Source organism: Tinamus guttatus, unplaced genomic scaffold (assembly GCF_059628265.1).
Source record: "Tinamus guttatus ecotype Peru unplaced genomic scaffold, ASM5962826v1 Tinamus_guttatus_pri_ptg000464l, whole genome shotgun sequence".
NCBI lineage: Eukaryota > Metazoa > Chordata > Aves > Tinamiformes > Tinamidae > Tinamus > Tinamus guttatus.
The window spans coordinates 365849-472242 of record NW_028288998.1 but is presented as its reverse complement, the minus strand read 5'-3'; the positions used below and the strand labels follow the sequence as shown (position 1 = coordinate 472242).

Below are 106394 nucleotides of genomic sequence, written 5' to 3'. Positions count from 1 at the left end.
TGTGCAATAAATTGCATGATACCACACTCGATCTCGGTGTCCTCTTTCTGCCTGGAATCCGCAACCCCCTACTACAAAGTTCAGTCAGAAAAATAAGATATACTGGATGTGTAGAGTCCTCGTAACATTTAATGGAAAAAAAAGAAAGCTTGTTGACGAAGTAATGAAGCTTATACATTGGAAAACTAATGCCGAGTGAAAACACAATATGTCACAAAATATTATTCTCAATAAGTTGTTTTCCTTTATCTTGTACATTTAAAAGCATTTCGCAAAAAGTGGGCAAGCATAAACATTCCAAAACAAAGTCTGAAAATCTGAGTGCACAACCTTCTATTGTAACTTAAGAAGAGAAGTAGAATTCTGTCTAAAACAGGATGAGAGCCGTCACACCGCAAGTTCTCTTTGACTTCTAAGAGGCCAAAGATGAACTTTATCACCACTTAGTGGAATTAAAATCGAGTGCCACAGTCAGTACCTACACACAGTCAGAGAATCCTGTCTGACTTATCAGCAAGTTAAAGCACTTCAGGACTTTAGGATTCAGGATAAGAACAGAAACCATTGCTTTGTAGACGAGAAAGAAATGTAAGCATTCCTCAGAAACTAACATGCAAACAGCTCCGGTGAAACTTGGTAAATGAAAGCCCCAAATTACAAGAGAAATATCAATTCTTCTGACAAAAAGAAAATGCATGCTTATAAAGAGGCTCACATAAAAATCCTTCAGCTGGCTAAATGAGCAGTTATGTTAGAATGAACCTATTTTCACATGCAACACGTATTTTCACAGGCAAAATGTGCTTTACAGAGCAAGACAAAATTTTCTCAACACTGCTCTATTGTAAATATTTCAGCACTGTGCAACTCCTTATCTCTTATCTGTCTCTAAATATGTAATCCATGATTTCCCCCATACACACTGCCCTAAAAAAAAAAAAAAAGAGGACTCCTATTTTCAGTAATTTGGCTCTTTCTTGCATTTCCAGGACCAAGCTTCAAGAATATGAGTGCATGCACTCTGGGACTGAGATCAGATTTTCCACTGCCCATTTAAGTAAGGTGATAAAACACAACTCAGTACCCAGAAAAAAACAAAGCATGATGGCCACATGTTCTATGTCATCTCCCTACCTCTACCTTTTTTTTTAAAAAAATAATATATTCATTTTTTTTCTTTCTTTACATTTTTGGACCAGAAAAGATAGAATTACAGTCACAGCAAACGCTTTACAATGAACGTTTTTACTGCAAGCTTAGGAAGGATCATTTTAATCACTATTAAAACAAACAGCAGCGCATTTGTAACATTTAATTCAAAACTGTTCCACGTGAGTACAGACAGAATGCCACATGAGTCAGTGAGGAGGTAAAGCAGGATTTCTAAGAGCCAGTCAGACAGTCAATCTGTTTTACATGACAGAGTCAAAAGAATTACCACTCACAAATGTCATCAGAAGAGTCATGTACATCCAAAACTGTGGAGTATCTGTCCTGGGTCTTGGAATGCATGACACACCCATGAAGGGGTGGATTCACCCAGAAACTGTGTTTCCAGGTCTCATAAATTTAGCAGAGGAGTTGCGTATGTGTCAAGGTCAAATCGTGGTGTGTCATCATGGTAGTTTATCCTAAGAAATATACATTCCTGACTATTCTCAGAACATCCCAAAAGTTATTTAGGGACTATAAAAAGAAAGGTCTGGATGAGAACTGTATATGATACACAGAAGTACAAAAGTCATGGAATGACAGAAAATTGTCAAGACTTTGAGCAAATGCAAGGATATGCTCAAGCATGTCCTGTTGCTTCTTAGGCATAAGCATCTGTGCTATGGCGGTGAATCTACATAGATTATGGCAGACCATTTATGAGACATATGTTTTAAATTTCTTTCAATACTTATTGTAAATGACTGGAATTATTCTGTATGAATTATATCTAATGTAATGCAGATGTTCCATGTGTTAAAATTAGTGTTTAAGTGACAGCAGTTTCTGAACTTGTTCTGTCAATGAAACTAATTCACATTCAAGCATTTCAGCTCTCTGTCAAAAGAAATACTATCAAATGCAACATAGGCATCCAGCAGCAGGGAGTTTAATAGGAATATTTATCCAAAAATTCAAATATAGCTGGTCCCCTGAATCAAAGTTTAATTTTTTAAAAATATATTGCTTATGCTCAAAAATGTTCTTCAAGAAAAAGACTGATATAATTCATTTTGTCTCTGTTTGATGACCAACAGAATATTTTGTTTGTTAAATTGATTTCCAGTATTTAGTCAGTTGAACAGCTTCTTATCAGCCCTCTGTATCTCAGAACCCCAGTCCCCCAACAATTTCCTCTCCCAGACAGCAATGTGACCATGCCCTCAACAAAATATTATCATGGGCATCATTCAGGATGTACCACCTGCCGCAGACTAGCTGCACAGAGAAATGTTCCTGAGTTAAAACTCTGTAAAGCATGAAAGACAGTTCACCATGTCAAACTAAAACATTTAAAGACATCTTTATTTAAGTAGAAAGTTCAACAGGAAATACATAAACCTTTCCAAACTGATATCTTCTGACACTTTTTTTTCTGTGCAGCTTAATATTATGAAAGTTCAATTTTTAAACAGTTTAGCATGAAAATAAAATAACTAAGCATCAGAATTTGCAAATGAGCCAGAAACTGAGACTTTTGCTCCAGTTTGGCAAGCCAGTAAGAATTTGCATTTTGACACATTTTATGCATTAAGGATGTTTAGTAAAAACTATTACTTAAGCCTAAAGAAAACCATATGCTCCTTTATATTATGTATGTTATTTAAGGAGCCTTTTACATACATCATCCAATATGCTAGGTGATTGCCTCCTTTGCGCTTTCATCTCCAGAAAAGTAAATATCTCGGACAAATTACGAATTCAATTTCTATTCCTAGTAACCTGCTCATATCAATCTGAAGCTAGTTTTTAGTGATTTCTCTCTCTCCTGTACCTGCTCATTCATGGTTTCGCATATCACTGAGTAATCCTATTAAAAGATAATCCCACCTGTTAAATCACCTTCCTGAAACACAGTTTTATTTATTGCCCCCTTTGCCCCAGCCCTGAAAGTGGTTCCTGCAAGTGGGTGCTGGGAAGATGAGAACAGAACTGCTGGGATCCTTCCTAGGGAAAATCTCTGGATTTGCTGCTCCTTTTTTCCAACTATTGAAGGAGTCAATAATAGGCAATGACAGTTTTCCTAGGCAAAGAAAAAAAGAAAGTATGTAGTTTTTATAGACGCATCTATCTTCACCTTGATTTTGGCCGTGCAAGAAGCAGCACTTAAAATAAGAAGCATTTGAAGTGAGCCCGACAATGGAAAGTATAGGGAAGAATACTGAACTTTCTGACCAAAAAACTGTACAGATGTCACCTGTTTTCAAGGTTATTCCTTTTCAAATAGTCAAATCCATATTTATGCATAAATACCCATTTTCAACAGCATAAGAATATATTCATGCTGTGATAAAACAGTGACCAAACAAACTCTTAGCAATAGTGTGAATTATTCTTTGAAAACATATATCTTACACTTTCAAAATAACTGATATCTTATCATGGAGGATTACAGCACCCTGGCCCACTCTCCTGCTCCGTGTCTTATAATCTACGAGCTGTGAAACTAATGGTTCTGTCATGCACTGTGTTTTCCCCAAAGCTGTTTGAAATTAAACCATTAAACAAATTCACATGTTTACCATCTAAGAGGCTGATTCGCATAAATAAGTGCGTGTGAAGCGGGCTGTCCCGAATGCTGCCCTCACATCCCGATAGCGGACACTGAGCAGCTTCGCGTGCGGGACTGAGCCTCCTGCAGCCTCTCTTTAGCCAAATTGTCACCTAATGCCATGAGAGGTTTCTGTGCTCAGAAAGTTCTTTGTCAGGCCAAATCCCCTCTTTGTCATGTACTTATCTTATGTTGCCACCATTACTAGCAAGTATTACTACAATCATTCCAAAACGACACAACATCAGAAATGATTACAGCTTTTTCTTTGGTGCCACGTAAAACAGAATACCACTCACATAGCAGTATTAAATTACTGCAAAATAAATAATTGGATAAATACTAGCTAATGAGCATTGCTATATTTATCAAAATAAATTCATCTCTCTCATAGAACTAATTAATTACTCCAAAACAAATTAAATGATTTAAACCATTTAACTAAAAAATTGTTATTATAATATACTTGGCATTAGATAATTGTAAACTCCCGTATACAAATACTTAATTATTGTAAAGCAAATTGTGTCATTTGTTCTGCATTTCATTTGATGTTCAGAGCCAAGTATATCATAACAGTTGTGTGGTTGTCTATTAAGTTTCTGATGAAGTTTGCAGGTAAGGCTTAAGTTGTAGGTGAAATCCTTCTGCTAGACACACAACATCTGTTCATAGAACACAGAATTTCCTATGATGGCTTTAGTGTTATGTTCACTACCTCTAATAGAGAAAATAGGAAAAGAAATTTCTTTGGAGCAATTCTTCCACTTTTCCCAATGTTTATTTGGTTTTTCCAACATAAAACAACTTCATCTCCTACCAGCTCCAAATGCTATGATAGCATTTCCTGCATAGGCCTTTTCTGAAGTTTTAAAATTAAGTACATAAGGAGTTGATCATTCCCTATAACCTAATCGAGTTTTGCCAAGATTTCCTGGTGAGACCAGTCATATTAATCACCTACTTCTGTTTTCCAGTTCTGCTAACCCTTCTTCCTGCCTAAAATGTTAACGTTTATAAAAAACAAAAATGCAAATAATTCAGAACTTTACTTTTTGTTTTTCATCAAGATGTCAAATTTGACCACCTGTGGATTTCCCCATGTCTCTGAGAAGAAAATATGCGGCCGTGGGTTTCAATCAATAAGCAAGCAGCCTGAAGGAAGGTCCCATCTCTGTGCTGAGATGAACACCTTCATTATACTCCTATTTCTACACCAAGTCAGCTAACATAAACCACATTACTTCTTGTGTAAGATGTATCACCTTTATCCACAGCACTGGCCTAGCCACATATCTCAACATTTATGTCTTGCAGTTTTGCAACACCTACATCAAAACTGTCCTTCCATATCAGCCCATGAGCACTGTTGACTCAAAAAAATCATGATGGGAATTTCTTTTCCCTCAGTATAATAGCAACATTTCAGGAAAACAATTTCTTCAGGTAGTGCACGGCTGTGTAGCCTCCAGAGTCGACTTGGAGGCTGAATGTCTCAGTCTCAGCACTTTGATGGCATTAAGGTCCCTTAGAAGTAATTCAAAGACAAAGATCGTTAATGTTATTAACCTTGAAAAGCTTAATTCTGCAAGCACATAAAGGAATTTTATAGGAGTAATTATTCTTAGAGCTCAATAAAACTGGACTATATTCACCTGTAGGTAAGTTTTAAAAAATGGATATCATGGATATCATTGGATGTCATGTCTGCCTTATCTACTTACCGAAGTTAGTTACTGATGGTATTTCCATCTTATTTACGATGCTTTTCTCTTAATATTTACATGTGCTGTTCATAGCCCAAAGCAGGTAGAATTCATCTTTCTGTAATATTTAAGCCAGAATCCCACAGAGAAAAGAAGGTATTGTGCTAATTCCTCTATTGCAAAGCATACATGTGAGCAAAGAAGCAGCTTTGTCACTTCCTGATCAAATTGCTACCTATGCAGTGATAAATATTTACTTTTACAACTGGCATGATTTCAAACTGTTAGAAATGGAAACCACATCCTAACATCAGCAAGTCTACAACTAGTGAAATAGCAGGAATGGGTACCCAAAACAAAGTAATATACATGCTTGGGCCAAGTTCTTTAAGAGACATTTTTTGATCCTTATCATGGATGTGCTTGGGGAATTAACACCGATGGCAGTAGAAATTACAAACTGAAGACAAAAGGAGAGAAGAGGCAAATATTATCTACTCAGAGTAATTCATGATCCTTTTTGTTGTGAGCATCTAAGAAAATGGAAGAATGCCATATTATTAATATTAGATTTAGATCTGCATGTGAACTTTCTTATATCTCTCATTTGATACTTATAATGATACCTTTTATTCAAGGATATCAAGTGATTTTACAAATATGAGGTTGGTAAACCGAAAAGTAGTTAAAAATGTGGTATGCATATGGATAGACGAAAAAGTGATTTACATGCAACACTACAACAAATTGTTGAAAGAACCAGGAATAGAAGTTAACAATCATGATTGGTAATCCTGTATTCTACAAGGTAATTCTGCTTCCTAATGGGAAAAAGGTAAGAAAAAAATCATCAAAAAAGTATTTTCAACAAGTCCAGTAGCTATGCATTTATACTGAAATAACTCAGTTTACAGAAATAACTAAAAGTCTAACTTTACAGCTGAAATAGTCTACTTTGTAGTTTGCATACAGTAGGTAAAGAACTAATCATTCATTTTCTAGACTAGAAAAGCATATGGCATTAGTATTTTTGAAACATATCCAAGCTTCAAGTGTTTATATAATAGTTGGTAAACTATAACAGCTGCTTACTGACGAATGGAACAGGATACTTGGTCTAGACATTTAGACAGGGATGACAGTACGCTAAATTATACACTGCTAGTAGATATGGTGCATATTTCATACACTGGAACCACCTAAATAGATTTCAGCAAACAAAAATACAAGGACAATTACATATCTTCTTCTCATAATGCTTTCTTAGTTCTAAAATCATCTTTGTAATGTTTATTATGCTTAAAAGAATAAACTTTGAATGGCATGACACAAAACTTTATGGGGTAAAATTTTTTTTATCTTACACTAGGATCTAATAACCTCAGCTAAGTCTTCACACAGCACAAAGCACCTGATCACTGGGCTGGCTAAGTCATTCACTCAAGATGCAATATGTAGGATTTCTCTAGTGAATATTGAATTACTCATAAGAACAGTCTATTTCAAATATCCTAGAGCCTAATGGTCAGAACATTCTTCCTGAGAAGATTTATTTTCTACCTAAAAGAGTAGCAAAGAGACAAATCTTGTCCTCCCATACTCTCACTTAGTCACCCATTAGATAAAGATGTGAGGATGTCAGAAGCAACAGCAGCACCAATATGAGGATTCTAACCCTGCTCACAGAATCTTCTAGGCAGAAAATTTTCTTCCTGACAGAGTCATGTAGTGTACTTAATTCAGGTTTGGGAAGAGTTTCGTGACTGTTCAATTCTAACTGTAATCTAAATGGAAGAAAAAGACTAAGTAAGAAGGGAAACAGGTAGCCACTATTTACAATAAGTGAAGTAGATCATTCTTACATTTACTATTACTAATTAAGTTACTTTCTACAGTAAGGTTCATAGCTACAAAAGGAAAGCTAAATTTGAGGACATGATATTGGTGAGGTATACTTTTAGAACATCACCATGCAATCTATGCTGGGTAAGAAGGAACTGATACATTACAACACTTAATTCTTACAGCATTTTGCTATAACACTCTTAGCCTGTTTCTGTGCAGCCAAAGTAATTTAAAGTTTCTCTGGTGGTAGCTCAGCTTAGTCCCCCTGATGTGATGAGATTAGGGATGTTCAGCTGTTTAATGACAATGGCAGATAAGGACCGGAGGAAGGTAAAAACAGTGACCACCTCTAGAAGGAAGAGAATTGGAAGAAGGAAAAAAAAGGTTAGTAGTTTTTATATTCATGAGCTTGCTTTCAGAGGGCCAAGTGGAAGTAGCAAGCAAACAAATGATTGTCAGTACTTCGAATAGAACAAGATGAGAACAAGCCAAACTGGAAACACTAACCAAACCAAATTATGTCAAAACAATCTCTTTTCATCCCTTGACAGGCTAATAGCCTCCTGAACAAAGGAAGGCACTAACCACATGTATTGGTTTTTCTATAAAAGCTTCTGACAGTGTTTCATGAGACACTAAATGAAACTACAGAAGCATGAGCGAGAAGAAAACAGTACAGAGTAATGCAGAAGTGCCAGTAGTCATTATTAGCGCATGATCAACTTAGAAGGTGTCTTGAGCACAGTTTCACAATGTTTCTTTTTCTGTATTTTCTTTCATAAGATGAATAATGATGATTTACAGATTACACTAAAGTGGAAAAAACAGTAAGCATACTAGAGAATATTAGAAACCAAAGTTGTTTTCACAAATTTGGAGTCATAGTCTGAACGATCTCTGTCTGCTCTATGGGCCTGTATCGAATAGTTTCTTACAAGTAGAGGAGTTTCATCTGTGTTTGTGTTTTTATATATATACATACACACACACATACCCATGCGCGCATACACACACATCTCTCTTAACTAATACGAGTGAGTGGATGGAACAGTGTGAGATGCCAGGGCTTAAGTTCCCAGAAGGAAAAAGCAATTACTCAACACTATGTAATCTTCCAAACAGGAGTTGAATCAACACTTTAGGATTTTTTGGTCGACTCTAAGGTTTTCTTAGTTGAGTTATCAGCAAAATCTGGTTGAAATGCCAAAGATTATGATAGACGTAGCACACATTTCATCATTCCTTTGCACAGATCATTATTATCAACTAAGCTTAACAGTGGTTTCTTGCTCTAGGCCAACTTGAACCTTAAGACCAAATAATAGGAAAATATTCAAGAGCATACGCTGCAGGGACTGATTTACTGTTGGAAACATGACCCGATTTTTTTTCTTCAAAGAATAGAAGGAAGCACTTAGAAACATGTGTATATCATTTTTCTAGACATAAACTACATAAATAACAAGAACTTATAAAATATTGTATTTTAGTATTTTATCAACTACATAGTTTGATAAATATCTCTCCTTCATTTTTTTTTCATTTATCTTTCCTTAATTTTTATTTGAAACATGAATCCAAAACCAGTGGAGAACAAATCCCAGAAATAAGCCTGACTTCAGAAAAAGACTAAAACCAATACAAAAACCTGGGACAACACTGAAGTGTTAGTAAGTTAAAATATAGTCTGCACTGCTCAGATTTTTTTTTTTTTTGCTTGTTTTATAGAAACAAGTATTCTATTTATCATGTCCTGGGAAAACATTAGATTTTTCTGACATTTTAAATAGCTGCAGAAAGATATTTCTGCTGGTCTTGCTTAACATGAAGAACTATTTTCAGCATTCACCTTACTTAAAGGGATTTAGCAAATAATCATATCATATTTTGAATCCAGATACAATTCACGCTCTTCTGGAAAGAACTCCCTCAGGAAAAGCAGCACTGCAACAAGTGAGCTACTTGTCCCTGGTCCACTTGTCAGTGGTTTAAAAGATATGTCTGCTCAGGAAGCCGACTGTTTTGTATGTCATCCTCCTCCCTTCCCACACAGATCCAAGCAGTGTCTCCCACAGTCACCTACCTAGTGCCAAAGTGTAGAAATCCCTTCTCCTGGTTTCCTTAAGAAAAAAGAAGGCAAGAAGACTGGAAGGGAGGTATTTTGTACTCCATACCTCCAGAATCAAGCAACCAGCATTTTAGGTATGCTGCCGACCTCACCTACTGGAATAAAAGCTATTTCCCTGAAATTTTGTGTAGCAGACAATACGCACTATAGCCCAAACAAGCAATTCCAAAACATGCATGCAAGCAATTTAATGCTCCTTGGTAAAAGGAGAATTTACTAAGAAGCTGCTTTTAGTTAAAGTTTATTAAAGATTTATATCTTTATTATATGCTGCCTTGTCCTTACAGTTTTATTCTTCAGCAAAGAAAGATTATGTTCGTTTTTGGAGGGCAGCAATTGGCAGCAGGTAGATCCCTGAGACCATAGTGCAAAGAAGCTCTGTAGCTATTCACTACTGGTTGCCTCTTCATATTACAATCGCTGTAAGTAATCTACACCAGGAAGCCAGAAAGGTTATCCAAAGCAGCAGAACTAAATTGCCAGATAAAACTTTGTCCACTTACACTTTGGTGCCATTGGCAAAGGGAAGTTAAGTAACAGGTTGCAAAAGAGCAGAGCGAGAGGACCTGTCTTGGTGGTATCAGGAGGGGAGACTGGTGCTTCTCTAGAGTTCTCTGTTTATTCTCCAGAGGATAAATAAACAACTTGTGGGATTAATTTTAATGTAATTTAATATCTTCAAGATGCCTCAGTAACTTCGTACGTGTATAATTTTCATAATTTTCAGGATATATATGAAATCAGTTTTCATGACTGAATCATCCAACAGAGAATCCTATAAAAGCAAAAGGACAGACTGACTACACCACCTGTAGCCACTGATAAATGTCCTCAGGCTCTGTGAGAGCATGGCACTCCTTAAACAAGTCCAGATGCTACACCACTAAAACAAGGCACTTGATTATTAGCAGCATATTTTTAGGGCTTTGCTAATAATCAGTGCTTGGTGATGCACATGAATTGGAAAAATATTGCGGCTCCTTCATATTGGTCTAGTTTTTTCCTGTGAATCTGTAGAATACACGGGTTATCCTCTTTGCTTCTTAGTATCCCAATATCCTTTACCCCTGAATAATTATGTGTTACCTAGAAGAAAATGATGGATAAAACTTAAAGAGATTCCACAGTATTTCCCCAAAGTACAAAAACACAAGCAAATCCCAACTCTTAACTTAGTCAGAAATAGCTATCATATGGACTAACTGGATTAGTGATACCTGGCATGCCTACTGGATAAAAGTTCACTGAGGCTCTCAAAAGGATGAAGCTATGGCAGGAAATTAAAAGAAAACCTCAAACAAGATGGCCTTATTAAGACTTATTGGGAATGTCAGTATAGCATTACTCATTTTTATTTAGTCACAGCTGAATACATTGCTGAGAGGAATGCTTAGAATGGAGGCTTCTGATAAGTGAAGAACTGGCTGGGGGTGAGATTAAATACTTTCGCAGGAGCTTCAGTATAGGAACATGATAAATTAGCCATAAAAGTGCAGCTAATGCAGATGTCTGTCTGTCTGTTTATCCTGCTGAAAGATGTTTTCTCTGCAGCATTTAATGCAAAACACTACCCGAAATAGAGAAAGAATCTACTTACCTGAAAAAAGAATGCTTGAAATTGCTTATTAGATAGCAGTGTAATGTATTTATGAGGCACCTGAGGCAAAATATAAACAGATAATAAAGCAACTATTCAAGTATTGCACACTTAAATAACTGTTGGGGTTATTTTTCAAAGTGATTTTGAAAAAGACTCATTATGCATAACACAGGCTGTGCAAGGAGTTTCATAAAGCAAGACTGCTGAAATGAAAGCAAAAGAAACAGCATATGTCAAAAGTTCTAGTTATTCCAGAAATGTATAATTACAAGACAAAAACCACCAAAAGACCAAATCTTTCAGGACTCAAAGAATTATTCTTTATTAATAATAATAAAAAAGCCCATCCAGGGACTGCATTAAGGCTGCGTTAAGAATATAGTCCACAAACAAATTCAAGCTGTGTTTCTCTGGGCAGTAGTAAGGAAAAGTTGATTGTGTACATTGAGAAACTAGCAAGGAACAGTATGAGTCATCATACTGCCGGATAAATTACAATTAGTTTTTTCACCAGCAATTCAGCTAGTAAGGCTATGCTCTCCTTATAACGAAAGAAAACTGATTTCTGTATAAAAGAGCAGGGTTTTGATATTCATGAAGCCAATATGCAGAAGAAACATTTCCAGCTCTCCTTTAAACCTATTTGAAATCAAGATGAGTTTTTGCACTTTTTGAAGGGGATAAGACTCACATATAGATTTACACAAAAAAAGAAAAAAACATAGTGATGACTATACAAACAACTAAAAACAATGATTTAAGGAGTTCCCTTCCATCAAAGATCACTTTCTAAAATCAGTTTCTAGTAAGCATTCATAAGACAAATACTGTAAGAAACCACCAGAAGAAATAAAATAATTTGCATGAATTATTATCGATAAATGTCAGAAGGAAGTTGGGTTCCCAAAAGAGCAGTTGACTTTGTGGAGGAGAATAGATTTTTGCAGCTGTACCAGGCTTGTGAGTACCTCAGAAATACCAAGAAGGACACCATGATCTCCGCTTTTCAAAAGATGGACTAGCACTCTAAAGCACTAACAGAAGAGATACATCTAGTAGGACTGCTATATGCTATACCAGCGCAAAATTACCATAGTCATGATGACAGTTTTGCCTTAGATGTGTATTCTATTCCTGAATTTTTAAAGAATCATCTTGGGATTATGTAACCAATTCATTTTTAAGTCAGAATGGTTTATATTTTTTATATTTTTTCTAAAAAGATTGTCTGTACAGGGCAGTTGTATTAATTTAGCTGAAGCAAAATCATTTTTTATAAATATATGAATACATTTTCTCATGTAAATAAATATTAACTGACAAATGAAATCACTAGGAATATTACAGCAGACAAAATGACCATCGCCAAATGAATTGTTTTGAGACCTTTTTGTTTGTTTACCAATCATGTGCATTTATTTACAGTGGTTGCATTTAGAGAATATTATGTTATTATTAAATCATTCTCTGTTCCTAGCTTGCAACTCAAATATACTCTTTTCTTCTTGCATCTCACTGTTTTTCTCTATTATTCTATTTTTCTCTAAGATCAGAGAATAGAAAAACAAGTTACCAATAGTAGTTTTATTGTTTTCTATTTCCATTACAAATACATTATAAAATTATGATTTCCCTTCTCTTTTTGTGATGTTTTGGTTTGTTTAATATGGAGAAGATCAGTAGAATCATGTCTTAAAATGCTGAAGACTAACTTAATGTGATCACTAACTTGAATGTTATGCCATGTCCAGTTTATTTTGTTGTGAGAGTCTTCTTTCTAGGATATACATAGATCTTGAATGTATGAATGCATTAAGTTTAACAGCTTAAAACTCTCAGGTTTGGGGAGACAGCTCATTTCTTCTGGTTGGCAGCTGAGAATGGCTACATCTTTCAGTAGTTCTAACACAATTATGCCTTTTTCAGTGATTAATAGTATGTATTAAAATTTCTTCTTTAAACAAAGTCACCTATTCCTGTACAGCTGTACATCTTGCTGTAGTGGTTGTCACACTTACACTTCTTCATTAACAGGAATCTTCCTGAGGCATCTTTCAGAAATGAACTAGCCATCAGCAGAGGTCACGTTTCCTGCTCCTTATTAACCCAAAAGTTGCCTCCTATTGCCTCAAATTTTGTTTGTGCTACTGTGTCCTTGTCTTACAATGTTTGCAGTTATTTATCTCAGATATCAAAAGCAATTTCTAGGAAAAGCTAAGATGGAATGCCTTTTTTACTAAATAAAGGAAGGCTAACAAAATAACAGGAGGAATTGTAACAGGAGTGTGCTGGAATTGATGTGGATATGGACAAAAAAGTGTCTGGTGGGAACTCCTTCAAAACATTTCTCCATGTTGGAGGAAAGAGTGGCAAAATGAAGGCTATAATGAAGACAAACTTCACCTTTAATTCACCTTCTGTCAAAAAAAAAGGCCTGGTAGTCTCATTTTATTACTACTACCATGTACAGCAGGCAATCTTTAAATGTTTTAAATGTATCTTATATAAAGGTCCAGTAAAGACCATGAAAGTAAACTTGCAAAGGCATTTATTGTGTGGTCTGTACTCTCTAAAATATTGTATCTGTCCATGTATTATTATCTTATATGATTTATATATCACTTCCAGAAAACTTAACCACTGCTACCATCTGCTGGTTAATTTAACTTTGTATATACTCACTCATGAAGGAAGAAAGAAACAGAAAAAGATAGGAAAGCACACTAGACAATGCTTTTCAAAGTGAAGGTAGTTTTGTTATTTATTCACTTTACTCTTCTAATTCAGCTCCTTTCTGTTGTCAGAGATGAACAACCTTATAGGATGAATAAATCCTTTTACTTCTAAATTATTTAGTGGAGTAATTCCTGAGAGGAAGAAATAATGACCTGTAACATTACTTTCCTCCGTTTTCATTTTTTCTTCCTGTAGTACCTCTTGTAACTAGGTCATTGTTGTCTGCTGTGCAGTATCCTCCATGTTGACAGAGGAAAACATGCCAGTGCCGCATATTACTGCTTTAGCAGCCGAGTTGGTGTTGAATTCACTTTGACGGTGTCTGTGGCTCAAATAAGAGGAAGAAAAAAATACATGACTGTCTCTTGGAAAGTTGTATTAAGGGGCTGCAATAATTGCTTTATATTGAAAAGTCACACAGACAGTAGTTGCCATGGCAACTGAACCTTGAGCAGTTATGGCAGGAAAAAAATCTTATCCCACGATGTTACCCTAAACTAAGGCTAATCATTTAATTTTATGGTTAAACCTAATTGCATGTGCTTTAGCACTTAACATTTCAAATATAAGGGAAACCATCACCAAGACTTTAAAGTGTATCGGTCCAATTGAAAGCAGAGGAAAAGGAAAATATGCTATTCCTGAAAAGCATTCTAACAAGATCGTGGTGTTGAGCAGTTCTGTGCAAATAACCACAGAAAGCAACAGAAGTTCTCACTAAAGTATCTGCTTGGAAAAAAATCAACCAGTAGTGTCTGGCAACAAAACCCACAGGCAAACAACAACGATGAGTCTTAGCCAGGCTGTTTGGATGAGGATTTACACTCCTTCACATTTCATCCGTTTTTGAATCTACTCTAATGAGTCAGCCCAGATCTGAGGATTAGATCAGATATGTCAGGATGCCTCCGAAATTCAGGTGGTCTTCGGTCTTTCTAAGTTCTTGAATCAACTCCTCCTTGTAATGGAGGAGTTGGTCAAAAATAACAAAATAACAATTAAAATATTGATAGATGAGCATATTTGTCTTATTCTTCATTGCCGAGGAACTGAATCACTGCACGTAGTAACTTGCCAGTAACTTTAACTCCTCAGTAACTCTGTACAGAATTCCCTAAAAATGTCCTGATTTGGGTATCTATCTTCTTCAGATGAACAGAAGATGCTTATTAAGAAGCTAGACTGGTTCTGAAGCAGAATTAGAAGGAAGTACAGTGTCTGGGTCTTCTTTCTCTAAGAATTGTAACACTAGCTCTGAGGACAAAAAAACTATGCCAAACTCTTGTTTCTTGAACATTTATGTAAATTACAAGTATAAAATCACTGAACAGTAACAGCTCAAATATGCTCTAGTTTAACCAGGAACACAATCTGAGCCTTCAATTTTAGATCAGATTTAAAGGGAAAAAATGTAGCATAGCATTTTTTTCTGCATTAACGACCCAGTTAAAACAGACCTGAGCTTTTAAACAAGGGTGTATCTACACTTTCAATGTTCCACTATTAAGCACATATTTTATTTTGTTTCTTTATCTTTCAGTTCTGGTGAGAAAAGAAACTAATAACCAACCAACCAATCAAAAAAAAAGCTTGCTGCTGTCATCTCTCCAATTGGGGTAAAAATCAAGATATGCTGGCAACATTTGCAAGATTTCTAGGTCATTTCGCAGACCAGAGAGCTCTGACTAATCATCTATACTTTTATGCTTATCTTAACAGAAAGCCTAGATTTTTGTTGCATTAGTCAATATGTTGCCATGGCATTGAGATAGTTTCTGAAATTGCTTACATTTGTCCCAAATTGCTAAAAAGCAGAAATCTTTTTTAAGGATAAGGTACCAAAAAGCTACTTCATCTATTGAATATGCTCAGCAAACCAATCTGAAGAGTAAATGAATTAAAAGAGAGCATTATTTAGATGGGAGAAAAGAGGAATAATGGGGTCACATGAGGTTAAAGCCCTACTTTTGACCTAATTCTGTCCCTGTTGATGTCAGAGAGGGCCAAAAAAGGCCAAGACTAAGCACCTTTGAAAATCCTGCCCTTGGGTTCAAATATACTTCTAATATAGTAACCAGGCCTTTTGTTTTCTCTTCCATTAAGGTTAATTCCAAAACAATGAAATCAAGTAACAAGGCAGGCTATGTAGTTACTACGTTAAAAATATTTTTCTTATGATTTTATGCTGTGGCTTTTTCTCATCTGGCAGTGCCTGAATCTAAAACTAGAAATTTCCTGTCTTGCAGCCACACATCTGTACGCTGAGAGATCCAGCAATACGTGGAGCACATGGGAACACAAACCACCCCATCCCATTGCGTGCTGAGAAGAACAAGACACTAGAGGAGTGCCTTAAAATAGAAGTAGTAGCTGCTCTCGAATCTGTTGTCCCGAATTTGCCTCCTCTCAGCTCCTCTCAGTTAGTACAATGTACACTAACCAGCCATTTCTCAGCTAACCTGGTCAGCATGACTTTCTATTTAGGATTAAAGAAATACAACAAGAGTAGGATTGTTTAGCTTTGCTTATTAAAGGTGGCTTTAGAAAACACTTCACTACATAAATAGTATTTTGCTATTTTATTTTTACTGACATCTCAACACCTGATTCATTTCTTTAAACAAATCTCTCTCTGGCACAACTTGTGCATATCTGAAAACCACCACGTAATTTGGCATAGTGTTGTACAGCTGGCAGCCTCCTCTGAAGAGAGGTCCAGGACCTCTAACTAAGAAGTCACTGCAAGCCAGGACTGAAGTGCATTGAAAGAGTTACCTGGGGAGTTTTACACAGTGGTTGCCCACACCCATTGTTGTTGCAGGCCATTGCTATTGGTTTTTCACTTTCAGGAGCATTGATGTCGTGCAGAAAAAATATATATGTATGTTTAAGCCTTTCTCTTGTTGCTTAAAAGTCCGTTTACCCCACCCTATCTCAGGCTCACTTAAGAATGAGAATTTTCCATTTTCGAGCACACACTTTCACAATTATAACCTACAGAATACAGTACTTGAAAAATATCTTTGTTACTAAAGAGCCATGGCAGCATTTAACACTTTCAGGCATTTGCCATTTTGCAAGCGCATTCTCGACAGCCTCGTTGAATCAAATTCCATTTAACAGGCATTTCTGAGATTATGCCTAGCAAAAGATTGTCAGATGATTAAAAAACAACTTTTTACTGGAAAAAAAATCTTTTTTCATATTTTTATTATTTTTGTATCTAGAGGGAAAAAAGTCTAACAATACTCCAGTGCTATAAGAGATTAAAAGCGTCACCTAATAACATATAAAACAAAAGGGTACTGCTGTGATTCGGTCACTTGGCCCCTACCTGCTCTTTTCTGAGGAAGACAAACAAGTACAATGAATACAGGTAAAATAACTCCAACAGTGTTGCAGCACCATCTGTTGTCAGTGTGTGGCTGCATATATATGATATTCACGCTTTGACTCATGCTGAAAATGAGATTGAGATTATAATAGAATATTTTTATTCTCTAGATTATGCCACAATTTTTTTGCCTTGTTTACTGTTATTTGTATTCCCAGAAAATCTTACTCATCTGCATTACAATAATGAGAAGCAAAATTATATTTAATATTGCAGGTGCTAGGAAGAGACATTATAATATTCAGAGTAGCATCGACAAACTTTATAATCATACTGTAATCTGTTCGCTGTTATCTTTTAATTTGGTGCAGAATCCTCACTTTATACAGTGGTCTATGAGTACACGACGGAGAATTTAGGACCTTAAAAAAAGAGACAGTCATTAAGGATAGACAAACAACAGCAGCAACAATAACAACAACAAAAAAACCAAAAACATTTCCATCATGAATTCAGAGGATCCTTCAGAAGACACAGGAAACTACTTAAAAATTAAGAGAAAAATTATTCTTCCCTGGTACTTCGGAATCCATCAAAAAGAGGTTTTCTGGGCAGCCTGCTCTTGCAGCAGCAGAGGGCTCTCCCTTCCTTAGCAAGAGGGCTGGGGAAAGCTGTCCACTCTGCTAGCACAAACAAGCACAGGAAACTTCTGGGTGTTTTTGTTTTGTTTTGTTTTCCATAGTCACTGGTGTCTAAAAAGAAGCTGAAATTAAGCAAAGGTAAGTAGGCATGTACATAAGCCAAAGCAATACTATGTGTGCATTATATATATTTCCATAGCGTGCCAGATACCACGATTTCTAGGCCATGTAAAGATCAACAGTCCCTGTTTTTCTGGGGGTAAGTAATCCTTGTCTTTGCACAGATGGCCAAGCTGTAGTCTGATGGTGAAATAACGCTTACTTCTTTCCCTGAGGGTTTTTTGATCAGCGTAGGGAAGCAGCCACACTTTGACCCCTCCATAGCGCAGCCAGGAATGACCAAAGACTTTTCGTATCACATGACCAAAATGTTGACATTCCTGTCCCATTCCGAGGCAAACACATGCCTAGCCCCAGGACAGCCACACTGCTGCTTCCAGGACTAGAATTTGATTTGAACCAAGTGACATTTGCATTTCCAGTCACACAAGCAGGGAGATACGTGTTCATGTACCTGAGGGGTGATTGTAGAGAGGATGGGGCCAGGCTCTTCTCCGTGGTGGCCGGTGACAGGACAAGGGGTAATGGGTGTAAGTCAAAACACAGGAAGTTCCATCTCCATATGAGGAAGAACTCATATGGAGAGCCCTGGAACAGGCTGCCCAGAGAGGTTGTGGAGTCTCCTTCTCTGGAGATCTTCCACCTGGAGGCCACCCTGTGCCACGTGCTCTAGGTGTCCCTGCTGGAGCAGGGGGTTTGGACTAGATGATCTCTAGAGGCCCCTTCCAACCTTAACCATTCTATGATTCACATATCTTTGAATGCCAAAAATTTCCCTGAATGCTGATGGAATTATACTGAAAGCATCATATTGATCCAGAAAAGTTGAATAAACTGTTTATTTTTCTGTTTGGTTAACTTCTTTGTACTGAAATCCAGGAAGAAATGAAATAAAATTGTTTATGATCTCGTGCAAATGAATGAATTCTATACTTGAGCTTCAGTGGGAGTGATTGATTCAGTGTATTGATCTCAGTACACCCCAAATAGTCAAGAATTAGGGAACAGTATCACTCTCAAATCAATGAAAATATGGATTTAAGTCACAGAAAAGAGAATTATGTCAAAGTGGGGGATTCAGAGTGAAAGACCACCTCCTCCACTTTGTGGAATCAAACCAAAAAATGTTGCCAAAAATTTGAGATGAGAGATTGTGTTTTGTTTCAGGTTGATTGAAGTTTTATTGCTTTTGGAAAGTAAGTTATTCACATGGAAACACACACCTGTCAAGGCATTTCTGCTTTTCCCCCAGAAAGAAAATACTGCCAATTACAGACCATTGAGGAAAAAAAAGAGTGACACATAGAGAGGATGAAAAAAAGGCAGTTCAAGTGCACATTGCTATCTGGTTTGCTTATTCTTGAGAAAGTGCTTGATTTTTGATGGATGTTCTGACAAGGCAGGATTTTGACCGCCTTGACTGCACTGTATTTATTGGAAAGAATAACATTTTTTTCCTCTCTCAAGAAATCAGTGTAAAATGAAAAAAATGAGCTTCTTACATGCAGTTGGACAAGCTGGTTGCCTGCGATAATTAATATGTGGTTCACTGTTAGAGCAGAGAATGGGAAAGCAGCTTATATTAATCCAGTTGAATAATTGCACAACTTCTTTCTTTTTTTTTTAAGAGATGTAGTCATTTATAGAGGAAAAACCTATACTTGCAGGCAGTTCAAATGAACCTCATATTTTCCATTTTTGAAAGTTTTCTCGTATTTAAATCCCAAACTGCTTTTTTGATAGAGAAATCACTATTTTCACCAACGTCGTTAATTATTTATCTTTTATTTAAATTTCATCATTCACTAGCATATAATCTTCCACTTTTCCTCATTCTAATTGTAGTGGCAGCCATTAAAACTATTCTCCTCACATACTGTTTCTTCTTCGAATCTTTTAATTAATTTTCACAAGCTTTCTGTCCCAGTTTCTGGACTTCTTTCCAAAAATGTATGCTTATATGTGTGTTCAAATTACTCCCATCATTACTCCATCAATATTTTTGATGCTGTCGATTGTTTTGTTTTCATTTTGGGAATATTCTCCTTCTACTGGTATACCATAGAGATGTCTTTTCAATCAAACACTTACCACAGAGCCTGTCACTGAAGGAGGAAGTGTTGTATAAGTGGTTGCATAAGGCAGTTTTATTTCAAAAAACTTTCTTCCAGATAACTCTTGTTTCTTGACCATAGTCACATTTTGTCTGATTTTTAAAGATATTAAGAATAGAAAATCATAGTTCAGGAACCACAGTGTTTGTTCAACACTGCTTTTTCAAGAAGAAATCAAAATCAAAAAGGGTGGGCACAAATATGTTTATATTCACAGATTTTTTTTAGTAGTAAAAGAAGGTTGAATTTAGGAGAAAAAAGAAAAGTATTTATATTATACTACAGTAAGGTCATAAAAAAGCAAGCAACATGTGCTGCTTCAAGTAAAATAACCTGGAAAAGTGAGCAGCAAGGTGAAATAGATTGCTGATGACCCTTGAATCTGTAAGTACAAGGACAATATGTGAAGAATGGCAGAAACACCTTACTAGGCTGGGAAATAAGAGGTAAAAATCAATGTCAGTGAATCCCAGATGATGCATATTGGCCAAAACACAATTCCCCATGCTCCAGAGCTCCCGAGGCTCCAGACAGATCATCAATCCTCAGGTTGGAACTTGGGGCTATGACGGATAGTTCAGTGAAAGCATTAGCTTTCTGGAGCGGTCAAAACAAGTAAATAAAACAGGAAACATTATTACTCTGCTATACAAATTTCTCTCTGAATTCTGTGTGCAGTTCTGGTCCCCTCCTTTCGAAGAAGGCACGGCGGCATTGAAAAAGGGTCAGAAGGCGTCGAAGATCATCAAAGGGAATTCAGGACTAGGCTGGGAAACTTCAGGCTGGAAAAGGGAACATCTAGAGAGGAGGGAATGAGATAGATATCTAAAAAAACAAGGGAGCCTCAAGGGTACTGCCAGGGACTAATGGTTTACTGTCCTTTTTGTAACAAGAAGTGTCTGACTGCAAATAAAATTAGTAAGAATAAAGTTGAAAACCTTCCTCATATGGAAGGAAGTAGGAAGGCATTGTGGATGGTAAAATTTATGCAGAATGAAGGAAAAAACAGACAAAGTTTGAGTAAATGCACAAAATCACAGCCACCTTGGCAAATTTGTTAGGCTGAAATTAGGTGAAGATGAGGACAGTACTTCTTGGGAAAAGAAAGCCCTGTAAAAACTTCTTATTTGAAGTGACACCATAGGCAACTGCTTATTGCTATTTTTGGTGACTGCATCTCTGGCTTGGTCCAGAATATTCTTACATGCTACTCACACAGATAGATGCTACTACTAGAAGCCATGCCTTTCAAATATAGACATAGAAGAAAGAGTTAAACACACACATTTCCCTGCTGTCATTAAACAGGAGATTTTTCTCCTATCCGAGCACTTTCTCATCCCATTTTACTACACACAAGGATGAGTGATGTGCTTTTTGTTCAGAAATGCACACATCTCCAAGGTTTTGTTTTCAAGCAGCACTATCATCTAGTTACTGTCTCATATGTTATAGCTGGTGCTTTTTTATTAAAAAAAAATGCATTTTGAATTAAAGATCAAAAGTGGGTAATTTGTAAAGTTGGTACATTTGTAAAATACAGATTGAAAGACTGAGAAAGTGACAGAAAGGAGTTGAAAAGGGTTTGAATTCAAGACTGAAAGAAGGTTTCAGAGGTTTTCATCATGCACTGCAGAGAGGGTGAAGAGTAATAAGATTTTTTGCACTCATCAGAAGTAGATCACAGAGGCATGCACGGATAAGGGAAAGAAGGAAAGATAGCTAACTACATTCTTACTCAGATGAGTGAGCGTATTTACATCTGGTACAGATTCCCATATTCAAAATAAGTAAAAGACAAAGCATCTTCTCGTGATGAAAACAGAGAATTAGCTAATTCTTAGGAAAATATCTTCAATAAGGTGGAATAATTGTGGGCACTAAGCAGTCTTTTTAGTCTTTTCTGATGATTTAGTCATGCTGATAAAACAGCAAAAGGCTGGTAAATTCACACATTCAGTGTGGTAAATACACTGAAAATTTAAATCAATAGTCTGCTTACATGCATTTTTCTGTTTGTTTTCTGGAGGGGATAGAGGAGTCTGGGACTTCTCCCTCTGATCACCTTGGAATAGGCTGAGATATGTAGTGTGCCACACTTTAGCTTTAGCTTAATATCATATCTTCTTTAGAAAGCAGAAAAATATTCCCCATACCAGTTTTCAGCTTTGTATAATCTGAAATGGGTTTATAATTATGTTCTTGTAGGCAGCAGCACATTGTCTTGCCAGAAGCCTCTACTGGCAGGTGACCTACTTTTTCTGAAGAGCTATGCTCTCATCTTCCATTTTTGAGCTTAAGGGAGTTTATTATCTGTGTCTTTATTAGAGTGGGTCTTTTTCTGACAGGCTACAATAATTAATGCAGGTATTAAAAATGGATTTTGGCTTACAAATGAGGAACAAATAGTTCTATAAAGGAGATGGAGAAATTGAAAAGTAGCAGAACCTAAGATAAACCCCTGATGTATCCCTAAGCCCTCCTATTGCTTTAACCACTTTCTTTAACTGACCTTTGAAACTCCTGTGAAGAAGTGGAATTGTTATTTCAGTCTAAGATCTAGACAGCTACTGAATACTATTTTGAGATTGAAAACTTCTAGATATATTTCTTCTTGACAAAAAAAGAAGTATCAGTTCAATATTACTGAACTATTATGCATCAAATTTATTGGTATTTTTTAAAAGCATAGCCACAGGAAGCTTTGTTAACTTTGTGCCAATTAACACTTGTTAATTGTTCTTACAAAACTATAAGACTATATGTCCTATGTTTGTTATGTTATAGGTTATTATAAGATGATAACTTACTATGTTATGTTAGCAGACCTACCCTTCTAATTTATAGATCCTAGTTGTTTAACCATTGAAGACTAAATGATTTGCATCACCCAGAGCACTGTCTTTTGGTCAGTGTTACTTCTTTGGTTAAAGTAGAGCCCCAGATGTCCTGTGCTTAAAACATTCAGATATTTAATTTAGTCTATGTCAAGAAATCAGACTAGAAGTTTGGGAAGATAAAGCTGTTTAATTATTTAATGTAGAAGACAAAGATACAAGTAAGATACGTATCAGTGAGCTTCACTTGTACCTTTTAGAGTCTGAAGCAAAAGGCTGAAAACTAAAGATGGAATTGCCTGGGAAGATCCTATTTTGTAGTTTCTGAGCAACTTCTGAAAGACATAATATTAGGAATAAGCTTTTGGGTATCAAACTGAGCCCCTGACAAAGCATTTTAAACGAGTTTTCATTAGATATCAGAGTTGTCTGCTCAGCTAGACAGCCAGTTGTAATGGATTTGAGGACTGGAGCCTTCTTGCTGTTATTGAGTAAAGTAGCTCCAAGTGGGAGTGCAGGAGCTGATCCTGGCAAGCAAACAAGGTGGCTACCAGCTTAGGATTGCACGGTGCCACCTACTCCAAGGCAACCTCCCACACCTAGGAGCTCTGTAAGGGCAAACTGAAGTATCCTTAGACAACTGGAGCATAATTTCAGCCCCTTTAAATATAAGAGTGAACTTTGTGCAGCAAACCTTGCAGACAAAATGTTACCTTAATCAAGTAGCTTGCCAGAACAGATAAGGAATGTACTTCCACTGCTCAAGAGCATCTCCCCGAAAAACACCTGCCTCCAGCCTTCTCCTTGAGCCATTTCTCTCTGGGAATTATTTCACATGCTTTTGTCTTGTCTGTGTATATCACCGTAACAATATGGTTAAGGATTTCTTTTTTTTTTTTTTTTTTGTTTTCTGGACAGCTTTAAAAGAGGAATTGCTGTAGCAGTGCAGATGATCTGATACTAACTCCACAGGAAATAGATGCTCAGAGATCTAGTGCCCAGAAGTCTAAGAAATGGTAAAGAAGTGGCTAGCAGTCTGAAGGATACTCACTAGGAAGGTCTGGTCTTCACATGGAGCACACATTGCACATATTGACACATTAATAATGTCATGCCTTAAAAGATCTATTGTATCTGTATCCACTTTACCATTGTTATTCTCACGTCCAAATATAGCTGGCACCAGTATATAAACTCATGCACTATTGAAATGAAAAAAATAATTCCTTTGGAGATCTTTGATACCTACTCTGAAAACATGAAAGAAGTAAAAGGAGGTTATTTTTATGTACTAGCTGTATCTTTAGGGGATGCCTCTGCAGAGGTGGCAAGCCCTGACAAACAATATTTATTTTATTAACAAAGTTTTGTGGCTTCTGAAAAACAGACAGAAATCCAGATGCTTCAGATTTCTCAAGCCTACATTTAACCACTACACTGCATGCTGACTTAACCTTAGCCCTAAATGTGTTTTCTGCAAGCACTTGCTTGGCTGTTTAAAAGTTAAATGCTGAGTTCCTTCTTACAAATTTCTCACTGAGAATCTCAACAATTTTTGAAGAATTAAGCATGGTAGCAATAAAAATGAAAATGATCTTTCTGTCTTTTATATCTCCAATATATAGATGGGAAAACTTTTTTTTCTTTTTTTTTTGAAGTCAAAATAAGTCAAGAAGTCACAGGATACAAAATCAATACCAGATCACTGATACTTAAGGCTCTTGAAAAAGTTAAAAGGTAGAATTTCTCATAAAATGAATCAAATTCTGTTTCTTAAAATCTCTCTGCTCCCAGCTTCTACATCTTTTCTTGCAGATTTATTTATTTATTTATTAACATTACACAGCAGTTAATATCCATTAATATGAGAGCTCCAGATCTGACCTTTTGGAAGGGTTGGGTCCAAAGAGTGCACATGAAAACATTCAGAAGTCACGTTAAATACAGACACTTATGAAAACTTTGAATCATTTAAATAAAAATATAAAGACTTAATTAAAAAATATAACCCAATTTGACTGTCTTGTACTTTGTTCCATTTCCTCACCTTTTCAATGTTTAATGTTTTCCAAAGCGTGATGTGTATCTGTTTCCACAGTGATTGCTCTACCATTCACATGGTTACTGATTAATCTGAGTGGAGTTAAGGGATTATCCTGAGATAAGACTCTTTCCAGGCACATGGGTTTTTTTGAGTATCACAAGCCAAATATAGTTAATTTTGCAGCACTGAGCATTTTTTTTTCCTAAGTATGTGAGGAATTGCCTTCTGATTGTCTCATGTAAATATAGATTTCATTGTATCACAGTGACTGCTTGTTGAAATAATTTGTTATCTTATTTTTGACATGTAGCACCCACTTTTTAGATGTGTTTGCAGCCTACATGTTCTTGAGGATGAAAATACCAAGTGTTTATCAAATCTTAATGGCCAACCCCATGCTTTAAAAACTCACTGCATAAAGTTCCTACAATGAAAGGATGTTCCTTCAATTTTTGGTTTTGACATCCCATCTACAATTGGAGACAACAATACTTCACAGCTTGTTGGGCATCTAGTTCTGTTTTAAGTCCCATAGATCAATGCCAAATATATGGATTGAAAGGAATATCTTTGTATTCAAGAAATTACAGTAAACTGAAGATTAACACAGTTAATCTTTGATTAAGGACTTCAAGGAAGTGTGTTTAGAAAAACAGTGAACATGAGACAGAATCATGATGCCAGTAATCTCTTATAGGTTACCATATTCATGGTAGTTTGCAAAGAGGTAAGCGAATGGCCTGCTGAATGTGTAGTCTTAAACACAACTGTGGCCTTTTCCATATTAACTCCTCTCTGACTGGGCTCAGTTTCTAGTGCAATATGATTGAGAAGCCAGCAGTCAGGCCAGCTCTGCATTCCTCCATTCCTTTCTGCCATCAGATGTCTGAACAGATAGTGTTTTTTTCAGGGTCAGTCTCAAAGCAAACCTCCTGGTGTATATATTTATACACAAAGGAGACTGGTGCGTATATACAGCGTGCAGCTGTTCTAAGCCTGCATTGCAAGCGCTTCCCAAGCAAAGAGAAACAGGATGAGCTATGGTTAAAATGAGACTATGTGAAAATACATTTTCCCCACTGTTCTGTTTTCCAATCAGTTATGCTTCTCTGCAGTGAGTGGAAAATACTGACATTCTCCATCAAACTGCAAAAGCTGCATCAGTGTGGAGGTCAAAGTATCAGGCTACAAATTTTGGCGAGATTGTCTGCTGTTGTAGTCACAAATGTAGTATAAGCGCCTTATTAGAAGAGAATGAAGGTATTTGAGCTTTAACAAGATACAGAAAGAGAATGTGTGTATTTAAACATTAAGATTTATAACAGACATTGAGGTTTTTAAAAGGTACTAAAGGTCATAACATTAAATAGCTAGGAAATAATTATTACCACTGTCAGGATACAATAATTGAAAGCTAAGCAATGCTAATGGGACCATCAATTACACAAGTTTAAGAGCAGAGTGCATCAGGAATTAACAGCATCAGGTTCCTTGTGCAAAAACCTACGAAGTTAAATGAATAATCAATACTCTTGCCATGCTTCTGGACAGACATTGACTTTGTTGTTGAGACATTCTAGAAGTAATATAATGTCATTAAATATCCACAAGAGCTCACAGCTAAGACGTGTAGAGGAAGATTTAAAAATAGAAGACATACAAGTTTTATATTTAATCTTGCACTCTCAGAGATTCTTCAATATTGCCACAGTAATGAGCTTTAGAACTGGAGCAGACTCTACCTATGCCAAGTATGCAAGAAAGTTAAGAATGAATGGAAAGAATAGAGTAAGTTTACACTTGCCTATGTGATAATCCACAGTTGTAATGAGATATTCCAAAGAAACTGTGGTACTTGCTGGAAATGTTCGGGACCAGATGTTATTTTGGGAAAAAAAAAAAAAAAAGACTGAAAAGCAATATGCCTGATATTTAATCGGTTTTCTTTAATATGACTGAAACTACATTCTGCTGAAAGTGAGCACCTTAGGATCTCAAAATAATGATATTATGATTACACTGAAGATATATTTCTATATGAAAAAATCAAAGATGTATAATCCTTCAGTGCAAAGCAATCAAGCAAACAAACCCTCACTCCTGCTTTTCAGTTGAGATGCTTGCAGAGAATAGGAAAAATTAAATGGACAGAAACAGATTTCCATTTCCCTGTGTAGATCTCCAGGGAGGTATGTGAGATTAAATGTCATTGGATTGTAATGATAGGCTTCAGACTTTTACTAAGCTTGTCCACCCCAATGGCAGCTGATGGCTACATTTTTCAATTTATAATGCAGACACGTTTTCCTACATTATGTATTTACTGGCTTCCATTCCTTTCAGCTCAGTAAGGAGTAAAAACTGCCTAGATGCTCCACACTAATTGCTAATGGGACAGTATGAAGGAATAGATAGTAAACTTTCTAGTATTAACCATGCTGCGATAATTAAAGCCTCGTTACCTTCTTTCAGCATTTTTTTTCTTGAATTCAATGCTGGGAGATCACACTACAAGAACTCATTTATGTGGACTATACTATAAGTATTTGAGTTCAAGTGAATTGCAAGTTACGAGAAATTTTCCCAAAATCTGTGTTTGGTATGTGCTTTCTACAGAAATGTCATAGATCTCTGAATTTATATATATATATATGTATACATATATATATATGTATGTATATATTCAGCTTTAAAAAACAATAATGGAATTATTTCTATGTATATGTGCTAATGAATTATTATCCATATAGAAACAGAAATTGATGTTTAGCTTTAATGTTAAGTAAGGAAAAATCCTGAGTCTATTAAGGGAACATGATTCAAACTCAAGCTTTCCTTCCTGCCCCTCTCCCTTTAAAAGACTTGGTTTGCTGACCCATGGTCTGAAAAAGCCCTCACTGAGGCTACAGTCTTGAGAAAAAGGTGAACTTGGTGACTCTGAGGAGACCTGACAGTGTCTGCTGGTCACTGCAGATGCAGAGTGCTCGCTCATATGAAGTAGCGAGTATTCAGTCTGGCTCAGCATTTAAATCCTAATAAACTCTTTAGTAGTTACAATTTGTACCTTATAATTCTGCTGATAAAATTAGAGAAGTTGTTCTTCTGATGGCTAGCAATTTTCTCATTTCCAGGCTGAAGCTATGCCTGGCTGGTTCTTTTCTTTTCTTTTGCTACTTTAGCTCTTCAACCTTGATAGTTTTTTTTTTTTTTCCCTCCCTAGTGTTTATCTCCTGATGTTCATACAGAGAGTGACTATATCCTCTCACTCCACGAGTTTAAATGAACCAATCATTTAAAAATTATGCTTACAGTGCATGTTCAGCCTGTACCTGAGACTGCTTAATTTTTATTGCCCTCAAAACAATATACAGTCAGGCACCAGGCTTTCCTTTTGGAAATAGCAGCTAAAAACTCGGAAGCTGTAAGGAATAGCTTTTTAAGCTGTCTCTTAGCTATGTCTGCCTCGGCCCTTTGCTTTAATAATTAAATTCAGCCAGATTGGAGCCTTTACCACAGCTAACCACTGCATACAGGAAGCTACTAATGCTTATCCACCGACTGCCTTGATTCTTCCTTTGCTGATACTCAAATATTATCAGATTTTTAAAGATGGAATCAAATAAAACAGGATAATACAGGTACGACCTTTATTTCCATGCAGCAGCAATAAATGGTATTCCATGCAGAAAGTTTACTCCAGCAGCTGCTGAAAAAGGTTAGAAGTGTAATCAAGTCTTTGCAAGGTTGTATGCAAACAAGAAGAATATAACCATCACCTTTCAAAAGCAAAATGTTACCAATTATTAAACATTAGTTATTATTTTAGACAGCAGTGAGAAGGCTACTGTTTATCATATTCATTTTTCAGATATAAGAGGATTACTTGCTCTCCCTATGAGAAAAGAAAAAAAAGTTTTTGTCATTTATAAACTACAGAAACAGGGACTATCTCTCAGATCTGTGGCAGGAGAGGCGTAGCTGCATCACTAAAACTAAAGAATAGTTTAGCCTTGCTCTTTGAGACAGGGTAAAACCATGAAGCTGCTATTTTCCATGTAGTCAGTGAGATTACTTATGAATTTTTCTGATCATTAACCTAAATAAATATGAATCATAATCTGGATTCTACAGATCTGCAAAAAAAGTATCAACTAAGCCATCTTCAGTAGCTTCAAAGGAAGTTACCTGGCCCACAGTTATACCTGAATTGCCTCAAATTAGCAGAACAGAGGATAACATGCAAAAATAGAGCAGTTTTAGTAATCTGACTATAAAGCTGTGACAGGAATAAGATTTTCAAAAAAAATATTGTTTTGCATGTGCTAGTAGCTGATAGATGATATTGATGACCTAAACAGGATCAGTCCAAAACTCAAAAGCTAGAAATATCTTAATCTTTTCTCGTAACAATATTTGAATGTCCTTCTCTTAAAACTGACGACTTGATTTTCTAAAACATATAAATGAAGTGATTTTGCCAATCTTCAACTGAGAAGTTTCCAGAAAATTCCAGTATATTTATGGATTCCAGTTACTTTCCAAAATACTACCCCAGTTATCTTTCACATTATTTATTCTACTGGTAGTCAGAAATAAAGGTGTGTTGTGACTGGTAAAACAGTGTAGTGCTGTGCCATATTTTACCTGAATGCCCACAAAAATACTGGTAGGAAGGCAGTCTCCATGCACATTTACATTTTGTTTCCAAGATTTTTTTTTTTTTTTGCATACTCTGAAATATGTTTTCCATACTTTGCCAAGAGTCATCTCTTAGTGCTGCCTGTACACATAGATGTGGGGTCAGTGCATTCATTAAAAGTATTCAGGGAGGTGGGAAGCTACATTATGCACCAAACAATATTACAGTAAGGGTTCATTCAGATCTTTTACTTTGTACTGATACCCGTGTATACTCACCTCCACTTCATACTTTTACACACATTGGCTCTTCACTAGTCTTTTTCTTTGGGCAAGTTAGTCCATTTATATGTATATGCAAGGTATTAAACTGTTAACTATAAAGCATCAGTGGAACCTGGCTCCAAATTCTCCATTGCCCCTGTTCTACTGTATTTATTCTCTCCATCTCTACCTTTATTCTCTTTGTATTATTCTCTTAATTATCTTTGAAAGATCCTGGAGAACGGGGGCGGTGCTGGAGGACTGTAAGAAAGCCAATGTCACACTAGTCTTCAAATATGCCAAGAAGGAGGACCCAGGCAACTACAGGTCGGTCAGCCTAACCTCCATTCCTGGAAAAGTCATGGAGCAGCTCATCCAGACTGTTGTCTCCAAACATGTGGAGGATAAGAAGGTGCTCAGGAGTAGTCAGCATGGATTCACCAACAGGAAATCATGCTCGACTAACCTGATAGCCTTCTATGATGGAATGACCAGCTGGATAGATGAGGGGAGAGCGGTGGATGTCGTCTATCTCAACTTCACCAAGGCTTTTGACACCGTCCCTCACAACATCCTCCTGGGCAAGTTCCAGAAGTGTGGGATAGATGAGTGGACAGTGAGGTGGATTAGGAACTGACTGGATGGCAGAGCTCAGAGGGTGGTGATCAGCAGTGCAGAGTCTAGTTGGAGGCCTGTGGCTAGTGGGGTCCCCCAGGGGTCAGTCCTCGGTCCAATCCTGTTCGATTTATTCATCAATGACCTGGATGAAGGCACAGAGTGCTCCCTCAGCAAGTTTGCTGATGACACGAAACTGGGAGGAGTAGCTGATACCCTAGAGCGCTGCACTGCCATCCAGAGGGACCTGGACAGATTGGACAACTGGGCGGCAAGAAACCTCATGCAATTCAACAAGGCCAAGTGCAAGGTCCTGCACCTGCGGAGGAATAACCCCAGACACCAGTACAGGCTGGGGACCGACCTTCTGGAGATCAGCTCTGCAGAGAGGGACCTGGGCATCATGGTGGCCAACAAGTTGACCATGAGGCAGCAGTGTGCCCTCGTGGCCAAGAAGGCCAATGGGATCCTGGGGTGCATTAAGAAGAGCGTCTCCAGCAGGTCGAGGGAGGGGATCCTGCTCCTCTACTCAGCCCTGGTGAGGCCACATCTGGAGTATTGTGTCCAGTTCTGGGCTCCACAGTACAAGAGGGATGTGGAGCTGCTGGAGAGAGTCCAGCGCAGGGCCACAAGGATGATCAGGGGCCTGGAACATCTGCCCTATGAGGAGAGGTTGAGGGAGCTGGGCCTGTTCAGCCTGGAGAAGAGAAGGCTGAGAGGGGACCTGATCAGTGTCTATAAGTACCTCAAGGGAGGCAGAGAGGAGGATGGTGCTGGTCTCTTTTCAGTGGTGGCCACTGACAGAACTAGAGGAAACAGCCAGAAACTGAAGCATCAATAGTTCCACAGAAACTTAAGGAAAAATTTCTTAACAGTGAGGGTGACAGAGCACTGGAACAGGCTGCCCAGAGAGGTTGTGGAGTCTCCTTCTCTGGAGATCTTCCAAATCTGCTTGGACGCAGTCCTGTGCAACGTGCTCTAGGTGACCCTGCGTGTGCAGGGGGGTTGGACTAGATAATCTCTAGAGGTCCCTTCCAACCTTAAGCATTCTATGATTCTATGTGATATACACTTGCACATCCCAAATTTCTTGAATTCAACAGCAAAAAAATGCCATTTAATATTTAAAATAATAAATATATGATAGCTGAAACTCTTACTGTATATGCCAGCATATACTTTTAAGTTTTGGCTATAATGATTTCCGCTGTGACTATTTTTTCCATGTGACCAAAAATATAGTTTTTTTCTCAGTGAATCAACAATTTTGAAAGGACATTTTAAAATTAGCATAAGATAAATAAAATCTAGTGCTATATTTCTTTACACACCCAAACTTGGGAACAGTAATCTTTGAAATGTGTAATGCTGATGTGTGAACAATGCATTTAGCCAACCATCTCCAAGGTATTTGTTTGGTCAATTAATTTCTAGGACAGAAAGGAGAATTTCACCCACGTACTGTTCACAAGTCTCCTCTCCCCTCCCTCCGCCAGACACTGAAGTCGGGTCCAATCCCAGTCTGTTCTTGGGCAACAGGACTCAAGATAAGTAATTGCAGAAGTTATTTGGACATAACTTGGTCTTTAAGTGACCCCTGGCACCAACACATTTCTGCTGCTGGAGTAGAACTACCTCCTTTGGAGCTCCCTGTCTTGTGGCTTGTGCAACACTGACATGGGGCTGCTTGTCCCTGTTAGTCGTGAAGCCACAGAAAACCAGGATAATCTACATCTGCCTCTCTCTCCTGGATAAACTAGAAGGAACTAAAAGATCAGACTTCCAAGCAGCTAGGGACTGGGAGATCTTTGTACCTTATGTCTCTGCTTACTTTTGTGGTTCAGGTTGGTATTCAGGAATAGAAATGTATAGAAGACATGCAGTGAGAACAGTTGAAGTTTTTGTGTAAGACTAGAGAGGTTAAATAACATGATCTGAACTCTAGTTTGAGTACAAATTTTCAACAACACAGAAGTTATTTCCTGGAGCTCTGTGCTCTCTCATGAAGACCAGACTATGTTGTTAACAGCTCCTGTTGGCACGTGGAACAAAGTTGGTAGTGATTCTCTCTTGCAGGAAAGGCTTGAAGACTGCTTACTGTGTCCAAATAAATACTGGAAATAGAAATAATCCCTTTGAGTTAATCTATTTTAAAGCAAAACCCATCACTTTCGCAGACAAACTTAAACTCATTTTTTTCATTACACACCTTAAATTGCTTCCTTTCTGTAATGGATTTCATAAAATATTTTTCTCTCATCAGTGTTTGCATACTTGGAGCAGGTTTTTCAGAGGAAAATACATTAGCACATCACTTTAACTTCTCCTATGCTGCTTTCCTTTGAGAAGGCATGGATTTTACTTGAGGAATAATGTGAAATGCGGCTAACGTCAGTGTTCTTTTAGAAGCAGAAACCATGTGCAAAGCATGAAGTAGTTTTTCAGATATGCAAATATATTTTCATGAGGAAACTACATACACTCACCAGAAAACCCACTGCGTAAATCTGATTACCAAATTCTTTTAAACTAATAATAGAAACTGCTTTTTGAAATTTAGAAGTTAAAAAAAATTACGAGAACATACCTTCCAAATTAAACGATCGCATCCTATTCATAGGAGAAATCATATCTTAGATAAAGTATTAAGCATCTGTTAAGAGTAGACTGATCCTTCCAAATTATAAACTTACAGGAAAATTGTCCAACCCTATCACATTTTACAGCCTGCAGCTTGACAAATCTTCAGTATTTTCCAGTGCAGAACTTCAAATAGTCATGCACTGCTAGTCTCGACCCATTCTTGCAGATGGCTAAAGTATCCTCCTGGGTGCTCATTAAAATAAAATAACTGTCTGAAACAATACAATCGCTCTTCCACAGCTTTTCGGTTCCAGCTTATGTTTGACCCCTATGTAATTGTGAGAGGAGATGCTTACCTCAGAGGAGGGAAGAGCGGATTCTTCTGAGGCTTTAGCCTCCCTTTCCTTTAATGGCACCACAATACACCATACGCTTTTATGCATTCACATACTGCTGCTTTGTAGGAGGAAATATATTTGCTTTCAGAATCTTCTTGCAGTGATTCCCTAGAGTGAGGGATATCATGAATTGCAGTGATTTGTCTCCTGGAGCTGGTAAAGCCTGTTCTGAGCCTTTGAATGGTCCTGGCACCGGTACAACTTGTACCTGTCACACCGAGCTGGGGGCATCATTGATTAGTTCCCTGTGCTGGGCCAGTCTATGATAGAGATAAGCTTCAACTATAACAGCAATGTAATGGCTTCACTGCCTCCATCTGACCACGACACAGGCTGGGTCATACTCTTCTACCTTCTCTGGCACTTACTATGCAAAACTCTTCATGGAAGGGAGGGGGTTGTCAAGGACTGCTTTTAAAAATATGCTTTTCATTCTCAACTTATACCTGCGATATATCCCTGAAATACAGTAGCTTAGCAATAGCAGGCACTACCTGACAACTCCTTGGCATGGCAGGATACTGAATTCCTTTGACTGTAAGAAAACCTAAAACCTATTTCCTGAAACATCTATCTGTGGCAGGCTACTCCGAATCCGGCTAGTGACTATTTGTAGGACAAGAGTTAATGAGCTCTCTGAACAGAATCACTTACATAAGAGCGAGGCCATATGTCAAGAATTGCTAGGAAAAACGGACCAGGAAGGAATTAATGCACCATCAGCACCAATTACACAGGTCTGAGCAAGGAACATAAGCATATGCTTAACTTCAACTTCATTCTGCTAGGCCAGACCTCAGTAAACTGTGCACTTGGAAACAAGAAGACTGAAAGAAGGGCTGATTTCGGAAGGACTGAAATCCTGGACCATCAAATTAAGCTGTAAGCTTAAACTTTAAAAGGTCCTATGCACTCTATTCTATATAAATATTTCTTATTTAAGAAATTTTGATATATTAATCTTCACACTAGAACTTATTGAAATAAAAATTATGATCTTTATATTTTTAAGGAAACTTTATGCAGTCTTCCTGGATGGCAGGCTCTTATTAGAGCTATAACTATATAGCTCCTGTGATATGTTATTTCTGGTGATTTTATTAAGCTAGTAACCCTGATTCTATTTCTAAACCCCAAATGCCTACTATTCACCATAAATATGTATTTATCACACTCATCACCAATGAATATTCACCATGTTCACCATAAAGCTCTATTCACCATATTTCTATTCTGTTAGGTACCTAACTGTTGTGTTAGTTCTTCCCCTGGCAACATCTTCTCATATAGGATTCTCCTAGTGTTAGGCTACTCGCCTTTTTTCCACTAATGCTCTATCAGTGGCCTTGAAATTGCTAGCAGATGAAACAGCAATTCTCTTGCTTTCCTCTCATAAAATCATTTTGACTAGGAAGAAGCTAAAGGGTTATGAAACATGACAAACCTTTCATGATCGTCAAAGCCTCGGTACAAACATACAGTAACTAAACAGTACCCCTATATCTATATGTGCTGTGACTTATTCGGCGTGACTGCTTCAACATTCTTGCATAACCTCCGTGTATTAATGTCATCATAGCGGATTCCAGCAACAATACCTGAACTTTCTTACACTGACAGCTTAGTCTTCTTTTTCAGTTAGGTAATTTCAGGTAATTTACCGAATCTAAATCAATTTTCCATTTATTCATTAAAATATATAATATACTGGCTGTAAAGATTGAAATTAAATTTGGCTTAGAGACATACCAATAGCAATGGAAATACTAATACTGATGAATCAATTAAAAACTCTGGTGAACAGCTAGACAACTTGTTCTATTTTTCCTGTTAGTAGGTATGACCTGGATAGAAATCCGAATTTAGTTTTCCCCATCTTTAATACCTTGATTCAAATCCAATTGAAATCACTAAGATATCCTAGGAAATCAGTATGGTCTGGATAAAAACCTAAAGATCAGAATTTCAATTGGTTTTTTTTGTTTGTTTGTTTGGGGGGGATTTTCATAACATGAATTCACATAGAAAACATGAATTCACAACAGACTGTGCAAGTTGGAATGGAATGTCAAAATAGTTGAAAGGACTTCTGGGACCTAGGCAGTTTTTGCAAAATTTAGATATGCAATTCTGTATGTTAAGTGTTGCAGTATTTTCACATCCCAATGAAAAATTACAGGAGCAAATAGAGAAGGAAGAAAACCAATACATTGCTTTTGCACTTCACCATCTATTTTGCCAGTTCTCTTGTTTGCTCTGTCTTTTCTCTTGAGCAGATAAAAGGGTTTCATTAAAGCAAAACCTAATGCTGTCAGTGACAGGAGAGCGGCCAACACTGGCAGTTAGTTACTAAGTCAATTATACTGATCTAAGCATGCTAATACTTAATAAATTCCATCTATTCACAGCAGAACTTCACAAATACTCCTTTATCTCCTATGAAAAAGCTGTGCAATTCAAATGATCAATAAAAGAACAGACCTCACCTTCAGCATTTATTTTTATAAATAGTTCTACCCTAGGAGAAGAAGCAGAATATAATCTATGGAAAACTTTACCCTAACTAGTAGTTCTGGAGATTACCAAACGGTCTAACATCAGCTTCATGATCTTTTATCTTCGATCAAAAAAAGTTCTAAGAAACTGGCTACTATACTATACAATAGTTTTCTTTCAATGAATTCTTGCCATAACCCTTTTGTAGAGCAGATGTTCTCAGCCTATCTGAAGGACACCTGTAATATCCATCTATTATCATTTATCCTCTGTAATTTATCCAGAGGTGCAAAACAGATTCTACAAATCACTGACTCCTTCTCTTACTGCCCTAACATTTAATAATAAAAAAAAACTCTGAAGAATGATATTTATCTGTGAGCTACACTGCAGTATTAGCTAGAATCTCTTTTCAAAAAAAAAAAGGCCTTGATTTTCCCTAATATTGTTTTCCTTTATTCAGGACTCTAGCTACTACATTGCAGTTTTTGAAATAAGGTTTCTAAAGTGACAAAGTACTGACATTCAGTGCTGTTCCCTTACACAAGGAACAAATCTGCAGCATTAGAATAGTTTTAGTTCACAATAACACCTTGGCAAAAATGTGGAAGGCTTCTAGAAAACAAAAAATACAGTGGTCTTGATTCTTGCCTCCTGAAAGATTAGTGTCTTCTTTCTGGTAATGTAACAAATACTAAAAGGGAAAAAAAAAAAAAAAAAAAAACTCAATGTCTATTGGTGAATATAATTAATAAGCACTATGATTTATTGTCCTGCAGATTTTCCTCAGAACTACTATCAGACAAGTGCAAAGGATGGTTGAGCAGTCATGTGTTGTTTCTCTAGCCCTTTGTGATGACCACAATGAATACTTGCTGTCAACAGCTGTTTTTCTGTTCATCCTCCATTTCAGATTTTCCAAAGGGTACTGAAAACCTGAGTTGTGTGACTTCATACAAAATTAACATGCAGGAGGTAAAATTGTAGGATCACAGTTCTGCAAATAAAGCAAGGTAGGATCACATTCAGAACCTAAACTGTCCAAAAGAAAACAACAAAGAACACACAGCCTCACAACAAAATAACAAGAAAAAAACATAAGAACATTGCCACAGGCTTGTGCCGCAGCATCCTCCATTAAACTTAGTTTCTCTAAGTTATGCTTCTGTATCACCTTTGCCTCATTCTTTTACACGTATAGCCTTCACACATACTTATATTCTTGTATTTTGAATAGAATTAATACACTAGCAGCTCTGAACTGCAGTAGAACACCCACTGAGGAAAATAAATCAGCCTTTCCCATCAAGAACAATTTTCCCACTTTGCCCAGGAAAGAGAAATTCAATGATTCTACAGCAGGTAACAACTAATTTATATCCCTAACTGCAATGAAGACTTCAGATAAAGGACAGTTTGGCACTTATGCAGTAAGGAATTAAATTTCTTAAAATCATATCAGTATGCCATAAGGAATTATCCTCTGCCAGAATGAATATATGTAAAAATATGTATTGATATTTTCTATTCCTGTGGGACAAAACTATAAATGCAACTTATTTTAAGAACAATATACAGCTTGTTTAAAAATAATTGTAGAATAGTTTGCCTTGCCATTTCATAGAAAGAGAAGAACTACCAAGATACTGTGTTGAGAAGGGAAAAAAAGCAAAATCAACTTAGAAAACTAATATTAGTTCTTCCTTTTAAGTTTTCATGTTAATATATAGTCAAGCATCATTCACATCCAGCAAAAGGTTTTTGTTAATCTTCAGAGATTATGAGCACAATTTCTACCGAAAGTAACAAGAGCTGTTGGTAAGCAATACTGTTCAGGATAGGGCTATACTACTCTTCTCACACTCCTCATTTTTGATAATCTATTCCACAAGATGACCTACTTGGAGAAAATATAGTTGAATAAAAGCACGTGGAAACAAGGAGCATTCTCCTTGAAATAAACTTACTTTCCATAAATTAAATATGGCCATCAATTTCTGATTTTCCTTTTTAAATAAGCAGCCTTACAAATCTCACTTGAGTGATCCATGTGATACTGATTAATGCAGATATCTAATAAATGAAAAAGACTTCACTCATTCTGACCTTTGATTCACATCTAAGGCCCAGTTTTAATGGGATTTTTTTTTTTGTTTGCTTGTTTTTAAAGCTTATGAAAAAACATACAACTGATATCCTTAAAAAAAATCTATTTTTCAATAGAAAGCTGTGCAAAAAGGCAAGTAAAGAATAGTACAATCAACACAGAATATCAACTGGTTTAGAAAACTCTTCTCTAGTGTCACCTTTTCCCCAAGTGATCCTTACTGCAGTATAAACACTAGGAAAAGCCCCTGGAAAGCAATTTGTGACATCTCTCCTCTAGCTGATGTCTCCATAAAAACAGTAACTTTTTACTAGTACCTCAAGTATCTCAAAATTATTTACATCGAGGAAGTGTTTTTCTACAAATGAATGTTAAAAAGTTAGCATTTCTCTTGTTACTAACACTAGGTAATGTTGACACACACATACACAAAAGCAATATTTCATAAGAAATTCATGGTATTTTTGTGTGCAGCTGTTCATTTATATAAGTGGACTTTACACTGCTAGGCAACATGATTAATACACCAGAAAAGAAGATAAAAGTAGGTCAGTGATATAGGACAACAGGGTTCTTCAACTTAACTCCCCTCCCTGCCTTTAACTTGAAGCATAATGTAAATTCCTAAAATTCTGGAGCACTAAATGACACTATAACAAGACACAGGGGACAAGAATTATTGGATATTATCCATTCTTGATCTTTACACAAAATTCCCATGACATCTATAGAAATTTCACAGCTGCAAAAATAGAATAAGGCCTCTGGTAAACAAAGCTTTGGGGATTTGCTTTTCAATAAATATCACAAGCCTAAGAGAGACAGTGAATGTTAACATTTTATTTGATTTGAACATATAAAGGTTATAACTCTCTGAAACAATTCTTTTAGAGCCATCTTGTGGGGAAAACAAGCAATTTAAAACAATATATGTATTGTACTTAGTTTTCAACCAAAGAGATCAGTGTTCAGTATGGTATCTTCTAGAATTCTTTTAAAAAAATAAATGTCACAGTTGCACTATAAACTTTATACAACATTTTTAAGCCTCTAGAACATGAAGAAAGTGCCTTTATGAACAGTCGTGTTAAAATTTTGGTTCCGGATAGAAAATATATATCAACAAGTTACAGATGCTCATTTTCTGAATGAGGCTTTTTAGCCATATTCTATTCAACACACACTGAACTGCAGCCCACGAAGCCATACCTAAAGAAGCCGAGGTTTGTTGGAGAGCCTGCTTGGCCATACAAGTGAATCAGATTAAGATTATTAAATCTAACCATGAGAAAGTTAAACCTAAATATAGTATTAGATTCAGTATTTAAAGCTGAAGAGCTTTGTTCTTTAATTGCTTAGAGTTAGCAATTTATTTAAACCTTTGGTAGTCTTCCGCTTGTACTGAATGACTTTACACCAGTTCTTTATATATAGAGCATATTTTTTTTTCATATGTACGTACTGTTAAATAGAGATGGTTGGGCAGTCAGAAGTTCAGCTTAATTGAAAATCATGATGCAGACTTCAGCTACCTAAGGCAATCAAACATCAGCTGCTGCTTGATCTGTATGTCTTGTCTACTGAACAAGCAAAGTATTTAAACATTACCTTAGAGAACAAAAATGCACACATTGTCCACATATTTTATTCACTTTTAAAATTATACTCTATTAAAATAGTTTCATTTGTGTAGATCATTAGAGCTTGTAACATCACATTTATCCAACACATAGTTATCTTCTACTAATATGGAAGTAGAACATAATACCACATTACATTTTACAAAGTGCACAATGAAGAAATTTCACAGAAATATGCACTTTTTTGAGCTGTTACAATCAGTGAGTATAGAGTAGACTAGCAGGCACCTCTCAACTTTTTCAAAATAAATAGGAAATCTGACAACAAAAGGGTCCTCACGTATCAATAGCCTTTGACAGCTGTGACTAAACAGAATACACGGGCACTGAGAAGTATAACCAAACAATTTTTCTAAGGCAAGCACAAATATGTCAACTTTTAATTTTACATTTCTGACAGAATTTGTGTGAAAGAATGTGTGCATGTGCGTTTACAGCTTTCCTTCATCCTTAAAGGAGACAATACAATTCTCTTCCACCACATCTTCTTTAAACTTTGGAAAGGAGCCCTGACTCAGGAGCACTTGCCTTAATGAGATTTTGGATTTCTTTAAATTTTGGATGTTCTTTATCAGCTACCAGCTGCAGCAATATAGCCTCACTAGTAGTAACTATAATTCCAGTACGAGCAAGGCGCTGAAAGAGAAAAGAGTGGGGAGAAAAAAAGTGAGATTCTTTTAAGTGTGAATGAGCGTATGCCAAAGTGGGTGGGGAAAGGAGGGTGGTAGGGGCATCAGTTTTAAAAATAAGGTCTCCTATTAATGAAGCTGTCACCCATTCCACCGCAGCATTTGCCAAATGTCATTGATAAAACTAGGATAGAAACCAATTCTTCTATCCTATTCTGAATAGGACGTATTCTGTAGGAGGGGAAATGAGGAAGACATCACAGGCAGTGCACAAGGGAAAGCCGTCCTGGATGACAGAACTGGCTTCCTATTTAAAACAGGTTCCCTCTCCAAATAGATTTAAAGACATAACCTTTCAGAAAACCCACCCCCCTCTTCTATTACCATTCCTTTTTCCCTGTACACTCTTGAGGATAGCTTTCTTCATTCTCCTGTAGGAGATCTAAAAGGTCTGAGGAAAAAGCCAAGTCCAAGATTAAAGTATTAAGCAATAAATAAAATTGTAACTTATTTTTTTTCAGAGCTTATGTACTAGCATTTTGGTCTTTATAGTTGTACAGTAGATTCATGTCAACTATCTCAGAAAAGGGAGAGAGAAGAATTCCACAGACTTTGTATCATAATATTCCAACAGCTGCTTTTAACCCACATCTCATTTCAGTCTAAGTACCTCCAAAGTCCATTCTTCTTAAAGACTATAAAATATGCTTATCACAGAACATAAAAATGTGTTCTGCATCATGCACAGTAAGTGCATACATCACAAAAAAATGATTTTATTACATTTCATGAAGATCACAGAATGGTACTGCTAAGATAGTACTTTGTACTTCTGTTAGCAACAGAAAGCTGAAGTGATTTGCACAAAGATCCATGACACATCTAGATGCTAAAATCTGGACTGTTGAACACTTGCACAAATCAAATTTGAGAGATGGCATACACAATTTAAAGAACGGCAACAATCACAAGTTAAATTAGTTCTGAGAAAATCATGTTGTCTAATGTTGAAGACATGGAAGGAGCTCATCAGATTTTGCTAAAAAACATCATTGACTTTTTCCCTTGCATATTTCTGTAATGCTTTAGTCACTTCCCCGTCATCTAAAGTCATGGTACTTGAAGCAAAATATGGAGAACTGAGTGCAAAAGTGGGAATAGGGAGGATGTTTTTAGGGATGCTGAGGAAGAAACTGGGTTAAAAATAAATAAAAATATAAATAAATAAATAATCCCTGAAGGACCTTGAAAGGTCACTGTGATCAGAGGAGGATCCCCATTAGTGGAAGACAGACAAATATTACACTAATCTTGGAAAATTTTAAGATGGATCCAGGTAACTACAGCCCAGTGAGCTTTATCTGAGTCCACCATGTATGCAGTAAGTTCCTGAAAGCCATTGCCAAGCACACAAATGATAAGAATGTGATTAGAAACCATCAGTATAGCTATACATTTGGTCTAAACCAGACTTTTCCAATAGTTTGATGTTTTACGCACTTCCTTAAACAATTATCTCCATGGACAAACAGGATCATTAATAGTCTTTGTATGTGTCCCTTTTTTCCTGGCCTCCTACTCCCTAGTGCATCCAGCTCTTACCTTCTCTAGGCAGTTCTTTAGTAGCAAATATAATTAGTACTTCAAACTCTAAACCAGTTTTGATGTTTGCAGACAGAGTATAGGTGATCATCAGACATACAAACACATACTAAGCAAGGTAAACCTTTCAGTTTTGTTTTTCTGTATTTACTTTATCTAATTCTACACTGCACTGACTTGAGAAGTCCATGCTTTCAATCACTCTTGGCCTTCATGTACATCATAACACATTATGGAACAGACTACATTAAACTTCCATTTAGTCATGGATTTTATTAAATGCTATGGGCTCGTGGCTTTCCTTTAGCCTCTGTCCTATTAACTAGAATCAAAAGAAATTAAAGTTTTTCTGATTCTATGAAAGCAGTTTAGTTACCAATTACTGTTGTTTTTAATTTCCAAATTGCAGTATTTAATGTATAGGCCAATTTCTGATTTACAACAACAATGCCTGTAGGTAATTTAGAATACACTATCATAAAATTAATTGCATTAATTTGCCACCACAAAGTTATACACGCTTTTAATTTTTGCTATATTTATCTCTACTTTTTCAACATTTAGACTAAATTCATGGGAATATTTAAAGATTCTGGAGATTAAGCTTTAATTTGTATTAAGATGGAAGATAGGGTGGAACACACATTTGAGATGGAGCTTTGAACAAATTGCAATATCCCATTATATTTCAGGAAGTTTAGATGACAGAATGCAACTGTTTAGAATAACCCAGATTGCATAAAACAATCCAAAACAGGTTCTACATAGTAAGCCACTATTTAAGCAGGAAAGAATCATTAACCTGCCTCTACACTGCTAGCTAGTCACAGCATTCACCTCTTCAAGTCTACGTTTGTTCACTTGTCACTAACCTTACAACATGCTTTTTAAGCTTATAACAGATATGGAAATTAATACAGATTCAAAGCATAGGGAGACTCTTAAGACACATTACCTCAAGAGCAAACATTCTGTCCATCATGCTTCTTGATGAAGTGGCATCGGCTACAATATGAACCTCCAAACCTCTGCCAATCAATTCCAGGGCTGTTTGCTGGATGCAGACATGAGTCTGCAAGAAAAAAGGGAGGAGGAGCATGATGACAACAAGAGCATGCTATAGTGACAAGACATAAGTAGCACAATCCCAAATTAGAGTAGATAACTAATTAGTGTTAAAACATTTTTCTATCCGTAACATCACTAGTAACTTTTGCTTAAGTTGTAAATGCCAATCAAATTTGAGACAGCATGTCTCATAAATATCAAACTTCATATTTTATAAGTAACTTTAGAGACTAGTACAATAAAAATAATTTAACCTGTAGAAGGTATCTGAGCAATATAAATTTATTAAAGAAATCAATGCTTAATGTTATTGTTAGCCAAGACATAATATCATCAAACAGTATGAGAATGGCAAGGCACATACTTCTACTCCAAATAAGACAACACTGCGGACTCCAGGAATCTCTGCTAATGCTGCTTCTACTTCTGGCAATACCATTGAAAATTTTGTTTTCGGTAGTACGAGCTTAGCTCCTGTTAAATCAATTTCTTGTACAGTGCTGCCAAGACCTTTGGGATACTGTTCAGTCACAATAACTGGAATTCCTAAGAGCCGGGCACCTTGAAGCTGTAAGAAAAAAGAAAGAAAAAAAAATGTGAAAAAAAACTAAGAGCAAACACAGTGCTATTCAAAACCAAACAGCTCATAACTGGTTGTTGTATGAAGTAATATTTTACCTATGTGATAATACCTGCTACCACAAAAAAGCAATAAACATACCAGTCGTTGACCTACACTGATGATATCACCAAAATATTTGATGGCAGGTCTGAATCTTTCTTGCATATCACAACAGAAAAACACAGTGCTTGAGGGTGTCAAGTTGCCCAAAGTAGTCATCTGAAAAAGAAAATAAAGGCAAAGCTTTTAACAGCAATAAAGACATTTTCATAAAATCAGGAGAATGTGAGCGTATGCAAGGCCTCTGTCAGGTAATTGATTTGTTTCATTTTAATTCAGAAACAACAGATGGATGTGGAAACAATGGATGAGGAAAGGTTTTTCCACACAGCTTTTTTGGTATGCTGCTACAAGCAAAAGCACTGTCTTGATAATGAGCAGTATATTACAGACAACATGACTTTATTAGGCAGAAGACATATATGGAATTTTCTGGGTTCTGAAAGGGGGCAGGAAACATTGCATCTTTACAACATTGTTTGTTTAGTATCTTTAATCATTATATTAATTGTATCAAAGTATCTTTAAGAAGAAAAGAACTCTTGAAGTACAAAACAAACAAACAAACAAACAAAAAACACACAACTTGATTATATTCCTCAAATTCATTTTAAAATCTGTCATTCTTAGCGACACAGAATCAGGATAAGTAACAGTCTTAAAGTACTTATAAAGTAAAAGTCTGAATGTTTCCTTTTTTTTTTTTTTTTTTTTTAAAGGATCTGGTATAGAACTACTTTCCACAATCTTATCCAGTATTCTGCTTCTTTACCCTATGAGAATCTTTTAGCTGAAGACTGACGGAAGTCCAAAGGCTAAAACAAAAGTAGGAGAAACCTGCTAGTACTGCAACACAAACTGAACTGAACATATATTAATGATAAGTATTATTTTCTAGTTTCCCTTGTACAGGCTACAGAACGTAGGGATGGAGTAAGAAAAAAAAGTGAATTGAGGATTGTATTTTCTCACACTTGTATTTATATGAAATTATTTGTATTACTGGTAGAATCAGAAGGCTTAAGAAGACTGCAGAAAAGGAAAGCAGCTACATATTATTCCTTTAATGACAGCAAAGCTCAAGAGAAACTACATTCATTGAGGAGCTCTTAAGGATGATAAATCAGATTGATTAAATCGCTCTTGGCAACTATCCATTAATTGTACACATCTCATTTTGTGGAACTAGAGGTTGGAATGTCCTAAACTACTGGTAAAGTAATTTTGTTTTAAAGTAGTATACCCTGAAAGAACAGGGAATTGGGATTCCTTAAATTCTGTTCTTAAGTCTTTCATTAATTCATCATATGCCTCTAAGTAAGCCATTTTTAATCTCAATTTCAAATGCAGTAAGAGCCATGCTTAGCCATACTAAATGGACTGTTCAACTTGTAGAGAAAATTCTCTGCATCTGTACAGGATTCTCCAAAAGTGATGCCTTTTTTAATGGGTGTATTTTAAGTGGTAAATTTTTGCATCTCAGATGTCATTACTAGCAAAACCATAAATGCTCACAACCACAGTTCAAGCCCTCATCTGTGAAACAGCAATACTATTATCAGAAGCACTTCTGAAGGTAAATTCAGTAATGATTATAAAGCAGATGTTCTAGTAATGGATCTAATGGGGTCAGAAGAGGATCAGAATAGATAGAAGGGAAATCTTCACTAGGAGGGCAGCAGAAGAGGTTTCAGCAGCACTGAAATAGGGCACCAGAGTGGTGGTATCTTAACCCTTAGAGGTTTTCAAGATTTGGCTAGACAATGCAATAGCTGATTTGATTCAATGTTGCCTGCTAAGACAGATGACCTCAAGTTACTGCTTCCATCCCTTCTGTAACTCCACACTCTGTAATAAATGAGGTCAGAGACAATTTTGAAAATAAATATTGAATAACTGCCTCATACTTTAACATCTTGAACTTACACACTTGAAAAACCCCGGAAGTCAACTGGAAGAACTAAAATATAATAAAATGGATTAGGATAGGTGGTCACTGTTGTATTTAAACTCTGACACTGAATCATATCAGAATATTCAATTAGGACACTTAACTTTCCTACTGCTTAGCAGCAAAAGATAAAATAAACAATATCTGCAAGTGTCTGCTCAGGAAACATGTCATTTCTGTCTTGACACTTATATCACAAGCAAATACCACTATTTGCCTCTAAAAATCAATCCGTTGCTTGATTCCTTTTTTTTTTCCCTCTCAACCATAAATCACCATAGGACTGTAGAGTAAGCTGCGTGGAGTCAATCTACCACTTTAGTATACAGCTTTTCATCCAGTACAACATACAGCACTAACATCCTTAGCAGAGAAGGAAGCATAAGTATACTATAAAGATATATAAGTAAGCTATAAAGGTTTTCAGGAGACTGCTGTAGTCCACCCCATGCTTATATGGAAGGATTCATTAAACTAAAGGATTCTTCACAGACATCTGTTTTGTCCCATCAAAAACAAACAAAAAAACCCACCAGTGATACATAATTTACATAGCACCTATATACTCCACCCTACAGCTCTGCTATCTTTACTTCATTTTTTTTCTTACCCATAGCTCCTTTGCTGCAATTCTAGAACATTATTTCCAATTCTATTCACAGTGGATTTAAAGAACAGCATTACCTTCCATGGGCACAACCATACATAACCCCCTTCCATGGGTACAACCATACATAACACCCTTCTACATGTTTCCAAACTCAAATCAGGTCTCCCTGTTTTTTTTTTTTTTTTTTTTTCCTTTTCTTTATTTTAAAGCATATCTAGTACTTTTAATCTTTCCTCCTACACCTCTAATCATTTCCATTACTCTTGCAGTCCTTTTCAATTTGCAATCAGAAGTGGGTCTCCCAGTCCTAGCACCCCAGTAATATTTCTCTGCCCATATTTTGTACTGGTAAAGCTTCAGAGAACAATGATCAATCCACAGATTTTGCAGGCTCCATTCTGTTTATATAGTCCATCTCCTCAGCTTTTATCTGTGCAGCTGATTGCTTTACCTAGTGTAGATCCGTGCTGTTTTCATTTTAAACTGCATCTTATGTCAACTCATTTCTTCAACTTGTCAAGAAAATCCCAAATTTTAATCTCTAAAATGCTTGCAGCCCCTCCCCACTTGACACCTTCTGCAAAAACATCACTTGCTCTAAATTCCAGTAATGACTTGTATGACTGAATATTTACAAATATCAGACTCAAAACAGATCTTACAGAAGTCACTTTAACATTCCTCCATCTTGACAATGAAACACTAAAGCTAATTCTGACTAGCATTCTAACCAGTGAGCATCCTTGTTACAGACTGCCACCTGATCTATAATCCCATTTGTTTACAACATATCATAGGAAGTGGGAGCGTGAAGGCTGCAATGAGAGTCATGCAGCACAGTGTGACAGAAATAAAAAAAACAAAGGAAATAGATGTCAAGATCAAAATTAACACTAGCTGGTGTTATTCCATTACTTGGAACAGCATGTTTGGAAAAATAAAGAATACAACAAAAAGTTGTGTAAAATTAAGTTTCATAACTGGATAATGGATTCCATAAATAACTTTATGAGAATTATCAGCTACATATAAAGGAAAGCTTCTGTTTCTCTAGGCATGTCATGCAAATCAGCTATCCACTTTCCCTCAAAAGCAATCCTTGATGTTCCGTATTTCACTGACATACAAAGTTAAGGCCTTGACACACCTTCACCTCACAAACCACTGTGATGGATAAAAGCACTATTGCCCCAGAAATAGACTGGCAAAACCTGCACTAGTCCAGAGCAAAATCCAGCAAGCGAACTTGATGTGGAGGCAAATCACAACTCTTGGCTGACATGCAAGCATGTGTTCAATTTTCTTCAAGAAGAAGAGGCAGGCTGGGCAAGCAAGGATTACAGCCACAGCAGTCCCTTGCTAACTGCCAATATTCACCCTGAATATAACATTCACTCAGCTACAGTGCTATTAAACGAGTTAAATTAAAATGACATTTATAAAGTATATATAATTTGGAGATTTAGATTATCTGTTATTTCATGACCCCTCCATCCTTTTTACTTATTAGGCCTTCCTTCCTTCCAGTTGGACGCATCCCACACCAAAACTGAAAGAGATACATTAGATAAGGTAATTTGATGTAGTTTTTACCCCAGGTAAAGAGGTCATCTCTATGACCTTGTCCAGTTCAGGATTTAGCTATCACAAGTAACATACAGCTTTAAATCTTACTCTAGAAGAGACCAAAGTGGGAAAGGACATGTGTTTTTTTCCACATCTTTGATTTCTGCTGATTATTATTAATTATACAAAATGCAACTACGCTGAAGGATCACAATTACAGAATTAATTTGACAGAAAATATTCATATATGCTGTTTTTTTAATCTGAATTTTCCCTACTCAAACTTCAGAGAACCATTACACATACAAAATACAACTCCCCTCTTATCATTTGTGATGATGACAATGGAGGCTGAGAAATAGTCTCATGTGACAGCACTAGTCACCTTACTAATCTCTTGCCAAGGTTATCCACTAAAATGGCAGAATGGAGAATCTTGCAGCCTTGATATTTCAAAGATATAGTAAAAAGATAACAGTGAAAAGAAGCTGAGTATCCTATCTCCACTCCTTTGTGTCTAGAAGGACATCAACAAAATTTGATTTTGCTTTGCTTTACTTCTTTTGAACAATGAAAAATTGAGGCATTTCCATTTATAATTAATATGCTTAAATGGAGTATATGGAGTATATTTTTATGTAATTTATAATTTATCATTTAATATAATTCACAGATAAACAGGTTACAGGTGTTTCAACTTAGGAAGACATTTCCTTTATGTGAAGTGAAAATGCAGATTTACAGTCAAATCAGCATATGAAAGTACAGATTTGGGATGAAAACACATTATGTGTGTATTAAAATGATATTAGATTCTTCATCAAAGTCAAAAAAAAAAATCAAAATACTGGAGGTTAAACATATTCTAGTATAGAGTCTGGCTTTGAAGGAATGGATCTTCCCATTTTTTCCAGTACTGTCCTTTCCCTCCTTTGCCCTACCCCCAAGCTTTCAGGCATTGCTTTTAGAAACTCTATACTTAAGTGCAGCAACAATATACCAGAATTTACAACTGCCTTTAAAAAAAAAAAAAAAAAAAAAAAAAAAAAGCAATGCAACTCATCCATGTAAAGCACTTGACTGGTACACTGCAATCTGTACTTCAGCTTTTAACGGTCTTTGAGAAACGGCCTTACAGTCCTGATTTAGGAATCCTGACTTGTATTTCAGAAGCACTGGAATACAGCAATACAAGGTATGTGTTAAAATAAAAAATCTGCATATAAGGAGTTTTATTTTACTTACCTTTCAGTAATAATAATAATTCTCCAAGCTGCTTTTAGAGGCAAGTAATATGTTCACCAGACAAAAGTTGCTTTTAAAGAGAACCTGACATAAAAGTTCCTTAAGTAATTATTTCAGTAACTTAAATTTTTGGCCAATTTTTTGTCAAAGCATCTTAATGGCATGAGTTTGTAAGTATAGGCTAAATTATTACTAAAGAGAGGTCACTTTGAAGCTATGAAAATTAGTGAAATATCCGCTTCCTACCTGCCACATATTTGAATGCTGCTGGAACTCTGCTACTAACAACCATAACAAGCGTACCTCTCTTTCACTCCAATGTCTCCAAAGAGGCTTTTTTCCTTAGAGTTCTGTTCTCTAAAGAAGGTTACAGCAATTACAGCAAAACACAATATTTCTAGCAGCATTACTCAGTAGCATTTAAAGTTAACAGTATTTAGATTTTAAGGAGGTTAAAGCAGTTCTTCTCTAAGAGTATAAACATTATTCTGTTAAAAGTTTTAATACATGTAAACTCTGTGAAAAGTAAACTGCTCCCTTCTGTTAACACTCAGTCCCTCAAACAATAAGCAAATATCCACCTCACCAACTAGAACATGCCAAAGAAAACTTGTGTCTTTGTAGGAATTACATGGTTGAAAAATTTTAAGAACAGTAACCAAACAGAAATCAGGGTTTACTGTAGCCTAATCAGTCTGTGTAACAGTGGATAGCAATTAAAACCTTGAGATGATATTTTGTACCATTATAAGTAAACAACTGTACATATTTGAGCACAGCACAAATGCTCAAATATGACTGGAGCAAAAACACCTAGTACAAATGTCCCTACGCAGATTGAGCTTTAAACAGAACTGTGTAAAATGGGTTTCATACGAGAACATATGGCGATTTCTAAGTGAGATTACAATCTCCCTGCACTCTAGAGCAGGAAATTGAAAGATTCCAGACAAACATCATTTTATGATGATATTTCTTGAGTTATTGCGACAAAATGTATACCCTTGCACACAAAGGTCTATACAGAAAAGTAATCTAAATGGCAGAATGTTCTAGCTCATGGACACTGTCCTATGGGTTAAGAAGTCATTTATAATTAAACTCATATACATATTTTATCAAAACCCCCAGAAAAAAAATACTCCATTTGTATAGAAATGCTGATGCTGCATCTTATTTCCAAGAAGTGTATTTTATAACTGAACAATGCAAATCAAATAACATCAGTGCCTTTCACAAGGCATTCAAAATGGTATTTCTACTGACTGCACCACAGGGCCGACAAACCTGTGTGATGCACAGCTGCAGAAAAAAAAAGTTCAAAAAAAAAAAAAAGGCATACAATACTGGCAATGCATGAATTAAGACACTGGAAGAAAATATAATTTCATATATCCTGTATATTCTGAAGAAAATGCAGCTGTGACTGCATTAGACCAAGTGTTCTCAAATGAAGTGATCTCTGAGCACCTGCTGATGGCTCAAGGAGAGCTGACTGACATCACTATGTCGTCTCCTCCTCATTCTCAGCTGCTAAAGCACATCAAAAAGGCAACTAAAATAACACACCACTACTACCCTTTTCATATCAACAGTTGCCATTGTCATAGGATTTAATAGGATCAGTGAAAGCAGCTAATCGATTAGAAAGTTTATGTTTTAAGGTGTTGATCCTGAATTCCTGCATTCAGTCCTACATTAGTGTGTTTGCACTCAGAGTGAAATATTATTCAATGTTCCAATACCGATCTTTAATACCCAGATGGACATCCTGCTAATAATGCCTGGGTTGCACTTAGTTTCAGTACAGAGATCAACCTGCAAAAGTCTATGCAGAAAAATGATCTGGATACAGAAACAAGAACTAAAATTCTAACCTACATCACTGATAGTGCATCAAATTATTTAGGATCTATGGACAGAATACTTAATTTATGTATCACACCATTGAAAATAACTGTTTTTGCAAGCTGCTAGGACTATTATTTTCAGTGTCTCTGGCTGGATTCCCACCCATTGTTGCATACAAAAGGAGAAAAGCTTTAAGCTAAATATGATCACAAAATGAGTAATAAATAACAAAATAAGTTACTACATGAGTTTTATGTTCCTAACCATCCTTTACCTATATACGGTTAATGAGAGGGGAAAAAGATACTTCAAAAGTGTCTCTGATGTACAGTGTAAGTGGAAAAAGCATCATGGTAGTTTATACGTTCAAGACACTGTGACTGGGCAGAGTATACAAACAGAAAAAAACGTCTCTTCTAGAAACAAAGAGAAAGCTAGCAATATTTCAGGATTTGTGACATTGTTTTGACTTACAAATTAGGAAAAAACTTCTTACTTAAAATCCTAACTTTGCAATTTAAAAAAAAGTTTTGAAAATTGCAAAAAGACAGCAATTTTGGTCTGAGTGCAACTATTACAGCATCACTGGATCAAACTCCAGTATGCACAGAAAGGTATCTTAGTATGAAACACACGTACTGTATCTGTCTGGCAGTCTGGTTTCCTGGTTTATGGCAACAAAACTAGTGAGTTATGAATCTGTAAATCATGAAGAGCCAAGATACAAGATCTTGGAGACCAACAACCTGTGGAAAAAAAGCGCTCTGGCAGGGCCCTCTTGGAAGAGCAATGTTGGAGTTTGCAGTAGTAAACTCCCATTAGCTTCACTCTACCTAATAATATTGTCCATACTTTAATCTGGTTAACACCAGTTAAAAGCAGCAGGACTTACTATTGCAACCGCGGTAGCTACTTCCACTTTCACTGGGTAAAAACGAGCACTCGCTCCCTCGCTATAGAACCGAAGAGGCGGCTTTTGGACTCTGGCGCTGCGGGGCGCCGCGGCAGCCGCCTCCCTCGCCCGGTGGCTCGGGCGTTCCGCAAGCAACGCTCCCGCCACGGGCACGGGGGCCGCCCGCGCTGCTCGCCCCCCTTCCCGGCGCTGCCCGGGCGCCGTGGCCGCGGGCTCCCTCTCCGCGCCCGGGGCTGCCGGTGCGCGTCCCGCGCCGGGCAGGCTCGCGTGGAGCCTCCAAAGCGCCCCCAGCCCCCTGCGAGGCTCGGCGGGGAAGGGCGAGAGAAGGCACCCGGCGGCACCTGTGGCAGCGGAGCCGCGGGGCTCACCTGGATCTGCAGCGGCACCAGGCGCACCTTGCAGCGCTCGCTGACCAGGAAGCCCTTGGGCAGGTCTATGTACTGGCTCCACTCCTCGGCGAAGAGCTGCACCACGAACTTGCGGTGCATGTCGATCTGGTCCCCGTAGAGGCTGAGGAACTTCTGGATGAGCAGCTCGTAGCCGGAGCCGTGCGGCACGCTCGAGGGCCGCGCGAACACGGAGAAGCAGAAGAGCACGGGCACGGAGCCGCCGCCCGCCGCCGGCGGGCAGCCCCCGCCGCTGGCCGGAGAAGCCGCCGCCGCCTCCGCCGCCGCCATGTTCAGGGGCAGCCGAGCCAGCTCGCTGCAGCCGCCGCCGCCTCCGCCCGTCGGCCAGACGGGCGGCGCCGGCGGCCCCCAATCCCGGCCGCGGCTCCGCCTCCCGCTCCTCGCCACGGGCCGGCCCCGCCAGCCCGCGGCGCTGGGCGCGCCCGCCGGGGCGCCTTCCGCGGCCGGGCAGCGCCGCTCCCGCCCCCGCCGCTCCTCCCCCGGCGGCGGGCGCCTCCCGCCCAGCCGGGCGGCGGCAGGAGCACCGCTCGTCCCCGCTTGCAGCCCGTAGGAGGCGGCGGCGGGGGGCAGGTGGCCAGAGCCGAGGGCAAGCCCGGGCCGCCGGCCCGGGGCGCTGCCGGCGGGGGCCTCGCCATGAGCAGCGGCGCCACGCGGCGGTGCTCAAGGACAGCCCGGCGGGGCGGTGCGGGGGAGCGCCGGGAGGAGAGGAGAGCGGCGTCGTGGGGCCGGGGCGCCGCGACATGGCGCCCGCCCGCCTGGCGGCCGTTAGCCCCTGCCGCCGGGGCCGTGAACAGCGCGGTGCGGGGCGGCAGGCGCCGCGCGCTGCCCGCGGGGGGCCCGGCGGCTCCGCAGGTGCGCGCGGCGTCGCGGAAACGCCGCGCCCCGGCGGGCGCCTCGCGCCACGGACCTGTTAAGGGCCCGAGGGGAGCGCGGTGCCGCTCGGTCCGGGCAGCCCCCACGTCGCGGCCGGGAGCCGCCGCCCGCCCGCGGTGAAGGCGCGCGTTGACCCCGGTGCCACATTTTCCGCGGGAGCGCCCGTTCCGCAGGCACGGGGCGCCTCCAGGCCGCCCTGCGGCGAGGCGGTGAGGAGACGCGCTTCTGCTCCATGTATTGCCCTTTCCAACCTTGTTCTCTACCAAGCTTCCCCTTCCGTCAGCCTTCCTTGTTCATTTATTAATTTATTTATTTTGCCAGGAGTGAGCGTCCAGGCAGCAGGTAGAAGCACGGCCCAGCTTTCTGCTGTTGCTTTCTGTTGCACTCCACTGTTGTTTGTGGAAGAGTATTTGGGCAGCATGTTGCCCCTTAGAAAATTCCCCTCAATTACAACATTCCACATTTCAGTGAGATGTTTTCAGGCATCACCCAGTGCTGTGGCACCCCTGTGGAGAGATGGACTATAGATACCAGTTTAGCTAAAGGTCTGTGTGCTGAAGCCCGAGGTTGTTCACAGGCTTCACTGATGCTGGAAATCTGTGACTTTCAAAGAGAGCAATCTTTTTTTTACTATTTTCTTCTTTCAGAAAACGTACCATCTAGATGAATTGTACAGGTCTAAGTTGGCCTTCACTTACATGTTTCCATACCAATGTATTTGTCAGGTGCTAAAGCAGCCTGAAGTGCTTATTTTACACACTGTCCAGGAAATGAGTGTGCTATGGTTTTGGGGTGTTACTAGAAAAAATAAATACAAATTGTATGGCAGTGTTTGTAGGCAGTAATTACATGACATAAAATTTTTAAAAGATCCAATTGCAAGTCCGGAATATGCATTGATACTGCCTTCATTGCTGCCAGTGAATTCAGTGGGTTTGTAGGGAATTTGCACCTGCTCCCCAAGTAGATCTTGCAAAGTAGATCAGATTCATTCTATCTGAATGAATTTCTTTGATAAAAGTTAGATTTTTTTTAAAAACAGTGAAAATGTGAGAGATCCAGTCCATCTGGTTCTATTTAAACATTTGATCTTGTCGCATATGTGAAAATACTTAATTGGAGAAAACAGAAATTTTTGCTTCCAGAAATACATATACAAGAGATTTTTTGTGAAGTAAGTGCATGCAACTTTATTCCACCTTGTCTGCCAGACATAAAGATATCCAGCAGCTAGGGTTCAGAGTTTATTTTAATTATTTGTCCATGCTTGCTGTTCTGCTGATTTAATTTATGAATACAGCCAGTCACTTAATGCTATTACTGTAGAGGCACATGGGGTGAACAGTTTTATGGCCCAGTCATTAGCTGGCTTGAATCAGTTCCAGTTTTCCAAATGAAAAGGTGACAAATTCAATACTCAGTGAATTCAATATATTTTCCATGACTTAAATTGGTTTCTAGTTCTTAATTTGTACTTTATTTTAATTGAGTGCCATTCTAGAATTCAATATATATTTTAAAACATAGCACAAATAGTAGTCTTTCTGATTAATGCTGCCTTAAATCTGCTGCCTTTTTTTTTTTTTCATTTTGCAGACTAGGGCTATCTTTCATGAGAAAATACACCGTAGTGAGTTCTTACCTTTCTCAGTTCCTCCCTGCAATGAATATATTTGAGTACAAATTATTCAGTTACGCAGAATATGCAACCGGTATTTTGGTACAATGACAAGATTCAAATTTAATTGAATAACAGAAAACATTTTTGGTGACAGTTAGGTTTATGGAATGGCAAGAAGTAACACACTCATTTGAGATCTGCGTAAGGAGGATCTCCTCTACTTTAGCTGTTACCTCCCTTCCTGTTTCAGATTAAAGAGGGACCGGGACCCGGATATGTGCAGAGGGGGTTGGTCCATCCTCCCAGATGCCAGATCTCACCAGAGGAGCAGCAGGAAAAGTCGCACCTGAGACAGTGGAGAAGAGCACAACTGCCTTGTCCCAGCACACATGGGAAGGTAAAGCTTGCTAGCAGCAAAGAAAAGACGCATTTTGTACCCAGTTTGACCAACAAAACTATAGGAGAAATCGTAACATCTCTCTGACACTTCACAAAGCAAGCAGTGTTTAATGTTGTTATCCTCCACTAGGAAATCACATATACTGATCTCTATTCTATTTTTTTTAAGATGGTACAACCTTAAACTTACAAGCTCAGCATATGCAAAGTCATAAAAAATGACAGGTATAATCATAACAAATAGGCCCCTTGGATAGTACATACAGCACCTGCTATAAAGAAATTCATTAAAAGCTATTGGACTATCAAGGATTTTAATTGGAGGCCAAATTTTCTTACCCTGATTTTGAAGCTCTCTGTTTATATCAAGTTCTCCCAACAAATTTAGTCTCCCTTGGCATTCTGCACAGACACAAGGCTCTGACATAAGGGACCGTTTCTTCCAGCTGAACTGCACAAGGTCATCTGATTTGTAGCCTTTGGAAAGTTATTTTGTTGTTTTCTTTTCCAGCAGGTAAAGAGCACTTCCATCAAGAGTTGGATGGAAACAGTAAGAAAGAGGGAAGCTCATGTGCATTTACATAGTAGAACCATGCATTAGGTTTCAGATTGAAGGTTAGAATTCAGGGCATTAAAATGTGAAGTTCTCAGTAAAGCAAAAAAAATACATTTTTATAAGACACACAGTCAGAATTGTAACTTTTGGATGAGGCGTATGAGTTTCTCAATTGAAAGTTTCTGAACTAGATTTCCTGTCTTATATTACATGTTTATTTCAGTATATCTGAAACTCCTATTATATGGTTGTCTTTTTTAGAACAGAATATCAAATCTGCAAAAATTACTCTCCACATGATACTCTGTTGAAAATTACAATGAAATCACATAATAAACTCTAAACTACAGCTTTGTTCATGCGCTGTCTTAACACTGTGAATGCAGATGGTGAGGCATGTCCTACAGATAATTTTGAGCTCTGGAAGCCTAAAGTGATGAGGAAGTTTTAAAATCAAAAGAGATTATGATTTGTTCTTGCAACTCAGAATTACTCCCATGGCATTTCATCTACCTCAGATTCACACAATATAGCCAACAGAAAGGCAGTCATGGAAAAAGGGTCTCATACTACTTAATAAATTAGTATACATTAGTATGGGGCAGTGCCTGTGCAGTTTCAAGACTTTCTGTTGATTAAATATTCGATTATCCTGCGATATTTCAGAATTCTTTCTATGACATGTCCAAACTGCTGGTTTTATTTCATGTGAGTGCATGTCTCACGTTAATTTGAAAGATAAAGATCATTGCTCAAGCAGCAGCATTGCCACGGCAGTCTGTGTTGAACCTTGCTTCTGCTGCAGGAAAACCTACATTTAGCTACCTTGTCCTAGCAACACAATTTTGCTCACACAGCTCAGCCAAAGTAAGTTGATTTTGCAGCCCCTTCTTTGCAGCCCCAGTAGATTTCTGCTGGCTTAATAATCTGGCCAGTTCTGCTTTGTGTTCTAAAACCAGTCTTGAAACCGAGTTTATGCCAGGTTTGCTAGGTCTCCATGTTTGAGTGTGTTCCTTGTGCTGGCTCTGCAATGGCTCTATAGATCTCCAGGGAGCAGAACTTTGCAGGCAGCAGCTTCAGGCCCTGAGCAGCCGCCAACAGCAGCAGGGCCCAGCCTGGCCCAGCCACTTCCATTTATCTCATCTGCCCTTGCAGCAGCGCTATATTAGCGACGGAGAGAGACCAGCCAGCACAAGATCCCTTCCAAGAGACAATCTGTATTCCTGCTGCAATTATCCTTAATGGTAATTTGGATGTGGAGGGTTGAGTCTTTGGGGAATTCCAGACATGACATTGACATTGACCCCGAGATCAGGCAGCTGAAGTATAACGTAGACGTAAACTTTGGCTGCTTAGCTTAATTTAATTAGCCCAATCTGTGTTGACTGTGTATGTTCAAAGGAGAAACTTATTTTTGCAGCAGTGTAGATGGAAATAGTTTTGATTGGCAAACACCTCTTGGAACTGCCCTCCACCTCCTTGCAAGATTTGGATTAGATCTCGATAATCCTAATGTGAAGAAGTTTGGCTTCTTCTGTGGTCATATGCCCACCTCCCTGGTTATTTGGTTATTTGCACACCCCGAGCTTGTGCAGGCTTATCCCCTCTCTGTAAGCTGTATGGGCAGTGCTCTAGAGGGAGGTGGCAACTGGAAGCAGTTTAGGTCTTTTTGTACAGAATTCTAAGACTATTTTTTTCTCTGAGATTGCCATCACATAATAACAGCACAACAAGGAAAACATGTGCATTACTGGGGCAAATATAACCTGACTTTGCAGCTTGATAAGTGTTTTAGAGCATAGTTGTAAATAATCATTTTGATATCATATTACTTTTTTTAATATCTTAATATTACTTTTTTAATATCCTAAATTGTTCTTGCACATAATGACAATTAGAAGGGATAGTAAATGTGACAGTAATAAAATATTATTAAAATATTTTTTCTTTTACTTTAAAAAGCGTTATTCAGTAGATGACCAAATGATTGTTTTCCATGTGGTATGTACAAACAAAACATGTTAAACCTTTTTCAACTGTGAGTGATGATACCACTCACATTTCCACCAATATGGTTAACTATAACCTCTTCATGCAGTTAACTATAACTTCTTCATGACTGGCATTAAATATACTATAGTCGTTCAACTAAAGCACATTCCTAATGTTTTTATTATCGCTTGCATTCCTGTGAATCATAGAATATAGTGCACAAAGTAGACAGATTTCAAGTTTTTCTTTTAGCCCTCTAAATGGGTTCTTTATTTACAGTGCAGTGGTGTGTTCTGTTTGCTTTTCAGTTTTTATGTCACCTCTGCTGTTTTGCTGTCCTTCATTAACTTCATTAATATTCAATTCATGCTTGAGGATCCTATCTTTGTTCCCAACCACTGTGGTCTTTTTTCTTTTTGCACAAGATAAAATATATATGTGCATATATTTTTTACATAAATATGTTTACATATACACACGTATACCTGATAGTACACACTTGATAACCTACCATTACATTTATGGCAGCTGATCATAACTGTGGTAGGATTAGCAAGATTTTCTGAACAGTTGCTGCTGTGAAGAGCCTGGGCCGTGAGCAGTGTGGGAGTTCATAGCTCCCTGGCCAGGGGGGCTACAGCATCACCCTAGAGGAACGGGTGCCCCCAGGAGGAAGGTTCCTCTGCTCGGAGAATGCACATCTTTAGGGGTGGGAAAGAGCAGTTGTGGCAAGAAGACTGTTTCTTAGGACTAAGCGCTTCCCTTCAGTGCACTGCAGTAGCCTTTTCCGCACTGAAAGATGTGTTTTCCTGTGAAATAGATTCAAGACGTTGTGTCTTTATAAATGACACCCTAGCATCCTGTTACAGGACATGACACTGCCACAGATAAGTCAGATCTTCAAATTATGCTGCCTGTTTTATTCTTAGTAACAGAAGTGTGCTGAACAACTTGCTGTGGTTGACCATGCTTCAAACTGGGCCTAGGTGATCTTTAGATGTTTCTTCCAACCTCAAAAATTCTGTGATTTTATGTGTTAACACATACTTAGTCTCCAATGCACGGGCTTTATTTAGGAACTAAGTCAGTAGCTTACCTTTGCTGTTAAACAAGGAAAGTCTTTGATGCTTTCCAACAGTTAAAATAATGAAATGCTTCATCACTTATCAAAGATGAATTGAAATCATCCCTGTGGTCACATTCTAAGTACTGAATTGAGTTTTGCCTTTTGTCTTTCCATTTCTTTTTTTATAGTTCTTCTGTGGCAGCTACTTGGAGATGTTAAATTCAGCCACTGGTAATATTTGAATTAAAAGAGCCTCAAGGAGCTGTAGCTAGTAGTTTTCTCCATCGAATGCATTGGCCTTGCGGGTTGCAAAGCCCTTTGACCTGTCTCTCTCATTACCCTAAGATGACTGGTTTTCCCCGAAGGGTTTGTCCTGCGTGAGAGGGCGGTGAAGCGGCAGCTGCGCGGATGGCATGGCACATGGATAGCATGGCAGGATGGCGTGGCAGGATGGCATGGCACATGGATAGCATGGCACATGGATAGCATGGCAGGATGGCGTGGCAGGATGGCATGGCACATGGATAGCATGGCACATGGATAGCATGGCAGGATGGCGTGGCAGGATGGCATGGCACATGGATAGCATGGCACATGGATAGCATGGCAGGATGGCGTGGCAGGATAGCATGGCACATGGATAGCATGGCACATGGATAGCATGGCAGGATGGCGTGGCATGTGGAGGCAGCGCTCACCACCAGCAAGGTGGTCCCACAGGAGCCAAGAAGGGGAGAGCAGCCCAAGAACAGCAGTGCAGCGCAGCCAGGGCCTGTGCTTGAATGCAGTTCTCTGCGAAAGGAAAGCAGGGACAGCCCCCAGCAACCTCATGTGAGGCCATGCGGCTCGCAGAGCCTCTTGGCACACACAGGGTTTCTTGACAGTCTGTAGCCGCATAGCATGAAGTGCAGCTTTGGCAGAAAAAGAGGAACAGGTCAGCCTCCAGCCTTTAAAAGTACAAGGAGTCTATTTTGAGCTAAACTCTGAGTCTACATACAGCTATATTGAAAATCGTGGGCTCTCTCCACCATTCCCCATGTGAACCAAAATTTGCAAAGCTTGTTCTATCTTATCTTGCACTGGTGATTTCATATGAAATGCTTTCTCATCTACATCAATCTTAACAGGTTTATCAACAAACTGTAACACATGAGGAAACTAATTGCAATTTTTAGAAGAAAAATAATATTTGTTGACTCCTTCACTCTTATCATTAGTCTCCATTGTATCTCTTTTCAGATAAGTCACCATAGCCCTCGGTTTCCTGTTTCCGAATGTTTTATTTTGTGGATGTAATTTACAAATACGAGAGCTCTTTCAAAAGCTTTCTAACTTGATTACTGTCATTTGGAACATCTGCCTGACAAACCTCTGCATTAATTGCTGTTGAAGGAAATGTAGTTTTCATTCGTCACGAGATTCATAAGTCTAATTCCAGGAATCCTTAATCCATGGGTGATTTTGCATTAAATAAAGAATTATCCCTTGCCTTCTTTTTTTTTCCAAAAAGATTTGCTTATTTATTTATTTAATAGAGAAAGAATATGTGGGAGTAAGAGGTTCAGAGCAGAGATGTTTTTAATGATAGTCTTTGTCAGTATCTTTGAGGGACCAGAATGAGTAGTTTTATAATCACTCCAGGTCTGGCAACAGCTCCGTAATTAACAGATTATGTTCATGACAGCAGGGCTAAGTGGCAATTGACCCATTTTTGCAAATAAATGCATAAATATGTCTGAGATGTTGGTAAGTACAAAGCCTGCTTCCTGAGGTAAGTAATACCTGTTTTGTAAAGCAGAAGATGAAAAAAGCAGGAAGAGGTTTTTTTTTCCTTGAAATATATTGGTTTCAGGGCTTTTAGTGCTAGGGTTTGTGTGACCGATCATTCAAAGATACGTTGTAGAATGTAAAGTTGTTGAAAGAGCTAAAAGAACAGTATTTGAACAAGGCTTTGTGAATACAGAATGGTGCACAAGGATACATGGGACTAAAGTGATACCTTGTGTAGTTTAAGTGAGTTTAACTGAATGGCTTCAACAATGTTATTAAGAATTTCCAGAACTAAAATCCCCCCTGCTTTTTCAGTTTTCATTTAATTCTTGGGAGGTACTTTGGATTTAGAAAAGGAATGGGAAAATCGAACTCCAGTATTGACGGCGCCGGTATGGCCTTCAGCCATCCAAACTCTAGGGGTAATGGTATGTTCTCTGTGAGAACTTTCAGTGAGAAGAAAAATCAGAGATGGCTAAAGCTGTCAGTTGTGTGAACTAGCACTACAAACTCTTGTTGTTAGTAAAAACTTGTAGTAAAAAGAAAACAATTCTAAAAACTAGACATTTTTCAGATAACTCGTTTCCGAGTAGCTCTAGTGTTAATGCCACATCAAATACATAAGTCTCTTGTAGCTTAAGAAACATTTAGACAGTACTCTTTTTTCAATAGTGACATAAAAATGAGTCATACACTCATACGTTAATAGGCCAAATTAACCAGACTGTAGGCTGTTTAGTGTATTACTTCAGTTGATTTTACTCTGTCCAATTTCAAGGCTCTGCAGACCTTTGTGCTGAAAATTCCTGTCAGCTTTATTAAACAGAGAAACGATGATGGAGAAACAAGGTGAGATACCTTTTTCATGGGATGCAGAAGGAATGATTTCTGTAGAGATCACTGAATACATGGGTTCATAACTATGAACAGGTATGGTGTAGCTAACATGATGGGAATTGTTACCCACTGCCTGCCTGTGTAAGTAGAGACTCGTCTGAAAAAGCACTGAAACATGTCATGCTCATCAGTTCTGGAAACTGCCAATCCGACTTCCAGAGAACACCTTTTATGACGCTGGCCGCTTCTCTGATTTGGGTCACCAAAGCAAGTCAGAGATTATTTTACATAGATCACATGTTCTTTAACAAAAATAGTAATTACGTAGAACATTGTGTAGAAAAATTAAAAGTAGTAGATCAACATTTTCCTCGTGGGGGTGGGGGTGATTTTCATTTAGTATAATGAAATAGCTGAACAAAATGATCATCTTAAGCTTTTATTTTGACTATACTTCCCCTCCTAGTATGACACATGTCTCTAATGAAATTTAGATTTTATATAATACAAGAGGAAGCCAAAAGGTCTTCAAAAATAATCTGATGTCCAGAGAGCACTTACTGCCTGAAACTATTACAGAGTATACCTGACAAATGGCACAAGGATTTGTCACTGCAGCAGAGACACATTAGAAAAAAAAATTGACGCAGACAACAGTGAGGCACGCTTAATGTTTTTTTGAACATAAGAGTATTCCAGCAAAACCAGTTTGTTAATGGCAGATTACAGGTATTTGTATAGATGTAAGCTTCTCTTCACAGAAATTGGATTTGGCCAGCAAAATAGGAATGGAGTCTTTTTACTTTTACTACCAAAGTTTATTTACAACTTATTTACAACTCTAATGAAATGCTTGGACAGAAAATGAAGTGAATGTATATGGCCATCATTTTCCCAACAATTTGTAGAATTATACTTAAAAAAAAAAAAATCCAATCTGCATGCTTCCCAGCAAGCCTGAATTAGATCACTAAGCACTACCAGGAGTAGGATTTAAGATATAATCCTTTTGTTGTTACTTCCTACTAGTAGAGGTAGGCAGTTCTTGCACTATGAGCAGGCTTTTGTGGATGCACCTTTCTCTCAGGCCCATGGCTCTCCTCTTCTGTTTTGTAAGGATCTGCCAGACCACCCACAGTGAGATCTGGGAATCCTACCAAGCATGGGGGCTCTTGAATCGGGCGCTGAAGCAGTGCCGGTAGCAGCTCTCTCTGGCTACTTAGCCTCAAAGCTGAGAAACACTTGTTCCTAGTTAAGGCGTTTAATGGCATCAAATAAAGGAGGAACTTACACGTTACAGCATATAAATATGCTTACAAATAAATCAAAGGTTGGTATTTGTCACAGGAAGTGTTCTAAGCAGCAAAGCTTCAGAGTGATGTCTGTTTGGAGCTTTTCAAAAATGATGGTCTCTTTGTATCTGAGTTTGATGTGTTCTGTTACGGATCATCATCTGCTTACAAAACCTGGCATCTAGCTCAAATCTTCATAGTTAATGTTTTTTTTCTTTTTCTAAGAACTTCCACCGCTTAAGGACTGTGTTCCACTTCTTATGAAAGCTTCCATAGCCAGAAGTGCTACTTTTTGCCTGAATGTGGTAAACCTTCTCTTTCCTTCCTGGATCTCTGTATCGGGGTTAGTCACCTCCCGTTCCCAATGAGATAGTGTGTTGTGAAATGCAGAGAAGCTTGTTTTTCACTTACATACACTCCACTCTTTTATTTAGAGCCACAGTGGAATTATCATTGAGAAGTATTTTTCAATGTAAGCTTAGTGAAAACAAAAACCATTAGGTGCCATTCTATGTAAAGCTGAGAGCAGTCCACTTTTTTAAGGGGCTGATACACAGAGATACTTTTTCAAGTTTAAACATCATTAGATTTTTATGCATCTACCAAAGAAATCAAACAGTAGTTATGAGAGATAAGACTGGTATATTTAATGCCTTTTATTATTACTATATGTATGTATATATATAAATTATGTGAATTTAGCAGGGCAGCTACTTATCACCTTTGGATGTTTCTCTTATCACTACCACACAAGCTGAACCTTCCAGGGCAAATACTGGTGCACGGTTTTGCAGAAACATGCAAGCCTTCAGCCTGTGCATCTGGGCATTTTAGTGGGGGAAGAACAAGTTGGTACAAATAATTCAACTGTTTTATCCTGAAAGGGCGGGCCTTCCTAGTACTTTGCATAAACATCATTACCATTCAGCCTAACTTCAGTGCCAGTTCAACAATTTACATCTCCTTGGGAAATGTGCCAATTTGCTCTAACATGCTTCATTTATCTGCTGGCCTGCTTGCTAAAAGAAAGAATTACTGAACTACAAATAATACAGTGTTTTTCCTTTAAGGAAAGGCCTTGGAGCTCTGTAATCCTACAGCTCTGTGTCTTTCCTGCTTTAAATTCTTGACATCAAAAACATCCTACCTCTGGTGAGGGGGTAGAGAGCTCTTAGCAGCCCTTGGAAACAGGCAGGTTGTCCAGACTGTCAAGGTTATGCTAAGAAATGGAGGGGGTGCTGCTGTGACACAAGATACCGACCAGCAGAGTTGGGAGAGTCTTAGCGCAGCTTTAATGTGCTGCAATACACACTGCTGTCACACACTGGAGTCACCAATCACCTGCCCTGGGAGTGCCTAAAATGTGAAGGGTAACACATGTTTCTTCCTCTAATGCGTTTTCTTACCTCTTTTCCCTGCCTCCCACACACAGAAATATTCTCTGCTATCTTAGATACTTGAAGTGTAAGCAACTGAATGGCGATACTCCCAAACATACTTTTAGTCCTTTTCTTCGTGCCTTTTTTTTTGTTTAATATGAGGAAGTATTTTGGTATCTCCTTTTGTTTCTCTCTTTTTTTTTTTTGGTCATTTCTTTTCCTGTTGTATCGAAAGTGATAGAACCTTTTTATTAATGCCAAGACTAGGATCAAATTTTGTAAAGTAGAATTTTAAAAATGGTAATACCAAATTTGATACCATCTGATACCAAATTTGAATTAAAAGCATTAGCAATAAGCATTTGATTTTGTTAGGATATTTTGTGTTCTATTACAAGATGACTGTTCTAATATTACAAAGTCCACATGCTAGTGAAAATCTCAGATTCTAAAAGTTATTAAAATTATATTATTTGGCATAGGACATGCATATATTCATAAACAAATAGTAAGAGCTAAGTAAATATAACAAAATAAAACAATTAAAAAGTTATAATAACTAAAAAGGGATCCTGTAGGAGTATCAGCACACAATTAGAAGCAGAAAGATGGACATAAAGAGGTAAAATGGTGTTTGATTGAAGCAACCAATCCTTTCCCCAAACTTATAAACTCATTTGTGAACTATATTATAACCACCTATGACTAGAGCAGAGTAATGGTATTCAGGACTAACTGAATTAGCAACAATTAGAACAACTTTCTGTTGCAGACAGCAGTTTTGGGAACTGCAGAAACTTACATAGCGGGACTGCTCAGAAAACGCTGGACTGTCATGGCCCCTCCGTTCCCTGTTCTGCACATATTTCTCTTAATCTTTTATGTCAACATTGATCACGGATCTGCTTTATCAATTGCAAAATTGCTATCTTGCTTATTTGTATTGACAATCCCATGAACAATATGATACTCAGAAACATATGCAAGCTCTTTGTATAACTTCTACTGCATCCTTGTTGTTTATGAGGAGACAATGTAGTTGGTAAGAAAAATGAATGAAAATGATAACCAGAAAATTAAAACTTTGTTTAGGTTCTAACATCTTGTTTATAAACAAATTTAAAATAAAAGAAATCAAGTGATTACATGTTCTTTTATGACAGAGCATATTCATCTCCAAGTCATGCTGGAAAAGGGTCTTCTGATGTCCGGAGTTGAACAGAATCTCCCTTACAGTATTCTGTGTTGTTGCTTATGGATGTTAGGGCAACTGATGGAAGCTGGCACTAGGATCTGTTAGAGGAGGATATTGTCCCTATATTTTTGTTGTGTGAGTGCCATATTGGAACAAAAAATAAAATGGATTTTATACAATCAGAATTAAATCAAACCAAGACACTATGGAACTTCTTTTAAATAAATTTATACTTTATTTGAAAACTTCAAATAAGCAGTATACTAGAACATGATTTAGGACTTTTTAAATTCTGTTACATTTTAGGACCCATAAAATAATAATCCCTAACAGTTAACAAGAGTGAGGAAGCTATTTGTTAGTCAGTATGTATGCTATAAAGTGCTAATATTGTTTTTATCACTCCTTTTCCCTGCTAAGTGTGTACATTGTCTCTGCCTACTGCTGATCTGTTACTATACAAATTATAAAGTATGGCCTATCTTCAGAATCTGACACTCTAACCAGCTAGTATACAAATAAAAGAAAGAGCACAGATTATAACAAAAGCCCTAACAGAGATGTTGGTATAAACCTTTTAGTTTCAGGTTTGTTTGGAGGGCATTTTCTGCTTCCTTCTCTTTCCTCAGATGTTCTGTCAAAGTCCTCTGTGCAAGGGTTGTTTCTTTTTTCAAATCACCCAACCACTTATCAAGTCTGTATTTTGTTAAAATATATATTCATAAAGATATATATATATATATGTATTCATAAAGATATATATATGTATATATGAACTGGAAACTACAGTAGAAGGGATGCTTGTAACATATTTTCTCTCAAAGTAATAACCTTTATCACCACATAGTTCTTATTTTCTTCTAAGCATCATTTTGTTTCCCTCATTTTATTTAGTACTAAGAAAAATTGGCAGATTCAGAGCATATAAATTCCAGATTTAAGATAAAATAGATCACAGACATGTTGTACAGGTCATTTGGTTGTACTTAGTCTCAAGAGGTAGGAAATAATTAGTGATTGATAATGATCAAATGAGGAAAGATACAAGAGATAGCTGCTTTTAAGTATCAAACATATAAAATGTTATTTTCAATAACGGTATATAAATACTGGTGACTAAACTTATCATTTCTTGCACAGTATCTCATATAGACTGTCTCTTAATAACCTGGCATTAGATTAATTAAAGTTTTATTTGTCCAGATAAGATCCTCTCATGTACTTCTTTGGTTAATGAGACATACGCTTGCTTAGAACGATCTAAAAAGTAAAGTGGATCAGTGATTGCAGATGGATTAAAACCTTCATCCACCAAACGAAATTTCTGTTGTTTGAAAGTTCCAGTCATTTCCATTGTTTGCTATGGAAAAAAAAGAAAATGATTTATTATTTAGTATATATACTGAGTTGCTTTTTTCTGCTCCCATTCACATATATCTTAAGAAGTCTTACTTGATATAAGGGTAATTCTATTCACTCTCATCACCCATTTTGTAATGTTTTGTTCAAGTTTCTTTTCAATAACAGTGTTTCCCCTGAGAAAAGGTATGGGAGGCATCTGCAGTGCCATTTCTTTTCACTATTTAGGTTTTTCTGAACTTTGTCTTGCTTTCCAATCACTGTGAACAATATGAAACTGCTCTCTTTCTTTCCTTTTTCCTTTCACTGCAGTCATGTCTAGTACACCTCCTTTTTCTTGCCTCCTGTCACAACAACAGTCAACTTCCATCTGCCTTGTTTCTCTAACACATCAATTTATGCAGCAATTCCATTCCATTTCTCTATACATTTTCTTCTTACACACCCACATTGTCGAGGTCCTTTCTATATTCAAATAAGTAAGATTTAGCCTCTTCCCTCAAAAATTTCTGCTTCAGAGACCATTAACCTTTTGTGGTGACACCAGTGAACACCTTTTTTTCATTTTCATCTCAAATGTCACTGTGCATATGATTTCCAATCCATCTTGGATTCAACAACTCCATTGTCATTCTAGATCATTCCAGTTAATTTTCTGCCACAGCAGTCTATTTCTTTTTCTTTCCTAAAACACTCCCGTGAAATCCCTGCCTATTTCTGTAGTATTTGTTCAAGCACTTCTTATCTTGAGCTGTTAGCAGTCCTCCATGCATTCATTAATTCTGCTTGTGACACTACCCGATGCTTCCTGGGCTTCCAAAACTTGGTTTCCCCTCTATCTTCCTGTCCCTTCCCCTACACCTTATGATCTCTCTCTGTGGTCTTCTCTCCTACCTTTACATTTACAATATGTATATACATATAGTCTCTTAAATTACATTTAAATTACAAGCTCTTTGAGAGAAGGACTTTTTTTTATTATTTCAAACTGGACAGCAACAACAGCAAGGTAGGAGATCACAATTAGGGATGATAGTTTTAATGATGGTGACTATAATAAACAAATGCTTTTAATTCAGAACCAATAAATACTGTACCTCTTTAAATGTTTTAACCTTTTTGCAGCTGTATTATACTGCAAATGACATCTCATTTGTTGTGCATTATCAGTGTGTCTCCTGCTTTAGCTTTATTTCTCTGATTTCTCATTTCCACTAAACAAAATGGATTTTAGATTATTTTCTCCAGATGCAATGGTTCTCGTTTTACTAATCTGAATCTTTTGTCTGTGCTTCTAATCTCCCTAAATCCCTAAATGTGATCTCTATCCTTACTGATACACGCAATTCCTCCCAATTTAATGTAATCTTCAAATTTCATTAAGTGTTTTTTGTAATTCCTCTTTAAGACCTCATTAATGAAGAAAATAAAAAGGACCAGTTCAAAAAACACTAAAAAAAAAACTAGATTACATGATAGGTGAGCAAACACTTTGTTTATGTTTGCCATGCTGACTTTTTTTTCATTTAGCAATTGCTGTGTTTATACGGTGGAGATGTTAATGTGCATAGTAAAGCAGTTTACCTGGACTCTTAAGAAGAGAGGACAGGCATAACTGGGTAGACAGGTAACAACTTGCTTATACATCTGCTCCAAATCTAGTGTTGTATTCTCCTTCAAAATCAGAGAGGCCATTCCTGCTTTTCCTTCATGAGCTGGAGGGAAGGAAGGGAGATATAAAATGCTATTGATTAATAAAATTTGGATTTTTGTCATTAACTTTACTTTCAAAAAGAATTACAGCACATGAATAAGCTGACAATAATATTTCATTTTCTGGGATTCAGTAATACAAGCAAATTGTATCTATCTTATATGTACTGTATATATCATGTGGTATTGCATCTTTTTGGAGATTGAGCTGCAAGTTAGGCATGTAAGGATGAACGGAGTACCATATATCTAAACTCAATATTAACTAAAACATGTTGATAAATATCAGCACAGTCCCTTTCTCTCATAAACAGAGCACTGAACACCTTTCCAAGTTTTGTCAGTTATGTGTTCTCTTCAGTTTTTGTCTTTCTCTCCACAGTATCTTCACTAAGGGCTGTGGATCTGAATGTTTTTGGCTGAGAGGGAGAGATCAAGAGAGTCAAGAAGCCCTAACTGGTTTGTCTGGGAAAGGAGACAGCACTTGGGCTCTGTGGAAAAAATCTTACATGTATAATATATTATAAAAGCAATAAAATTTAGCAATCAAAGTAACTGCTCATTTTAAGCATCAGCTGGCAATAACAACAGAGACATTCTACCACTGCCTCTTTCCAATCCTTCTCTGGTAATGCTACAACTTCTGTGGTGAAATTATTTTGTGCATGTATAACTACATTTATCAGGACAGAGAAATTATATTCTTCTCTTTCTTAATATATAATTCATTTTTTTTTCTTCTTTCTTATCCAGTCCTTGAATTTTGAAAAAAAATCCTGTTAACTTATTATTAGACACAGTTAAAGTGCGTTAAGACAATGGAATTGCTTTATTTAGTAATGAATATCCTTTTCTTTAGAGTAGCTTTAATTCTTACCTTGTTGACCTGATGTTATTTTGATGAGGATTTTTCACAGGTGTGAATTTAATAATGTTTTAAACTATCACAAATTCATGGAAAAACAGCTTTTTAATAATATACATTGAAAGGCATGATTCACGAGCTCACTTACAGTCTGTCAGTATTTTTATTATCTGCAGTACATACTGTTTAATACAGCGAGGCATTAAACAGCTAACTCTATCAGAAATGATTCATAGGTTTATAGCATGAAATAAAAGTTATGAAGGTTAACAACAAAGTCTTGAGGAAAACAAGACCACACAGCTAATAAATACTTCTCTTACCTGGCACACATACACCATACACATTTGCTTCTTGTATGAAGTCCAACATGACCATCACATCACAAACTTCAGTGGTTGCAACATTCTCTCCTTTCCATCTAAAACGTGAAAAAATAATTTAATTGCACGTAAACATATGGACAGCTATTTTTAAAAACATTACTGAGAACTCTGTTCGTTTTATATCACTAACTATTTCAACTCGTCAACGTTGTTTAGCAGTCTAATGACCAGAAGACTGCATTTGTCACTGAAACGGGACTGCATATTAGATATCACTTAATAGGAAGAAAGCTTATCATAATCTCAAATAATGTTTGTCTAATGTGACCATTCTTCAATATATGACACATTTTTCTCTAATTTGCTATCCAACTTTCCTTGTTCCTAGCAATCTATCATTTATTAGTCTGCTTATTGGCAAGAATGTTCACAAAGTTGTAATTCATCCAAAGCCTCCTGAAAATTTGACAGTTAGCTCTGCTGGTATTAAAATATAGTTATAAATTAAACACTCATGACTGAAAACAGGTAAAACAGCATTATTCTGTTCTGTATGTCTATGCTTTTTAATGATGAAATATTATAAGAAACAATGATTATACCTGAAGGTATCTCCGATCCTGTCCCAAAAATAAAGAAAATTCTCTTGGTCTTGAATCATCAGATCCCCAGTATTAAAATAAAGATCTCCCTTCTTAAACACATCACAGAGTAGTTTCTTTTCTGTATGTCTCTTATTGCCAGCATAACCAAAGAAGGGATTCTTTGCATTCACTCTGGAAATGAGAAGACCAGCCTCACCTACACAGACAAGTTCAAATTAGTGTGAACATAACATATCATTGTTTATTTCCTGTATTTTACCTTAATGTTAATTTGCTGCCTATATCTTTAGTAGACCATCAGCCGTGTTTCAACCATCTTTTTTAAGGAGGTGTGACCCTATAATAGCAGCTCATCTGTTTCTACTGCTTTGCAGCTTGTGTAGTCACTTCTAGACGCAAAGTCACCATAGTTACAGAGCAATATTGCCAACTCACAAAAAACAGTATTTTGTGTTTATTGATAACTCGTAAAAAGTTGTCTCTGAGAGATGATCCATCATCTTGTCAGTTCAATGTACACTCGTTACTCTCACAAAGTGAGAATATCAAAGCGAGTGAATATTAAACCTCATTCCCCACACCTTACTTGCTTTTTCTGTAGTAGTGATTTAAAGGTTGTTTTCAAAAGGCAGCTGTCCAACCCAAGCATTAGTTCCCTACTTGTCCTTGTTTCAGAAGTTTTGAAAACACTTCTGAAGAATTCCATTAATGTGACAGAGTAGCATCATTGCTTTCTTTTCAGAGTCAAATACAGAAGTTTTAATATAAAGTTGACTCAAAAAACGGAGACATGGGGGAAGGATTATCCTGTAAGACACATGGCACTGGTGTGTTAGTTTGCCGAAAGCAAAAGAGTTTTCTGAACTCCTCACCATTCTGGAAACGTGTTCTGAACAATAAAACCTAAGAGTTACTTAAGTAAGATTAGTTACTTTATTAGGGGTAAGAATTGTACAAATGAAAATAACATAAAAAAAATACAAAGGAATAATTTACACAAATAATTTAAGATCTTCTTCTCATAAAAGAGCTGTGCCTTGTTTCCAGAAATCAGTATTACCTAAAAGAATTTAGTTCAGTTGTAGTGTCGCTTTAGCCATGATCGTCTAAGGATATAGCATATGGGTAAGGCAAAGTCTTTGATAGAGATGGTAGCTTTTATTAGACTATTGTAACCAGGGAAAAAAAAAAAAGAAAAGGAAAAAAGGATAGCATTTTGGCCATGTGCGCCCTTCTCAGACCAGTCTGCCATCCTTGCATCTGCCTTCCTGTAAAATTTTACCCACAAATAGTTTTCGAGGACCATGTTCTTCTGAAAAGTGCCCAGCTTTGATTAAAACCTGCTAGACAATCCACAATTTGCTTCAAAAATCTGCTTCAGCTCCCTGTTAAAACTACGAGCCTAATTTTGTATATGAATTTGTCCCCCTTCAGCTTCCTGGCATTATTATAGCTCATATCTGCTTGCAGTACTACAGAGATATGTTAGTATCTGATACGCTCTGAAAATATGTATAATGAAGAGATAACTGATAAAAGTATTTTCAAAATAGTTATATTCAAAGTACCTCTTTTTAAAAAGCTAAACAGAGAAGCACTTAATCTCTCACCAAAGAGCATGTCATCTGATCCACTATTTTTTGTGGATCTTTTAAACAACCTTCTCAACGTGTTCACCTCCTTTTAAAAAAAACTTACTTACCTGCATATTCAGAGATATTATTACTTCATGATCTTTGTACATTACTCATTCACTTCAGTGAATACATCCACGGATCTCATAACTTCTGATGTAAGCACCACTGTGCTTAATACTGCTCTGGCTTAAATCAAGAAACACACTGTTCCTTTTTCACGAGCAAAGAGTAAAAGTTGATGTTGGCATAGATAATACAGCAACACAATAGCAAGGCTCACGAAAAAAATGGAACTAGGCTACTTGCATTAAATCAAAAGGCTGTTATAGGCTATTATAATGCATGCTTACCTTTCTTAACTTTCTCACACCAACCATGCTTGTTTCTAACAGGTTCATCTTTCTGGAAGTCATACTTGATTAAATCAAATGGGAAAAAAAGCTAAGAAAGGGAAAAAGGATCATCAGTTGTTAATATACACAGTGACATCTGGTGGCAGCAAATATAAGCAAGGAAACAATATTTTTACTACAATCTTGCTCGTCAAAATGTTGAATGTAGTTTCGCTTAAAAATGCAAAATATTCTATGTGAACTTAGGCAACTTGCTGGAGGAAAGTAACATCAGAACATTTAATAACCTGGTAACATTCAGAAGTATCCTGTTTCACGTCACTTGATGAGGCTCAGGTTTTTACCGGCCTGGCACAGCCTTATGCTGGATGCAACACTTCATGAAGTATTTGCTAAGCAGCGACTGATACTTGCTAAGCATTCTCAGGGCTTTCTGGTTCCTAATAAAACACGCAAAGCAAAGGTCTGCACCTTCTTACAGTGAAACCTGCTCCCTGCTGTGCTTAACTAGCCTCAGTTCTTCCCTCCGGGTTCCTCGACTTGCCACATCCTGGAGAGCGCTGCCATTGGCGCCACCAGAAAGATATGCATTCCCCGGTTTTTTGATGTGGTTATGTAGCTGAGCACATTCCATAGATACGTCAGGGTCAGTCCGGCCTGCTTTGGAAATAGCACAACCCGCTGGGCGCCAGCGCTGCTGAGCCGGCCGGCCTCGCTCAGGAGGTGGGACAGGAGGCAGCGCGGGGTGAACACAGAGGGCAGCACCTCAGCAGCCACATTAGATACCACAGCACTGCTTTCCTCCAAATAGGCAAGGTCTGATCGCCTTTATTTTTCCACTGGATATAAAAATCCAAATTAAATCTGAAAGACCTATCCTTGATACTATATTGACCGCTATGTTTGCAGTTATTTTCCTAAGGACTCAAATCTACCCAGCTCTGAAAGTGTTGCAGATAGTTAGGGAACGGCGGCCGGAAGATATCGTGCTGTACGGAAAGATAGGGCCCCTAATAGCCAATAGTGTTTAGTCTATGGTGTAAGCAGACGGATGTGACGTTGTAAACCTAGATATATAACACCTTGATTTTCCCTTTTTAAAGAATTATACTGGGAATGTATGTCATGACCAGCCTAATAAAGGATATATAATTATCTTGCTCTGGAAAAAGTAGAAAGAAAAAAAAACAAACAAACAAACAAAAAAAGTCACTATATACCTGTACCTTTTATAGCAAGAAATGAAATGTAATTGAAGGATGGCATTATGAGGATGACTGAAGTAATGCGTAGGATGCCAAAACATCAAATGCTTCACCTTCCTGCAGTTAAATTAGGATGAAGAGTTGAATAATGATTTTTTTTATCCTAATTTTAAATCCTTCTGCAGCTGTATCACATCACTTTGTTCTCAAGGAGGACTGAATAAATAGCAACTTGAAGCCAAACATTAAGCATGCAGATTCAGCTTCATATGGTCAAATGTGATCTATTGAGTCTTGTCAAAATTCACCACTGTATCTCACTTCTCCCCAAAGTCTGGCACAAAAAGATATTTTTAACTGTTGGCCAAAGGAAGGTTGTAATGTGAAAATTCAAGTCATGATCCAGGATCAGATACTATTTTCTAATAAAGTGAAGATTTTTTATAACTATAGACTGTAACATTTAGCAAAGTCATGAAGTTGGAAGTTAAAGACTTTATTTTAATTAAAAATAATTATACTATTCTTAGTAAACTGCACTGGGAGCTATTCATAATAAATGGAAGTATTTTTTTTCTCTCGCTCTTTGACTTTATCCACTTGATTTTTATTTTGTTTTCACAGACTGATATTTACTACTTTGATAGATTTTTATATGACAGACCAAATACAGTGAAAAACATAAACAATGAAATAGTATGAAATGAAATGTTATTATGATATTTTTGAACAGAACAAGTGCCCTGTTCAGATCCATTTTTATATGTTCATTGCTTTAAAGCTTAATAATTGTATTTTATCAATTATGCCAATTCTGCATGATACATCTTTTGTTTTAAATACTCAGAAGCTTTAATTTGGCATTTGAGATCATCTAACAAAATGTGTTGCAAGTTTTGCTTTTTATTTTTCTCCTTACACCTTTTAATGCCTGCAATTTTAGTATTAACCAAGCCAGTTCCAACTATCTCTCTGAAATAACACTTGTGCCAATATGCCAATAAAATAAGAACACATGTGGCATCACGCTGTTCAATGGAACTATAAGGTAGCACACATTTTGTGCAAAGACCTCTCTGTATGCAAACAGCTTTCTTTTCATTGTGAGTATTGGAAAATGCAAGCACTAGAGCAAAACATTTAATCTAGCTACAGGCATACATCTGTTTTATCTCATTATTTAAAATTATTGGAAAAGAGGGCCTGAAATATTGAAGAATTATCATATTATTCTCAGAGCATATTGCATACAGTGTTCATCTACCTTTGTCTATACTTTATTCCCCAAAGCACTATGTAAATGTATCAAAGAAGACCGTTTGACTACTTGAAACTTGAAGTAAGATAAACTGCACCATATTGTTGATGACCAAGTTGCCTGGATCTTATCTAAGATAAGACATCACATAACCTGATTTATTTTTTGAACGGTTTGACTGCAAATAAGTGAGTTTTGAAAATAGTTTTGAAATCCTTAAAGTTTAAATTTTTAAAGAATGATTAGAGAAGCTTAATCAAAGAAAGATCACAGGCTGTTATATTTTATTTAGTTTATTATTTGTTTTGAAAGTGATACAGTGTTGAATTTTCTGTGAGAATAGCTGTTTATAAAATGAAGTGTTACAATTATCAGACTTATGCCCAACCATCTTGAAAAAGTGAAGCAATAGAAAGCAAAAAAACCTGGAGCACAGCAACATCATTTCTTAACTATGTTTTAAATATATACTTGCAATGTTTTATTTATGCTGAAGAACTAGATATGCAGGTCCTCTGCATAGTTTGGTTAGCTAACGTAAGCAAAACCAATCCAAATAGCTTTTAAATTCTTGATATTAACTGAACCATTACAAAATATTACAAGAAGATGTCTTGGAATATCCTTAAGTACCTTTGATTATTTTAGCTCAACACCAAAAGTTCAGGAAGAGCAGCAGCAACACTAGTTTTCTTTTATGCTGTCCATTGGGCCCTGAGGCTTAAGTACTTCCTTGCTTAGACTGAAACATATCAATGTTTCTCCTGTGAATGCAAATTTCTGGAGTCTTAAGATAAGCTAAACTTGACCTCAAATTTTGCTTTTATGTTAAAGTGCATTTTGCCATGTAAGTCTGCCTTTTTTGCCTTTTTGCAAAAGAAGTTTGCAAAAAAAGGTTTGCCTTTTTTTTTTTTTCAGGAGGCATTAAAACCTTCCTTGCATCTCAGCAGTCCTATTCTCTCATTATAGTTTCCTTGTTGTCACACAGTATATATAAGACAGAGATTTAACATACATATTTAACAAGTGCCACTGAGTGTCTTATCACTTTTTTCCCCCATCACATTTTAATATGTATAAAAGCTATATCCTATACTATTAATCGTATTAACTATAAGCATATGAAAGCCAAATGTAAATATTAAACAGTAATGTACAATATTATTAGGTCAATCTGTATTTCAAGACAGTATTTCAAGACAGCTACAGAGCTTCAGGGTTTTCTACTGTTCTGTTCTCCAAGTCTATGTGCACATCCTTATTGAAGGATTTATTCACATATCACAGTGATGTCTTCAAGCACACAAACCACTCCCTTTTATACAAGCAGAGTGAAAATAAACAAGGGAAACACTGCGTTAGCACCTCAAAAACAGTGGCCTCTTGGATGTCTGGCAAATTCCTATTACAATCACTCATTTGTTCCCACTAACTAGAAATAATCACACTCAGAATATTGTTGTCACTGCAAATTCACTCATTTTTGTCATTACCTTGTCTTGAGTGAGTTGTGCCTGTTATTATGTCTTCCATATTATTTGTGAAATAATGTGTTATAGGAGAACACTGATACTGATCAGCAGTGCCTGTCCCCCTCCATTCCTCCCTTTTTTGTCATTTAATGACAGAAAACTGCCTTTGATTGTCTGGGAGGTCAGTTTGTAAAGACAAAAGATAATACAGCTATAACTTTATTTGCATTTCACCCTTAGAAACAGTGCCATTGCCACTACCTACGGCCAAAATGCCTTATTATTTCTCTTTTTCCCCACTAAAAACCTTTTTACTTAGAACCTAGATGTTATTCTGGATGGACTGCATGATTGTATATATGTATATATACATATATAAAAATACTCTCTGTCTCCTTTTCTACATCACAGAGATGATCACACAGCTCTTTTCCTCTTTCTCAGGTTTCTTTCTTTCACTTCCCAGGTAAAGAAGCAGGTCCTTAGGAAATCCTTAGAGAGTATCTTTAATGATGTGTCTTTATATCGATCCACATGTCAAGAGAATATGGTTGCAAAAACAGTGCTGGCAGTTCTTTGTTTCCCCTCTCTGAGACCAGTAACATTCTCTGCTCCCTCAGGCAACTAGATGGACAGAAACACTTAGGAATTGGGTGCCTGGGCCTTTCCTGTGACATTCTCTGGTTTGCAGCAGTAGGCCGTCTCCCTGGCTGGGTTTCAGATCATTCGAGGGTCAGAGAAACAGCAATAAAGCAATACTGCTACATATCCACTCAAGGTCACTCAGAGTAATGTAAAGCAAAAATAACAGTTACATTTCAAAATGCATTCTCCAATGCAAATGTAGTTAACAAAAAAAGAAAAAGGAAAGGAAAGGAAAGGAAAGGAAAGGAAAGGAAAGGAAAGGAAAGGAAAGGAAAGGAAAGGAAAGGAAAAGAAAAGAAAAGAAAAGAAAAGAAAAGAAAAGAAAAGAAAAGAAAAGAAAAGAAAAGAAAAGAAAAGAAAAGAAAAGAAAAGAAAAGAAAAGAAAAGAAAAGAAAAGAAAAGAAAAGAAAAGAAAAGAAAAAAGAAAAGAAGGCCTGACCTCTGGCCAAACTGACTTATGTTTATGTAATACAGGACCAGCTGGTCACAATACTCAATTGTAATCAAAAACATGTAGAAAAGATCGTCCCCAAACTTCAGCATTTGTTCAAGTATGTATCTCTTTATGCAATATGAAATACATAAAGCAATGTGTAAATAACAAAAGGTGCATCTTATGATCTTTTTAACATTCCTTCATGCTCTCTCAATTGTTTTTTAGGCTTTGCTTTTTTTGAATTGCACTAAATCTAACCAAGCCTGGGCTCATTTGAACACTACTGTGTTTCAACATACGGGGGAGCTGGTTGCTCCTGCAAACCATCAGGAAAGTGGCAAGAAGCAGATGGAAAGAACTGTCATTCCAGAGAGACTGTATGAGTGAAAGCATAAGAGACCTGGCAGATATGGCAGATATGGAGTATGACATATGTAACTATGACAATGTAATACACATATATATAAACATGCCATCTTTTTGTACTGACAAGGATTCTCTCAGAGAGAGAGAGGCTAGGCAGCTGTAAATGTTTTGCCTTAAAACATATTACTTACAAAAAAAAAAAAGTCCTTTTGGAGCTTTGGAGAAGTACATGAAAACTCCTCCATTTGGAAGATACTTGGGACAGACCTATGCCCATACAAAACAGGTCATATAATCCACCCACCAACACGGCTAGATGCACCAGGCCCACGTATGAAAGCGCAGCAGTTTGTCTCCACGTTGAGCCGGTTTCTAGCAACAATTTTTATTCTCCTCTCAGGTTCTACAGACATGGAATGCCAAATTTATTTACATTGGAGTAGGAGTTGGGAGCCAGTATATACCACAGGCCCCAGTGAAGAATGGTTATAACTAAATATTTAGCCTGCTTACAAATATGCGCTTTAGTTACTTTCCTTATAACAGAAAGTACAGAAATAACTGCTAAATTCTTACTGTAGATTTATTTCTAGGGAAAAGAGAACATTGAAAAAGAATATAAATTGATTTCAAAGCCAAATGCAATGAACGGCTTTTTCCGGTTCATAAAATATCTTATAGTCTTTCCATATCTCAACTGAGTAAGCAGGGGGACAATCCATAATTAACTTAGCAGACTATATCGATATTTTCATAGACTAAAATAGTTCCAACTTGGACGAATATATATATTATAGCAAAAATACCTAGGGATGTCAAGTATACAGTTACAACTGCATTTATTTTTTAATTGTGGTTTGCAGGAACTATTCTTGTTTGCAGTAACTAACTCAACTCTAACTAGTATTAAATTTAATAATTAGAGAAGTAGAATATTTCATGTGCAAGAAAAACAAAATCAGTGAATAGACAGATTATTCAATCTATAAATCAATTAACATGACTTCAGACCTAATCTTTTATATGCTGTAGCTCATACATGCCATTTACCAAAAATTAATGACTTACTTACAAAAAACTCTACTAAAATTGGTAAAGTTCTAAAAACAATTTTACTTCATTTTGGAACATAAGTAAAGTTTTAAAGATTTCTAAGAAAAAAAAAAGTTCATAAAATAATTAAAGCATGTGGCTTGGCAAAGTCTCAAACAAAGTCCACAAGCTGTAAGGATTCCTGATTCTGCTGCTACTCCCTAAATACTAGATTCCTGGTTTTGTATAGTGGATTTTGGGTAGTGCAGCTTTCTGTGAAGGTCCTTACAGGCATCAGAACCAGACATCCTATCACAGAATATAGATCATGTGCAACTCGGAAAATGAGCAAAGGGAATCTGCTTAGTTCACCAAGCTCTGAACAGTTTCTGAAAAACGTGCTATTTCTTGAGGTCTTTTTCTGAGTGTTTCCAGGTTCCTCCCTGCAGGCTTGGGCTGAAACCTTGACTCCCAGGTTCCTATCCCTGAAGGGAAGACATGGGAATTCCTCTGGACTGTAAACTAGTCTATGTAGTGTTGCTGTATTGATGTCGCAGTGGAGACCTTGAAACTATCTAGAACCTGTCTAGAGACATATTTGCATTTCATCAGAACTTATCTGGAACAGATGTGTTTCCAAATAATATTTTAACATCTTTCTGTGAAAACAGTTTTGTCGGAACATCTTATTACTAGTTTGTCTCAGGAGAGCACAAATGCCACTTCCATCAGTAGGGTTTGTGCTCATTAATAGGTATCTCAATTTCTTTTGCAAATTATAGCCAGGGGATGTAGTCCTGTTTACAGGAGAAGCATGAAAATGAGCACAAGTGACAAGATAAATAAGCAGTGTGCTTGCTCATTACTATCCATATAATATTGAGTATCATATGTACATCACAGAATCATAGAAAGCTTAAGGTTGGAAGGGACCTCTGGCACAGGACTGCGTCCAAGCAGGTTAATCGTGATTATATATCAAACATTTTTGAAATTTAGCAATAAGAAAACAGACTGGATGTGAAGTAGCTAGTTACTTGTATTTAACTCTACGCAGGTATAAAATATCTCTGAAATGGATTTCTGCTTTTATTTTATTACTACTAATTCTTACCTGTGCTAAACATTTACACAATAGCATGCCCTACAAATACAACCCTTGAAAACAACTGTAAACATAATCTGTGCAAAACTAAATCAGGACATGGATTTTTTTTTCACTTATCACAAATTCTTAGGTATCCCTGTTATCCTTTAAGAGGGTGGAGATTTGGACTGATACTCAGAATCAGCTCAAGACTCAGAGAGATGCCCTTTTTGGCTCTGAATTCCAAGAAAATCTGATTTCCCAGGGTTCCTGCTGAACACTTGACTCGCTTTGGCGATAAACACTAACTGCAATACCTTGGTTGCTTCCAAGATTTTACAGGGTCAGTTGCAATAACTTGCAACTTGCAATAACTAAATTATAAAATTTAACCTTGGACTGATGGTTGCAGCCACATAATCAGTAGTCAAATTGAGAAATATGTTTGCCTTCAACACGCCCTCCAAAGTAAAACAGAATTAAATAGTCACCTTATAAAAGAAATTGGTACGTCCCACAGATCCAATTTTTCCTGTGTGGTTCATGAAACAAATGTTTCCTTCAGTAGCACCATAAAACTCACAGATCTTAACAGAACCAAATCGGTCTAAAAATTCTCTCCATACATCATTTCGTACTCCATTGCCAATCGCTAGGCGGACTTTGTGATTTTTTTCTTCCTCTTTCTGTTAAATGAAAAAACACACACACACACACACAGTATATTCTCATATTTGATTGTTACAAATACTATGAAGGAAATGTACATGCTTAAATAAGTTAGGCATAAAGCATTAAAAAAAATAACAACAGTTAAATGAAAAACAGCTGGTATAGCTAGGCTATAACTACAATGCAGCAAACTTTGCAATCAAAACATCTATTATGTGTTTACCAGTAACTTACTGCACAAGCAAAATAGTGCCTGAATAATGACTACATTAATTTATATAAATTCTGCCATATTTTAAAAAGTTTATCCTGTCATTCTTTTTCCACTTAGCAGGATTGGAAAATTTGGAGTAACGGAGGAAGGCAGGCATTATTTCTGTCAAGGGATTAAAGTCGGCAGAGATTAATAGTTACTTTTTTATATCTTCATATTGGTTATAAGAAACAATCAAAATTTCATGCAGCTGTTCCTTCCTGACTTCCCTGAGTCATCTTCCGTTATTTCTTTCAGAATTAACGCTTACAACTCTTGTTCAATGTTACTTGGAACACATTATTTCCTAGTGATTCTCCGTCTTTACTGTTTTCAAATCTCATATTTTATCATAAGAAACATGATATTATTCATCCACTTCAGTGAGACTCGCTACTTTAATTAGTATGTTCCTGAACCATGTGATTCCAAGGGGACCTTAAATTACATTCAGCTTTAGGTTGAAATATTACAAGGCAAAGCACCTAAAATGTATATGTTTTACTGCTTAAAATCAGTCTTCCTTTTTAATTTTTGCAGGTGCCAAGAGAGAATACTCTATTAATGAGACAGCACAAATTTAAACCCAAGATTTTTACATCATTTTTATCTCCTATATATAGAATTGCATAGTGCTTTAGTATGGGTACACTGCTTGTATATACATACATACATACACACATGCATACAAATTTTTATATATATATGTGTGTGTCTTTGTATATATCTCTGTCTTCCTCTGTGTTTATAGAATGGTTATACATATTCACAAAATTCACTGCTTTTTGTTCTAATATTCCTGTTTATTTAGCCCACCTCTCTCTGCCAGTCACCAGTGTATGTCATGAAATACCCAGGGGTGCTGACTGAAAGGAGAATCTCTAAATGCTGTGTAGCTTTAGAGCAAAGAAGTGCCTAGTGAACACATAGGAAGTACTAGTCCTCAGAATGAAGCGCAGGGAGGTTTTCACAAGGATAGGAAATTCTCCTCTCTGTCCCAAAAGGTGCATACAGAGCAACACTTCAAGTTTCTGCTCTAAATCATGAATACCAAGTTCTCTTTTTCCCTCTTTAAAATCACAGGAGGAAGCAAAAATCCTGTACTGAGTTTCAGAGTCTTGAATGATCCAGCAGTAAATGCACATATTTCACTATAGGCAAATAGCTCTTAGCAGATTAGGATCTTGTACAGCACTGTCCTGCTATATCATCGTAAAACTGCATCGCTCTGGGCCTTCCTCAAGCCTCCCTCTGTCACTGACCATTCTGTTCAAGCATGTCTGCAAATTGCTTTAGCTTCAGCAGTCATTTCTAAACGGTAATCACATACTTCGTTAAGCTACTGCAAATTGTTATCAACATAAACTGCATTATGAAGTACACAGAAATTGCAAGTGGAGATCATCAGTAACAAAATTTCTAAAATGGTCTAGGAGGTGTTTTTTTAGTGCTTTCATTTTTTCACTTCAGGTGCAGTATTGCAATGCAACAGTGTGGATTTTCATATGCCTGAAATACTGTTTATTCTATTACATGTTCACAGAATATTATACTGTCAATGAACAACAAAAAGATACATACATATATGTGTATATATGCATATATACACACATACATATATATATGTGTGTGTGTGTATGTGTATACATATATATATATATATATATATATATATATATATGTATACACATATATACACACACACAGAGATATTTGTTTGTTTGTTTCTGTTCTACTTCAAATTTTGCCAGGAAGGCTTTTAACCCTTTTTCCAGAAAACTGTTCACTGCCTTGATTTGTGACACATGATGTTGTCCTTCAGTTTCATTATTAAACTGAAGTTAAAGTGTTGGTAAGTGAACTGCAGTTACCCCTTCCTGAGGTCACTGAATTACTCAAATGTACAGACTGTGCTAACACATGAAAAAGAGGACAAGAGATCTTTTCACAGAAATAACTTTTTACCACAATGAACAAAAGAGACAAATATGTGCGTAGGTATGCACACTGATCGAGTGGGTCTCTCATCAAACTGGGGGCATTTCAAACTCTCTAAAAATCAACTTAAACAGGTGAGAGTTACGCGTCACTTTTTTCCTCCAAAAAGGATAAATAGAGCATTGTTTATAGGGCCAGCTACATCAATTCCTGATTCTTTTCTGGTTGGGTAAAAAGTCATGGCTGACAGTCAAGTCAAGTCAAGGTTGGGCTAAAGTCATGCTAAAGGCTTCTCTAATGGAAAAGAAGCACCTGTGGCTGACACTAGGCCGGTGCTCCTCCGTGTTCGCCACAGGGGTGCCTATTGACAGTGCAGTGCCACACACGGCTGCCGCACGGCAGGAGACAGATACTCTCTTAAGGCTCAGCCCCTTTGCAGAAGTGCAAAGAAGGTGTATGAAGTTAGGAAGGCCTAACTGGCTGCAGAAAGCAAGCTTTTTAAAACAGAGGGCAGTAATTCACTTTTTTTTCACACATCAATTCTCAGCTGAGCTAGATTTCCTACTAGAGTGCATTGCCGCAACTGCAGTGCTTGTGATTTGGTCAGCTCTTATCACACAGTACCACTGTGCGGGTACAAGAGTCACTGAAGCGCAGTGCAGAGCTTTCTGGAGAAAAAAAAAACACAAAACTGTCATATATTTCAGCAGTCTTTCAAGTATAAGAATGGAAAAACTATGCCATATAATCTCCTATTCTTGAAAGTTTAGAAAGTATAAAAAGAATATAAATGAGGGAAAATTTAAACATTTAACAATGCTAATTCACAATAGTTTTACATGTAACTAAACTCATATAGCTTTTTACTTACTTTTATGTTTTTATTTTTAATCCGTTTTACTGCAGGACACTAATCCTGTGAGCAACTAACTTGCTACAGAAAGTTGACTTTACACTTTCAGTAAAATGTGTATAACCTTTTTAATGACATAATTTTCATGATTTAACCTATTAGCATTCATCATCTGTATTATAGTCCGGTCATTGCCAGAGCCCAAATTCGGTGCACAGGCATCTTTGGCTTTCTGTGGCAGAAAGCCTAGGCTCTGAATAACTACAGTATGAAAGAGAAGGGAAGGATGCTAAGCCAACAAATTCTAGAAATACAGAGAATGAGAGGTGAACAACTAGCGTGTTGGCCGATCACAGAAGCTTGCACCTTAAATGGTGCAGAGCATGGCTAACTAGCGCGCATATCATTTTTATTACTTTGAAGGAAGGCATAATTGAAGCTGGGTAAAGTGAGACACACGGGCGACCCTGTGCCACGTGCTCTAGGTGTCCCTGCTGGAGCAGGAGGGTTGAACTAGATGATCTCTAGAGGTCCCTTCCAACCTCAACCATTCTGTGATTCTGCGATATGTATGAGAATCTAAATAAACTAAAAAAGAGGCACATATGCTTTAAATATATTAGGGCACCAAGTAGTCAGGCTTCAATTCCTTCCATGCTCAGACATAACCAGCACTCTGGCTTCCAGTTTTCTCGGGGCTTCAGGGAGCCCCACGCGGCCTGGCCCGGCCTGTGGCGGCAGCTCCTGGCGCAGTGGCAGCTCCACGTGCAGCAGCAGCTCCAGGCGCAGCGGCAGCTCCACGCGCAGCAGCAGCTCCAGGCGCAGCAGCAGCTCCACGCGCGGCGGCAGCTCCAGGCGCGGCGGCAGCTCCACACGCAGCGGCAGCTCCATGCACAGTGGCAGCTCCACGCGCAGCGGCAGCTCCAGGCGCAGCGGCTCCACACTCGGCCCTGCAGCCCGCGCCGCCGCCAGGCTGCCCCCGACCCCCTGCCTGCTGCAGACCTGCTGCTGCGCCTGGGCCACCGCCACCGATCGTTCAAATGTCTCGTGTCACGCGGGAATTCATTCATGCTTCACAGAATGAATAATACCAACCTAACTCTACCTAACTGCAAAGGTGAAACAATACCTTTCTCAAGCAATAATAAGCAAACACTGTTCTTATGTCTGGACTTTCTTACACCAAGCCAAGCGTAGGAACTAGGCCTTCAGCCAAGCTCTTGGAACCACATATGTCTTCATGCCTCCTAAATTAATTTTTGACACACTATTTCTCCATTTTGAGTGACTGTTTCATTTGCATAGCAATTAATTGACAAGTCAAGATCTGTCTTATTATACTAAACACCACATAGCTGGGATTTTTCATTTGGCAGTCTTTTCTTCTTAAATGTTCTCTGTAAACTAAATAAACTACACACGATTAAGTCACTGATAAATGAAAGGCCCTTAAAATGCCATCAAAAACATATTAATGGGGTGTGGGAAAGATTTATGACTGCAGCTATACAAAAATGTATTCAGCAGTTGCTTTTAAAGAATTCAAGAGCATAGATTCATTGTCCAACTTTTGTCATTTCTGAAACAGGAAATGCTGAGTGGGAGAGAATCAATAGCAACTTTAAGCAAAAGAAACTTGAAATGTTTCTTTTATTGTGGCCTTGGTGAAACTAAATGAATTCTCAGGGCCTGAGAAACTCAAACATCTGTTAAGTATAGAATGTATATAGATCACATGAGATTTACATTCATTTATTTACAAAAAGTGTATATAACTACATTCACTAAAACCCTATTAAAAAGAAGAAAAAAAAAAGAAAAAAGAAAAGCATCAGATAGGTAGTATGGTGAGTATGAGATGACAGATATTCTACTGCCATTATATTGACAGATATAATAAATTATCCAGGATATATATTTACGTTCACTTTCCAGTAATACCCTATTATGAATTTCAACTACATTTTTTTGGAGAGAAATACATACTCAAATAAAAGAAAAAAAAGAAAGGGAAAGAAAAGGAAGGGAAGGGAAGGGAAGGGAAGGGAAGGGAAGGGAGGGGAGGGGGAAGGGAAGGGAGGAGAAGGGAAGGGAAGGGAAGGGAAGGGAAGGGAAGGGAAGGGAAGGGAAGGGAAGGGAAGGGAAGGGAAGGGAAGGGAAGGGAAGGGAAGGGAAGGGAAGGGAAGGGAAGGGAAGGGAAGGGGAAGGGAAGGGAAAGGGAAGGGAAGGGAAGGGAAGGGAAGGGAAGGGAAGGGAAGGGAAGGGAAGGGAAGGGAAGGGAAGGGAAGGGAAGGGAAGGGAAGGGAAGGGAAGGGAAGGGAAGGGAAGGGAAGGGAAGGGAAGGAGGAGAGGAAATCATGAAGTATATTGAAAAGTCAGACAACATAAGAAAGAAACATGAATTCCAGATTTATTATAAAGAGGAACACATCACTTCCAGGTCAGGAACTAGTTGTTTGCAACTTTCAGCACTCTTTCATTAAGGAATCATTTTATAACCTAATAGGGTTAGATTCTAATGGAATATTAGATTCTAATTCCTTTAGCTATTCTAATAGAAAATGCTTTATCTATACTTCTGTTACTTTAGAGACTATTTACCAACATACAAAAAATCACTTTTGTCCTGGTCCCACCCAGAAATGAAAAGCTGATCCTTGTATTTTTGGCAATGGTCCCAGGAACCCACAGTAAAAATATAATACTCAAAACTTTCTAAAATCATTTCAGGGAATTATAGCAGGCACAGAATATTCCCTGCCCTCGTAAGAACAATCTGAAGCTACCTTTTGTAAAAGGATGAATGCAATTTCTTGGCCTCAATACTCAGACTTTTTCTGCCTGATTGCAGGAGTTCAAGCCAAAAAGAAGAATATATAGAAAACCGCACTGGAAGGTAGAGAATTGGTCAAATCATGTGTCCTCTTAAAGACATAAAAACTCTTGAGACACCATGTGGGAATTACTAGCTAACTTATCAACTAGCCTTTAATGCTGGTTTGGATTTAGAAAACTCATGCTCCTTAAGGAAAGAGAACATTACAGCAGATTTTTGCAAGAATATAAAGGTTATCCATAAGAAGAATCATAATAGACACATAATCATCCTGTGGACAGTGACCAAGGAAAATAAGTTTGCTAGATTTATATAGCAGAAATGCAACAGGCAAAATTGACTGTTGCCGATTACTATCTTTTTTTTCTTTTTTCTTTTTTTGTCAATAATGCTGTTTAAGGTAGTTTAAGACATGGCAGTTTAAGGCTAAGGCTAAGGCACATAGGCTAAGTTCTTATTCATACACAGTTGATCTTTTATTAGATCAACTGATAGAATTTTGGATAAAAAATATACACTTCCAATCTTCAGGTCTGTTTCTTAGCTTCTCATCAAGTGTGATGAATACATTCTTAGTTTAGAAGTTTATTTGTTTTATCAAACTCCATTAACAGCTATTACTAAGTTTACATTTTCTTTTGGGTCATTGTTCATACCTTGGTAAATCAGTAATAATTTGGACTAAGAATGCTGTCTCCTTAGTACCTACACAATCAGTCACAAAGTGAAAAAGCTCAGGTTACCAGAAGAATAAATTAAATGCAAAATTCGCACTCTTAGATAAGTAAGATCATAATGTCATATGGAGAGTATTCAGAGACTTTGATGGAAGGCAGAGATACAGCTGTCTATACAGCTGCAACTGTGATATAACTATGCAACTATGTTGATGTGATATAACTGTAACTGGTTTGGAATATTTCATAAATCGTTAATGCTAAAAACTTGTTAAGGCCCTGTTAAAATTTCCACTACAGCTCTTAGTGAAAAGAGAGAGAACAATATCTAGTACTGTATATAAATTGAGCAAAAGCATGTCTCTAACTGGAAATAAAATGAATTAGCAAGTAATCTTGCATTGTAGAGTGATGCTGCTGACTCATTTTTCTATTCTTACCTCACTCTATCAAATTCCTTTTCTTCAGAATGAGCTTCACGTTCAAGACAGAGCTATCTGACAGATATTTGTCCTGTTCTTTCACTCTTCCTTCCACACTTAAGCAATAACAGCTGTTTGCTGATTCCAGCAGCATGAATTTCCTTGTTTTCCTCTTTTAAATCACTATTGTTCTAAGTCAGAAGTTTTAATAAAACAAATTCTTAAGTATTTTTTCTAGACACGTCAGAGAGCTTAATACCATCCAAAGGAACCTTAGTTAAACTGGATCTACTAGAGAGATTGCCTTGTTTCAGCTTAAAAAAATAAATTCTGAAAGTTGCTGTCAAAAACTGGAAGTAACCCCAAAGAAACAGAAAATATTAATGATGCCAAAAGATATCAAATGGAGACACAACAGGACAGATAGTGAAACAGCATTTCTTAGCAATCATTTAATAAATGTGAAACAGATTTTCAATATAAGTATCGGCAAGCTTTAATTTTAATGCAGACTGTTCCAAGTTCACACAAGGGATCACAGATCATAAAATTGATGTCACAGCATAAAACAAGTTAGGAGAGTCGGAAACAGGATACAATTATCTAGAAAATCAATTTCTAACCTGTATCTGTAAACTATTTCTGGATCTCCTTTACAGAAGAGCACAAAAGGGATACTGCATTAGCTTTCACAGAATCACAGAATGGTTGAGGTTGGAAGGGACCTCTAGAGATCATCTAGTCCAACCCCCCTACTCAAGCAGGGTCACCTAGAGCACGTGGCACAGGGTGGCATCCAGGTGGGTTTGGAAGATCTCCAGAGAAGGAGACTCCACAGCCTCTCTGGGCAGCCTGTTCCAGGGCTCTGGCACCCTCACAGGAAAGAAGTTCTTCCTCACATAGAGGTGGAACTTCTGGTGTTTCAACTTACACCCGTTACCCCTCGTTTCACTGGCCACTGCAGAGAAGAGTTTCTTCCTTCGTATCTTCCTAAAAGCTTCCAGAGACATTTCATTAGCTTGATAACTCATTATTGAATACTTTCAATGTTAAATTTGTTGAAAACCTCTGAGTAAACTATATTCACAAATAAAACTATTTTGAAGGCCTTTACTTAAAGAGGAAATGGGTCTCTGCTAAAGTCTCAGGCCACATTTTAGCTACTGACACATTTCATATACTGTCATTAACATGAAAAGAGAGCAAAAAAAGAGTTTGAGAGAGCTTCCTCATGGGGCTACTCCCTTGCGTAGTTGCCCAGCAAAAGCTGCACATAACACATACTTCAGAGTCTTTGTACTTGTGGAAAAATAAAACATGGAGTGGACATTGCTGCTGACAGGGCTTCCCTTTCCAATGAGTGATCTTTCCAGACCACACACATGTTACTAAAACAAACTGGATGTAAAGCAGATTGCAGAAAATTCCACTGCAAAAGAGTCTTGAAGAGCTGTTGCAGATGTGAGTAGAAGGCTGAAAGACTGAACAAAACAGAGCTAATAAGGAAAACTAAGAGGAGCATCTCCTCTCCACAGTGAGACCTCTCCTGTGTCGATGCCTCAGCCACAGAACTTCCTGATAATTCCTACATAGTGTTTTCTTTCCACACAGGATAAGACAGATGTACCAGTGGCAGGTGACAGGTGAAAAAATATTTTGGAAAAGAGCTAAATGGCCTTTTGTGGTAGGGGGTGTGTGTACATGCAGCAGAGGAAAAAGCCCTTCATTTATTATGTCTTTTTCTGCTTAGAAGTCCATAATGAACTCTTTACAAATACACTATTTAATTCAAGCTTAGTATTAACTTTAAAGAAACAAATGAAGCACTTTAGGAAATTCCTTTGGTTTTAAAATGTATTCATTAGAAGGGCTTTATAGAACTCTAACTTTGAGAATACTGCCCCTCAGCCACATGGTATCATTGGTAGATTCTACTCTACCACATGGTACAGATTAAAAACGTATATTAGGCAGATGCTTTGCACACTGACAGAATATGCATTACTTCTAAAGTTAATGACACTTACAAGGAGATAACAAGTTGACAAATAATTTCACCTACTTAAAAAATAATACTGGATTGCACAATATATTTAGAATCCTTGACTTATTTGTGTGGTCTTGTTTCTCTTCCACTTCTAACATGATAGTCACTGTTTTTCTTTAGGTCTTTCTAATCTAACAATCTAATAAGCTTTGAAAAGGATGCATTTTATAAGATTGATGGGGAGGGAGAGGCTGGTTGGTTTGTGTTTTTTTTTTTTTTCTTTTTCTTTTTTTTTTCCAAGAAGGAACATTAGGTTTCTCTTTAACTGGATACCAAAAAAGGCAGAAAAGTAGCCTCACAGTCTATTAGCCAGTCTCACAGGCTAACTTATTAACTGTCTCACAGCCCTCCTATTAACAAACAGGAGGATTATTTAATGATAGCACAACTAACATTATTTGCAAGAGTTCAAACTCCTTTATCTTTGTTGTGGTTTTGAAGGAGCTAGAAAATAAAGAAAAACTTACTGTTACAAAATGACATACGTTAATCTTAAACTAAGATACTCAACAGGATGAGACAGTATAATGCAGAATGCCATGCTTTAACTGTACAATCATAGGACACAAAGAAAGTGCTATTAATATCTGAGATTACAAACAGCAGAAACTAGGAAATAGAAGAGGAAGGGCTTTGGGGAAATCATGTTAGCTTACAATGAAGAAAAAATGACCATATGTAAAGATGGCCTTGCCTCAAAGTTTTGAGCTTGATTTTTTTAAATATAATTCTTATTTACATAATTATGAAAAAAAAAGAGAGAGAGATTGTTTTTATATACATATGAACTATCATTATTCTGAATTCACATGGCAAGCATTGCTGTTCACTGGGACATTAGATGTGCTTTTTAATCCAGAATGTTCTTTTTGATGAAAGGCAAACATAGACAATGATATACGTACTTTGAATCTACTTCTACACTATTTTAATACTTCAAGGAATAACAGAGTGGTTGAGGTTGGAAGGGACCTCTAGAGATCATCTGGTCCAACCCCCCTACTCCAGCAGGGTCACCTAGAGCACGTGGCACAGGGTGGCATCCAGGTGGGTTTGGAAGATCTCCAGAGAAGGAGACTCCACAGCCTCTCTGGGCAGCCTGTTCCAGTGCTCTGTCACCCTCACAGGAAAGAAGTTCTTCCTCACATGGAGGTGGAACTTCCTGTGTTTTAATTTATACCCATTACCCCTTGTCCTGTCACGGGCCACCACCGAGAAGAGTTTGGCCCCATCCTCCCTACAATCACCCCTCACTTGTACATGTTGATCAGATCTCCCCTCAATCTTCTCCTGACTAAATAGGCCCAGCTCACTTACTTAGTCTTTCTTCATACGATAGATGCTCCAGTTCCTTAATCATCTTCATGGCCCTACGCTGGACCCTCTCTAGAAGCTCAATGGCCCTCTTGCTCTGGGTAGCCCAGAACTGCCCCCAATACTCCAGGTGCGGCCTCACCAGAGCTGAGCAGAGGGGCAGGATCCCCTCCCTCCACCTGCTGGCAACGCTCCTCCTGGTGCAGGATCCAGGATCCCATTGGCCTCCCTGGCCACGAGGGCACATTGCTGCCTCATGGTTAACTTCTTGTCAACCAGGACTCCCAAATCCCTCTCTGCGGAGCTGCTTTCCAGCAGGCCAACCCCTAATCTGTCCTGGTGCCTGTGGTTATTCCTCCCCAGGTGCAGGACCCTGCACTTGTCCTTGTTGAACCTCATGAGGTTCCTCTCTGCCCAACTCTCCATCCTGTCTAGGTCTCTCTGATTAGCAGCACTTCAAATTTTCAGGAGGAAAAAAAAAAAAAAAACAGTGTCTTCTGATTACCAAGCCCTTTTATTAATTTTTTTGGTCTGCAGATTGTGATACAAATGCAAGGTTTTTTTTTGCTGGAAAATATTCTCTTGCAAGTGATTAAATGCTGCTGAAGTAAGAAGTTAGTACTCTAGAAAATCATAAAATGAGACTTGGATTAGAAAAGAATTTTCCGTTTCATTAATTTGAGTTATTGTAACCATTTCCTGAAACAGGAGTCATTTGAATAAAATTCAATGAACAGGAAATAATATCCTGCTTTTATATTTGAAATCCAAAATTAAATTATGATTATCTATAGAGGTAAAGAGATCCTCTTTAAAGAGATATCAGGCGCAATGCACACAACTCTGTACATTTGCACAAATATCTTTGTTTTTTTTCCTAAACAATGTGTTAAATTAAAAGAGGATACATTTCTTTTTGCTTTAATATAATACAAGTACTGACAAGCAGTTATTTAGTTATATTTAGCATTAAAAATGAAAAGTGTTTGTGATCATTATATACTGTATAAAAGCATTAAAATGCTCTACTAAGATGATTCATGATTTCATATTAGGGCTTGTTATTGAAGCACAACAGTATAACCTAGATCAAATGGATAGAACAGCAGCCACTAGAATTAACAAGATAAATTTTAGTTCCTACTGGTGAAGAATATTTTCTTTCAAATTCATTTTTACGCTGTTAAACCAAGCACTTGGGAACAATCAAGAGACTGTGTTTGCTCTGCAAAAGATTATGACTTTAATCCATTCTAGTTGTATTATTTTATGCTAAGTCTGGAATTAATTCTTTCAAATCTAGGTACTTGATTTAGCCAAAACATCTCTCACTCTCTCTACCCCAGTGGGAAGATGCAAGAACATACCATAAAATAGCCAGACTGTAAATTAATTCAGTTAACTTGCGTCAATTATTATTGCCATTTTCAGCAGTTTCGACATATTTAGTTCTTGATAGACTGCAGACAGACAACATTGATGAGTGCTATAGCAAAACAAGCATTTTGAAGTTAGGACTAACAGATTCAGGCAGGAATGGCATTTTAACAAAACTAATTTTGTTGTTTGGAACAGCTTTCTAATTGGAAAAAATAGCATTTTTCTTCTGATCTACTGCCTGGACCAAACTTCTTCAAAGTTGTAAAATATAGTCTAAAATATTCGCTTAAATTCAAGCATGTCCCACAAGCCAAAATCATGTTAAAACATGACTTATAAAATGTGAGATTTCTCATTCATTTTTGTGCCAAGAAGCAAAGTTTTGACAAAACTGAAAAGGCATTTTTTCAGTAATCCAGGTGTTCTGAACTCACATTGTGAAACTCTTTTCCTTCAGTATTTTCTTTTTCCTAATTCCAGTCATTTGTTTTTTATAGTCTACAAGCAGCCAGCTAGCTAGGGTACCTCATATAAAAGGGACATACTGGGGGACAATTTCAGTATAGTTTTACTTTGCTTTTACCATAAATACAGCTAGAACAATAAATGTACAAAGAAGTAACAGCTGGATAGCTATCATTTTGATTCTGCTTACCACTGGCTGGTTGCAAAGGTAGCGACAAAGTTCTCCAATGTACTGGATGACAGTCACATTGTATTTTCTGCAGTCATTCCAGAACTGACTAGCTGAGAACTTCTTTCTTAAGACACAAGTTGCACCTTTATGGAAACAGCAGAACAGGACATGAAGCACCTTCTCTATATGGTAGCTTAGAAAAATATGTTCATTATTTCTACAAAACAGAAAGGGAGGGGAACTGAGACCATCCCCATTCAGACAGTCATATTATTTGGTAGTTAATATGTCTTATCAGAAGATGCGTTTCCAAACTCTGATAGACAAAAAAGGGACATGAGCCTGGTCTCCTTCCAACCAACAGACATGGGTAAAAGGAAGAGAATATCTTCCTTTTGCTGGTGTTGTAAGATTGTGCAAAATTATTCAGAAATAATCAGCATAATCCACCTGAATTAGCAAGTAGCTTGATACTCACTGAAACTGCATTTTTAAGGAAAAAAAAAATCATTGATGTAAATTCAGACAGAATTAGTCTGCAATCCCATATATCTCATCTTCTCCCTTACTTTGGCTTGATGCTTCAGAAAATAGGAAATGTTTGTCATTAAACTGAAAATAAATTTATGCTAAGACATTTATTGAGGACAGTTGCATTGTCTCAGTAAAATATTTATTTTATAGCCCAGGGCAAAATAGAATACAACTTCAACATCGTGATAGCAATGGTAACCAATGGTAACAACACAAAAAATATTTTCTATATATTTGCTATAAGTATATTTTTCAGCCTTTTTAGGTTTACCTGAGCACATTAACCCTATTCCAATAGGTTAATTGGCTATAAACATATAAACAAAATATTACTTATCTGCCTATACTTTTTTCCAAATATAAAAGAAAATAAAAAGAAGTAAGTATAAGTAATCCCTTTTCAATACCCACCTCTGTCCCCAAAATACAAAACAACATAAAAAACAAAACAAAACGAAACGACAAAAATCATTCAGTTTTGTCATAACACTAGTTCCTGTAATGGCAGTGAACCTAAACATACTTTTTATATATAATCAATTCTCTATTAACAATACAATTAAATTAGATGAATTTTACCTAATTCTATGCATCCACCAATACCAAGGAGAGATGCTGCACTGTGATAAAGAGGCAGAGTAATATAAATGATGTCTTCTGGAGTAGCACCAAAAGCCCACAGACCGGCAGATCCTTTGAGAACTTGCATGTGACTGATGAATGCAGCCTTTGGAAGGCCTATGTTAAAAACACAAAAGCACAGATACAAAGCATCTGTTAAAGAGAAGACAAAATTCCCTTCTTTTTCTCTCTCTCTGGGAGGTCTATATTCTGTTATACAACAGAATAAAAGGTTTCTTTCATAGTCAAATTTTCATCCAATCATTTAGCTAAACAGTCAATTCGGTGCTTAGGACAGTATTGTATGTGTTCATTCCATACATATGAAGATAAATAAGCCAGTTTTAAACCATGTGTTAGTCATTTAATCAGATGTCAAGACGATTCAATAGGCAGAAACATGAGGAAACTCCAAGGCTACAGTGCTATCAAATTACATAGAATCAGTAGAGAGCAAAAGGCACTTAGGGTACACAGGGACTTCTTTAACAAGAAGTGGCATTCTGGGCAAGAACCACAGTTGGGAAATGTATGTGATCTATATCAGGTAAATCAATTAGTGGATGTCTGTCTTCCTCTAAAGTCTAGTTATTTGACTTACAACACTGTGAAGGCTATGCAGAATTAAACATTTTCAGCAAAAAAGGCTGAGAGTCCATTCTAATTAGGCTCTTCTCAGTGAGATTTGTCAGGTCCAGAATTTCTGTTCAGTGACATAAAGACGCACATTCCAGAGCCAAGGACTCTCCTCAGACTATTCTCTGGTATCATTATTTGCAGTAGGAGGAGTATTCTTTTTTCATGTCTGTTCTACTCATGTACATACACATGCACAAAATCCAGACTTGGTCCTGATGAGGAACACAGGAACTTTTACATTTTTTAAGAAATGTAATGAAATAGAACTGATGAATTCCACTACCCTTTGTACTGATGAGAAGAGGAAATGAGCATATGCTGTCAATGAAGCACTTCAGCAAGAGGTCTTTTAGAGATCTTGCTTTTTTTCTTCTGCCTTTAAAAAGAGCTACCTACTGTTAGACTTTGCAAGATACTATTTTCTTTTAATGAAGTTTACTGACCATTAATTTTATGAGGAACACTATGTTATTACATTATCAGAAAGTGTAAAAAATCCTGATTTACTTTAGATTAAAAGTACATATTTCATAGTCTTCAGACTAAACAACCCTTATTTTTCTAATTACCTGGCAGACGTAAGAAAGTCAATGTAAATTAGTTATACATACAAGCATTCAAAAATATGTAATATCCTGTATGACAAACATTCATAAAGCCCTTCCACAGAGATTGTGAATGAAGTTATAATACTGCAGCTTCTCTGGCGGATGCTATAATAGTGTTAAAATGGAACTCCTTACTTTTACCAGCAAGTTCAAGATTTGTATTAATAATATTTCAAACTTGATCTCTGAAAGACATTTACATCTTTTATTTATTTATTTATTCTATTATTCTAGACCTTAACTTCCATTTTTCAAATTATTTCCCAGAATCTAAAATATTTAATTATTTGGGCAGGGAATCAAACCACAAAAACATATCTTGATTTTAAATCTTCTTATGGCTAAACTGCACCACAGTGTTCAACTGAATGAGAATGCCAATCTGCTTATCTTAACAACATCACGCTGCTTTTCATGTCAGTAACCAGTTTTTAAAAAGTCTTAGCTTCTTAGCTGCTGGAGCATTGGTAATAAATTCTGCCATCTGTTTCTAAACTAAAAGGCTAGTAACTTAATCCTATTTTCTGTCTCTACAGGGACCAGCATACAAGATGACTGAATGAAGAAAAATTAAATGTATATTTGCTTATTCTAAACTGGCTTTCTAATATTCAAGATATAATAATAGCTCTAATATGTGAGATACACAATAGTTACTATAGATAATATTGTGTTTTGTGATCACAAATAGTATTGTTACAGTTGGAAATCCCCAGAATATTCAAAACATTTTAAACCACCCTAGCTGTTAGATAATAAGATAAAACTTCAGCGAATTTGAACAATTTGCACAATTTGGCAAATAGGAAAGCATGCTTATTTCCAAATAAAATGCTTCTGTATATGAAATTACACAGATATTCATAACAGCTTCCAAAAAAGGAAAAAAAAAAAAAAAAGAAGGAAGCTTCTGGAGAAAGTTTTAGGAAAATATTGACTATTTAGAAGGCTTCTACCTGTTGTTCCTGATGTAAATATGTAGAGAGCAGATGACTTGAGGTTGTTTGCAGAGCGTCGATCAGCTGGAACAGAGTCTTCAGATGCAGCCTCTATTTTGTCTAAAAGGGTATGCACACTTGGCAAAGCAGAGTCTTTGGTCATTATCCAAACACTAACATCTTTTTGGAGATCAGGAAGGATTTCTTCTAGAGTCCCAAGCAAATCTTGAAATTCAACATAAAATAATGTTATATCTTCACAAAACTAAATTCACATAAAGTATTTTTCCCCTGACACTTTTAATCTTATAATAGAAAGAGGAATAATGGGTATAAATGAATACAATGAAATAATGATGAACTGGTGTGGAAATTCATTGAAAATAGTGTACAAATTGGCACAAATACTGTTGTCTCCATGCGATCTGAATGTCAATAAGCCATCAAGTGAAAACAGTGAGATTTGACTGCTTTCTTCTGGTATGACCTGAATAGTGTAGTTAAACATCAACTTCAAATAACTGATCAAGAAATCAGCTCATGATGCAAGACAAATATATACATAGCTGGTAACTATAATGTAGGTTTCCTTGAATGCCCTCAGCAGCGTCAAGCATTTAGCAGTATCCTATCATCAAGGAGGATTTTTTTTTCTAAAAGCACAGAAGTGACTCATTTAAAAAAAAATAAAAAATCCACACTATCATATATGTATGTGCCTGAATTTTAAAGAAGTAAAATATGGTTCAGGCACCTGCTGATAGAGATGCTTCTGAAAAAATATGTGGGTACTAATGTGGTTCCTTAAGTGTTTTAGATACCCCAGCAAATATTATTTTAGTATCTTGGAAAATTTTATTTCCTTAGATTCATATGTACATTCACTGAAAGCCTTTCCTACTATTAGCTTTTTTTTCTGAAAAGAAATACAAATTCAATTTTATAAGATAAAAACAGTAGCATAAATAAGCAAGAAAGAAAAAATGAGAGAGTCACAGAATAAAAAGTACAAAAATATAGAAACAGAGGCCAATTCCCAAGTAATGCATTTGGTATTTGTATATTTTAACAATGCTACAATCTGTCATATTCTCAGGACACTGCATAGATGTTAAAACTACTAATCCAGTAAAATTCTCAAGAAAAGGAATACTCATATAGTTGTTAATAAATAGAACTATTCATATACTTAAAAATCTATTTATATTTAAGTGCTTTGCTGGATCACAGCCTATGTAATTAATCTTGTAAATAGCCCTGTGGGTATAATTGTAAGTTATTATCTCAGTTTTTATGGATGGAAAAACAAAGCTGAAATGACTTCTCTAGAACCTTATAATGAGACATTGCCAGAGCCAGCATTTGAACTCAATTTGACTTCAATTCCAAGTTCTTTTCTCAAAGATATATACTAATAAAAAAAACCCTTGGCATATATTTTACACTAAAATAAGCAAAGATTTTTTTATCCTTTAAAACACACTTTTCCAGTAACAGACTACTGTATATGTTTTAATGAATAGCATAGATTTTCCCCCATTATAATAGAGAGATGGCCTATAGTCCCTGAATAAAAAAATACATGCCTGAAGTCCACAGAGGACTGTATAGTCTATGTTTCAGAATTTCTATATATTCTATGGGTTTTTGTTTGTTTGGTTGGTTTTTTTTTTAGTGTTCTATATAAGATTCAACCCATATATCTGATGGACCATGACATTTATTTTTCTGTTCTGAATTATTTGCACAGCAGAATGAGTTCAGGAAGAAATCAGTCAGAGAATTAGGGAAATATAAAAGATGGCCTCTACTTTGAAATATTAGAGTACAGTCCCCTTCAAATATATATAACAACAAGTGAAATACTGAGAACGAAAAGTAATCTTTACTGCAGGAAACCTGCTGCACTGTACTCAGAGGTTCCATTGGGATTTTGCTTTGCTGCTGTAATATAAAATTAGGCAGTTAATCTGTACTAATCCTAATGAAAAATAGCTTATTAATAAACCTGGGTGAGACATAACAATATGCTTAGCTTCTCATGCCCATTTCTGTCTTCATGTGTCCTGAATACCCTATCACTTTTTTTAGTAAAAGATTGAGAACCTAACAAGAGAAAGCCATGTCTGAAGTGGGTGGAGCTGCATTTCTGCTCTCTAAAATGCTAAAACACTGTTTATTCGTGTTCTGGGAAATCCATGAAATAAAACATGAAGGAATACCAAAGATGATTTCGTAAAGATACAGAATTCTGATTAGACTTACAGAATAAGTCTGATGAAAGCAAACTAATGTGTTGTTCTGCGAGCAAGGAATTTCTGCATTTTACAGATGCTGTAAAAACCTTTTTGGTCTTTATATGTGGTCCTGTCCATGTGTCAGGAATATATGGAGAACCTATAGTTCAATCATTTCTCGGCAATATGGTATATCACCTTATAGTAAAGCAATCTAGATATTTTGATTTTATTTCAGGTACTTGTTTGTCTTTTAAGCAATTAAATTACATTCAGGTTTTGGTGTATTTGCTTTGGATGAAATCATTATTCATCTCAAATTCAGCAATGTAACCAGCTATTCTCTGTACTGTTTACATTGGTTTTGCGTATGAATATTCATCATTTTCTAATTAGTTGGCTTCTACTTAAAAAAAAAATCTAAGTGCTGCAAATGGAGACACTTTTCCAAATCTTTCTAAATTCTTTAAAAGCAAGATTTTTTTTTTTTATTTTAAGAGATCATTGGTGAAATAGTACTTTGCATTAAATTCATGTGAATACATAGAAGTCATTTACATCTTCTGAGAAAGCAGACAAAATGTGTTTTGGCTTTAAACTACTGTCCTGGGTTTCAAGTTGCACAGAGGGTTTTTATATTATTTTCTAACAAAGAAACAATGCAACCTATTGGCAAGCAGACACAGTTCTACACTGATGAAAGAAATAAATCAGATTGTGAGATCAACTTGTACTGCACAGAAAGTTACTCAAAAAAAGGAAAATGTATGAAATGTTTCTTAAATAAATTTGATGTGTACCCTCAGGCTTGATAGGCTCAGTAAGCTATGGCAAGTCTTAATCCTTTCCCGCACTGTCTGGCATCAGAAAGTAATTGGAACCTGCACCCCATTTCCCAGTGACACGCTACATTCAGTCTTCTGAGCCCTTTTTATTCCACTAATTACATAACAAATAATAATAGAAATCTTTACAACTCAGGTGTGGCTCAGGGTCATTGTGGCATCCTGAAATGTCGCTGAAGGTACTGAAGATAGTAAACAAAAGCAGATCTGGAAATCTCAAACAGCTGGCACTGTTTTTCGGTCAAAGAATATCTGTGACAGAGTTACAGACTGAAAGAGAAGCCAGCAAGTTATTCAAGAGAGTGTCAAATACAGTGGTGTCTTTTGCAGATCTTACGTTGCTCCCTTGCCCTGAATGTTTTTGGCAAAAGCCTAATAGCCTTCTTCCATTCATTTTCGTACAATCAGTGACTAACAAATGAGCAGTGATCCTGCTAACTGTATATCACACCATATAATCCTAAATCGCAAACACCAAAAAAAAATCTGCTTACTGCTTCATTCTCCAGGACGTAAACTCCCTTCTGGCTGGACCTCACTCCTGCCAGCATTAATCCTGCTACAGAAATCTCTCAGTGAAAAGTTCTGAATATACTGAACAGTGGCAGAAAGCAATCTTGGTTTTTCTTTGGGCTAGAAGCCCTATAGGCACTTACATATTTATATATAGAGAGAGAGAGCAGGTAATCCTGGTGCGCAAAATGCTTGTACTTTGAATAGCTGGGAGACATAATTCCATGTACTCCCTTTGCTATGAGGACTGATGTAAACCAAACTCATGGAGTCTAGTAATGTAAACCTTTTGCTGCTGGATCCCTGAATCAGAACTCATGATGGCAATCTGAGATGTCCTGCTAAGACCTGAACTCTTCCCACAGCATGACCACACTGGAAAATTCCACTTGGACCTTTCTGATGGGGTTGCAAATACTGTTCACTAGTGAAGGCTTTCACACAACTACTGCTTAAAAGTAAAGCATGCTTTCTTGTTCAAGCAAGACTTTGGTGACTACAAAAATTCTCTAGGAAGGATGCAATGCTTTCACAAGTTAAAAGCTTCTGTTAGGCAGGACCTTATCTTTAGTTTATCCAATAGTTTCATAATGAATAAAATGAGAAAGAATTGATAACAAACAGACAAACACCTTTTAAGCAGGTCAGACTGTTCTAGTTGAAAGCATTTGCTTCAACAGTAAATTAATGTTGACAACCTGATAGAGAAGGCATACCAACTCTTCCTTCTTCTTCACAAATTTCTCATTTACTTACATGCTATTTAACTGCTGTTTTATTAAAGATGCAGTTCTAAACTGCAACTTTGGATCCCTTTCAGCAACATTCCCCAGCACAGAGAGAAAGGGAGGGAATGATAGACAGTGTTCCAGGAAATGGAAGAGTGAAAATGTTATGCTAGAAATTAAAACAAGTGCTAAAAATCCCAAAGCAGTTGAAATGCTCTGTGAATACTGCAGATAATTGAAAGGGGACAACACAAAAACTGTCTCTATCACAAAGCCAAATGGGAATATGAAAATACTAGAAAGAAAGAACTGAAAGGCTAAATATTGGTAAATCAAGCCACCTGCACGTGCATTATAGCCTGTGTTTGAAAGACAAAAAAAGCAAGAAAGTTAATGAATTGTGCTAGGTCAATTGAAAGAATATTCCTAGGGAGAAGAAAAACTTTTAAAAACTTTTTAAAATAACCATTTCATATCAGAAAATAACAAGAGGGAGAAATCTGTAAGCTTTTATAACACCATGACTTAAATCAAATGTTCAATTGCAGAGAGTTTGTGGATGACGGGAGTTTGTGAAATACCTAAGTCAACAGCAAAGTGTCAGATCTGGAAGCAAAACAAGATGATACTAATTGGACTGGATTACCAAACTACAACCACAGAAAAATATGCAGACACAAAAAAAACCCTGAAGAGTTCAAAGAAGTGTCCATACAATGAGAAAGATCTTGCAAGAGGCAACATGAAAGACTGAACAAGGTGTGGAAGAAAATACATGCGTAAGTAGTACCCTGCCTATTTGAATATAAGTATTCCACTTGTAACAAGCAAAAACATTTTTGGGAAAAAAAAAAAAAAGACAGAATGTACCAAAAGAAGAAACAAAGTGCAATTACCTCACCCAGAGGGAGATTACACCAGCATTCTGAGCAGAGACGACTCCTTAGTGAACATCTATCTGTGGGAACTATCCCAGATATCACCAGAAAGTGGAATGTCACTATCAACACAAATAAAATCTTATTATTAAGAGTATTCAAATGCAGGTTCCTGGTTTAATTTGCTATTACGGTCAAGAATTTCAATAAAAATCTGGTCTTTTCGAGCACAGGCAATAAATGGTCAAATTGCAGGGGGATGATTTCTGTTGTGCTGCAGTCTATGAGCTACATTAATCGTCCTCCAGAATACTGAAAAGATAGTTTTGTTACTGTTTCATTAACTGGAGTTACTAAGCCAAGCCTGGAAACATACTTGAAATGAGGTTTGATGAAGAAGAAGAACAAGAAGAAAGAAGTACTGTAGAAGAGGAATCCATTCATGAAGACCTATGACAAAATGAAGGTGGTTTGATCTGTTTGTAGATGTTGAAAAAAGTACATACTGTTAAAAAATAGGATTTCCACAATCCAGAAGTAATATTTTTACATATTGAAATTTCTAATCACTTAAACACCAGTTGAAAAAAAAAAGCTAAGAAAAAAAGAAAGAAACTTTGGTCACCAAACATAGTACATTATCATTGCATCCACAGGTTGAATCACAAATTAAAATTTTAAGTGTAAATATTTTGCAAAACCGCAGTAATTAGCACACCGTTGCTTTCCAGACTCCTGTGGTAAGCAATGTCACAACAGCAAAACACATGCACACACATGTATTATACGTAGGTAGGTAGGTAGGTAGGTAGCTAGCTAGATAGATAGATAGATAGATAGATGTAAAAGTCCAGATCATGCCCACTGATGACACAAGGCAGAAGCTCTTGAAGAAAAGAAAAGAAACAAGGGAAAAAAAAAAAAGCATACAAGCATCTGATAAAAAGATGCTAACCTTTAAGACTGAGGATACACAGTCAGTTAAACTAACTCTAACCGACTGTGTATCCTCAGTCTTAAATATGGAGCAACATTGTTAAAAAGGCTTAATGAAAATGTATCAGGATAATAAATGGACAAACACTTATACAAAGACTTAACTAAATTAGCCCTCAGGCAAACAGCAGCATAGAAATCTTGAATTGCAAATTTTGGACCCCTTTGGAGGGAACTCCCTTTTCACATGGCATGGCCAATAATCAAGGTTATGTAGAATTTTAATCTCTTTCACAAAAGAGATCACGAAAAGGAAGATGACCAACTCACAAAGGACCATCTCTGAGATTTTTTTTTTCTTTTGTATCTCTGTTATATTAGCAGTCTGTGGATAGTTTTTCTTTAGTGGGCAGAGTGACTGGCCCAACAGGAGTCCTTGAACATAGCTCGAACTTGTGTTAGATCACCACAGGTGCTGTTCCTGTCAGCTGCAGCTCACAGACTAGAGTGGAGAAATACCAGCCCAACTCCTGCTTCACAAGAACTTTTCTCATTCATCAGTTAGACTCTTATTTTATTAAAGATTCTTCTTGGATACAAGATCTGACCCCAAATTCTCCTTAATCACCATCCAGGAAAAAGAACTGCCTGAACATGAATTCTGTTCTTCAGTACAGAAGAATACACTGAATAGCACATATTAAAAAGCAGGAAGGTGCTTTAAATGAGATTGTTTTTATTTTTAAGTTAGACAGTAAAATGAAAAAACATCTGTTCAGAAAAGTTATTTTCTGAAAAGGTATTTTGTGACCACACAGAAGTTGTCTCTCAGTTCATTAGCTTGTTTTAATTACCATTCTTGAGTAAGTATACTGTACAATCAGACTAAAAACATTATAATTAAATTACAATCTGCTAGAGATGAAACTTAAATAATTTTCTTATTAAAGCATATGTTTACAGCAGCAGAGAGCAAATGTAAGGAAACTGCAGAAATCTGGTGTCATGGTGGTAAAAACCCACTCTGACAAGAATAGGAAAAGAAGTTGTTAACTAGAATAAAGGCAGAGTACACTCAGAAGTTTTAGAGGCAGAACAAAAAATCATGTTTATTCTTTTAAAACATCCTCTTCTAGTGAAAAAGACAGAAGGCTCTGTTTGTTTGATCTTTTAGCATTATGGGCTCACTTACAAATTTTGACCATAAATGCTGAGAGTCTCTACAAGCCAGTTTAGATTTTGGACTATATAACACTATTACTGCCTCTTCAGTCAAAACAAAGCAACTTCTATAAGGCAATGCCAGCAGTAAGTCGGTTATTGTAAATCAACCTCCTACGTGCTATGCCCATAAAATAAAACTCTTAAGTGACAGCCTGCAGAAAACAATCACACTTCCAAGCACAAATGTGCAACAGAAATCGCACACCTGCAGCTTATGGCTCCTAGTTCATGGGGGTTTTGATCACCAAAGAGGATGGTGATATAGCACAGGAAAAGAAAGAACAACATGAATAAGAATAAAATTAGCTATTTAAAAAATTAGGAATGGAAAATGATTCCAAATATCCCATTTTAACCTTCTCTGAGACAAATTATGCAACCCCTGAGGTGATTAAACACTTGTAACAAACTGCACTCAGGAGCTGTAAGTGTTCCTGCAACATACATTTTTGAAGACCAGTTTAAATACAGGTCCTTGGGGGATGGTTATATTCAATTCTGTTTCGAATGCCAGAGGCTTGGGCGTTACAACATCCTGGTGGTCCTTCCAGTCCCTTGCCTCAATGGACACCAGGGAAAATCAGGTTTTCAGTGAGGTAGCTGGGGAGGCATGACATTAAAAGCTTTGGAAGCAACAAACCAGGCGCATACTCTACCTGCTCCTACAACCAGTATCTTGGGCTCACAGCTGCTGAGGCAGTGCAGGAGCGACCGGGAGCGGATGTTGAAGTTGAGGAAGGCCACCACACAGCCCAGCTTGGCCAGTCCGAACCACACGTGGATGAAGTCAGGCTCATTGCCCATGAGCAGGGCCACCGTGTCGCCCTTTTCCAGGCCCCCGTGGCGGAGGAAGACCTGTGCCACCCTGTTGCTCCTGCGGTCCACGTCGCCGTAGGTGTGCACCTCGCCCTCGTAGATGAAGAAGGCCTTGCGAGGCTGCCGCTGCGCCAGCCGCACGAACCTGTCGAGCACGGTGACGACGCGGCCCTGCAGCCGGTAGGCCTCCACGCGCAGACCGTACCGCAGCACCCGCAGCAGGTATCGCAGGTCGGCCCAGAAGTAGGGGAAGAGCAACCGCTGCACCAGATGCAGCGATATGATGCCTGCAGCGGCGCCTGGCACCCACGCAGGTAGCATGGCGACCCTGGCACGGCGCCAAGGCAGCCGCGAGCCCCTCGCTGCTCTCGCAGCACTTGCGGGCCGCTGCGGGTGGCGGCGGCGGCAGCTCCCGGAGCCGCTCGCAGAAGGCGCTCGCTCCAGCCCCCGCGCCTTCACCCCGCCCCGGGGTGGCTCCCGGGCAAGCGGAGGCGGCAGCGGCAGCAGCAGCGGCAGCGCGGGGTGGCCGTTGTCCCTAAGGGCTCCGTGCAGTCCTTGGCCCAGGGGCGACCGCCCGCGGCCACCCGCACCCACTGCCACCTCGTGGTGGTGGCGACCCCGCGCTCCTCTGTCTCCCAAGGGCATTCAGTTCTGGTGCTGTGGCCCGGGGTGACTCACGTGGCACGCGGCAGGGCCTGGAGCTGCCTGGGTCAGGGAGAGGTGCGGTCGTGTTTTGCCCAGGACACCTTCTCTGCCCCTGCGTTTGCCACAAAAACGTGAAAACCTGGCTCTACTGCATCCCTTATTTTAAAGGGTAGACTCCAGCGAGCGTAAAGCACTGAGCACAGGATATAAGTGAATTTTTGGATAACTTCAACTTTCTGAAGTCCATTCATAGTTTCTAAGGCCTGGCAATCCCTTTATGAATGCCTGTCCCTTTCTTTTCCACATCTTATCCACCTCTGTTCATGCCACAGATCTGCCTGTTGCTGATATTACACCAACATGAGCTTGAGTGCACCCACGTATTACTGCACTACCCAGGAGAATGTGCCAGTCATCAGTCCATTTTACACTGATACTGCAGTTTTCTTCTTCTCAAAAGGCATTTTTTCGTATTTTTTAAATCGGAGTGCTCAGTAGTGCCACCCTTGTTTCAGTTGTCTTCTTCGAGTACCAAACTAGCCTGCCACATCTTCTGTGTTCTAATTTCTAATTACTTATTTATATTACATAATATAGACCTTCTAAGAATATTTTCACTATTCACAGACATTTCAGAAAGTGCATTACCAGCAAATTGGGACAATTTCTTTTTAACTGTCTGTCAAGTTGAGAAGAAGAAAATATTGTATTTAAGCCTGGATGAAGTATTTTATGTACAAAAAAAACCCATAGTAACTATCATAACACTAAATGCAGTTGAATCCTGTAATGTGAACAGCTTTCCAAAATTTAGCTACTTATTAATCAAAAACGTAGGTGTTAAAATTGTCATGCACTGTGTAAAAATGTTCATATGTTTCAGCAAAATATTGGCAAAAAATGTTGAACAGTTTGCAAAAATAGACTCCTTTGTATGAAAGTCTACAACTATCTACAGTCTACAACTAGACTAGTTGTCTACATCCATCAGTAGCAGATTTTCTTTTATGATTTTTGTAAAATCGATTGAAAATACAGACTGTTGTATCAATATAAGGAGTATTTTCAAATACGTAAAAAACATTCTTATTTAAAATGTCATCACTATATGTTTGACTCAGGCCACAGCTTCATATTCACATTCGTTTGTTCATTTATTAATGTGATTCGATAAGGCTTTTTAACTGTTGTCTTGGAAGCCAATATTTGTAAGAGCTGACTTGCTTGAACTCCCCTATGCACTGATATGCAAGAACAGTACTGGTGAGAAAAGCGAGCTGAGATGCACTGATAAATAGTGAGTAGTAGTGAGCAGTAGCCTCCTAAACCACTTTCCAGGCCTAAGAATTTTCCTAAATCCCTTCTTGGGACCTCTTTCTTCCATTACGAAGTCAAGCAAACTATGTTAAATTGTGAGTGATTTTACTTTGTTCAGCTCCACTGTGGAGTCCATCACTTTACTTTAAAACTCTGGTATTGACAGACTTTATTGTAAAGTTTTCTAGTTCTAGGCTAATTTGTTGTTTCATAAAAGAATGGCGAAGAACCAAAAGAGCTGTCCTGTATTGCCAGCTGACTGTAGTACTATCGTTTTCTGTCTTAAGCAGACTGAGGCCTGATTTTATGAACAAAGCATCATTGTACCCAGGGTCCCGTCTGGACATCCATTGCAAAAAAAATTAAGAAAATAGTGCAAGATTAAATTACAAATAGATCTAATAGCTCTTCAGA

General features: G+C 37.4%; 2 protein-coding genes across 2 annotated transcripts; both read right to left on the bottom strand.

Moving 5' to 3' along the window:
• Positions 1 to 39427: 39427 nt before the first annotated feature.
• ISOC1 (isochorismatase domain containing 1) lies at positions 39428 to 52418 on the bottom strand. The gene is made up of 5 exons (XM_088532673.1): positions 52095 to 52418; positions 43630 to 43749; positions 43273 to 43476; positions 42796 to 42912; positions 39428 to 40245 (listed from the first exon to the last, which is right to left on the bottom strand). The coding sequence occupies exons 1-5, from the start codon at positions 52401 to 52403 to the stop codon at positions 40099 to 40101; spliced, it is 897 nt and encodes a 298-aa protein (XP_088388799.1). The 5' UTR covers positions 52404 to 52418; the 3' UTR covers positions 39428 to 40098.
• Positions 52419 to 66009: 13591 nt separating this feature from the next.
• Positions 66010 to 104339, bottom strand: LOC104577864 (long-chain fatty acid transport protein 6). The gene is made up of 10 exons (XM_088532672.1): positions 103859 to 104339; positions 95860 to 96066; positions 93615 to 93773; positions 92520 to 92644; positions 79964 to 80158; positions 71969 to 72059; positions 69979 to 70177; positions 69374 to 69471; positions 68057 to 68187; positions 66010 to 66473 (listed from the first exon to the last, which is right to left on the bottom strand). Exons 1-10 carry the CDS (start codon positions 104337 to 104339, stop codon positions 66297 to 66299), a joined length of 1863 nt encoding a protein of 620 aa, XP_088388798.1. The 3' UTR covers positions 66010 to 66296.
• Between the last annotated feature and the right edge of the window lie 2055 nt (positions 104340 to 106394).

Excerpts from the sequence above, each read along its gene's own strand:
- LOC104577864 (XM_088532672.1), bottom strand. The coding sequence starts at position 104,339 with ATGCTACCTGCGTGGGTGCCAGGCGCCGCTGCAGGCATCATATCGCTG. Across the intron at positions 93,774-95,859 it reads ATTTACATCAGGAACAACAG|GCCTTCCAAAGGCTGCATTC; the intron begins GTAGAAGCCTTC and ends TTTTTAACATAG. Across the intron at positions 70,178-71,968 it reads GTGTGAGAAAGTTAAGAAAG|GTGAGGCTGGTCTTCTCATT; the intron begins GTAAGCATGCAT and ends TTGTCTGTGTAG.
- ISOC1 (XM_088532673.1), bottom strand. The coding sequence starts at position 52,403 with ATGGCGGCGGCGGAGGCGGCGGCGGCTTCTCCGGCCAGCGGCGGGGGC. Across the intron at positions 43,750-52,094 it reads TGGTGCCGCTGCAGATCCAG|ATGACTACTTTGGGCAACTT; the intron begins GTGAGCCCCGCG and ends TTTCTTTTTCAG. Across the intron at positions 40,246-42,795 it reads ACAGAATGTTTGCTCTTGAG|CGCCTTGCTCGTACTGGAAT; the intron begins GTAATGTGTCTT and ends TTTCTCTTTCAG.